The 140,682-nt window shown below is 38.9% G+C and overlaps 6 protein-coding genes across 8 annotated transcripts in view; 1 reads left to right on the top strand and 5 right to left on the bottom strand.

The window, feature by feature from the left end:
- Nucleotides 1–10,244, bottom strand: part of TRPM6 (transient receptor potential cation channel subfamily M member 6) — a 44,035-nt gene extending 33,791 nt beyond the window's left edge. The window contains exons 1-7 of the mRNA XM_033520299.1: nt 10,118–10,244; nt 9,472–9,606; nt 8,226–8,354; nt 5,992–6,243; nt 4,883–5,057; nt 3,265–3,379; nt 1,393–1,592 (exon numbers count right to left, since the gene is read on the bottom strand). Coding sequence (XP_033376190.1) covers nt 1,393–1,592; nt 3,265–3,379; nt 4,883–5,057; nt 5,992–6,243; nt 8,226–8,354; nt 9,472–9,606; nt 10,118–10,159 — 1,048 coding nt within the window. The 5' untranslated portion in view covers nt 10,160–10,244. The remainder of the gene's footprint in view (nt 1–1,392; nt 1,593–3,264; nt 3,380–4,882; nt 5,058–5,991; nt 6,244–8,225; nt 8,355–9,471; nt 9,607–10,117) is intronic.
- Nucleotides 10,245–24,842: 14,598 nt separating this feature from the next.
- On the bottom strand, nt 24,843–63,318 carry LOC117243691 (transient receptor potential cation channel subfamily M member 6-like). The gene is made up of 9 exons (XM_033520300.1): nt 55,151–63,318; nt 54,866–55,023; nt 41,483–41,562; nt 40,643–40,681; nt 28,767–28,947; nt 28,187–28,400; nt 27,250–27,374; nt 26,298–26,469; nt 24,843–25,021 (listed from the first exon to the last, which is right to left on the bottom strand). Exons 2-9 carry the CDS (start codon nt 54,893–54,895, stop codon nt 24,843–24,845), a joined length of 1,020 nt encoding a protein of 339 aa, XP_033376191.1. The 5' UTR covers nt 54,896–55,023; nt 55,151–63,318.
- A 590-nt stretch (nt 63,319–63,908) lies between these two features.
- On the bottom strand, nt 63,909–68,732 carry CZH9orf40 (chromosome Z C9orf40 homolog). The gene is made up of 2 exons (XM_015652500.1): nt 68,316–68,732; nt 63,909–65,239 (listed from the first exon to the last, which is right to left on the bottom strand). Exons 1-2 carry the CDS (start codon nt 68,715–68,717, stop codon nt 65,081–65,083), a joined length of 561 nt encoding a protein of 186 aa, XP_015507986.1. The 5' UTR covers nt 68,718–68,732; the 3' UTR covers nt 63,909–65,080.
- Nucleotides 68,733–68,841: 109 nt separating this feature from the next.
- CARNMT1 (carnosine N-methyltransferase 1) lies at nt 68,842–95,010 on the bottom strand. Of its 2 annotated transcripts, none has more exons than XM_019009207.2 (8): nt 94,921–95,010; nt 86,318–86,513; nt 85,183–85,346; nt 78,158–78,298; nt 74,092–74,270; nt 72,953–73,066; nt 71,913–72,016; nt 68,842–71,655 (listed from the first exon to the last, which is right to left on the bottom strand). In XM_019009207.2, exons 1-8 carry the CDS (start codon nt 94,956–94,958, stop codon nt 71,551–71,553), a joined length of 1,041 nt encoding a protein of 346 aa, XP_018864752.1. In that variant the 5' UTR covers nt 94,959–95,010; the 3' UTR covers nt 68,842–71,550. The 2 variants fall into 2 exon arrangements, with proteins under 2 accessions (XP_018864752.1, XP_015507981.1); XM_015652495.3 differs by lacking the exon at nt 94,921–95,010 and adding an exon at nt 89,008–89,464.
- On the bottom strand, nt 93,805–102,780 carry NMRK1 (nicotinamide riboside kinase 1). 2 transcript variants are annotated; one of them, XM_015652497.3, is made up of 9 exons: nt 102,405–102,780; nt 100,460–100,519; nt 99,954–100,044; nt 99,246–99,294; nt 97,688–97,850; nt 97,537–97,608; nt 96,469–96,578; nt 95,424–95,513; nt 93,805–95,071 (listed from the first exon to the last, which is right to left on the bottom strand). In XM_015652497.3, the coding sequence occupies exons 2-9, from the start codon at nt 100,486–100,488 to the stop codon at nt 95,067–95,069; spliced, it is 609 nt and encodes a 202-aa protein (XP_015507983.1). In that variant the 5' UTR covers nt 100,489–100,519; nt 102,405–102,780; the 3' UTR covers nt 93,805–95,066. The 2 variants fall into 2 exon arrangements, with proteins under 2 accessions (XP_015507983.1, XP_015507982.1); XM_015652496.2 differs by lacking the exon at nt 102,405–102,780 and adding an exon at nt 102,318–102,401.
- Nucleotides 102,781–102,912: 132 nt separating this feature from the next.
- OSTF1 (osteoclast stimulating factor 1) lies at nt 102,913–123,359 on the top strand. The gene is made up of 10 exons (XM_015652499.3): nt 102,913–103,087; nt 114,622–114,668; nt 115,292–115,342; nt 115,427–115,490; nt 116,747–116,800; nt 117,340–117,447; nt 117,902–117,951; nt 118,070–118,148; nt 118,616–118,714; nt 120,926–123,359. The coding sequence occupies exons 1-10, from the start codon at nt 103,054–103,056 to the stop codon at nt 120,982–120,984; spliced, it is 645 nt and encodes a 214-aa protein (XP_015507985.1). The 5' UTR covers nt 102,913–103,053; the 3' UTR covers nt 120,985–123,359.
- The last annotated feature ends 17,323 nt before the right edge of the window (nt 123,360–140,682 follow it).

Here is a 140,682-nt window from a genome sequence, read left to right as displayed (position 1 = left end):
GAATTGGGACTGTTTTAACCACCAAAGTTCCAAAGTTTTTCTCTGTTGTCATGTGAACAAGGGAATAGTGGGTAGATAGGGGATGAAAAGGTTTTTCTGGAAGTTTATTCTGGTGTTTTTATTATTGTAGTTTTGTCAATAAACTTTGTTTATTCCTTTTAAGTTTTATGCCTGTTTTGCTCTTGTTCTAATCCATATCTCACAGCAAGAAGTAAGTAATTTTTTTAGTTATTGGTTTTAAACCACGACATATAAGTATATAGAAAAGATGCCCAGAGGTGTCTAAAGAGCAAAAAATTATCCTTCTGAAAGAAATGTAAGGAAGGCATGAGCCCTCTTCTGTGCAAGGATTTTTAGATGTGCTAAGCAGGTTTTCAGTTTTCCTTTAGTTCTTCACAAGATCCCCTTTATGCTATGCACTGCCTTACGCTGTCCTTGCACATAAATCAAGCAATGGGACTTGAAAAACAGGCTGGTGTATCCAGTCATGATGGGGGAGCTGAACCAGCAAGCAGCAGTACAGTAGTTCAGCATTGATTGGGTAAGCCTTGTTTTGAGCTCTGTAACTCTTTGTGAGCCTAACAGGTACCTTCAGGTATTTGTGTTCAGCAGAGAAAATTCTAAGTGAAGCACGACCCAGGCACAGTCTGCTCACCTCTATTATAAGGGTTCAGGGGTGTACAGTGCATCAGAAAGGATGAGGCTGTGTAATACCAATGCTTCCCAGTGTATTTTTAGATATGGTTAGTCATCTCTTCCCCATTTCCCTGCACCCACTACCAAGCCCCACTACTGATTATCCATTTCCATCCCAGCATCTTGAGGGCCTCAACCCACAACAGCTCAGGCTACACCTGGCAGAAACAGTGACAGTGGGACAGGGAACTGCATCACCTTGAGGAGACATTAGGAGAGATCTGGCATGAGGAACTCCAGGCTGAGAAAAGTGAAGAAGGTAAGGTGCAGTGATAAGCCAGAGCACAAAGGGATGGAAGTACCAAGGAGGTGGGAAGCCCCTATGCTTTCTCTCTGCATCTTCCATCACTGGATCTCCTCCACCCTTGGGCTCTGCAGCTACTTTCCCCAGGTAATGATGAAGGAATTATTGGTCTTTTCATGAGAAATATACAGAACTTTTTACCTTTAGCACTGCTTAATTTCTTTTAAAAGAAAAAAATTATTTAGTTCCTACAGAATAAGTTGCTGTCACTTTGTTCCAGCTCAGAGTTGTGAGGTGTCTTGACTGATGCACAGTGTGTAGCACAGCAACAATCAAATTCAAAGCAAAGCATTCCCCCTTTTGGTTTTGTTTTCTTGTTTGTTTTTTCCTTGGAACTCCACTCCACAGCGACAGGAGTGATGATGGACTATTTCTTTTGGTTCCCAGCTTACTTAGTCCAACATCGCCTTCCTCTTGGTCCAACTCATTTGGGGGCTGGTGGTGGAAGATGCATTTTATCAGGAGCCCAATGTGACTCAGGAGGATGAATGGTGGAGGCAGCCATGGCTTCTCATGGTAGGTCATGATGTAGCGGTAGCGGTTGTACTTCCAGAGCTTGTTCGATATGGATTTCAGATCAAAATAAACATTACTGAGGAGAGAGACACAGAGGGAGAAGGGAAGGAGGGTAAAACACTCACGTGAGGAATACTCCCAATACAGCACAAGACCTAATCTGACACTGGTCCCATTCTTTCAGTGAGGAAAATCTTTTAAAAGAAAAAATTTTAACTCTCATTCAACAAAGCAGCAGCATGGGCCTGCAGCTAGTGCACTGAGAGCAAGATCTTCAAAGCTGCCTAGAAGATTTGGAGATCCAATTCCCATTCACATTAATGGGTCCTGGGAAAAAGTTGTCACTGACGTGGCTTTGAAATCCCCACCGTGCTATTTAAATTTTAATATATACCCTAACTGAGAATTCAGTGCTGATTGATTGCCTCTTTGGACTGGGTTAAAAGTAGGTGTCAGGCTAAGGGAAGACTGTAACAAAATAGTTCTTTGCACTCCCCCTAAAAATATATTTGCTGCAGCTACATGAACCATTCTTCTGCAGAATGCTCACTGGAGCTGTGAAATTATTAAACATGGCTGCACTGAATAATTTTCTGTATCTACAATGATAGACCCAAGCAGAGGAAAGAAATGTGGTTTCTAGCACTGTCATTTCAGCTGCCCTGCCATTCCACACGCCCAGCATATAATCACAAAAACATCAGCTTTCCTTCTGAGAGCATAATTAAATGTATTTCACATACCCACCCATTTCTGGTCCTACTTCTGGAACAATCAAATCACTATGCAGAAGATTTGCCATATCATCATTACTAAAGGTTTAATTCCATAAATAATTCAAATAACAATTTCTCACATGTAAAATAATACATAGTATATAAAATAATAGCTTGATTCCTTGACACAATTTCAAGAAAGGGATTTCTTATTGGAAGTGGAAATAGAATGTGTTTTGATAGTCCAGGTTTTTTGTATATTAATGACTTCTTATATTAATTTCAATTTTTTTAACCTACAGCTGACTTTTTCTTCCCAGAAATCTTAGAACTATAGGAAAAAATAAATGACTGTTTTGGTTTGGCTGCTCTTTACTAATATTTTACAGAACTTTATTCACTACCAGGGATGCATGTTAAAACGTGAATTAGAATTACTATAAGGACACTGATAAATTACTATAGGATTATTATGATATACTATAGGATTACTATGAATTACTATAGAATTACTATAAAGACTCTACTGTGGCAGCACACATTAAAAGGCAAATTGTTGGAAACACCACAGTTAGATTTCAGTCTAGAACATATGAGATTGCATTAAGTAAGAATTTTCAAATTCTAAAAGAAAAGTGTACTCCTACAGTCATTACCCTCTTTGCTTGAACACCTTCCACTTATCTGCCAGTTTAAAACTTGGCCTACCCTATGATAAATGTTATATAGGCTCTTAGCACAACAAATACAACTTTTAGGAAGAGACAATTGCTTCAGAGATGAATTAGTGTTGAGTTTTTTGCCAACTGCAATTGTCTGCTCTCAGAGAGTCAGATCCTTTTTAAGTGGCAAAAGGGTTTAGCAGTCTTCTCACTATCCCTTTCCTTGCACTGTCTTGCTAGCACCACTCTTTCTTTTATTTGACTTACCCCCGTGGCAGGGCAGTATTTTTGGTGAAACCACCACCCTTGCTGGGGCATTTTTGGTAAAAAGCTTTTAAGAATGCTGGCAGCAGTACGCCAAGGTACCTACTTAAAGAATGCAATGAGCAAGTTGACCATGATGATGTACTGCACAAAGAGGTAGACAGCTTGCAGGAACGGTGTGAGAAAGGAGCCAGGAGGACAGTCTTCACTGGTTTCACAAACTGGAAATGAAGCACATACAGAACATGTAAATCAGAGCAGAGCACAAAAATGGCCTCTGCTTCTCATTTGTCCCAGCAAGAAACAGAATAGTCCTCACTAATTTCACAGAGGTACATCACTAAATTTCCAAATTAAAGGTCAGCCTCCACCTAAAGGAGAACTGAGGCCTCTTCATGCTACTACCATCCTAGTTACCATCATTCAGAAGATGCAGACACCACTTCATACATGTCAGTTCTTATGCCAGTCATTCCACTTTTTGTTAAGGAGCAATATGATACAGCTGAAATGTATTTGGGAGATGACTTTTACCCAGGAAAGCTGAAATCCACATCTTTGATCCTTGAGGCAGGAGCATCACAGGCTCCAGTGTGAAAAGGATACAGCTCAAAGGCTGCTTTATCAGTACTGAAGTACAGAGCTTCATCCACAACTTAAAAGCACATTAACTCACGTGCAAAAGGATATATGGCTATGAACATTTGTGATGTAAAGCAGCAAATGGAGGAGATTGGGGATCCCCTTTGATGTTTTTAAATTGTCAAAATAAATACTTTCTAATCTTTTTAATTTCTAATCAAATTTAACTCCTTTGAGGAAACTTTGAAACATAAAACAGCAACATGAAATTCAGGACATATTCTGCAGTATAAAGAGTCACTAGAGAAATTATAGCTTTATTTGGGAAGTGTCAAATTTCTTAAGGTTTAGAATTATGAAGTGATTAAATGGATTAAACTTGGAAACAGTTAACAGTATGCTTTCATTAAAATAATTTTGATTAATACAACCAAAATACATGTGACTGTTACAGCAGTAATAATGGATGCAACATGGCAGATTATTTTAATGAATTGGGTCTATGCTAAACTTGTACCTTAAATATATATATTTTTATTTGCATACCTACTTTTCTACTTTAGGGACTATTTTGCTTATACCTTCAGTCAGTGCCTGGTTCCTCTCTCTTACTGGAACAAGGTCAAAGCCAAAATGAAGAAGCACAATTTTTCCTGTTTAGTTGGTTAGTTCTATTTCTCCTACATGCACATGATTTATCTGCGTAAGAATGCTGACAGGTAACTTGTTTCTCCCTTTCTTTTCACCTTTATTCTTTCCTCCTTTAAGGCAGCTTTATAGTGTTTTCTCCAAGAGATCAGCTTTAGATTCCCTTGATTGGAAATTTGTTTCACTGGTGGATCCCCTGACCAGGAAATAGCTCAGTATTAGTTCCTATGTGCTTTGCCCTGATATTTGCAGTATATTTAATTTGAAACACTAAATTTGGAGGATTTTGAGTTTAATCTTTATTTTTAACAAAGAAATTAATATTTTCAACTTCATTCATGCAGTATTACTCATTATGGACATACATATACAGGAATCAAAACTGTTTAAGAAAGAACAGGTTAATAGGTAGTCAAAACTCAAGAGACCAAAGTAGACATGCTTCTGCACACATGGAATTGAAGCTGTTGAGTGTTATTCTGAAAATTACCTACCATCTATTTCTCCAGCATAGACCTCACCAAACATCATCCAGTAGGGCTGAAATACAATATCTCTTGCCAGTGTCCAAGAAGGAGGCTCTTCTGGTGAAAGAATTGCCTTTCGTGACACCCCAAAACTCAGCAGGACTATGGCCATCATGATCACAATATAGAACATATTTCCTGTCTGGCAGACATGTTTGTGTGAAAGAATTAGTTGTGTTAATTATATGGAAAAGAGACATTCATTTCAGGGAAGAGTATCAATTGCTGTTTTTATAAATCAGAATATAAAATCAGGGGTAATACTCTAATATCCTGAAGGAAATAAAAGTATTTTATTTCTATGACCTGGGCTACCTGAGCAATTTATAGATGTTAAAATCATCCCAGACTAAAAAAGCCACTTGCCTCCCATGGTCCTCTTAGAACTTAAGGAAGATATAAAAAATGTGGAGACCTTACAATGGTGATTTTGCTCAGTGGTCCTTCTTTCAAACTGAGAGCAAGGAACAGCAGTGAAAGTTATTTTGCCTCCTAAACAATTACCATGAAAAACAGAATATGAAAGTATTAAGAAGAGAATATAAAAGTATTAAGAAGAGAGTTCTCAGTAACTGGGGCAAATTACAGTAGGAATCTTCACAAGTCCCCCAAGACTAGACAGTAGTTCAGCAGCAGTTCTTACAGCAAAAGACAAACATTGATTTCACAGAAATTTTGCCAGATAAACTGGGATGTAACTATATGAAACAAAAAGTAAAATAATAATGAAACAGTTTCCAAGAGTTAGGGGAATAACCTGTGAGTCCGTCTCCAAGAGGCATTGACTTTTCCTTTTCCTGTTACCAAGCTAGATTAGCAAACTAACTCAAATGCAGTCCTTCTTTAAGGACTGAAGTAAAAATGGCTTTTGTGAATAAATTTATGTAATTAATAAATTAAAGTGTAATCTGATTATGGTCAACTCACAAACAGGAAAAAAAAAAAGGTATTTTCAAATAACATATTCAATGTGAATTATTAGATGATTTCTCCTTTTCTGTCACTTCTGAGCTTTAGATATTCCTGAAGGTAGATGCCTGAACTACAGAAATATTGTTCTAAAGCACAGCACTTACCATTTTCCCTATCATTGTCAGGTATGGGCCAGCATGCTGATTCACAGCAAAAAGATCAAGGAGCCGAGTATACCAAAATATAATATCCAAGCAGTAAAGGAGCCTGCCTGCAGTTTGAACAGGTGGCTTGGACCAGCGCAAACCGAAACCAATCATAAACAGGATGATAGCTACAGAATCAGTAAAATTCCAGTATTCATAAATCCACACCTTCACCTTCTGGCAGAATTTTGCGGGTTCTGAGATAAATACCTGGGTAGAATGGGGGTGTGGAAAAACACAATGCCATTAAAAATCACATATGCATTATTTAACCTTTTCTGTCTTAACTGTTTAATGATATTTGGGAATGTACAATTTCCACCCCTTCTACATTTTTTTTCTTTTGTCTTAGACCCATTTACTGAATATTGGCACTCACCATCAACTGAGGTTTTTACTTAATCTATAGTGTCATATTGCTCAAGTATGCCACATCAAATGGGATAGCTCTTCCTGAGGGAAAAATAGATCCAGAGCCTGAATCCATTCACTAAAGGGCACATACCTCAGCAGAAGAGAGCAGCCAGTAAAGGACTGTTATGCACACATATTAGAAATTAACAAGCATTTTCTAGAGGGATGGTCATGACCTGCAACAGCCTTTTCATTAACCCCTAAGTCATGGAAAGTACCAGCCTAACCTTGCCACTGGGAACATAACTAATGTTTTTATTTCAGACCCAAAATATAAAGGAATATCCTTGTATTCTGCCAAGGACAAGTTAAAAAAAAAAAAAGGAGTGCTGGCAACTAGCAAGGTAAAGAATGAAATGTTCACTCCTTGAACTGTAAGGTGCCCTAAAGGGATTTTAAGCTTCACTGAGCAAGTGTGTAAAGTGGAATCCTTGGGAGGAGGCAAATAAAACGTTTCCCTCAAGTGAGGCCTATTATGCAGTGCTATGTGAGATCACACTGATAAGTACCAAGTAAAGGAGAGATTTTGAAACCTGATCTTGCTAGAATTTATGTATATGAACACATTAATGTAAACAAGTGATCTAGACTAACTCACATGAGTAACTAGTTGCAGGGCCTAAGGCTTTAACAATTATTTGATACAATCTAGAGAAACAGTCGTTTGCAGCTATATATAACAAGGCCCGCAGCAACTGCATGGCTAAAACAGAGTGTCCTACAAAGTCTTTGCCAGCAGACCAGAACTAGAACATGGATAAAGATAATCAAGTAAAGCTGTCAACTTCAAAGTGTGCAACCAGTGATGCTAGAAAGAAGTGCTGTTGTTCCTGCTGTGCCACCATCAAAATGGTGCAAGAGCACAACAGTGATTTCAAAAGTGCTTGCTATTTTGCATTTCACATTTTTCTCAGTTAGGAAATCCTGATGTAGGTCTTTTCAGTCCTGTCTTATGCTGACACAGAACTTGCAAGTCCACTCAACCTTTGATATATTCCCTATATTTTTATTGTCCCTTGAAATCCTTCACCTCCCTCATATTGATTTCACAGTCTTCTGAGTGATCCGTATTTGCAGCATCCTTCTCTCAGAACTGTGGCTGGCTTTTTGTGGCTAGCTTTATTCTTCTGAAAGTACAGCATTTCAAAAGTCATACAAAAGACAATTCACATTACTATTAAGTAAACTTTGTGCTGATTCTACAGTGAAGGCATGTCAGAGCAGATATAGTAATTAAGGGAAAACATAGCTGCATTTGTCTCCAAACTCAGGTTTGGAGTGAAAGCTGTGTTTGGAAGCTTGGGTCTAATCAACTGCCAATAATTGAAATCATTTTGATTGGGATATAATTTTTTTGTGCCCAGTAAATAAAGCATTAAAAGCTGATTGAGATTTTAAAGTGCATTTATCATAGATTTTTCAATACAAAATATCTATTAATTCGTAAGAAGTTCTCTCTCAGATTATCTAAAGACAAATTTTATCACTAGAAGTCTAATGGTCCAGTCAAGAAAATTAAGGACCAGATGCCTACATGAAGGTTCCAAATCTCAGTTCAGCAGTCACCCCGCATTACCTACCAGCTCTATGCAGCAGAGAATTAAGGCCAAAATTTAAGATTCATTTTCAAGTCCCAAGAGCTGCTCTTCTAATAAAAGACTTCTAGCAAATAAATTCCCTGTATAATTCTCTATAAAAATAATGCAGGATTTAGCACTCTTCAGAGAGGCATTACCTGGTTTGTAATAAAGATGAGAAGTGTGAATGGGAAAACTTACCTCCCTGACTTTTTCAATAGCAGTAGTGAAAATATAAATTATGACAAGCCACTCTTGCACGCTTGGTCTTGGTTCCATCTTCACCAACACAGTGTAAGTAAAGAGCATGAGGAATGCCAAGTACGACATCTGCAAAACACATGGTGTGTGTGATCCATACACACAGAAACCTCTAACAAATCTCTGCAAACCTAAGAGCTGACTGGCCTCTCTATAGGCACTCAAACACAGCCACATTTTTGAGCCCAGAATCTTTATTCCAGTTCTCCAAAATTTTGTTTTGTTTTGCTTTGTTTTTATGGGAATGTTCTTAAACCATTGGAAATTGGTACTTTATTGATGAAAAAATAGGTAGGAGCAGAAGATAAACAATTGCAGCATGTGTTCATCCCCATAAAAGAGACAGACTATTTTATCTTGGATGTTGAACTAGGTGGTCTCCAGAGGTCCCTTCCAACACTAACTATGTGACTCTATTCTGTGATCTGCACACCATTCCTTCAATGCAAGGTCAGTCTTATGCTTTTATCCCAGCCTTCTCCTGGGACAAGTAACAATTCTCAAAGTTATATAAGTCACTGCTGGTTAATCAGTGCCTTCCAATACACAAGAACGGTATCAGGTAGAATACAAATATTTTAGATGTAAAACAGCATAATATAAATTTATCTAACATAATAGATTACAACCTATAAACCACTTTAACATACTTAGATAAAAGAAAAAAAGTTTTTGTGTATGGTGATCTGACCTAATGAACAGCCTGATCCTAAACATTCTGAGCTCTAATGACACAGGGTTACTAAAACAGATTCATTAAATGCACATTTCTTATAGCAAATGATCTATTGTAGATAAATGTTCACTTTTCCAGAAACAGTTCTTAAAGAAAGGAGCACAAATATCAGTGAATTACTAAACGTACAGAAGGCCACCTTCAAATCTATCTCAACCTTTGCAGTGACCACTGTAAAAACCTGTGCTTGAGTTTTTCTTTAGTTCTTTATAACTGCTTTTCTGGGGTTTTGAGTTTGGGATTTATTTTTTTTTTATTTTAGTTCAGTGGCATGATTTTAGCAAACAATCTTTACACGAAGTTGCCAGAGAAACATTCAAATAGCTTCCCATCTACACCCACCACTAAGTGACTACAAGTCCATGCTAGAAAAGGTAAAATCAGGATTAAGTGGCACTTGAAGGATCAAAGGAGGAGTTTGTCAATCCAAGTTCTCGAATGACAACTAACCGTGTGAAACCAGAACTTGACAATTGGTGCATTGTAGAACTCATAGATTTTTCTAGTTCCAGGCAGGCTTCCTTGTCCACCATCTACTTGGCTTTCATCAGACTTCTGAACAGCCTTTTCCACATCATAACCCTTCTTTAAAAGAAAACAGCATTTTTAAGGTAAGAAGCTATCATCTGTAATTGCAAAGGTAGTGTTGTTTCAGCAGAAAACAGACACAGATAACTAAACTTTTTTCTGAATACACCAACAATTACTGGTGCATTCAGGAAATATACCAGTATTCTGCATATACAGTATATCCTGTATCTTGGTTTTGTCAGGTTACAACCATCTCATTTTCAATAATCAGTGTGCACTGAGTGAAAGATGCTCTATATGGCACAGCTACGCTCTCTGTACATGTTTTCAATAGTATTTTGTATGAGAGTATTTAAGGAAAATCAGTAGCCTGGACTTTTGCTAAAGACTAATAGACAGAATCAAGAGTTCACATTAAGCAGAATGTGTGTGAGCACTTTTCTTAGCTGCCCCAGGTGGAGCTGCTCTCTTCCTGAACTAGCAATGTGTGTGAGGTTGGGAGGGACTTTCTCTTTATGGTCAGTACAGAAGTAACATCCAGGACAGATAGGGACCTAAGACATACTTCTGGAGAGAACTGGCCTCCAGTGCTCCAACTGGCCTTCATTCCACCTGATGAGCATCTTCTCACTCCTCAGAACTGCACTGTGGTAGACAAACAGACACTGGCACACAAATGGCTGATCCCACAGACTAACCAAAGTATCTTTAGAGCTGACTGGGCTTTGCTCCCCATGATACCATAACTGGTGGCAGTCTTGAGACTGAGGCACATGAGACATTTCCGCCTTGCTTTTAAACTCCAGCATCAGGATGGTGGGAGGCAGGAGAATACTCATAATGACCTAAAAGAGAGGCAGAAGATTAATTAAGCAGTGATAGCACAAACCTAAGATCACAGACATGCCTGGTGCCAGCACAAACCCAGTGCAATTCCACTGGCTGGGGAAGGAGTCACGGGTGCTGGGAATCTGTATCACAGTGTGGCAGCCTCTGAACATTTGAGCTGCCCTTGGCTGATTTGTGGCTTTGAAGAGTGGTATTGTATCTGGGGATGCTTTCAATACTGCCCCATGTGTCTGAAAAGCATCCCTCCCACCAGCAGCTCTGCCAGGGAGCAGGCAATGTGGGGATGCAAGAGCAGGTGAAGAAGGACTGAAAAGTGATGAAAATGGGAAGAGCAACAAAAAAATCCTTCCTTCTAATGTCATCCTACACGTGCTTTTACAAAGAAATAAAATAGAAGCAAGTATCGTTTTCCTTCCCTACCTTGCTTTTGTTTCCCAGATGTTCACACTCCAACCTATGCTTAAGCACAGCTGTGTGAAGCTGCATTAGCCATGCTTATAACCAAAAAAAACACAGAATATATAGAGAATATAAAGAGCACCTAAATGCTCAGAAAAAAGCAGACCATTGCTACCTTAAACCAGGAGTTCTTCCGCATCTTCAGGCGTCCCATCCACATGTCAGTCAGCAGCATCTGTGTGCACGTGTGGGACACAAAAGGCCGCAGCCCCACAGACACTGCCAGCTTTAAGCAAGTGGAGTTGCTCCAGTTTTTCAGTTCATATGTCAGCAACTTCATGGCCATCTGCTCGTTTTGTTTGAATGCTTTGTCCAGCACATCTAAGGCAAGCTGCCCAAATTCCCTAAAGCAGAAAGGAATTAACAGTCAGTATAACAGGGATCAGTCCAAACTCAGAGTCGCTGCTGAAAAGAGGTTACTGTGAATACTCTGGTAACTAAAGTTCAGCTATCAATTTCAGTAAGCATGCCTTCTCCCATTTTTCTCATTGCTTCATCAATATACCTAGTGATAAACAATTTGAAGTGTAAACCTATTTAGTCCTAATCACAGTGTTTAGGGCCATCCTGTTTTGTCGGTTTTTATTTTTGTTGCTAATCTCAGTGATCAAAATGGACCCTACAAAGCTCTTTGTATTTGCTTCAACCAACAGATTCAGCACCACTGTGAGCAAGCATTGCAGCCAGTTGCAAAAGTCTCCTCTTTTGGACTAACTTTAAAACACCTCTGCAGAGAAAATTCTTAAAGGAACGTACATACTCTCCTTCAAATTATGATTTGGAGCTGCATACAAAAGAACAAAGTACATTTTATTGCATCTGAATCCTAAGCACGAAATCCTCAAAGCAGAAAATATATTACTAACAAGAAAAGCTACCAGAAAACACTAAATAGAAATTACAAACTCAAAGAAAATTCTTGGTCTACTTCCCTTTTCATTCAATCAGGTTCTTCACTTTCCACTTAGTCTTGCACAGAGCAGGTTTTAAGCACCGATTTTGGTTTGCTCATTGCTACTTGTTACAGATTTGAACAGTCCAACAGCTATCTGCCACATGGCTTTTTAACAAATTGAACTGGAAGAGAAGCTACAAGGGAAATTTCAGCCTTTCACTTGACCATTTAACAGATAATGAATTATACATTACTCACCTGCATTTCCAAATATGCATCTAGGTAATATGCAGTTAGCTTTCCTTTAACTGTCCAACACACTGCACACCAGTACATAAATTCATTATATAGTATCAATAATGAGTATCTGAAAGTACCTTTTTTATACTCCATAATCCATGGCATCACTAACTTTACTAACTCTTAGCAGATTAGGGCAGTATCTAACCATTCCCAGCACCAGAGAACTTTAACTGAAATGAAGGGAGAACTCATACTTTGAATACTTCTTGAGTTCTTCTGAAGTGTCATCCACCATGTTGCTCTGTTTAGCTTCATGTGCCATTGCTCTGTAGAGTTTACAAGCAACAACAGCTTTGACCATGGCTTCCTCTCCATGCTGCCAGAAGAACATAGCCATCTTCTGTCTTTTCATTAGTACTGCCCACACCAGGAGGTCATTATAGGGGTAGATGAAGCCAGTTGACTCATAATTCTCTGTGCAGTTTATATCCTCTTTTGATTTCTTTTTGTACTTTGGGAAAGGGCTGGATCTTTCCTATAATTTGTGGAAAAAAAAAATAAATCCCAGATTCATGAAAATAAAACTGCATGCAAATCTGAATGACAAGTAGCAAACTATTTGATAGCTATATACATTTAAGCATAAACCACAGCTAGGACCATGTTCAGATTACCAGTGCTAAGAAGGTGGTAACATTAATGAAGGAAAAATACACCTTGCTCTGAATCCATGCCTTTCATAGCTTTTCCATAGTGTTGGGCATTCTCCAAACCCCATGATACTCCATGCTTTACTCTCTTTTTTATATGTGTTATGACCGAAGAAAAAGTAAACACTAGACTGAAATAAACACCTTAGATACTTAAAGATTATTTTGTTGTCTGTCCCACTTGTAATGTAAACTTGCTATACATTTGTCTCTGGGTATTTCTTGGTAAAGGTACAGGAAAAAAAGTCTAACTGATATAAGTGAGGAAGTCTCAGTGCTATCATGGGTTCATTTTGGCTCTGACTAATTCTAAAACAGCCATTTAAATTAATTTTACTTTATGTTTTGTCAGATAGATAGATAGATAGATAGATATGAATGAATGCCAATCTTTGTTTGTCATTCTTTCTCTGAATTTACCTCTTCTTAACAGTCTTAGTCTAGCACTTTAATAAGCAATCATGAGAAAGCATTAGTAAAGTCAGAGAACTCCTTTATTCCTTCCAAATTCAGAAGAGTTTTCACACATGCTCGATACTCAGAAATTTGGTGATACTACATTTCAGCGAATTAAAGCCCTTAGCAACTAAAGGATGGAAGTTAAAAAACTGTCATGGAGTCTGAGCTTGATTTGACCAATAATAATAAAATTGCAAGACTTGTATTTCATGAGCAGTGAGCAGTAAAGCATTGTTTCCACTGCAATTTAGTAGAATTATTAAAACTAAGAGCCTGAACAGCATGCCTAAAATTTGTCAATAAAATTATCATCAGCCTGATATGTCCTAAACCAAGTCTAGAATAAGTAATTATATTACCTTGTATTTGTAAGGCTGTGCAGTTCTGAAGAACTGAGAATGTAAAGTACTTTCAGTGGATCCCATTCCACTATCCATCTGATTACTCTGATGAAAGGAATGAGATAGGCTTTGAGGCAAGCTGGAGACCACTCTCTAGATCCAAAGGGAAACCATAAAACATGAAAAGAGAAATACAAATTAGAAATAAAATTTGCTGGTACTTGCTGACTGCAGTAATGCATATAGAAACTGACGTTATTCAAAAACTAGCAAGTCAAAAATTGCCATAACTACCACTGAAGTTTATACCATTAAGGCAAAAAATGGCCTGTTTCACATTTCAATAAACAAATATGTATTTTTCTGAATATCTGAATTCAAAATAATGATTTTCCATGCATAAGATCCACAAATTGCAACAAGCAGGGTTGCAACATAAGGAATTGCCAAGTCTGGAATCTCTTCTGTGTGCCGACCTTTATAAAATGTGCTGTAAGCCATTTGAAAGACAGAACTCTCTGAACTTTTTGCTGATAATTTCCTCTGAAGGATGGCACATCCAGCATCTCTGTAAATTTTGTTCAGTGTTGGCTAAGAGGGAAGAACACTAACAGCTGAACTGCTAATGCTCTTCCCAGCAATTCCTAGTTATATGATTATGTGGTTTCACCTGTCCCTGTTAAGGTCATATTTCATTGGGAGAGAGTGAGAAGCATTAGAACTGCGTACATCTTTTTTAAACATTGTGTTAAAAACTGATGGCACAGAAATCTCTGTCTCTCTGTCTCTATTCACCCCAAGTTAAAGGGTTCATTATTTCCTCTCAATTTTCTTGATCATTATGAGGTTCTTCTCTTAGTCAAGGAAATACTTCAGGGGGAAGAGAGGATGTTCTTTTTTTAACACATCTAATAGTCCAGTTCTAATCCAAAACCTGGGGATCATTCTTATGTAGTAAATCTGCTCCTTCAGCAATATTGGGAAAGACTTCCAGCTAATTTATTGAGAAGTTTAGGCTGGTTTTAAGTTACTGATTTTGGTAAACTGTAGGGTGAATGCTGACATGCTCTAAGTCTACTTCAAGGCATGTGTAATTTAATATTTCTGTAAGGTGGTTCAGGCTGCAAAAAGGAAATATGTAACTGCTTCAAAAAAGGGAAGATGGTATTGGCACAATCTTGTCATTCCTTATTGATGGATGATAGCCAAAAAACAGATACTGGACACAAAGGTAAATTTACTGAACTAATAAATCATTTCACAACCACTTTATTAGGCCTAGTTAATCCTGGGGATTTTTCTCTTTTATTTGCAGTTCTCCACAGTTCTCAAACAGATAAGCATGGCATACATTTAAATGATGCTCTTCAGACTAACCAGGATGAAAACCTGAGCTATTTTCAGGTGTCACATTTTGGCTTGTCTTGGTGACCGGTGTTTTGGAAGAAACTACCTTGTGTTTTCTGTAGAGATTGTTGTAGAGAATTCGGAAATGCTTCCTTGTGTAGCTGCTCCGATAAGCTTCACCAAGGAGGTACTCTATCACCAGTCCAATGTCAATCAGTGATATCTTGTAATCCAAAGAAAGGCTGTTCTGAAACACCAAATGTCACAAAAGTTACATGATGCTGTTACATGCAACATTCAAAAAAACCACTCAAAAAGTCTGGAAAAATATGCATCTGTCAGGAAACTACACATTCAGTACACATACGGAATTCTTCTAGGAAAGAGAGGAAAATGTGATACCAGCAGTTCATTGTACCCACATTGTATATTTTGTTCACAAGATCAATTGCATCAAACAATGAGAGTAACTGTTCTTCAGGACAAGCACCAACAGCAGAGGTACAGATAAAAACATTCTCATAACAAGAGAAAGCCAGCATGGTATGATTAAGCACTTTGATTAACTAAAATTGAAGGAGTAGCTGAAGCATGTATTTAAGCTGAAGCAGAGTAATTCCTACAGACTGTAAATATCCTGTTGAGGCTCAAAACTGTCCTGACAACTAGGACAACAGCAGTACATGCACTAGCTCTACCTTCTGAGTATCTCATCTCTTCTGCTTAAAGCACCATTTCCTATCTTACCTCCATCCTCCTTCCAAAACCCGAGGCTTGTGACAAATTCTTGGAAGAACAGATGCAGATTTTTAAAATTATTGGTAAAACCTTAAGCTGCAACTCATGGAAGTGAAAAATGGGCCTGTTTATAAATGGTATCAGAGATCCCATGTATTCCTAGCACTGTATGCCTTTCAGACTGTGAAAAGTCTTTCTTCATGGGACTGAGGGTGTCTTTCAATAGACTTCAGTAGCAAGCCTTGGTACAGGCAGCTAAGGCTACTCAGCCCCAGGTCACTGAGAATTAGGCAAGTATTTTTGACTACCTAAGCCTGTAGATACTTCTCTGCATTAAACCCCATATTTTATGTCAGCAGAGCAGACTGCAACATATCTTCATTCAAATGCAGCAGCATCCAAGCTGGTCACAGTAACAGAGAAAATATTCTGAAATCCAGAGTCACATCACTGTGCTGACTGTTCCAACTACAGTATCACTATATTTAATCAGACTGCACACGCATTCACAGAGCACTTATGTGAACTTACAGAAGCTCAGGAAAAGGCTTTTCAGCATTTAGACCTGTTTTCAGATTCCAAGTTTAGCTTACACAAAGGCAAAGAAAGTTTTGGAATTGTGGAGATATTTTTTCACATTAATTCCATTACTGTATATCAAGTGCCGAAAGTTTCTCTTTAGATCACACACTGGGTTTTTCCAAAGTGTCCTGAGATATATAAAGACATATATATATATGGATTTTAGGGAAGCAGTCATATAAATCGCTTCAGTGAGGAAGAGTTTTCTCAGCCTGGAAAAGCTCAATATTTCTTTCAAGATTTAGACTTTTCAATATATAGATCTTCCAGATTTATAACTTAAATTATATCTTGAATATGTTTATCAGTATGGAAAAACACAGAAAACAGTTTGTTATGGAGACTAGGATACCCTATATCTATCTAAAGAACCATAAATGGTTTTGACATGAAAGTCACCCACACTAACAAAATGATACCATGAATCCAACACAACTCTGCAAATAGTCAGATTTACCATTTCATTTTATCTTAGCAATCACACTCTGAAAAGACTTAGCCAAATAGTCTAGATTTGGATCTAGGATTCTCCTGTGCTGAAGTCTAGATCCATAAAGAACAGCTCATCTCTTCCTGGCTCAGCAGTGCTGTGAGGTACAACAGATAACAGAACAGTGAAATAAATTAATGATGTGTCTAAGTAACAAGGCTGCTACTGAGTCACTAATGGAACCAATGCTCCATGCAATAGTCATCCACTGCCACCTTCTGTTCTCCTAGGCAATGCAGCACATCCAAATATTACCTCTTGTCACAGTATCTTCTCATTACTGCTCTAACAAGGAAAGACTTCTTTAACTTTGGGGAAAAAAAAAAAAACCTTAAAGCAATGAGCATAACTACTGTACTAATTCGCTAAGTGTTTTGTATAACCACTTTAGAAAGTCAATTTAGTAATTTGAGAGTCTGATCTGCATTAATTGTCAGCTTTGAAATTAGGGTACAGAACCCTTGGTAGCCTCAGAAGCAGTTGGTTGGTTGCTTAGGGGGTCAGTGGAATTAAGATGAAACCATTTAGCAGATCTAGGACTGTAGTAATTAAGCTGTCACTTCTATTACCAAAATTCCCCTGTATGATCTAATAGATCTTGCCGGTGGACACTGAAGTATCAACCTAGCATTTTTGTCCCCAACCTTTCCTAGGTCTATTACCTGTTTCACATCTCGAACTAGATGATGTAAAAGCAGATTTGATGGTCCTTGTTTCTGTGGTTTGAACAGAAAAGACAGTAAACAAACATGTCACTCTACACTAGAAAATCAATACGGTATAAGAAGGAAGCTTAAAAAATCTACAGCATAAACTACTGTTATTCAAACTCTCCCCACTCTACTGACAAATCTTTTCAAAAAGATTTCAACACCAATCTGCAACAACTCTACTATCTTAAATCTTGACTTATTCTAGAAAGAGGCTGATATAGCTTTGGTATAAGCAACATATCATTTTCAGCATGGTAAGCATGTATTTCATATCAGATTAAAATCTGAACGTATTTCTCATCCTTCCATCTAGCTTTTCAATCTAGTTCATGATAGTGAATCAAAAATAACAACCTGCTACACCATTCCCAAACCCCCATGTTACAATCAAAAATAACCAAACGCATTAATTTTGGTTTTGGTTTTTTGGGTTTTTTTTGGTTTTTTCAAAAATCCTTCATAAAAACATGGCCTAATCATCACACCCCTTAAGCAAAACAGTATTGTTTCCAGGCTTTCATATCTAAAGTGGTATCCCAGGATTTCAAATACTCACTGTATTGTAGAGCTCTTCCAAGCGAGATATGGTAAGAAAACGGTGCATGTTCACTCCGTATTCTATCAATAGTTTAACAAAATCCACACGATCCATGACTAAAGCATCCAGCATTGCCTGTTCCAAGGCACCAACCTCCAAATGGACACAGTTGAAGGAAAACATTAGAAAATTACTTTTGGAACTAAATAAAACATTCCTGTAATCTTTCCACCACAGTGACTTATCTCTATGTATATTTAAAGTGCAAGTACATAAGAAAAATATGCTGGAGGAAACTTCTGTGTAAAAACAGAGGGAAACTGTGTAAAAACAGAGGAAAAAAGAAAACAGTTTCATAAACCAAACATATGTAGAGACTTCTACAAATGTAACTTTACAACTGGACTCTGATAATACATTCTCTTCTCTCTAATTCACTTCAGAAGATAAAATATGATAATGCAGGGCACAGAGGGAAGCCTTTTTTCTTTTTTTTTTGACACATGACAAAAGCTACTTCAAACTAACCATAGAGAAGTCTCTATAGAACTGCAAGTTCTTTAAAGCAAACTTTTTTTTCAAATATGAGAGAGAACGTGTGTTAGAATAAACTCCCTCAAAGGAAGCATGAAGCAGAGATCTACCTACAAGCAGTGTCCAAATGGTGGAAGCACTCCACTCATGGCATTTGAACAGAGCTCAGCAGGGCTTATACATGCAAAATGGCAAAGCAGTGAGATGCATGATGTTCGTATAAATCCATATAAAGTTTTTCTACAGAACACATATGCACAGGAAATGCATGGGTTTCCTGTGCATATGTGTTGAGCATATGGGTTGAGCAGAAATGGGTTGAGCAGAATGAGGAGACTAGAGGGACACTAATGGGGCAGATGCTAGTGTTAATACTTGAAAATAGTACATTCCTTGTCTATATTAAGTTTTGACAGAAATTATGTTAAAAAATTACCAATAAATGTTAGAAAAAGAAAACTTTTGCACTGATCCTGAATTACTGGATTTTCTCCCAGAAATATCTGGGAGTGACTGACCACTCTTGCATTAAATTTCTTCTAACAGTCTTTGAGCTGGCAGTGTGTCTGAAGAGGTCAGCAGCCATTTGGTAACTGTTGGAATGGAATTCCTTGGTATTTGAGGTAGAGTTGACATTTAAACAGAAACACAGCCACAGTTGTTTATAACCTTTACCTTCTAAACTTCTAAGACTAGAGTTCTAAAAATAAATGGCCATGATACGTGCAAAATCGTATGTTTCCTTGAAACACCTAAATAGACAGAAATATTATGAGTCCACAAGCAACCACCTCAAAACTGCTCCTTTAAATATGCAACCCAAAATTTGAACACACAACTGCAAGTAACACTGCAGGAGCCATAGCCCCTGACAATTGGAGATCTGGCAATACCTGACAGTCAGAGGATTGCTTCACTTTAATTAAGAAAGCACCTAAGCAACAGGTAAGCTTTAAAACCATCCTTGTGCATTCTTTTTTTCTTTTTAGTGCACAAAAAAGATAGTTTGGCTTTTTCCCTGCTTAGAAAAGAAAAATACTCAGAAGTGTATGTTATCCTGATATTTGCTTGGAAAAGCAGCAAGAGATGTGAGGCTTGTTTTTTATGAGATTTTTAAGTCTTACTTGAAGGGGAGAACACAGTTATTATTTGACAACAGCTTTTCTTTCAAAATAGTGCTGAACATTGTACTGAAATAGATATGAACAGATACACTAATCTTTTTTTCAAACATATCAGAAGCAGAGCAGTGGGAGTAGGGGGACTGCCAGTGGCTCTGTAAGGACAAAGGATGACCAGATATAAAAGAAACACTTAAGGCTATTGTACACATAGCAAACTAATTTGTTGCCTTACTGCTTACTACAGAAAAGGGTGGGAAAGCCCTGTATCAAAGTTGTTCTTTATGGCAGAAAACATCTGAGGAACTGTGTCTAATTTAAGTATCAGTAGAGAATATTACAGAAACCTTCCAGAAAGTGGTAGTGGTAAATTATCAGGACCCTGTGGTATTCCCCTAAGAGTTTCCAGAGAACTAAATTACAGCTGAAATCAGCCCTTTTAACATCAGCATCACAGACAGTAGACACGAAATATGGAAACAGTTACAAAAAACCCAGGTTGTCAAAGTATGGCATATCAATACTGTTAGAATTTTATAAGGACAAATAGAACAGAAATACAATATTGACATGAGGAAAATGCAGCAGAATAAGTGGAAGCAAGGTAGTTACTTTGTAGACTGAAATTAGAACTCTACTAGAATTTCAGCAGTCAGAAAAAAGTTGGGAAAAGATCTTTAGATCATCAAGTCAGTAAGAAAACCTAACACTGACAAGTCCACCACTGAACCCGGTCCCTGAGTGCCACATTTACATCTTGTAAGTAGTTCTATGGTTGATTAGTCAACACATCCCTGAGGAGCCTGTTCCAACTGTTTATAATGTTTCTTATGAATAATTTTTTCCCAATATCCAATCTTTAATTCATGGATGTTGAATTGTAGACATCCCAGGCATAGTCTTCCATATATTCAATCTTACACACCTCAGAAAATATGGGCTAGTGATTAAAAAAATCAGGTCTCTCTTCATGGCAAACAACCAGCTATGGCCACTCAAATACATATACAACTGCCTGTTTTTCAAAATTTTCATTTTAAAGAAGAAAACACCCTTGGGACCGAAAAAAATCAACTCCATAATTCTTGGCAGGGAATTAAAAAGTACTTCTGGGAAGTGCTTCTTGGACCATGAGATATTATTTCTCAAAGAAAATATTAATTCCTACAACAAATGGGAAAAATGTGTTGAGGCACATAGAGTTTTATGTTTGTCACCTACAAAAATCTTATGTACACAAAAAACTCACTTATGGAGGGTTATACATAAATACTGGATTACCTGTGAAAACCTAAACCCCATAATTTAAATTTAATTAATTGATTTAATTGCTACTGAATGTTCTTTCACACACATGTAGCTAATTCAGGTCTAAATCATGGCTTGCCTTCTGTAAGGACCTAGAGAATGGACTTAGCTGTCCCCAAAGACTGTCCTGATAAGAAAAGCCACCACAACAGAACCTGAGTTAAGCACAGATGGTACAGCAGGAAAGAGCTAATTCCAGGCCTAATGGAGGTAAAGGTTTGGTTAGCATCTGGACAAAAATTTCCACTGTGGCAAAATGTGAGAAAGGAAGGAAGTGTTTATCCTCATGCCAACTCAAGTTTTGGGAATGGGATTTCCTTTTGGAAACAGCACATCCTGTGACTATCCAGGGCTTAGGCTGTATAAAAGTGGCACCTCCAGAAGAACAACTCAGGGCCCTCACCTCTGAAGACCAGGGTCAAGAGGAACCATAAGGACACCACAGGAATCCACATGGTGGTATTCTTTATTTAACCCCTCTCTCGCACTTTCTGTCTCTCCCCCTTCTCATACCTCACATTTATTGTTTAAAAAAAAGTCTCTGCTATTGACTTCACATATCATCTCTTAAGCTGAGCAGAGACATGTCTTATAATCGGATCATAACTCTCTCATTACAGCTTTTCCTAAGAAACAGTGTCTAAAATAATGACATTACTTTTTTGTTTTTAACCTGGTGATTTATACTGGGATTTCTGTATTTCTGTCTAGAGCTAGGAAAACAGATGCAACACCCCTTGGGGGTTTATATCTTTGGAGAAAAGAGTATTCTAAGCTACAACGAAACACCCTTAACCACCATTGATTGCCAACAGAGGCTTGAAAAATACATATCTAGAATTATCTCTGAAACTACAGTGAGAGTGACTACTGCTGAAAAAGCTCACAGCAAAACCAAGAGGAACTTTTGCTATCATCCCTTGTCCAGAAAAACAAAAGTGATCTGAAGCATTGTATAGTTGAACACTTCACTATTTTGAGGATAATCAAAAAATCAAAGCAGATTACAGAAGGCTGAGTCCAATCATCAAACTATTCCTTACTTAAAGCTCGACAAATGCAGATCATGAAAAATTAGTCATCAAAATGAAGAGTAAAACACAGTGAGAAAGAACAGGTACCTTCCAGTGTTGTCCGTAAACAAGTATGTGTTTCTTGGCGATATCTAGCTGGTTCCAGGCCAATGCCAAATCTAGCTGATCTGAAGCAGACATATTCGTACCTAGGAGGCAGGCAAGGGATCTATCAGTTCTCACACATTTATGTCACTCCCTTACTTTGAAAAGATAAGCCAGTGAGACTGTATGCCAGATAAAAACAGGTCATATTTTTCAATACCTTTCAAGAGTGCCGTCAGAATTGCCAAATCAATGTCCTGCTCATCTTCTGACTCCGCATCAAATATGGTTATCTGTTAGAATTGCAGAAGTATACTATTTGAGGTGAGGCAGAGAAGCCTGTAGTTATTTCTTCTTTGTATGGGCTGTGGTAGATTAAATCATACACATTTCAAAACAAACAATGGCAGGGGTCCAGACACAATTTTCCTTTGTTTCAGACAGAAAATGCACCATTTTGGTTTTAATACAATGGCACCCCAGGAAAACTGGAATAAACCCACTGCATGAGTCTACACGTGTCTGTTTCCTTTTGAATAACCTTTAAACCTGAAAAATGTAAAAATGTAACATTGTTGATATTCACTCAGTTTTCAACTAGAAAACAGACACTCAAATAAAATAAAACAAAAAATACAAAAAATGTATTGTGTTATTTCCATTTTACTGATTACCAGTACAATCATCATTACTTGCCTATACACTGTGACCTCCATCATGTTTGAAAAGTTGTGACAGACTGGCAAAATAACTGGAAAAGGGGAAACGTAACTACCATTTTTAAAAAGGCTAAAAACAGAGACCTGGGAAACTACAGTCCAATCAGCTTCAGCAGAGTCATGGAGCAGATCCTCCTGGAAACTTATGGTAAGGCATGTGGAAAGTAAAGAGGGGATTGGTGACGGCCAATATGGTTTACTCAAGTGCATGGCCAGCAGCTGGAGGGAGGAAGGGGATTTCCAGTTACTAGCGGTGTTTCAGAGACAAGTTCTAGCACAATTCTGTTGTGGGGAGAAGAATGGAAGGAAACCTTTCTAAATTATAAATAAGACTCTACTAGAGAAGAAAAATATAGAAGTTACTTGATCTTCTTGTGAAAACAAAGATATTTAGTCTTTTATTAAAATCAGGAAGGCTCTCATTTCATAAACAATGGCTGAAACTGAAACTCCAGAAGTTAATTAAGCAGGCTCTGTAGAGCTACTCAATATAGAAATTGGCACAGACACATTTGTGCTGTCCTTTTATCAGATATAATACCTGTGCACAAGCCAACCCACCAGAGGAAGAGCAAAAAAGGTAACAGGAAATGAAGACTTCCTAAACTCAGCACATGAACCCTACTCACTGACTCTCTGTGTTTCATGCATTCCATCAGAACATGAAATAGATGACTGGACTGTTTCTGTTCCAATCCAAATATGTTCTGAATCATCATTAAGATGTCGTCCTTCACCTGAGGGCGCAGATCCCTGGAAATAAGATATACAATCAATGACAATTATATTTTAGATACTTCTTACCCACCCAAATGATGCTTCAGAAAAGATGAAACATAGGAGAAATTTCTTTTTTCTTTCTACTTTGTTGTCTTAATCCTTCTTTCAACACAAAGAAAAGTAATCCCATAACATAAATTATTAATCACAAACACATTTGTTTTGAAATACGTATTTACTATTGAAAATACAATACATGGGTAAGTTAACAATTTTTTGGATTTTAAGGATTTTCCATGAGAGCAAAAATCCTTTATGGATTAAATAGAGCTAAAAATCACTGGACAAGATTTTTCTTTCTTTCAATAAAGAAGGAAAAATAGGCATAAAATGAAATTCCTTACTATTTGCTCATTAGGCTTCATATCTCTCCCATATTTTTCTCCTTTTTGTCTTTCTGTTAACCTTTCCATTCATATTTTCCTTTTTTTTAATGGGAGAATTTTTTAAAAATATCATAAATATAGGGAAAAAAGCAAGTGAAGAAAAGTGAAGAAAAAAGTTTTCAAACTACATACTAGGGGCAAGTACCACATATCCAAAAGTATATTCAGAAAAGACAATGAGTAAACAATTAGGATATCAAATTTATTAAATAGTTCATTTTTTTAAATGGCAATGAACCCAGGGCACCTCTTTAGAATTCATTTTTTTAACCTAAAAAGCTCTTTGACTTTGAAAAACTTTCACATATACTATTAAATGGCTATACAAACATAAATTTTTATGTCCAGTTTGGATGCAAAATTTTCACCAGGGTAGGTTCAATAGAACCTGCAGCTGAGACTGGACTGGTGGTGACATAGATACCTCGACAAGGATGACAGATCTGGACTACCACTGAGTAACCCAAAGCCAAAAATTCAGGAAACTTAGTCTTCTTTCTTTTGCAACCTGAAGCTTCTACAGCAGTGACCCCCTGCTCTAGTCTCAAAAGTTTTGCACAATCCAAATCCAAGCTCACATACAGAATATTGATAGCTGGAGACATGGCTGAGCTGAAACATTAGCAAATACTCTTTGTCATGGTCATCCATGAGTGTCACTCACCAAAGGTGAGAAATTTCATAACTCAGAGTAGCTACATGCTACATGCTACATCATGACTCAGAGTAGCTACATCTTCAAAAAAGTCATAGTAAATTTGGCAGAATAATTATTTCAGCAATAGTTTGAGGCAGGGAAGATAGAAGCTTCGCTCTCCCATCACAGAAGCTAAAGCCAGCAAAAGACCAGAGAGGTATCGTTACCAGAAGCATTAGAAATTGTCTCAGCAGTTCTGAGAGAGGGGTTTGCAGGTGCCTGCCAGCATGGCAGGGCAAGCAGGAGGAGCATTATGCCACGACTCACCCCGAATCACCCATATGTTTGTGGGTAAATGCCAGGATATCCGCAGCTCTGCCAGTGCCCTCATAGACCACCACTGGGACAGCCGGGCTGGCCCTGACGTACTCCCACACCATCAGGATCACACTGGGGCCTCCCTCCAGCACCAGCCCCACTATGGGTACACCTTGGCCCATTCCTGTGGCAAAACACACCTAGCCAGTTATAAACACGTCCCAGTCACACACACAAAAGTCAAAACATACGGGAAATAAATACTTATACATGGTTGTGCTGCTATTGCATTGATTGACATTTGGGGAAGAAGTAAGTCAGATGGTTCAATGGAGAGGAAATCATGCCTTCACCATCGGTAATTTGACTTATATCTTTAAGAATTTTAGAAAACTTCTTCAAAAGGTCCATGAAAAACTACCGAAAAAAGCATTGAGAAGAAAAAAACATCCTTCTAAATATCCCTCTTTCCTTTATAATAGTTGTCACATGCAAGAGCATTTGAAGCATGTTCAGTATCCACATATTTACCAACACATACAGAAAAGTAATCAGGAATTTCTTCAGAGACTCTTACAGCAGCAGGGCACATTTTTTTAAAAAAAACAGAAATTAATTTCAAGTACAATGCAATAGAAATGAAAGTGAAAGCCTGACTTGCAAAAGCTCATAGTAAGAAAATAGAAGAGTCCAAATAAGAAGCTCTGTACAAGAACATGCTAAAAATTGGGTTGGTTTCTAAGTTTGTCAATTCAGTATTGTGAGCAGATAGAAGAAGCAACATCAACATCATAATACTAATGTCTTTTTAACATACCTCAAGATTTGAATGACTAGGTAAGAGTGAACTTCCACAAACAATTAGTACAATCTAGTGCATAAAAGGAAATAATTGTCTATGTAATAAATATTTGTTTAGTTATTTCTTTACTGTAACTCATTTACTCTATAAATAAATGGTGGAAGTTATGCAGCCTGTCAAATGCTGGCTAAAGGTTTTACTTTTGCAACTTCTTTGTTGATGTACTTGAGGAGGTCACAGGCTTGCAAGAGTGATGAGGGCAAAAGTAGTTAACATGGTAAAAATTAATTCCATTGAATGTAACAATCTTTCCATCTCACAAAATGATGGGGAAGTCTCTAGCGGTGAAATAGCTACCACAAAAAACTGTGAAGTGAGCAAATGCTCAATATTTACTAAATAAACAGAGTCATTTAGATGCCTCTTCAACAGACAAACCCATATGCAAGTTCATACAAATGCATAATGCTTTATAAAACTACTGTCTTTTTCATTTTCCTAAGTTTTAGAGTTCAAGACATGTGCAATTAATTAACAAATTAACTTCAGTGACAGCTATGGCAAATCAAGACGTACAATATATAACATGAAATGTCAAGTACCTCCCATCTTTTAGAACAGGTTTTTCTGTCACAAAGCTAACCACAGCAATACTCACTTGTGTGTATTTTTTGAAGTGATATGTACTTCTCCAAATTCCTCCTGAGCATCATTTCATTCCCATACTTGCCTACTGTCCCATCATCTGCCATTAGAAAATGAGAATGCATGCTGTTGAGCGTACTCAGCTTGCTGAGTGGGTTACCAAGAGTCTGGTACAGGCGAACTACCTGAGAAAACCAAAATAAAAATGTCCTCAAGGAAACCAACAAAATTCGACCATTTATGTTCCCTCACTTGTGTGTATTTCTTCATCACAGTGTGGCTGTTCGAAATTCTCAATCATGCTTTTTGAGCTACTCAAACATTTGATTCTTAGCATTTTATTCTTAACAGCAACAAGCCCATAATTACTACCTCAGAAAACACTTCTGATTAGGTTTGCAATCCTTAGAGTCACTGCCTAACATTCTTTGCAACAGCTAAAACACCATGGCATAGTTTCCCTGGATTGTATTCCCATTAAAAATATGTGACCTCACATTTATGAGGAATGATTGCACCTTACTACTTGAGTGCTTTTAGACACTTGAGTAGGTTATGCCCTCATATAAAGTCATAGTTTGTGAATATAAAATAGACTGTGAATAAAATAATACGCCTATTAATTGCTTATTTGTGTACACTACTAACCTGACTGTTCATTCTGAATCTTAATATAGAAAAACATAATTTACAACCACAAGAGTTGCTTACATAATTACAAAATTTTAAAAATTAATGGCAATTTCCTGTAAGAAATATTTTAAAGCTATTCTTTTATTCATAAAAAGCAAAATACAGTGCCTCAACCTGCCACAAAATTCTGTTGCTGAGGAAAACCTAACCCTGTATTACAGTGAAAAAAATATCAAACTAGTGAAGTTAATCTAGAAGAAAATCAAGTATCAAGAAAATTCTAACATCCCATGAACATGAAGACTTTTATTATTAAAATGCATTCAACTCACATCTTTTCCAACGAGATCACTCTGATTCTCAATGATACCCCAAGGAGGAATCCCAATAGCACAGATCTTTCTCAGGTGTGGTGAGGCACGGCCTTTCAGTGCATCCCCCACATGCCTGCACACTCCTAAACAGATAATCAAATGATAATTTTTTTTCTATATTCAGAGACCTGCTACAGGACACCGAGAAAGGTTTCGCACTATTGAATTTATACTGTAGTTATGTTTCTATGAAAACTAAAACATCATGCCCAACTTGTGTACTTGATGTACACTTCACAGCTCAGGTGTAATGTACCACTGCTTCAAACTCAGCACATATTTCTAATTAGCAATATTCTTACATGTTGCTAATGGTGCTTTTCACATCCATAAAAATTCAGTAGTTACATAAATGCAACAGAGGACAGTTCTCCTGTAAGATCACCAGATTGAATAATAATAATAGCTAAAGAAGTAAAACTTTCGGTTCCACAGTTTACTGACCTCTCTTGAGTTTTTGAGAATAGTCTGAAGGGATTTCCAGCTACTAATAGTCTAATTAATGGATTATCCTGACTAAAAACTTTATCAATTATAAAACACAAGTTAAATTGGGCTTTGAAAATTGTTTCAAGAATACTAATCATAGTCCACAGAACCTAAATATTTTAATGAAGCAGATAAATTTACTGTAAATAAATTCTGGCTATATGCAATGTTTCTTATTACATTCAGGACACTCTGCTCTTTAATTAAAATACTCAGAATACCTGTCAACAGTAAACTAACATGATCTCACTCTTTGAATTATGCACTGCTCTTTACACAAAAACAGCTTCATTTTGTACTAATATATCACCAATTTTCAAACAATTTCACTCTATTTCACCTAAATGTACATGCTGTTATGCGAGGAAAAAACAACACCAAAAGCAAAGAAAAATAATTACACTACCGCTGTTGATGCCCTCTGTAATTATCCACGCTCCTGTAGACTCAGCTGCCATCACCAGCCCTTTGCTGAAAACCTGCTTGACCTTTGAGGGGAGCTTGAAATTTTTAATGCCTCCATGAACAGAAATCACTAGCTTTGGCAATTCCATCTGCCATTCTTTAACCATCAGGTGCAACAGCTGATCCAAATTGCTATCATAAGAGAGTCTAATATACTGGAAAGGAAAGTAATGGGTGAAATAAACATTTTTTAAATACTTCAGGAGAAGAAACTGCAACACATTACAAAGATCTAAGCATTAACATCCTGCAGATCTTGTAAAGGTTTAGAGCTGTTATACTACCCTAACATGATAGCACAAAAATCATGTGAGCAATACAGACAGCATATCCCTAATCACAGTGAAGTTCATACATAAAAATGTACACACATTTTAATCTGGTTTACTTTTAGATTCCCCTGTCCTCTTAAGACAATAAATTTGACATGCATCCAATCCAATTTTTGCCATTCCTTGTCTTTCTTTTCTTATGGTGAAATTACAAAAATAAGTCAGACATTTAAACACAGCACTTATTACCTTGGCATGGTAAGTGTGGTCTCCATCTTGAAAATTGATTGTACCAAAAGCATCTGTTGGACTCATCTTTGTGTGTTTTTGCACAGACCATTCTCCACCATCACTCTGTGAACCAGCCTGATAAGCAGGCCAGCTGTATTCTATTCCTGGGTGTTCTCCAATCAGCCGTCCACAGCAACACCTCACGTGAAAAATACAGAAATTATTTTATATCAAACTCGCATTCAGATTTAGGATCTACATGTGAATAGCCCAAATAACTTCCTGCAAAGAAAAATGCTGCAGTTGTCTCACATGGAATGCAGTAAAAACTAACTGTGTGGGAAAAAAAATGTAACAATAACAAAATAACGTTGAATTATATCTTAATTATGTTTAGTTGGACATAGAATTTGTTCTTTACCTGAGGAGCACTAATATCAGTTTTGGGGGTTGGACTACAGTCTTCAAAGGTCCCTTCTGATCCAAACCATGCTGTGATTCTGTGTGATTCTGTAACAGTTTGAGAGTCCCCTACAGAAGTTCTGACCTGAGCAATGCAGTTTGGCTTTACTGGTCTTTTATGCTTCTGTTCAGAGCAAAGCTGTAGGACACTGAGGTTTGCTATGAGTATTACTACCAGTTAATCTAAGTACTAAAGAAGGATCTAGGAGTTAGCCTCAACAATCAGGAGGATAATTTCAGGGTGACCTTTATATTAACCCTTGGAAGCCAGCGAAGTGTATATACAAAACACATGGATTGAAGTGCAGTACTGAGGGAGATTGTCGTGGTTTGGGTATCCTCAGCTTAATGCTCCCACTGAGACTCTCCAAACCACACACCGCTCACTCACTCACCCCTTTCTCTTCCCTTCTCACTGCAGCACACTGGAAAGAAGGACTGGAGACACAGAAGGTAAAGATCCCAGAATGAGTTAAGAACAATTTACTGGAAACACCAGCAGGATAAGAGAAGGAACAGTAACACCAACAATACTAATAAGAGATGGCGCAAGAAACAAACATTTCACACAGAAACCCCTCGACCTGACCACTCTATGCCAACCCAGAAAGGACCTTTTCAGGACATGGTATGACTCTTGGGAATAGTCCTGTCAGGGCCAGGAGTTGGACTCAATGTGGATCCCTTCCAACTCAGCATATTCTGTGATTCTTCCTGGGAGATTCCCTTTCCCTCACACCCAGCAGTGATCTGAGGTGGTAGACAATAACCCCTACATCCTAGCCATTCCCCTCCTGGCTACTGAAAAAAAAACCCCTGTCCTGGCTGGAATGAGGACATTTTCCACCCCTTATTCTATTTCATCTACCTCATGAAAAATCATACACCTTCCAATTATATACATACATAGATACATACAAACAGATACATATACACAGGCTTAGGTATAACCATAGTCAATAGCTGTCCCTCCAAGATATCTGTAGAGTTCACTGAGCCCATTGCTGTGGTTTCTGTCTGTCCTAGATGTCTTCCAGGGCAGGAGGGCTGGTGTGCTGTGAGGCATCACAAGCTCATGACCAGTGTTTCTGGAGCAGCCCAGACTCACTGTCCATGGTAGGTATGGCACACAGTGCCGGTGTCATTCCAAACAGCACACACACAGTTCAACATTATAGACTGTTCTCACTCAAAAACCAAATCCCCTTCCAGGTACACATCATGTTTCACAGTCCCTCTGTGTTATCTACCAAGTGTACCCAGGTCATTGAACAAAAACATTCCCATGGGTGGGCCTGCCTTTGCTTGAGACAGGACTAATCCAAGCTGACTTCCCAAACATATTCCTCATACGCACCATGGGGACTTTATCCTTTTCTCCCCTTCTACAGTACAAGGCTTTGACTGGGCAGGGCAAGCTCAATTTGTAGAGTCTCTGGTATTAGCCAACAAGATGACCTTCCTAAATGCAGATCCCAATGTTTGAAGGTCCAACCATCCATTGATTTCAGAGTGGTTTTAGCAGTCCTTTGTATCATTCAACTTTCCCAGAGGCTGGTGCATGACGGGGAACATGGTACCCACTCAACACTGTGCTCTCTGGACTAGGGGTCTATGGAATCCATCTGCCAGGCCTCTCCATATTTATATATTTTAACTGTCCTCCCCCATACCACAGTGGCTTTACCTACTTGGTCTGCTGGATCACAGTGCATGTTTCACAGTTAGGGATCACTTGGGAAATAAAGTCCATGATGAAGTCCACCCCTCACTCATGAGTGCATCTGTACTGCTGCATCTCTTCCCAGATAACCTGAGGTGTCATGGGTCCAATGAGCCAGAAATAATTGGCTGCCAGTGGAGGTCCACCTGAGACAGTTTAATCTTGGCAGCCCAACCCACCCGTGCACTGTCGTGACGTTCTTCAGCAGCCCCACTCCTGGTGTGTGTGGATCTGTGTGTATACATGATGTGCTTTTACAGCCAGTTAGTCTACATATGTCTTTCCACAGCTGAGCAGCCCAGATGGGTTTATCTTTTCACTGCCTATTTATCTTTTTCCACCACTCAAGCCACCCCTACAGAGCATGTGCTACCATTCATGAGTTAATATAGAGGCAGAGTGCTGGCCATTTTTCTTGTTAAGTGATATCTAAAGCCACCTGGATATCTTTCAGCTCTGCAACCTGACTTGATACATCTTGTCCCTCAATAGCTTCTGCAGCCTTACACAGAATCACACACAGAATGACCAGGTTGGAAGAGACCTCCAAGATCATCAAGTCCAACCCATGCCCTAACACCTCAACTAAATCATGGCACCAAGTGCTACATCCAGACTTTTTTTAAACACATATAGGGATGGTGACTGCACCACCTCCCTGGGCAGACTTTATCACCCCTTCTGTAAAAAACTTTTCCTAATATCCAACCTATATTTCCCTTGGCACAGTTTAAGGCTGTGTCCTCTGGTTCTGTTGCCTGGAGAAAGAGACCAACCCCCACCTGATCACAGCCTCCTTTCAGGGAGTTGTAGAGAGTGATGAGGTCACCTCTGAGTCTCCTTTTCTCCAGGCTAAACAACCCCAGCTCCCTCAGCCGTTCCTCACAGGGTTTGTGTTCCAAACCCCTCACCAGCCTCGTTGCCTCCTCTGGATGTGCTCAAGCGTCTCACATCCTTCCCAAATTGAGGGCCCAGAACTGGACACAGCACTCCAGGTGTGGCCTCACCAGTGCCGAGTACAGGGGGAGAATGACCTCCCTGCTCCTGCTGGCCACACCATTCCTGATACAGGCCAGGGGCCATTGGCCTTCTTGGCCACCAGGGCACACTGCTGGCTTGTGTCCAGCTGCTGTCACCAGCACCCCCAGGTCCCTTTCTGCCTGTGTCCAGCCCCACCATCCCCAGCCTGTAGCACTGCAGGGGGTTGTTGTGGCCAAAATGCAGGACCTGGCACTTGGACCTATTCAACTTCATCCCATTGGACTCTGTCCATCCATCCAACCATTCCAGGTCTCTCTGCAGAGCCCTCCTCCCTTCCAACAGATGGACACACGCTCCCAGCTTAGTAACATCTGCAAATTTATTAATGAAAACTCAATACCCTCACCCATATCATCAATAAAATACTGAACAGACCTGGCCCTAGCACAGACCCCTGGGGGACACCACTGGTGACTGCCCCAGCTGGATGCAGCCCCACTCACCACCACTCTCTGGGCCTGCCCATCCAGCCAGTTCCTAACCCAGCACAGAGTGCTCCTGTCCAAGCCATGGACTGCAGCTTTTCCAGGAGTGTCCTGTGGAAGACAGGGTCAAAGGCCTTGCTGAAGTCCAAATAGACACATCCACAGCCTTTCCTGCATCCACCAGGTGGGTCACCTGGTCATAAAAGGAGATCAAGCTGGTCAAACACGACCTACCCCTCCTAAACCCATGGCTGGGTCTGATACCCTGGCCATCCTGTAAATAATGACACTCAGTATAAACTGCTCCATGACCTTACTGGGGTCAGGCTAACTGGCCTATAACTACCAGGATCGTCCTTCCCACCCTTTTTGTGAATGGGCATCACACTGTCCAGCTTCCAGTCATCTGGAACCTCACCAGCGAGCCAGGACTGCTGGTAAATGATGGAGAGCAGCTTCACAAGCTCATCTGGAAACTCCCTCATCACCCTGGGATGGATCCCATCTGGACCCATAGATTTATGGCCATCCAAGCAGCTCAGCAGGGTCTCTGACTGCCTCCTCCTGGATAACAGGGGACCATTCTGCTCCCTGACACCATCTGCCAACCCAGCAGGACAGCTGTCCTGAGGACAAGCCATCTTCCCACTAAAGACCGAGGCAAAGAAGGTGTTAGGCACTTCCACCTTCTCCTCATCTGCAGTTACTAAGTTCCTTCTCACATCCAATAGCGAACAAAGACTGGTCTTACCCTTCCTTTCACTATTAATATATTTGTAAAAACAGTTTTTATTATCCTTTACAAAACTTACCAAATTAAGGCTGAACTGAGCTTTGGCCTCTCTAATTTTTTTCCTACATGCCCTAGCAACCATCTTAAATAATTCTTGAGAAACCTGACCCTCCTTTCAAAGATGTTACATCCTCTTTTTATTCCTGAGTTCCTTCAAAACCTCGTTGCCCATCAGGTCAGATTTTGCCTCATCAGCTCATCTCTCAGGTCAGACTTTGCCTCATCAGCTCATCTCTCAGCACTCAGGGACAGTCTCTTCCTGTGCCCTCAAGATCTCTGTTTTGAAGCATGCCCACCTTTCCTGGACTCCTTTGTTTTTGAGGGCGGCTTCCTAAGGAACTCTCTGAATAAGTCTCCTAAATAGGACAAAGTCTGCCCTCCAGAAGTCCAATGTAAAAATCCTATTTTTGTTCCTCCTGATTTCACCAAATATCAAGAATTCTATATATAATTTCATGATCACTGTACCCCAAGCAGCCTCCAACCACCACGTCTCCCACCAGCCCATCTCTATTTGCAAACAACAGGTCTAAAATAATCCCTCCCCTGCTGGGCTCACCCACCAGCTGTGACAAAAAGTCATCCTCCACACACTCTGAGAACTTCCTGGGCTGCCTCTTTTCTGCTGTGTTAAGTTCCCAGCAGATGTCTGGCAGGTTGAAGTCACAAGAACAAGGGCTGGTGACCCTGAAACATTCTCCAGATGCTTATAGAATAAGTTGTCCACCTCGTCTTCCTGGTTGGGTGGATGATAACACACTCCCAGTAGGATGTCAGCCTTGTTGGCCTTCCCCTTAATTCTTACCCTCAGGCACTCAACTTCATCGTCATTAGTTTCAATACCCATGGCATCAAAAACCTCCCTAATATAAAGCGCCATCCCTCCACCTCTTCTCCCTTCCCTGTCTCTTCTCAAGAGCTTGCCACTCAGTGCAGTACTCCAGCTATTCGAGTCATCCCACCACATTTCTGTGATGGTGACTACATCATAGCTCTGCTGCTGTATACCATGGTATACATGTATACCATGGTATACATGGTAAACAAGAAGAGCCTCCAGCTCTTCTTGTTTGTTACCCATGCTGCTTGCACTGGTGTACATGCACCTCAGCTGGGCTGCTGATTTCACCCCTAACTCAGGTTTACCACCCTTGGGCCTGCTTCCAGACAGCCCAGCTGCATCCCCTTCACCCTTCTAACCTAGTTTAAAGCACTCTCAATGAGTCCCAGCAGTTCATGAGCTAAAATCCTTATGCTCTTAACACAGAGATGGAGTACATCCAGTTCCAGCAGGCTACATGCTAAAAATGTTGCCCCATGGTCAAAGAACCCAAAATCCTGCTGATGACACAAGCCTTGAGGCACTTTTTGATAATGTAGGCTCTCCTATTCCTTTAATGGTTTTTCTCCACCACCATTAATGTTTTTTCTCCACCACCAAAAGGACTGAGGAAAAGACTACCTGTGTTCCTGCCCTATCAACCACTTGACCCAGTGCCCCTGGTTCAGCTGCAGTTGAGTGACTGCAGTGTCTCTTGCTTTGCTTTCCTTGTCCTCCTCTTGTCCACCTCTCTGGAACTGCCACAGCATTTCTCCATAATATATTTTATCATTTTGACAGGGTCCTGTAGTTGTGCAGGGGTGAACTTCCAAATCACTGGATAAGTCTTCCAAATACTGGTCCACATCCCTCCACATTGCATGCCACCCATGTCTGTCCACCCTTGTGGCAGAACTCTGAATAACCCTCCCCAGAAATCTCTTTCTTGACTCTAGCTGTGGTGTGGACCATACTGGGGGAGCTGGCAGACTTAGCAACAAGAACACTGTTTCCTCAATATCTAAAAGTATCCAAAATTCTCCAAAGCTGTTGTAACAGGAGAAAAAGGGGATGAAAACCTGGAGAAAATCATCTTACCCATGTCTTGATATGATTACTAATGGAGTCCCAAAGGTAGCACCCAAGAGAAGGTTAGGAGAGCAACACTGAATACAGATCACAAATGACCTCCATTGCCCTCAATGCTATGATGCCATAAGCTGATATCACAAAATAAAGGAACAAAGCATTCTTGATTCTTCCCCCTACTTAGAGAAAAATCATTTTAAAGAGCACATGTGGTAGCATACATGGTGCTGGTACCACAGCCACATGAACAGACCTAGTAACATTTTGAGCAGTGCCTCCATACCTACAGCAACAAATACTGAGAGCAAAGATGTTTCCAACCAGCTCTGCCCTGATCAGCTGTTATCTCAGCTCTTCCTGCCACTCATTAGGTGCCAAAAAAGACTGTCATGTTTTAGGAAAGGTATTCCATGGTTTGGGAAGGACGTTGAGGCACTTGATCGTGTCCAGAGGAGGCAACGAGGCTGGTGAGGGGTTTGGAACACAAACCCTGTGAGGAACGGCTGAGGGAGCTGAGGTTGTTTAGCCTGGAGAAAAGGAGACTCAGAGGTGACCTCATCACTCTCTACAACTCCCTGAAAGGAGGTTGTGGTCAGGTGGGGGTTGGTCTCTTTCTCCAGAAGGCAACTGACAGAACAAGAGGACAGTCTCAAGCTGTACCAAGGGAAATATAGATTGGATATTAGGAAAAAGCTTTTTACAGAAAGGGTGATGAAGTACTGGAATTTTCTGCCTGGTAAGATGGTGCAGTCACCATCCCTGTATGTGTTTAAAAAAAGACTGGATGTGGCACTTAGTGCCATAGTTTAGTTGAGATTTTTGGGTTGGGTGGGACTTGATGATCTTGAAGGTCTCTTCCAACCAATTGTGATTCTGCAATTCTGTGGTTCCCCGGTTTGGTGTTCCCACTGAAACATGTCACACCACATACTTTGCCCATACCTCCTCCCCCTGTACTTTCACCTCTTGGGGCTGGAGAGGGGGACTGGAGGCACAAAAGGTAAAGATCATGGGTTAAGATAAGAACAGTTTGCTGGAAAGAGCAACCAGACAAGGAAATGAACAGTAACAACCAGCTGATGACAAAGGGCACAAAAAATGAATAATTCACACAGAAAGCCCCTGACAATAGACAAGACCCCACTACCTCTATCCAGAGGGGACCCCTCCTCCCCAGAAGAGATTCCTTTCTCCCCAAGCCTTGACAATGACCTGACTCAGTGAAAAACCTCTGGGTCCTAGTCAGGCCCCTGGTTGGCTTCTGCAAACAATTAACCCTGTCCTAGCCAGAAGCAGGACAGAAAGATACCAGAAACTCAGTTAGAATTGAAGGTTTGCATCTGGAATAATAACCCAGATTCCAAATTCAATCACTGTTCTCACACAGGCATCAACAGGCCTCAGTGTCTTCTACAAGACTAACTTCAGTGTAATTTATAGTGACAGCTGACAGTCCAGCTCTCTTTTAGACATTTCAGAAGTTAATATACCCTAGGAAATAGAGATAAATTCTTCTCTTTCCTCTTTTAAGAAATGAAACATCCTTCAAAAACCCAAATGCAGCGACTGTCTTAGGCCTCAGCTGTACTATTTGTCCATTTAGGGGCAGGTTATATGTAAACATCTGCGAGACTCTGGAGATGTGCCTTCCAAAAGAGAGTTTTCGGTGGAGATGACAGAGAACTAACTGGTGACAAAGAAACAGATTTTTAAAATACCAAGCAACCAACTAACCAACTAACCAAAACCAAAACCCAAAACAACCTGAAGGAGACAAAGGAGGTGAGCTGCACTAAGTAAGGCACTTCTTGATACCCAGAAGATACCATGAAATTAGGTCTGCACTCCATTTTTCAACCCAGACAAATTATATTTGGTTGATTCAATGCTCTGCAAAAGCAAATGGGAGAAGGAAGCCTCCTGCACTCTGGGAGATGGGGCCAAAGGTGGAGTGGCACCAACAGGCTGAGATGATGTTTGAGTCAAGATAGCACAGAGGCACTCGTTTCACACATCAGGGTGCTGAGGGAGGTGGTGATGCCCTTGTACAGCCAGATTCCAAGCTTGTGAAGATCAAGGTGTCCCCAGTGACTGGAGAAAGGCAAATGTCATGCATCAAAACAGGCAAAAGCTACCCTGTGGAACAACAGACCACCATCCAGCCATAGGTCTGAGGTAAAATCAAAGAGTGAGACCTCCTGGAGCCCACATCTGGACACATGAAGGAGGAGACAGTGACAGGAAACAGTAAGGAAGGATTTACCCAGGGTCAGTCCTGCCTGACCCACCTCACCGCCTTCTGCAATATAATGGTGGGGATGAGAGGAGAGCTTGGCTCTAGGCAGGCTTCTGTAGCTGGGCTGTGACATTACAGAGGGAGGGATGACAGGCTGGTGGGTGAGGACATGGCTGGGTGGTGGGCCAGTCCCAAGAAGGGTTCCTCAGGTCTGTACAGGGCCACTCCTGTTCAGCCTGTCCACCTGCAACCTGGAACAGGGGATGGGGGGGATGCACAGCCCTAGGGATGGGGCAGCTCTGGGACACAGGTACCAGTGGGCTAAGCCAGGGTCATCCATGTGCCTGGGCAGCAATGAAGTTCCTGGGATGGTGTGAGGGGACAGCAGGGTCCATCCCCTCTGCTTGGTGCTTCTCAGCCCCTGTCTGGGTACTACCTCCAACTTCAGTCCACAACACAGGAGAGACACCAGCAGGGTGGAGAGACTTCAGGGGCAGAGTGATTATTCTGGTGACACATGGTGGGATTGGAGCCCTCGGTCTCTGAGGAGAGGCTGTTGGACAGGGATGAGAGATGGCTTCAGGGGCTCCAACAACACACCCAGCACTGATAGGATAGGATACTGATAGGATGGGATACAGAAGATGTAGATAGGCTCTTCAGTCATGTATGGCAGGAGGGTGAGAGGCAGCAGCACAGCTGAAGCATGGGAGTCTGAGGCTGGAAATAAGAAGAAGCCTTTTTTCCAGGAGAACAACCTAGTGGTGGAGTCAGCACCTGGGGAGGGTGGGTCATCTTCATCCTTGGGGGTTTCACACAACTGAGTGAAGCATCCTCATCTGACCTCCCCGGCATACTAGAGACCATGTCCCTGACAGCCTGAGCTGCTCTGTGATCCTATGGATATATGGATGTGGATTGATACAAAACATCTTTGCAATGACTTGGCCTTTTTGCCTCAAATGCTCGCCAAGCTACCAGATAATGTCAGGACATCATCAGTAACATAAAAGCAGGCTACTAGAAAAGTCACACTTGGAGCAACAGGGGAAAACCCAAAGGGTTGACAGTGACATAAAAGTAACTGCAGGAGTCAGACTACAGTATCTAGTGCCCTAACAGGCAGCAATTTAGAAGCTGTGTCTAAAACTTATGCCTTAAAGGCAATACATATAGACAAGTTGCAAGAACATCTCAGATGTATAAGGATGGAGGAAGTTGACACCTCACTTCTGAATACTCATGAGTCCATTCTAACTGCTGTCTGGGATGTGTTTGTAAGTACTGCACAGAAAAGTAGAGACTCATTTCAGCTCACCAGGGGAGCGTGGACAAAGGTGCGGGTAAGTTACCCAAATTTGATTAGCAACTTCTAAATGGAGTAATTCTACTTAGAATTAGCAAATTAGTTGCATAACTCATTCACAAATTGTTTCCATTCACAAACTGCTCACAAACCTTGGAAGTTCTCTACAAAAGAAATCATTAAGAGATTTTATTTGCCTACAATATTAGGTCGAATTATAGTAGGCATCAAGTATATCCACATGATTCTTTGACTGGTGTGGAAAACTAGAGAACTCAGAAGGCCCAAACCCTGTTTCATTGCTGATCTAGTAAATACAATATAACCAGTCATAAGAAATATGAAAATATATGGAAATTATTTGTCCTTGTTAGGAACAGAAAAATTCTCATAGAAGAAAGCTCTCTGTGCACCTTGAGATACTCAAGAAGACAAGAAGAGTTAACATTTGGAAAGTACATTTAAGGGCTGACTGAAATATACATTACATACCCACACACATTCTGCAAACATAGACCAACAAACTCGATTCATGTTAATCTAAACAGCATGAAAGTGATCAGCAAAAACTGAAAGAAAAGACTACAAGATGAAAGACATACAAAGATACAGGATGTCTTGACAGAAAAAGGTGAAAGAAAAAAACAAATCCATTCAATGAAGTGCACATTTCCTGTTTCTCTTCCTCTGTCTCCTGCTGGTGTACTCACATTTATGCAGGTAAACTGTGTTTGACCAGGAGGCTGATTTGGTGAAAGCTACTCTTGATTTGGTTTTCCACTTCTGTGGGTTAATTTTTGTCCTAGTGGTCTTCCCAGACTGATTAACAACATGCTCACTCTGAGGGGAGTGAGGGGGAGAAGCACAGAACTGCTGTAGTCTGGATTGAGATGAAGTTAAACTACTGTATTTTGAAGGACAGTGTAACTTTAGTTGCAATGCCCAGGTGAGTATCTGCAGGTAAGCAGGCATTAAAACACTTCCTGCATTTCTTCTCTTGGAAGACCTTCAAAAATTTCTTAATGTCTACTCTTCTGCTCTAAAGCAAGACATACGTGAGACTACTCTCTTAGAGGGAGCTCACACCTTCTGAAAAGAAACATACATCAGTTGCCTTACAAGCTGCCCATCAGCCCTTTACAGTGATTTGATTTTGAGTGTAACTGATTTACTCTTTGTAAAACATAATTCTTGTAAATCTTAGAAGCAAAACAAAATGTGAAGCATAATGAAAAGGCAGATAATCATGTTAACACAGATCATGGGACTACTTGACACCAGCTTGCTAGTCATCAGTTATTGCCTCAGCCACCAGATGCCATTAACACAAAACAAATTGAAGTTGAACTTTTTGTTCCAATAACTGATAATGTATTATCATAAATATGCAGTACCAAAATGTAATACTATCTGAATGACAAATATTGGATCAAAAACAACTAATTAATACAGGTCAAAAAAATACAATTTTCTTGAAAAAAACACAATTCAAAAGCACCAAAGTGATGAAATTTTTGTTGTTTGTCTTCCCAAAAGCTGAGACTCAGAATTCTCACTGGAGAGAAGGTGAAAAATCTTTAAAAAAACTATTATTAGGAATGCTTCTTTTACCCTTTTTCTTCTCCCTTCATTTTCTTTTTCATTCCAAAATTCTCACTGTTTTCTATTGATATAGACTCACTATTCCCATATGATCTGGGATATAGCTGGAATTTACTCTTATTTAAAAACACATTTCTGCCTTTCATTCCTCAAGAGGAGATTAAAACAAAATCATACACACAAGGTATTTGGGTAGAATTTTCTGTTCCAAATAAACCAAAAGTTATCACACATTTATTCTACCTATATTTATGCTAAGCATTCTCCAGCACAACCCTAGAAAAGCTGTTTTCAGCTTAAGCAAGATGGATATTTCTCTTGTCATTGCTTCTTTGATTAGGATTGTCTATTACTAGGTCACTATAAAATTAGTATATATATATTTATGCACTCTTACCTGATTAAATTCTGGCACACCTGGCATCCTGCAGGACATCTGTGGTAAAAGGTGGGTAATTAACATATGCTTGGGTAAAATAATACAGCTTTAATGCTATTCTTACAGCATCAATTCAACAGTGAAGGAATTCTCATCAACAAAACAAGGCTGCCATCTCCACCACTAACCCCTGGAAAAAGTATTGGATAACCTCAGTGATTTGTTTGGTATTTCACAACTCAGACTCTATGTCAGATATGCATTTCATAGATTAATTATCTATCTTGCATATGCTACACTATCCACATGATCAAAATTACAAGTTTACATTCTCAGAACCTGATCTCTTCACATTTGTTCAGGCCACACCATCCACTAGATATGCAATACAGAATGCCAAGTCAAGTTTGCTTCCTCAGGGAAGCACAGGTTGAGGATTTGATCTCCTTTCTTACTCTTCTTTTCTTACTCTTTTCACACTCTACACCAGTATGATCAGAAATTCCTGTACAGAAGGCTGTGATTAGCAGCAGTAATTATTCTGAGGAAGGGGGAAATGGTGCAGCAGTAACTGATTGTAGCTCAGTCTCTTAATTGGATACCACACCTGTTTTTGTTACTGAGAGCAACAAATCTAAAAAACATAGTAAGGTTAACTGCTGCCAATTTCTAATTCAAATGAATAGTTTCATTTAAACCAGACTGGGGACGGGATCCATGAAAACCCAGAGACCAGCAGTCATTGACTCTAACATTGAAAAACACCATCCAAACCAAACACACAATGCCCATAAAAGGTTATTTTGATTTTTTTTTTTTTTTTTAATTAATAGAAAAAAGAGAAATTCCTTGTTTTACCTGTGTGGATCTTTTGAGCTGGGAATAATGTGCACACATTCTCTTTTACTGAAGACCTCTTCGATCCAAGATTTGGGGGGCTAAAAAGACATTTCAAATAAAAATGCATTCCTGAACTTCAGAGCACAATGTCAAAAAATTGCGCTGTAATGACAATTTGGCCAGTATATAGATAACTCAGAACTATTCCATTGTCTTAGGTGTAGGACTACAGCTCTGAACAGTCGTAGCCCTTCACCTCCAAGTTTTACAGGATCTCCCAAGATCAATATTTAAATTTATTGCCACCATGGAAATTTAGATATTCTGTCAAACACATGTGCAATAGAGCAAGTGGCAAGGATGAATCAAAGTTGCTTTTAAAATTGCACTCTCCTGCCAGAAGACTAGCAAACTGCAATTTTAATAAAGCTGTGTCCAAAAAAAAAATAAAAAAATAAAAAAGGCAAGATTTTCAATTTACCTGAAAGAAAAGGTTTAGTCCTTTCATAACTCTTCACAGGGTCAAGAACAGATACATTCTGGTTACATATTACTGAACTAGGTCCAGAGTGAAGTGCAAAAGCAGGGACCTAGACCTAGGACTCAGGGCGCACGGCAGATGGGCTTTCTCCTCTGCTTCCTGGTATGCTGTGTCAGTGATGCTTGTTACAGCTCAGAAAACTGAACAGCCACTATAGCACACAGACTTATTTTTCTTTTTCAAAGAATCTCACTGTAAATCTTTGAACCTTTCTCTTCAGGTCTATCAGGATCAAATTCCCTGAAAGGAACAGTAATTGTTGGATGCTAAGCTTTGAAATCTCTGTAACTTCAGTAATTATTCTTAATTTTTAAAGGTAAAGTCTTCACTTAGTATGTAAAATTTACAGCAGAATCTTAATATACATTTCTTAATCTAAGGCTCTACTTAGGTTCTTAGACTCATTGTATCATCAGGAAAAGGGGTTTGAAATGTCATACTTTTTTACAGTCATCCATGACTTCATCAGGGCTGGGCAAGTAAAAATGAAAAGAGAAGACTTCTGAACAGCAGACTTTTCTAGTCTAGCTCTTGATTCCTAGTTTTGTAGAAGACCTCTGTAGCATGCACATCTCCTTTCACAAAACTCTGACTAATGTTCTGAAACTGTCATAATTTAATTAAATTTCAACAACAAATTAAAATGTTTCCTGTCACTACAGTGAGGTACATAAACCTCAGCCATCACTGACACATATCCTTTTCACCATCAAATCCTAAAGGAGACAAAAATACAGCTGCTTTCCTCCTGGTTTTCCTCTAAAGGAGTCCTGAGACCTTTGTTTGGGAGTTTTGGCTTCTCCTTTCTCACCAGTCTGAGGATTAGGCTTGCTGCTTATAATTCCCTGCCACAGAAGAGGCTTTGGAGATTTCTAGACTGATTTAGTCAATGGAGTGGCAAGAGTTTGGCTCTGAAATTTAAGGCACATGAGTAGTTTTTAGAAAATTGCTTTTAATCACTTTTCCAATATCTTTAATGTCTGAGATCCTTGCATAATATGGTATTAAAGGGACACTGTCAGGTCAAAATGTTCAAAAATTAGGGGTTTCCAGAAGTAAAGAGGGAGATCAGAGTGTAAAATATAGGAAAACACACACACACCACCCATTTCTTTCAAATACTTTCTGTTGAGCAGTGAGAGCAGACAAAACCTAAAAACCCAGCCTAGCACAGAGGTGCTTCAAAATGCAGGAGGGCTATCAGCAAGGAGAGCAACTGTGCCACCACCTCACTGGGGTGGCTCACTGGGTGCCCAGAGCTTGGCTCACCAGCCCCCAGAAACAGAGGGACAGCCCTGTGATCCTCTGCTGTGCTGCTCCCCTCGCTGATATCACCCCCCATCCATCTAGCAGAAATGTGTGAATGCCTCAATTTTTGCTTCTGCTTTCTCCTGCGTGAGCCCACACACCCCTCCACCACCACCCCTGCTAAGGCTTGCCCAAGTCAAAGCCTGTAGACAAACTCTGCTAAGTAGGGGGCTAATGTACATTCTTCCTGCCCTGAAATTAGCTTTACTAAACCAAGAGCTGCAAGAAACATTCAGCTCCTTCAAGACCAGACAATAAGCACTGTCCACTGGTCAAGTACCAAATTCAGGATAACTAGGCTAAACTGTCAATACAAAACAACAATCTTTTATTATCCTTATATGTACTTATGTCCTCTTCAGGGTGAAAGGCATAGATACACATTTTCTAATTAAACACCGTGCTGCTCTGGACACTGCTCAATTCCCTGCAAAAGAAAATTAAAAGGCACACATCTTCATGGCAGAATAATTTCATCCGCTATTGGAACACAATCAGTTTTTGGACAAAACAACAGCAATTGTTTTTAATGACACATTGGAACTCCAGACAGGTGCAGGTAATTAGAAATCACACAATGACTAGCCAGTTTACATAACAGGTTAGTTCATTTAGGCAAATGTACAAAAAGTACAGTTGTGCTGGAAACTGCAGAACAATCAAGTTGTAAGTAGCTTACTGAAACTGCAACAAAATTGTACTGATAACAGAGAAACACAGTGGCTTAGCCAACACAGTACTTGAAGAGCTGAAAAGTTCTGTCAAGAACCATACCTCAGCTCTGAATATACTCTGTGTTTAGTGAAAGCAGTACACAATGTCATTTTCCAAGAACTGGGTTTTCCTAAAGGATCTTAACTACTAGGGCCTGTATTTCTACATTGTTGAACAGGTTTGTCAAATTTTTAGCAAAAAAAATATAAAAGTTGTACATCGTATACAACTTTTATACAACCTTTTCTTACCCTCAAATTATTAAGTGAAAGCAAGCACCTTTTAAAAAGGTAACGCATAATCATCAGGCTGATAGAATTGCCTCAGTACTCAAGCATACAGTACCTGAAAAGAGCCTTACTGATGATGTCAATAATCAGAAACACCTGAAAGATCCAAACTGACTTTTAGTGCCTGTGAAGGAAAGTGGTACTACTTTCAGGTGTCTGTGAGAAGTCAGCATGGTGCAGTCTGTGACCAGCCTTTATTCAAATACATCAGAGGGGAGAAAAAACTTCCCCTTATTGCAGGTAGTGCAAGAATCCACTGCAAGCAGAGTGTGCTAAAGTATCTAAAACCCTTTCAAAATTAACTTCACATATAGCAAGTCACTTGCAGTAACATTAGATACCTGAAATGCAGCCAGAGTTCCTGTAAGCTACTACTCAAGACTATTTCACAAGAGCTTAAGCACACTGGTATGTCTTGAACCCTTCCTTACCCCTGGAAACTCTACATGGCTTCATTACCAACTGGTTATTGCCAGCATTAAAGAGATTTCCAACTTAACAGGCTGTCTCACATAAGCTTTTTGGAGCAGGAACTTTGTGGTTCAGCATCCACTCCATGCATGCTTATGGTATGAAGTAATGTAACAATTGATTGCCAAACAAAGAACACCACTCTGGGTCCACGTAGGGTAGAAGAACATTGCAAAACTCCAGGGCCACATGCAGTAAAATATGAACTCATGAGAGGTTTTCAATGACCTCTCAGGTCTTCTAGATTTTCCTTGTGTTCAGGCCACCCTGTCATAGGACAAGCACCTGGCTCTCTAAGACAGGCATGCTGTGGTTCCTCTGATCTCCATCACTACAATACATCTGTGAATCTGTAACTAACTGTCAGCTTTTGCTTCTCCAGTCTTTCTTACCTACTTCTTTGCCCTAGTGTTTGGGATTCTGCACATCTGTGGAAATACAGTTATAAGCAACTGAATTCACCATACAATTTTCAGCACTAAAATTCACTAAGATTTGAAAAATACTGCGCGAATAAATTTTGTTTGAATGCTTCCACTGTTCACCCGTCCAGACTACAGATTCAGTAACACTGAGATGCTTTTATATTTTCTTACTTTGAAGATAGTATATAATTTCAGGTCACAGTAGAATTTCTGTGATTATTTCCTAGTAACCAATTCAAACTCATCCACTAGAAACATATTCTTAGGTGCTCACAAATACAGCACAAACACTAACAGAAGTCACCTGTTCTTGCAGGATAAATGCAGGCCCAAATCAGGACAGGATTACAGAACCTCTTATAACTCATCAGTCATTCAGAAGAGAGATTTTAGGGGATTTTTCCTCAAAAAAAAAAGTAGCATGTTCACTTTTCAAAAATACATAAATTCAGTCTTCACTCAACAGAGTGCTACAGCATTTTCTTTCACAGTTAATCAACTGTACTTAAAAGCTAAGTAGGTATGCTTAAGTGATTTTCTGGATTAGGGTCTTGCATCAAAGGCTCATAAAACTGTTTCCACTATTTTGAACCCAAGTTTATCCAAAAAAACAAAAACCCTTTGGCTTTAATGGGCTTTCCTGTGTGATGCTTCTGACCCAGAGTAGACCACACAACACAACAAATACCAACATGTATACCAAGCAACAACAAAATGCAGGAAATACTAAAACCAAAACCCTCCTTCTGAAAAAACCTCCAACTTAACTCCTGGGCCACATAGAACCGTGAACTGATGGAAATCTTAGCTTAGTCTGGAATACTAGACCTTTAATTAGTTTATTACTTTCTATTTTTTAAGTTTGTTGACTAAGTAAGCCCTTAACATGCAATGTTTTAGAAAAACACATAAAAGAGCATTGCTGCAAGAACACAACCAGCTCAGAATGCAAGTGTTTGTGGAGGAAATCATGGTTTGCAAATGGAGGGGCTGAACAGACCTGTCCCTCTGCAGAGCCCAAGCAAAACCTCACATTAACACTGCTGCCAGCTGCCCAGGATTTTGCAAAAAAAAAAAAAAAAAAAAAAAAAAAAAAAAAATCTACAGAAGAAATCTCAAATCACAATTTACATTCCTTAGCTCTATCCTTGAAACAAGTCTCAAAAACATTCCTAGAAATTTTGTAGTGGCAGGAGATACCTGTGAATTGCTTAAAAACAGGTTTCCCCAACTGCAAATGCAAAAAGTCTCTGTAACATGGCACCTAAAGCAGGCCACTCCAAAACCCACTGTTCTAGAAGAGTGGTGATTGTTGACAAAGTTTGGATCTGACTGCTTCATAACTGTGGCCCATACACAAAGTAAAATATGTGTTAATGGATGATGACTACCACCTTGCTAAAAGCTGACATTTGGCTTACCTTGGCAATGTATACAATAGAAGACTGTATATCATCTCTTATAAAACCAGTTCAGTGAGCAGCATAAAATATGGATTATTGAACAAGTTAGTCATACATAAAGATACAGAAATACCTCTTCTAAAGATTGTAATTGATGGAAGACAATACAAATTGCAGAATAAATTATAGGAGGTGCCTAAAACATGCAGCAAATAAGAGCAGGCACCAGTAATAGAGGAAGAAATGGCAAATTAATGCAAACCATATTTTAAAACTATTGTAATTTTTAAATATAACCATGTCTTATTTTACTGTGTCTCTTTTGGAGACAAAATTTTCACAGTTTTTTTAATGGACACTCCTACTTACTAACTCCTATTTACTTATTGTCTTACAATATTTTAGAAGTCAGTCCCAAAGAAAGTAAAGCATTTGGAGTTTTTTTAACTGATTAATACAATATAATCAGAAAATGATAGATTTTCAAAGCAAGTTACATATCCCATATGAAATGATCTTGTTGTAATTTAAAAGTGAAAATACAGGAAGCCATAAGAAAATTATGTTTCAAATGTGTAATTCAGAAGATCAATACAATGTTTCAAGACTAATTCAGATCTCCACTTTGAAAGCCAGTCATAGGAAAGCAGTTCTTATTACGTGTTATGCACTTGATCTCAGCAAAGAGCTAATCAACTTGCTTTGTTTTAAAATCAGGTCTCACCTGCCTAGCACTGAGAAATCAGAGAGGTCAACCATCCATTGCTGAGACAAATGCTCCTTCATCAAAGGTTTCAAAATCACAGAGCACAAAGGTGTTCCTACTTTAAACCAGGAGGAAGAGAAGAAAAAAAAAAAACAAAACTCTTACAGTGAATATCAGAGATTTCTTTTGCTTATTTTATGTTTTCCCAACATAGGGTTTAATGTTGACTAGAGAGTTGACTCTCTAAAGGTCAGATATATCTAAAGTATCTGATGTGAAAAGCAAATGCAGGTTGCAAAACTGAGCTGGAGGAAGCATGAAGGGCCCCAGGAAGTCACACTTTGTTAACAACCTGCTCTAGAGGAAGGTAGGAATGATGACCATGAAGGTCTCTTCCAACCCAAATATTCTTTGCTTCCATGATTCTATGATGTGAGCATGTGACTGTTCACATCACTTATATCAAATTTCTTCTTTTTGTTCCATTGCTTGTCTCACATAGTAACAGTCTTCTTGGGCTTGACAGCTGCATACAGTGGCCCTTGGACACATCACAGGTTACAGAACTGAAACTGCATTTTCCAAAGAAAGAGCAAACACATCTTGGGTGATTTCTAAGGAGGCTGAAGGTATGGTCAGTCCCACTTCTGCATTCTCATCTGGACATATCTTACCTCTCTCCTTGGCTGCGGGCCACCTTCAAAAAAAATAAAAGCCTTCCTTTTCCATGCTGGCTCACAGTTAAATATAAGTCACATCATCAACCCATCAAACAATGTAGCTCCACAAACGAGCTGAAGGAAGAGACAACCATGGCCCCTGGGGACTGCAGGGACATCCTTGTGTCCCTCTGCCCCAGAGACCACCTGGGGCAGAGCTCTTGAGCTCTCCACCAGGCACCTTCACCCTCATGTCAAAGGTATATTCCACCACACCAGGTTTATCCCTTTCTTTATTCCTTTAGTGTTGCAACAGTGGCCAAAGTGGCAAAGACTCCCAAAGGCTTGTGTTTCCCCAGGGCCAGGCAGAAAGGAGCAGCTGTGATTGCAGTTTAAGCCAGGCTGCACAGAGTGACTTGGCAGCCATCAGCACTGCCCTCCTGGCACAAAGCTGGGCTGAGACAGCTCCAGAGTCCCAGCAGGAGGGCTGTGTTCCAAGGCACGCTTTCCTGTCCACTCTACCCTGATGACAACTCCTCTCCCTGGAGTGGCAGCCCCTAATGCCACCCAGCCTTCTGGCAGCACGCCCTGCTCACCAGAACAGCATGTGTGTTCGGATGTTCCCGTGAGCTGCACAGGTGATGAGAGAAGGACCAGAGCAGGGGCAGGGAGGGAGCTGTAAGGACAACAGACAGGATGAGCTCACTCTGAGGGCTGAGGGCGGCACTGCCACACAACCTTTCTGAAACACTGGCTGGCCAGCAGGCAGAGAGGTAGATGTATTTCATAAGCACTTGGGATGTACTAGTAGAAGCTTTGCTATGCTTCTTTGGGGGTGAAATTGCACCAATACAAGGTAATCAAATGCACTGTTTTATAGAACTGACAGGACTTGGACTGATCAAACCTGGGATCATCCCACCCCAGCCAGGCCAGTAAAACATTTATTTCTACAGCTTGACCTCAACAATGCAGCTTAAGATGATGCTACAGTCACAACAGGCTACCAACCCTTGAGAGATACCACTGAGTCCCAGTCATCCATGTGCACCCTCTAGCTCTACACGTTCACTAGGAAACACTTCCATGGTGAAAACATTAATTTTCTCACATCACAGAGCTGACACCAAGGTGCAGCCATGGTGCTTACCAAGCTCCAGACCACTATACCTGAAACCACTGAAGACTGGGAGGCAAGCATCTGCCCCACACTGTTCCTCTGCAGACCCTTCCATTACTGAAAGATAATACTGAAGAGGTTTGACCTCCATTCTCATCTCTAAGACTAAATAATTACAGGAAACCAAAAGCACCAATATTATTAGCAACCAAAGGATTTGTGATTTGGAAACTGAGACAACAATATGTCACATCACCAGTGGCTTTTAAAAACCTCTTTCTTTCTTTCTTTCTTTGACTAGCATTTATCAGAGTACATCATGACACCACCTAGCTTCTGTCCTGGCAAAAAGAACACCAAGAAACTACAGAAACTATTTTTAGATGCCTCATTCTGTTCCTATATAATGGGCAGAGGGTACTGTACAACTTAGAACATCATGTGCCAGCTGCTGCACTATGGCAGAGATGCAAAGGAATGGCAGCTCTAAGGAAGGGATGAAGACAAGTGCTTCATGCTACCTGCCTTTTTTGAGATTTAAACTGCCCCCGTGAAAGGGGCCTCTATTTTTCAGCTGGGAGGTGAAAGTATGACCACCTCAAAAACAAGGGAAAGTGTTAGAGATGAGAATGTACAGCAAAGGAATTGGAAATTCAAGTCATACAGAGTGGATCACAAGGTTTTACCTAGAATGTATGTTACACAGTAGTAAGTTTATATATTACAAGAATCAAGGAAGGTTTACATAGCATTTGATAGAGTCAATCTGTAAGGAACACAAAGGGAAGACCAAAACTTGCTAAACTGTGACCTCAGCATCTTCTTCTTGTGCTATGTACCATCCAAGGAGTCTCAAACTCATTAGTGCAATTCTCAAAAAATTGGATTACCCTGCTTGAACCTAACACCTCCCTGGAGAGCACAGAAAAACCTATAGATCAGCCTGCTGGAGAACACACCTGCAGGGATACCCCTTTTCACTTAACATAGTGCTACTAAGTAAAAAATAAACTTAAGATAATTTGAACCACAAAAAGGAGGAAAATATTAATGTAGGAAAATAGGTATGAAGTAATGCAATAATTTAAACAGATTTTTCCTCCTGGAATAGTTTCATTTAGCTTCCACAGGCCAGATTAGAGCCACACTGTCAGACATGGTAGATGGGATGCAGCAGCCCAGCATGGTCTGTGCCGCCTTATTTGTAACAGCAGTCACATTCAGCATAGTGCTGACAGCAGCCTGAAGGGACTGACCTTCCATTCTTAGTGCTGAGTTTCCCCATGACATGCTATCCTGTACTGCAATCCCACCTTATAGACAACCCAGCACAATTCTGGCTTCACGGCCACTAAAACCTGTTTTCTATTATTCAGGACACCTCCCAGTGTGGTTATGCAGAGGCAAACAAGAACTCCTGGGGAGAATGGAGGAGTGACACCCTGCAGTTCCCAGGCCCACAAAGGCAATCAACACGTACACAAAGTTGCGCTGGCCCCAGAGGGACCTACGCTCTTAGGTGCCAACATCAATTTTGAAAACTGAAACCCAGGCACATAAATAATTTACCAACAGCCCAGACTGGAGGACTGCCTGCACTGCATAATCATGTGTATTCCTGGACGGTCATGTTTATTGAAATCACATTTTCCTTTACAAACAGTAGACATTTCAAACTCACCTACCTCCTGCTCTTTTAAAGCTACTACATGGCATTTTGCCTTTCACTGGGAGGGTCACACTGGAAAGCAATAACAAGTAACAATAATCTGCTCCCTGTTCCTATAATATAAAAACAAAAATAAAAAATGTGACCATGAAGCTCAAAGAGAAGTGTCTTTTTCTGGCATAGTTCTGGATGATTTTTATGTTTTCTTCCTGATTCTGGTTACTACTAGAAACAACATACTCCAATATGTTCACTACTGGGCAGTCACTGTGCCCTGACCTTGTAACAGTCATGAAATCTTCATTTTTTTTTCCTAATCAATCCACAAAACAATTAAGGAAACTGCTTCAAACACAACAACTTATTTGCTGCTTATTGTGGTTTTTAATACTACTAGATAAGCCTGCTAGCACTTTAAATAAGGTTGTTATGGTATAAGATAAACTTACCAAAAATCTGTATATTGATTTCACAACTTCAGAGCATGCTTCAGAGAGAAAGAAAATTGAAATTTCCTTAAACTCATTTTAGGCTCATATCAGTATAGACTGATTCTTGTAGGTAACACTACAATTCCCCTGGCAGGTCCAAAAGACATGAATCTCTAAAAATTGGTTACTCCAGTGTTTTGGTAACAGAATTTTGTGATTCACAACTTAAAACATTAGCTCATTTTTTTTCTTAGTTTACAAGCAGATACTGTGTATTTTGTACTATGTTCATAGAGAGACATAAAAAAAATATTCCACCGTAAGCATGTTTATTTTATCAGCAAGTAGAGCAGAAAAGATACAGAAGATACATTGCCACATCAATCTGTGTGAAATATCATCCAGGTTCATAATGTTATGCGTAGTAGCAGAGCTCTCTTTTTAAAACCCAAACATCTGAATCACAAACATTCCATCTTTAAATTTTAAGAAAAAAAAAAGAGAAAAAAAAAAAGCCCTCGAAAACCACAAACAAGCAAACGAACAAAAGCGTTCGGTCAGCATCATAGTGCAAAGAAGTGATAATTTACTAAAGCCGGAGGCGCTTTTCTGGCGTGTTACACCTAACCTCGTGGCTATTTGGACTAACGCTGCCTCAAAACTGCCGTGCTATGTGCTGCCCGTAGCTCGGGCAGTCTTTTTTTGCTAAAAGCCTTTCACGGCTACCGGAATACAAGCAGATCCGTGTGTTTGTATGAAACTACTCAAGTCCCCGTCTGCAGAAACACGCGGAGCTAAACCGCACCGGCCCCAGAACACCAAATTCCCCGTAAAACAGCCCCCAGAAGCCATGGGGTTCCCTTTGCCGTCAGCTAACACTGATCTGTGTTAAATCTGATCTGGTCCCCCGAAGCCGCCTGGACTTTCAGACGGAGCCTGGTGCCATTTGCGGACTGGCTCGGACGCCCCTCGCTGGACACAGAGGAGAGCTCTGTCCTGGCCGCTCGCCACCGCTGGGCTCGGACACTGTCCCTCCGGAGCGGCGGGAGCTCCGAGGGACACGGAGGGACACGGAGGGACACGGAAGGACACGGAGGGACACTGCACCGTCCGTGCTGGGGACAGCGGGGTCACCGCTCCTGCTAGGGGACAGCGGGGTCACCGCTCCTGCTGGGGGACAGCGGGGTCACCGCCCGTGCTGGGGACAGCGGGGTCACCGCTCCTGCTGGGGGACAGCGGGGTCACCGCTCCTGCTGGGGACAGCGGTGTCACCCCGCGCTCACCTGCGGGTCTGCGCGCTCGCGGTGCGGGGGCTGCCAGCCGTGTCCCCAGCGGTGCCCGCGGCACACGGAGCCCAGCGGCGACAGCAGCAGGTCCCGCCACGCCGCCATGCCCCGGGCCCGCGATCCTTGTCCTGCGGGGCGGGCGCGGCGCCGTCCTTTACCCCTGACTCCTCGGTGAGCCAGGTGCTATCTGCCCCCAGCCCCGCCAGGTGCACGCTGCCACCAGCGCCACGCTCCCCTACGGCAGGCGGGCGAGCAGCCGCTCCGCCCCGGGAGCCCCGACGGCCGGGCCGAGCAGATCTCCGCTCACACGCTTCCCCCTCCCGGGCCCGGCTGCGCTCTTCTTCCACCCTGACAAATTCTTTCTCACGTCGGGACACCGGACCACAGGTATCCCGAACTCAGCATAAGCTTTTTGACTCTGGTTTGCCTGCATCTCAATCCCCACGCCAATGCCTCAGTCCTTCTTCAAGGGGCTGTAAAAGTAAATTAATGGTATAAGTTACGATAAAAGTAACAAGGTGTCCAAGAGGAAATTAGCAATTCTCTTGAATTATGAAATATGAAGACTCGAATCACAGATAATCAAGACGTTATTGAAGGCAAAAGGTAAAAATGCAACAGCAGCAGCATTACAGCTCATGACTGTGAACACAACCAATGAATAAGAAAACAGTATGTGACCAGAGTACTAATTAAAATCTTCATAAAGTGATGAAATTTGGATATAAACCGAAATTTTTTAACACTTAGATTCTTGATCTTCTTAATCGTCCTCACATACCTTATGTGTATCACTTTTTCCACACTGACAAAACTTAGAAAAGGAACCTCAACACCCCTTCAGCAGTTACCACTATCCCTGGCAGTGTAAAGCCCTTGAATGTCCCAGGGACCACAGCCATCAAACCAAAGAAAGTCCCTGCAATAATTAGACATGCTTGTACCTAGGGTAAACTAATAAAATGGGCATAGAGCATTCTTCTTTGTCCAGAATTTGTTTCCAATCTTTGTTTTCTTCAACTTGTTTCTCAAACCTTAATTTTCAGTCAGTCTCAGTTTCCTCTTATCTCAAACTTACCCTCTTTCCTATAATAAATCCCAGGCTCCAGTTCTTTGGTTTCTCAGCTCTGCTCTCTCATCCCATCATCATGTTTCTTTTACTTTGTTGGTCTCTGGCCACTGTATTGACTTTGAGCTCCAATGTCCATCTGGTTCTGCATGTTATCTGTATTTCCTATCTCTCTCTAGATGTTTCTCTTATTTTCTGGTCTCCCAATTTCTAATTTTCCTGCTCAGCCTTGTTTTATCTTTCTCTGTTGTGCTCAGCTCTCCCTCCTCCTCAGGAGAAGCTTGCCTTCAGACCATGCTGTTCTATTGCAGGAGCCTGAGCAGAGACTCTGTGAGCACCAGGGAGAATATAGTTCATACACACAGTCTCAGCAGCGCCCCAAAAAACAGAGTCTGCTTGGCCCTTGGACATGCCTCAAGGACCTTTGAAATACTGGCTGTCAAACTTAGCAGTGGTTTCGCATAAACTATTATTTCAGTGTCAGAGACAATAATAAAACTGTTTCCAGCCCCCTATTCGGTTTTCTGCTTCTGGTATTTCTTTTATTTTGTCTTTAGATTTTTATATTGTATTTCCCACAAAATAGGCCTTAAGAAAGTATTACAGCTTCTAATAACAGGATGGACTTCCAGGAATTTTAGCAGATGTTGAATATTATGTTCATTTTTTACCTAGTTACACTATTACTTTTTTTTAAGGTATTACATTATTGTCAATTAAATTTTCTCAATCAAGTCATCCTGAGTCAGCATAAAGCCTCTGTCTAAATTTGCTAGTATCATCAATGTTTATAAATTAAGAAAGTAAGTATTTTAATAGGATGTATTAGTAACTGATACTGCTATGTTATGATACCTGACATGAATCTGAACTCCATAAGGAATTTGAAACACAAGTATCCCAGCACATGCAGGTGCATTTGACTTACTGGGTCACAGCTACATGTACATATTCCACTGATTGCAAGCATTTTCTTAATTCCAAGTTTCTGCCATTTCTTTCTAAATTGTGAACAGTTCTTCAGACATAAGAAATTCTCAGTCTTCCCTGAAATTGGGTCTTGCTGTTTCTCATCTAGTACAAAGACCTAAAAATCTGCTGCAAAAAGCCATATAAACCAACTAATGCTGCAAATTCCCACACCCAATTCCTCAGCACTTCACTGATATGAAAACACATGTGGTATCTTTTATAACAGCCACTTTAGTAGTTCAAAGTCCACATAACTCTCATGTACTCTCCTGTTTTCTCTAGAAATCAGAACTGCTGAGATGTCTCCTCCTTATCAATCTTAATTCTAGAGACTTACCTTAAGACCAGTGCTATCTTGCTTGTCCATCTTTAAGCCTTTTTTTTTGTTAGTCCTTTATTTCCAGTGTCTAAGCTGTCACTTCAAAAGCACTGCAGACAGCTCAGTTCTTGGGCGGTCATTAGGAACAGTGCATCACATCTCCTGCTTTTCATGTCCTAAGTAAGTTAAATGCATACTTGTCAAAGTATGACTGCATTAATTCATGAATCACCTGGCATTGTTTTCAAAGTCCAAGTGTACCAAACAACAGTCTCAAAGGAGGATATTAATAGAAACACATACCAAAGGGTTTGTTCCTGTTGTTTCCATAGGCAGCCTGCAAAAGCATAAACATCCAGATACCCACTCTGTTTCCTAAGATCTGTTACATCATACCTCATATTCAGAAAACTGCACTGAAATGTTTTTGGGGTTTTTTTCCACCCATTAAGTTTAATCAGGCAGAATCTGCTAGATGTTCATAGTCTTTGGAATGAAAAAGCCCAAACTTATTTGCATCTCATGCACTAATCTGTTTTAGAGGCAACTCCCAGTTTCGTTGTTTCATCATGTCCAAGCACACTGAAGATACCAAGTTTCATAAGACTACACACACACCTTTACCTTTGCCTTAGTGCCCTAGCAGACCTTCAAGAACTAATGATGCAGCAAAGAGAGGAGGGAGGAATAAAACTGGTAGACAGCTTCTAGATTTTTCTCCATTCATATCACCATCAGCAAATCAGCCTGCTTTCAGGCTTATTTATCTAACAAAAACTAAAGTAGCAAACCAAAGACCAAAAGCCGGCAGCAGATATATTGAACACACTCATCAGATGATGATTCTTTCAGCCTCTGCTTTATTGTGCTGTGGAAAGGCATTGTGGCAGATTGTTGTTCATTATAGCACAAAATATAAATATTGTTTTACCATGAAGATTCTGAACTACAACGAAACAGAATTTTCTGCTTGGTCTTTCCCTTCTACACACGATGTGTGAAGGCAGCCTCCTGGAGTGAGCTTAAGTCATGCTTTATTGTTTATTTCACAGTATGTATATATACAATAATTATTCCAGGACTGATCATAGGAATTCTTCCCTCCTGCTTCCCAATGCACACTGTTATTAGAAACTGATCTGCCAACAAAGGAGAACATTACTTCCCTCATCACAAATAGAATTATAATTTTATTAAAAGATGGCAGAACCCAGACAGGCATATAAATGTCAATCATCTACTTGTTCACATGAAAAATGTGCTTCATTTATCATGCAAACAAGCAGAGGCAAGAAGGCAGAGAATTTTGAATGGCGAATTACACACTGAGAGGATATCTTCTTTTTTAGGCACGTCACCCATGCAACAAGTAGTTATTGATATCTAAGCATGGCTCAAAATCCTTCAAGACAGTCCTGATGTTGCATTAGAATGTATGAAGAATTATTTTAAGTCAATCAGACAGTATGCAGAACTTACTCTACAAGAAAAACTGTTCTTGTAACTTCAGAGTTTCTAAGTTGGCAGGAATATATAGTGGGGTGTTTTCTCAGCTTGATGGCCACAATCACAAATAACTAACCATAATTTTCCTGGAATGCATTCTGAAATATCCTTAGTCCTGGTATAAACCCAAAGAACAAAATCTGATAGAACGGTTTAATCTCGTTACAGCCACAAATAGTTTCTGTGCTAGTGGTCCCATGGAAACCACCATACTGCTTCCTACAGAAGGACATCACAGTCCAAAATGGAGAAACAACACTTTACATGGTGTCTCTAGTCTCTGTTAGTAAATTCTCTTAACAAAAAATTAGCAGGAAAATTAGTGGAAGCATTCAAAGAGGACTTTGTGTAGGAGTGTGCTTGGCAGCTTTTTTTAAGGTGTAGTAACCTCCATCTCATGTGGATAAATGCTTTACAGTTATAGAGAAGCACAATGTACTTTCACAGGGCAACAATTATAGAGCCAGTCAATCATTTAGATTGGGAAAGGCCTCTAAGATCAACCAACCATTAACCTTGCAGTGCCAAGTTCACCACTAAACAATGTCATTAAGTGCTACATCTACACATCTTTTAAAAACCTCCAGGGATGGTGACTCTATCACTTCCCTGAGCAGCTTTCTTCTACTGCTTGGCAACCATTCCAGTGAAGAAACTTACCCTAACATCCAATCTAAGCCTCCCTGGCACAACTTGAGGCTATTTTCTCTTGTCCTCTTTTGTTACTTGGGACAAAACCTCAACATCTGCCTCACTACAACGTCCTTTCAGGTAATGAAGACAAACACAAAGAAGAGCCAGGATCAAAGGATAACATTGTGGTTTCTAACTCAACATGCAATGACTCCTCAGGTGGTATGTGTAGCTAAACAGTATCACATTTAAAACTTTCCAGGTTTCTGGGGAGCCTTTATTGACCAATAACATAATTCCTACTTCTAAGAATAAGCAGTCTTGAAGGTTTTGTAGGATAGTCCTCAGGGAACATTGCCTCTCCTCTGTTTGCTCTCTCATTCCCTCACACTGGCCAACAGATTTTTCAAAATTACCACCTTTCAGAGTACTCCTAAAAGGTAAGAATTCTGTCTGACTCAGCTTCCTGGACTGTGTCAAATGACAGGCACATGGATTCTTCAGTGATATTTCCTCCAGAGCTCTCAAATCCTCATTTTGAAACAATTTTCAAAATCTGTATTTTGCTTTCCCACCTTGTTTTGTCATACTAGGCACAAGCTAGGCATGCTGTGGGGCTGATACTCCTTTACAACTTTATTGGTGACAAGGACAGTGGGAGCAAGAGCACCCTCAGCATGTTTGCCAATGACTTCAAGCTAAGTGGTACAAACATGCTGAAGGGAAGGGATGCCATCCAGAGGGACTTTGGCAGGCTAGAGAGGCGAGCCAATGCAAACCTCATAAAATTCAACAAACCTAAGTGCAAGGTCCTACACCTGGCTCAGGTGTACCCAGATACACCCACAGGTGGGGCAGAGAAGTAATTGAGAGCAGCCCTGTGGACAAAGATTTGGGGGTGATGGCTGGCAAGAAACTCAACATGGGCCAGCAGCGTGCACTTGCAGCCCAGAAAGCCAAAAGCACTCCAGGCTACATCCAAAGGAGTGTGGCCAGCAGATTAAAACAGGTGATTCTGCCCCTCCGCTCTGCTCTGTGAGACCCACCTGGAGTCACCTACCCTGCGTACGGCTGTGGTGTGCCCAGCATAAGGACACCAATCTGTCAGCGCAGGTCCAGAGGAGGACCACGAGTTGGTGAGAGGACTGGAACGTGTCCACTACAAAGACGGGCTGAGAAAGTTGTGACTGTGCAGCCTGGAGAAGAGACCTCTCAGCAGCCTTCCAGTACCTGAAGGGAAGCTGGAGATGTCCCAACCCTGGCAGTGTTCCAGGCCAGGCTGGGTAAGGCCTTGGGCAACCTGGTCTAGTGGGAGATGCCCCTTTCCATGGTAGCAGGGATTGGGACTAGATTTTAAATCTCATCAAAATGATTTTAAGGCCTTTAACATTCTATGTTTTTATGGTATCATTCTCACAGGAACTATACAGAAGTTAGAATTGGGAAGATGGAGGTTTGTGTTTGCACTCACATTCAAAGATATGCCAAAGCAAATGCTTTGAGCTTTAAAGGAGACAAACAAAAATCCTTGTGCTAAAACCTGAAAAATGAGCCGTATCCACAACTGATCTCTTTAATTTGAACTGAAAATTATTTACCTAAAAATCAACTATTCACAAAAAAATTTAAAAAACTAAAATTACCTAAAACTCAAATACCTGAAAATCAAGGGTTAAACAATTATGAATGTACATGGAGCATCATGCTTCACTAAGGAAGCAGGAAGTCTGTCCTTTAGTGACCTATGGCTGGAGGCAAGAGGAAAACCTGAATTCACTAGGATGTCTCTGAAGCACACTGAGCACACCCATTCTCAGAGTGGAACACAAGATTTTAAGCAATGCCAGATTATACAGTTCAAGAAGATGGGCAGTTTCATGGTGAATAGTACTGTCTATCGTCTGTGTCAGTCTTCCAAAGACCAGACACATCCATGTTCATGTGACACATGTGTTTAACAAGTGCTGACTGCTCTGCAGGCAAGGAACACTTGACTGTTTGCTTTTACAGGCTACCCTAGCAATTGTGGGGTCTGGGCATGGGTTCCTCATCAGGCACATCCCTATGGCCAAGCCATGGCAGAGGAGCCAGGGAATCATCTGGATTCACCCTATAAGCTGTACCTGGCCTGCAGGGCATGGCTTTGAGTACCCCCTGTTGATAGCAGCAGGCAGTTACCAGCAGATGCTGGTGTCAGCTGGCAGTGCACTGTTAGAATAACCAATGCTTTAAATAGTGTTCTGACTACTAAACTATACTACTACTATACTAAATAATATAAACATACCATAACATGAACAGTCAAACTGATTAACCTGGCTGTTCATTGCTGCTGCTCTAATTTCACCTTTAGGTACCTAGATTTCTAAAAGGAAAGCAAATTTAAGTTTACTTCTATTCAAGAAATTAAGTTTATTCTTCCCTTGCACCAATCACCCATTTCTAAAACAACATTCTTCTAACACAGAATCTTAGTCTTTACATGATTTCTATACCAATGTAATTGCTATAGCATGTTTTTAAATTATAGTTTTTATTGTCACAGGAATCAGCATAAGCAATATTTTAAGTAGTATTCTCTTAAATTCCTTCCTCATAGGAAAACATCTAAAGTATTTTTCCTTTCTGAAGAAAAACTGACTAGCTTAGGAGAGGAAATTAATTTAGTTTCACGCTTGGGAAAATCACATCAAAGCAGTGTGACTGATTTTTATTTTCATATTGTATTTCACAATTATACTTCAGAATTATGAGTTAAACTTCCACAATTAAAATCTGTATTTACGCATTACACATTTGGAAATATAAAGGTTTGTCTGAAGTAGTTTTTCCTCTTTTCAATCACAGGTTTCTCCAATTTCATAAAGGTAAAATAAGAAAAAATATTATAGCATACATAGATGCAACCTTTTGTGATTGATTTTTTTAAAAACTGTAGTTTCCAACTGATGATCATGAAACCAAAATATTTTGGTGGCTTACTCTATGCCAAAGCAGTTCTTACATAATAATTATGTAATCAGAATCAAAATAAGGTGGGGAAATTATTTTTTGTTTTGTTTCTTGTTGGTTTTTTTGGTTGGTTGGGTTTGGCTTTTTTGTTTTTTTTAATTCCAAGAATTAAAAGAAACTAAAAGCAATTTTCATACCCTGCAGTTGAAGTATCTAAAGAAAATATCCAGCATGTAGTATCAGGCTTCAGAGAGAGGTATTTGACACTTTGCATAGATCCAATATAATTATTGTGTTTCATTTTAGATGGAAGAGAATCTGTGTACTACTCAAATGAAGGATGTTACAAAATTCACCTGTGCAAGAGAACAATGAATGGCTCATTTCCATTCATAGCTCTGCATGAAAGGCTTTTCTCTAGCTTAAAATTCACTGTCGATAGTACAATGCTATTTTTGTTTAATTTTCTCAATCTCATACTTAGTAAATCACTTAATTAGTCATATTCCAATCCAAGTATGAACTGCAAGCATTCATATAAAAAAATTGAAAAAAAAATGTAATGCTTGGCTAGTCCACAGCCCTTCTTTCAAAAGTTCATTATTGTAAAATAAGACAAAAGCAAGAAAACAATCATCGACCATAATACTTTTAAAAATAAAGTAAACATACAAACAAAAATTCACTTTGCCTCCATCCTGCTTTCACATTTTTTCCCCCTGGGAATGGTAACGTATCACTAATAGAAAAACTATTTTTTCTTTAATAGAGGAAAAAGTTCTTATCTGTATGGCTTTAAGAGAAGAAAGAACATTGACTTAATTTTAAGTTCCTTAGAAGTGACTGAGAGGTCATGAATACAAAAATACTTCACTAAGAACATTAAAAACATAAACTACTATCAACTACAATTATTACTTGCAAATGCAATAGTAATTGAAATACCCTGTTAAAATATACTATACATCACCATCAAATTCTCTAATACAAAAAGCATGAAATATAAATTTTAATCAGGAAATAGGAAAACAAATATCTCCCTTCTCCAATTTTCTTCATACATCAGAAATAGTTCCTTATATAGAAACATTTAAATACCTCTTCATGAGTTAGTTTCTTATGAATTAGCACTTACCTTTTTCTTCCTCATATTATCATTAGACACTTTAAGCAGCCTTCAGCCACCAACTGAGGTTTCCATCCAACACACAATCTGATAAAGCCTGTTCCCCAGTTCTAACTAAAGGAAACAGTGACACAAAGCAGTAACAACAAAATCCCATGTATTAAATTGATAATAGGGTTTGGTCAGCTGCTTTTTGGTTTGTTTTTTCTTTGGGGGATGAGATTTGGAGAGAATTAAATCATAACTCCTTGACACAAGGTTGTTACTCTAGTTATGCTGAAAACCTTGTGTCACCTTATGATCAGGAACTTTTGAGTTGATCTGCCCTTATTTATGTATCACAGCGAGGAAATGATTAGCATTCATGATGTCACTGCTTGAATTTTCAGTAGCAGTCTGGAATAAAAGCATACCCGAAACATTTTCCAGATTCATGGTAACTTACTGTGAATGTGTATTGCCACCTAGAGTGGCAAAGTTATAACTGTAGGCATGAAAGTAACTAAGCCAGCCCAGGCATATCAGTTATGAAATGCTTCTTTGAGCACAAGTTTTCTGCAGAAAACAGTGAGTCTGCGTAGTCTAACCCCTCTTTCCACAGTTATGGTCAGATGCTTTCACAAAAGATTACATGAATTTCCCCAAATGAATCTACTGTTCTGGTTAGAACACACTGGCAGATGCTGGGTAGCAATTATCTTTGGTGTCACCCAGTAACATATACATTTACATACTTTCTATCCTCTTTATGAAGGACCCTATATATTTTCCAAATACGTACATACAAGCATGCTTTGTTAACACCCGTTAAATTCCTGGCAAACAGGAAAAAAAATCAACCAGTAATGGTCAAATCAGTAGGGAACCTACTACATTTAGTTGATACCCATATTCAAATGCAATGTTGCTGTGCTGAAGATGGAGCTAGTGCCGAAAACATTGTCACTGATCTGCTGACCAACTATACATGCAGTCACAGACTGAGTTACTTCATGATCACCTACCTTTTATCCTCTGCTTTTCTTCCCTTTCCTTCTACCACACTCTATTTACCCAACACACATGCACTTGTGCAGCCTGTTTTTCAAAGTAGTTCTTCATTTTCCTGATCTGGACTGAGCTTTAATCTCCTCTCAGGGGCTTATCTAACTTGGCAACCATAAACATAAGATCTTCAATAGATACAAATCAGACAACATAAAACAAGCCTTTAGTTTAGAATAATGCAAAAAAATTTCTGAAAGTTGGTTATGCTACTTGGCTACTTAAATCTGCTCTAAAACATAAAACTCCCACATTTGACTTAATATTATACCCGTACCCTTACTGTGCAACTTGCTGATGCAGCACCTGATCAGCCTGGGTGGTCTAGATATGGTTACCCCTTACAAGTTCGTAAGCTTGTGACACTGTTTCTTCCTTTTAGAGAGAAATATTTTAGAGAACACCAAACACCCAGTTAACTACAGAAAACATAAATTATTTCTTTCTTCTGAAATTTAAAACTGTATCAAATTAAAACCAACAGTCAGTATGCAGCTACCAAATTGTCTCAAGATGTGTGATGGCATTACTTTATCTCACAAGAACATTTTCTTCCCACAGGATATTAATGCATATGCAAATTAAAACATCTTAAGCTTACATACAGTTTATATGCAGCTTTTGAATGAAAGCTAAAAAAAAAGGAGTCAGAAGTCAAGACGAGCAATTTGGTAGTTCAGTGTCACATGGCATTTGGAGACACCAGACACTAAGAAATGCAATTTTTTATCATACCTTTTCTAAGCTCTAATGCAGAATTTATGTAATCTATCATCTCTCCCCTTTACTGGCCCAGTGTTTTCTATAACCCAGACTCTCAAGAGTAATTTCAAGTAGTTTTCCAAGGCTTTTAAATCTACCTCTATTTGCAAAGAGATGAATGGAAAAAACAAATCAGCTCAGGAAATGCTCTAAAAGTAGCCATAACATTCCAGTCTCTAACAGAGTCCACAACTGGAACAAACTAAGAGGAAAGTGCTTGCCTACAGCACAATTGCAAATGAAGTGAAGATATGGCTTATAGCACACTGCAAGCTTAGTATGTTGTAAAGGAATTACTTATCTTGTTATGGGGTAGATCAAACATGTTTCAAAGACGACAGTAATAAAACATCTTGTGTCCCATGGAATGACAGGTTTTTATAGTAAAATGCAGGCTATTGCAAGAACGTATCTACTGTGAGTGAAACAGATTTTAAATGAGCAGAGTATGCTGCATAGAGACTAGCTAATAATGCAAAATACTGGATCCTGAGAACACTGGTTGGTGTGAAATATTATAAAACTCACAAATATAGGAACACATGGATTATCTAGAGTTAAAACCCCTCTAGATCATATAACCAATCCAAACACTTCAACAAATTAATAGATTTTTTTTCACTAATTTATTTTGGTTATAGTAAACATGAAATAGCAGTTTCAGTATCTTTCTTGCCAGAAAAGGAGTTCGCTTTTTAAAAAAATTTTGAAGTATCTCTTAAGACAAGTCAGTGTATTTGGACTTAAACAAAAGGTTAGAACTGTCTGAGAAAAATACTTATTGTCCAAATTATCCAGCTAATCTGGTAGAAGGTATCCAAAAAGGCACTGTGAACTGCTTAAGTCACTAAACCACCTCCTTTCTTCAGAGATGCTCAGAGATCTAATCTAACAAGCTAATGCAGTACAAGTACCAGAAAAAGTTTCTAAGTGTTTACCAAGAAAGCTGACAAGCTCACTATTTTAAGCAAAAAGACCTAATAAATCAACAAAGACACAGAAGCAGGAATCTTATGAAATAAAGTCAAGAACTTCACATAGTTATAGGGCCAAAGTTTTCACACACACACAGGCCAAACTTTATTGTCCTTTAGCAAACACATTATTAGAAAAAAATAAAATTCAAAAGTTGCCTTTTTCCATAATGATTACAGAAAAAATACACTGTTTTCTATCCTTAAAGACAAATCATATTCGCAAAATGTAAGTCTTCCCATACAACTTCTATTATTAAAGACATCTAATTGTATTTCAATTTGTAAATAAATTGCAAATCACAAACATTAAGTTCATGTTTCACAGCAAAAAAACACTATTTGAACAAACTTCTGCAAAAACTTTCTGCAAAATTCACAGTCTCTGCAAAAACTACACCTCATTCAGTAAAGTTTGAAAGAGTGTGTGTGGTCATTTTATATTGCACTAACTTTTCTTGACACATCTGCCCCAATCTGTCATTCAAATGTTATCAATGGGTTCAGAGCAACATCACAAAGACTAAGAATAGCAGTTACTTTAGAATGAACCAAAACCAGAAAAAACTCGATGCCCACTGCTGTGTGTAATGTGAAAAAGGGAAGGTAAGAAAACTTTTTCACAATGAGAATGTGAAACCTTTCAGAACAGCAACAGCTTTCAGCAGAATGTAGCCCCCCACTTCCCTTCCCCTTCTCTGCCACACTTGGTTTTTGGTTTGCATAAAAAAGGGAATGTTTTGTCCAATTCAGATGGACTCTTATTTTTTGGTTTAGCTATTATACAGAAAAAAAACATACACAGTTTGTGTGCTTTATGATAAACTCACATGTTAAATATTTCATTTTCAGGTACCACACATTTTTTTTGCCCAGGACAGACAAAATGATTTTGTATTTTCTTTCAACATGTAACATATCCCCATTTGTTTTAACTGCATCCCTATATTCTGTATAGTTTTCTGTACTCTTCTTTTAGTCTGCCTCCATGTTTTCAAGTATTCTTGTTAGACACTGTAGGCTCCTCCTTACTGCACACCTTCAGACAGCTTTACTGTTAAGTACCCAATACTATTTATTCCATCCACTAAGGCAACTCAGATTTGCTTTTAAAGACTGCCACAACAGTTTCTCCAAGATGGCATAAGCATGCTTATTATTTACTCAAGGAACACAACCTGAACCTCAATGGAAACAAATTTCCTGGGAACAGATGCACAGCTATGAAACAACTGATCAGGTTTCCATTTCGGTCTCTGTGGTATCAGTCCTTTCACCAGTTTTAGCGTCCGATGGAGTCTCTTCATCTAGGTTCTGAATATCAGACAAATCAATAGCAGGCAGTGGTGCTCTCCAGTACAGGAATGAATTATATTGACAGAATTCTTCTTCTTGCTTTGAAAAGAGACAAATGAAAAGTTAACAAAACATTAGCGTGTATACTAGCAGCAGCAAATTATAAAAAGAACTTTTTATACAAGAAACTGAAACTAGGAAGAGTTGCTCAGCTATTACATATTAATAATTAATTTTATGATTCTTAACTAGATCATGATTTATTTCTGCCTTTTAAAATACTCTTGCAAAGAATTATGTAACACCATCCATAATTCCAGAAATTTCTTCAACTTATGACTTTTGCATTGAAAAAATCCACACTGTGACTAAGTCAACTTTGATGAGCCTTTACAGTGTGGCTCTTGAAAATATTAATGACCTGTCTGTTGGTTTTGCAACAGAATAAAAAACCAGTAGTGAGTATCATCTCTACATCTTCTCAAGTAGTGAAAAAAATATTTTCCTTACTTCCCAAAAAAGGACATAAAATCACCATACTTCTCACTTAAAGAATACATTTTTCTATTTGTAACCACACAGACCTCTCCTGAACTACAATCTGTTGTACTAAGCAACACCTTTCTGCTGCAAAACCCCTGCATGATTTAAAACCTGTAATAATTAAGACACGATGAAAGGTGCAGACATTTCATAGCAATAAGATAGCTCCTTGCCTGTAGAATACCATTAATGTGAATTTCCTCATTGGGAAAGTCTCTCTTCAGAAAATTTTGAAGAACAAAAGCTCCCATTACTTAAGACCAAAACCAATTAAATGACACCGTGACATGGGAACAAAAGGCTTGATTATACCAAAACTGGAAGAAAGCCAAACCAAAAATAGTTGCCCGTTCCTGTAAATTAGAAGTTCTGCATTAACATTTTGCACAGCATTAACAATAATTGACAAGTGTGGAAGGGATGATTTTCCAGTCTGTATTTCAACCTTGGCAGCATCACTCACACAGAACTGTGCAAGGCAGGTGGCTAACAAATTCTCTGAAAAAAATATCAGGCAGTGCAGTTTCAGAAACTGTCAACAACTTTTAAAAACCCTCGCTTGCATAATTTGAATTCTCCTGACATTTCAGTAAGTTTTTGCTCGCACTGAGAGCTAAATACTTAAAACCAGAAACCTGATCCTTTGTATGCATGAAGTGAATAACAGCACCCTCGTTTCAAAATTATTAGAGTCTAACAGTTCATAAACACATACTCAATTTTGGACTAAGACTACATTCATAATTAATCTCAAGAGTTTTCAGGTTTACAGATAAGCAATATTTCAGCATGAAAAATGAAAAGAAACATCAAATACAAGAGACAGGCACAAACGCTAATCATTCATACGTAGAAGGCAAACTAAAACACTAAATAATCACCTTCAACTAAGTAAGTTTCACACAGGTTTTGAACAGAAATTCTGTCAAGGTAGGCAACATGTAGCAAGCTCAGAGACACAAAAGCTCAGTTTCTATAGACTAAGTTGCATAATATTTAAGGAGTTAGTTTTCCAACTCTAGTTGCAGAAGTGTACTTGGAAATAAAATTAAAATAATCTTTCTTCTCTAGCCAACTGTAATACAACACTTCAAGTGTTAACACTGTGAAATTAACAGTATCCTTATCATACTTATCAATGTAACGAAATACACAAGCCATAAACAGCAAAGAACAGTATCAATGTAGGGATTGTATTTTGTATTTAAAATATACAGCTAGGACACACAAAAACTGGAAGAAGTATCTCTAGCCTGAGGTGTTAACCAAGCTTTATTTTAAAACTAAAACATTTTTATACAATACTGTACTGAGAGAAACAACCTGTTAAAAATACACTCCTAGAAAAGTATTATATACAGAGAACTAATCTTTCCTGTGTGGAAATTCAAGGGGCTTGTTGTCTTCCAATCACTGCTAAAGTTTACCAAATTATGCCCAGTAACGCCAAGGGCAAGTAAAAGTTCAGTACTGTATCTGTGATGGGAGTCAAACTGTTCTGTAGAGGTTTGTTCAATTTGTTTAATTACTATGTTTATGAATACACGTGTTCTCTCTTCAAAAATGTAAGAGATGCTTGCATTTAAAATGTATGTACAATATTCATAGGTCGTACAATTTTTCCTGAATTTCCTCCTGCCTTAATTTTATCATCCATCATCAATAAAACCCACTAACAAATCAATCAACAAAGAAAATAAAAAATGCAGAGCCCAGAACGGAAAAGCTACTTTCTTTTTACAAATCATAAGTGGGTGTTGTACTATGAAAGGCATCAAATTTTCCAAATTAGTCTACAACTGCAATTCAAAGGCCATGTAACCTGATCAGACTTTCTGCCACTTCTGTACCACTGAATCTAATAGTTTGGTCTTACAAGGTCCAGGTGGGAGTAAAAGTCACTTTAACACACACCAAACTTTTATGTTTGAAACATGTGAAACTTGATCACGATTTTTTTTTTTGTTACAATCGGTTTTTTGCTGTTTTAGTTAAAATTTTCCTTTTATGCATAATTTTTTTTTTTGTGAGCTATTGTGTAAAATGCAGCCACGGCCCGGAAGAAAAATGTATAATGTTCAAAGTTAACCAGAAAAGTCTTTTCAATATAGTCTAATAATTACGACACTGATGCCCTTCTCCAGGCCACTGCCTCCACTAAATCTTTTGGTTAAAAAACAGCTCTGGCATTACTATTAAATGTCAAACCGTGAAGTTTAGGAAGCTGACGCTGTAGTGAGCCTAACCTTCTCACAACAGAGGCGACACCAGAGTAACCTCTGCATGATTCCATCGCACTGCTGGATGGGATAAAGCTGAGCATAACCTCAGGTAACGCAGATAGCCTGTTTCATATCCACTTCATGGCCCGGAACGGGGGAGGGACTGGTAAAGCTGGATGATACTTCTTTTGCCTCGAGGACGACAAAAATAAAAGGAGCTTTAAGAGGCCAGCGGCCAGGAGGCGCGGAAGGGGCTGGGCGGCACAGAGCGCTACGCCATGCCCGGCGAAGGCCCGCCAGCACCCCCGGCGGCCACCCGCGTCCGACAGACACGCTTCGGCCGCTACCGGCGCCGCCCCTTCCTTCCCTCCCCGCGGACCAGCACCCCGGGCCCGGTCCCGCTCAGTTACCTCGGCGCCGGCGACGGTCCGCTCTTTGGCCCGGCCGCCCGCGCGTCCCTCCGCCGCTGGCAAGTCCTGGGACGCCGCGGTCCCGCCGCGCCGCCGCCGCCCTCCGCCCGCGTCCCCCGGCTGCGCACGGGGGGCGCCGGGCCCGAGCCGCTTTCCCGGCGGCGCCTCCGCCTCCTCCAGCGGGCGCTTGGGCGCGGCCGGGCCCGCACAGCCCGGCTCGCCCCGGGGGCGCCGCTCGCCCGCGCGGGGCAGCGCCGGCTCGCGCAGCAGCCGCTTCACGGGCACGTGACACATCAGCGGCTCCGCGCGCCGCTTGGCCATGAGGGGCCGCGCGCCGGCGGCTCCGCGGGGCTTTTGTGCCCCGCCGGCGCATGCGCGGCGGGCGCGCGTTGCAACGCGCATGAGCGTGACGCTCGGCGGCGCCAGCGGGGCGGGGCTGCCCGCCGCACTGCCTGACGGGAGGAACAGTGGGAAGCCGAGCCCTCAGCCGGCCATGAAGGGAGGAGCCAAACGAACACGCGAGACATCAACTCTTACGGCAAGCTTTAATATCTAAAAAACCCAGTCCATCACACGCACTGAAAACTCTGCGAAGTGCTCACGGAGACATGAAACTTCCGACTCTCACCATCTTCGCAACCAGTTTCAGAATATAACACATAAAAAAAAAATACGGGACGTTTTACATTTATCAAACTCCCTATAAAGAAGTTTTACATTTAAGAGTATGCAACATTTTATCTTACACGCGTTACCATGTACAGTTTAATAGTGACCTAAAATAAACAGTCGCAGCTGAAAAACACCTTGGGCATTTCCCCCTGCATATAAAACTAAATAAAACAATGATCGAATTCTGTAATACACAATTATCCCTGTGCATTACAGTACAAGTGGTGAATTCTAAGAACTCATAACTGAGACTGCAGGTAAAACACTACCAACAGCTCATTTCACAAGCTTATTTTGCTTCCAGCTCTTAATGTGACTGCTGCAATTTAAAAGCAGAACGCTCTAGGAAAAAAAAAACGTATTTTCTAGATCAGAAATAAAAGCACATCACTTTATTACGCCATATGCAAGAACATTTTTAGAGAAAATAAAAAAATGGCACCTGTGACAACACCTGTGACCCGTGGCACCTGTGGCAAGGAATAAAACCACCAGAACATAGGATATTGATACTCAAACATAAATAAACAGCTCCATTGCTTATTTTTGAAAAACAGAACAACACATTTCAAGTTACAAACTGTATGGGGCAGTAACTGTACGGGGTAGTATTAGAGAGAGATGCTACTTGGCATCAGCTTAATTTTCACCTAATCTCTGTGTTATTTCAAGAAGCTTGAAAATCAAGTAAATTACTAATCATATTCTACCTAAGAGAAGAAAAGCAAATTGAAAGCAAAGAATCACAAATTTCCTCAAAAATTAAATGGTACAATATGGAAACTAAAGCATGTGGATTCGTTTTTTTCTTTCAGCCACACAAGGACTTTTCTGTTTAAATAATTTTTTGAATAGCAGTGTTTCATTTTTACACACATCTCCCTTGGAACAGGGTAGAACTTCAGTTCGCGCGCTTTTAGAAATAAAGGAGCTCAAAGAACAGTAGTTTAAGCCAAACTTAAACACTTCTGTAGACCAAAAGTCTCTGTTCTCAATCAGGATTCTGAGCAGAAAGGGGCACAATACTGAAACATATACAAGCATGTGCTCTCTTACATGGTGTTGAAAATAAAAAAAGTTTGTTTTGCCTCCTTGCAGATTTTCAGTTTAGGAATAAAGGCACAAATTTCTGGCCTTGATTAGAAAAATTGAAAAGCCAGTAACAGCTGTATTAAAGAGATGTGATTAGGACATGACCATAAAAGACAGGACATAAAATAATCAGAAACAAACAAGCTACTGACCAGTGTCATTACAGTCAAATATGAAAAAATTCAGCCCTCATCATAATGGTTTTATATTTTAAACATATTTTTGAAAATGTGTCCAAATGGCACCTAAGTTAATCAACATAGTATGGAAACAAAAGATCTAACATGACACCTTATCTCACACTAGTGCCTGCTAATTAAGTTTCTCTCATGTACTTATCTTCGAAGTGACAGGAGATTGTATGTGACATGACAGCCTCTTGTATAGTAAATGACTTGCTGATTAAATATTCACCTAAGCCACATCCGTTAGGAAAAAAAAAAAACACATTAGTAGGAGGATCAAGAAGTCACAAGAGTAAAGTGTCTGAAGTAACAATGAACTTGTCTACCATTTGGCCTGCATATCCTGGCTCAGCTTAAGTAATTAGTTTATAGCACATATTTACATGTAACTTCACTGTTACGACAGGTATTTTTATGTTGTACTACCTACACATGGCATGGATAACTCAGCTATGTTTATCAGCTTTAAAGTCCTGGCTTAAACAGTAAGAAGATGACTCAAAATCAGTGGATTTCAAGAAGGCAAAGCATCTAACACATTTCAGTTCCAACACTAAGATCAATCAAGAGCAGTGCTTTCCTGAACTGAGGTTAACATACTGCTTCTCTGTGATAGTCTGCTTTTTCTTCACTCAGTATCCTGCTTTCCTGTAGTATCTCAAATTTTCTATAGGTTCTGGTTTTTGATTAAACCTTTTGCAGTGGTACAGCCAAATATCAGAACTTGAATAATAACCTTTTTGACTTCAGTTCCACAGAAAATGCTCTAACAGTTCTGATGACAATTTTATCCTTCAAGAATAATGTTATCACTTCCCAACCATTTCAGACTTACATAATTTAAGTATACATTTACAAATACTGCTCTAAAAGTGACACAGCTAGTATGGTAAGCACCTCCATGCACTCCTACTATCATCAAGTAGAAAAAACAGCACTATAAATCTATGAAAAACGAGGCAGCATTAGCAGAGAATTAACCTAGTTATGGCAAACATTAAATTTTATTCTCAAGAAAACACTTTTGCTTTTATATCTGATGCATTCCAAAGCACAAAGACAATGCATGTGAACATTTAATCTTTCACAAGTTTATTATGAATATGCATGGCATAGTATATGTCTGAATAGCAATAGAGATATTAAGAAAATAGACACTATCTATATCCTCTTAGGAACAAGAAGGCACCACTGATTTGAGGTTGTGTCCATACATGACCAGATTATTTTATTCTCATTTCTAGCTTTCAAGCCAACCTTATTTTCCCATTAACCTATTCAGACCACTACTTTTCTGGTTTTCTCACCACAAACAACACACATTCATAGTAGTATTTCATCATGGAGAGCTCATTCACAGTGTAAGTTGACAGCACAGATTCTTTCTCCACCTGAAAACAAAGCAGCAGTTTTCAAGACAGCTTTGTACAGGAACTATACAAGAAAATGCTATACGTTTATTAGATTATGAGGCTCATCTGTACACTTCTTATAAAATTGGAAAAGTAGATAACTTTTAAGATACATAATACTCTGAGAGGTCATTAATATATGCCATTACATTGAATGAAATTTAGGGTTATTTATTCAAAGCAGTTTGTCTGATTCATAACAATACTGCTTACTGGAAATGACAGCATCTTCTTACCTCTATATGGAATCCATACTGCAGGATAACATTTTTTATATCCTCGTAGCTTAATTCTATGGAAAGCTCATTTCCCAAGTTTTCAAAATGGTAAAGGAGAGGACCTAAAGTACAAAGATACAACAGCAATGGCTATCAAAAAGACAAAGTATGTGTTAAAAATCAAAAGTACATACTGACAATGAAACAAATACTTATATCCAGATTCACATACTCAAAAATATGGAAGGTTCCCTGCCCAGGGCAGAAGGATTGGAACTAGATCGTAATTAAGATCCCTTCCAATCCAAGCCATTCTATAAATACTGACAAAAGAACATATTGATGTTACTTGAATATGATTCTTACAATGAAATTCAGAATCAATCCAAAATGGAAAATAATTACTTTAGTTCTTATCCAACAATCTGCAACATTTCCTACCAGATTTTGTTTTCTGTGTCTTAAAATTTCTTCAGTCAATCATCACTGTTGTCTCTACAGCTCAGAATATAAAGGTCTGCCTAGGAGCTCTGCTAGCACTCCGACTAGCTAGGACTGGGAGAGTGACCAATTGACCAGTGACTGACCAATTTTTACTAAGCGTGTTCAATGCCTCTGTCTTGTCTAACATTTCTTCACCATGGAAGAGTCCAAACAAATCTCATTCCCAAAACTTCTGCTTCATAACAGAGTACCAATCAGACATTGGAAAAAAAAACCAAGAAAGCAAGGATGTATTTTCAAGTTCTATTTTCTTAGCAAAATAGCGAAAAACAACACAGAATACTAGATTTGTCAAAAAAACCAAATGTTTGATGCATGAATGCAAAAACCTGCTACTGGCAAGATTTACTAGATTTACTCACCTATTCAAAAATCACAGTGTTGACTTGATTGTAACTAGTGAACATCTGAACATATTTTGAACATGTCTGAGATCATTTCCAAGCCCTCTGTTTCTCTAGCTGTACAGTTTACTGCATAGACACAATTATTTACACACACTTTTCAAATATACCATCAAAAATAAGTCAAAAAGAGCAGCTGGTCACACTTGCCTACATTTATCCATATTCCTCCAGGCTTTAGTATTTTCCATATAGTATCAATATAATCAATAACATTATGTGCTGTATCTATGAAAAAGCAAGTTGCTACACAGTCCCACGTATCTGCACAAAAAGAGCAAAGTATACAGAGATTAGTTTCAACACTTTTAACCCTGCAGAAGTTCATCATTTAATCCTGGTGTTTGTCGATACCCTCAAAATCACCTTCAACTAACAGCAGCTGCAGGCTCATAATTTCATTTGCAAGCAAAGTAAATAAAGTATTTTGATTTACATTAAAAACTGTTAACTTTGGGCTCATCTGACCTGTATTCATGTGTGTGTGTGTATATATATATACACACACACACACTACTATTTTATATATACTTACTTGTTCATTAGCGAAACTGCTCATACATCACATAAAATTATATATATTATGTACTGTAAAATGTAAAAATTGTAACACATTTTATATAAATGAAGGCCCAAGTGTGCTGTTACTCACCTGTCCTATGAATTTCATTATGACAACTGTTAATAATACAACAGCAAAAATCCCCAATCATTTTAGGCCTCCCTAGTAAGTATCTATAACAATACAAGTCTGCACAATTAACTGTAATTTTGCAAGTTATGTAGCTTTGAAACATTTTACTCAGTATTTGAATATCTCCCCAGCTGTTTTTAACTAGTCAGTTCAACAAGCAGGAATTTTTGAAGTCAACCTTTTAAAGAATGAGTCTCCCTGTTTTTCTCTAAACAAGTAGTCTTGAAATAGCAAAAGTTTTATGTTCTGTAAATAAAAAGCATTAGAAGTCTTAATTTATGCCAGTCTTGGATATTCTACCATTAAAGATAGACTCTTCAGAAAACTAAGCAGCTGTGGGGAAGGCTCCTGCAAGACCTATTAGACAATGAAGTGTTCACATTTCTATAACTAGGAAGAAAAGCTGATTTGGAGTAAGAAGTAGACCTATTGATACAGCTGGAGAAATATTCTGAGTAAGAGAATCTTGCTACAGCTATTTCTTTATACTTAATACTGGTAGATACACTTCTATTCTCTTTATAATCTAACTGTCCCAAATACTCTGAAACTATGTGAAATTACATGGATAGCCTAGAAGTTTGCATTTACTCACTGCACTCAGAATAAATTTCCTGAAAATCCCCTGCTGTCATAGAGAAGTTTGAACCAGAAGGAAGACTGTGAGGATCAACATCTGGGAAATAAATTGGTCGTATCTGATCAGCAGATCTTCTGTTATTGCTAAATTGATGAATCCAGGGATAAAGCTTACATGAATTAATTTGAGAGCATCTGCAAAATATGAAAACCAGCGAAATTTTTTTCAACTAATTGCTTATCTATAATCTAGAAATATAAGACTCAAAGTTCTTGTAACAGCTCCTCAACTTGATCTAGTTCACACCACTTTGGACCGCACATAATAATGAGCTGATCAAAAAACTATTTTTCATCTGATACAAAATCACTACCACAATGTAACTGCCTTTCTTGGTTTTAGAATTTTCTCTTATGACTTCTTATAATTTTCTCCAACTTACTTCCCTGCTAAGGAGAACACACATACGTTTATTTTGTAAGACTAATGAAATGTATGATTTGCTATATTCCATAAAGCTGAGGTTTGCTGCATCATCTCTCTTCCTATTAAAAAAATAATCAAAACCCAAGAACAACCAACAAACAAACAAGAACTAGTACCGTTAGTTCCATGATTTTTTTGGAACTGTTTATCATTCTAGACTTTTCTGAACCATAATCATAGGAGGTTTTAAAGCACAACTAAACAAATGCATTTTTCAGATGCTAACTGAAAAGATTAAAAATATAAATAAGCACCATTTTGCAAAGCACAATAATGGTCAGCTTAAGTTTGTAATACCTGTATCTTTGCAACCATGCTAAATAAAGATGTCTTTGTAAAACAGGGTTTCTGGATTCTCATGACTGACTAAATCAACTCATATTTTAAAAAGTGATAAAACACATCATTTAAGTATAACCAGAAGCGTTTCCCACCAGCCTCTAAAATTGGTTTGTAACTAAAAAATGAAAAAACATTTTCTTTCAAAGACAACAGAGAACGTATCTGTCCCATAAAACACAGATCATCAAACATTTCATAAACTGCAAGCGATCTACTAGATTATAGAAAGTGCACTCTTTTGGCTGGTGATTAGAATATATTTGTGATAGTGTTTTAAATAACATTTTTTTACCTTCTCCATGTCTTATGTCTATTTCATTTTATCAGTTAAAAACTAAAATTTGAGCAGCAGTATATAGCATTAAACAACTTTCTTCATATCTAAGTATCAGATATATGCAGTTGGTTAAAAAAACCACTCAAAACCAAACAAAAAAGCCCCCTAACCACTACAACAGCCATTAATAAAGAAAGATTCAAAAGGAGTTCATGTTCACATCCACTTTGAAACAGTTTCTATTTAATAGAAAATAACAATGTCTTTTCATACAAGCTTGAAAACTTGCACTTCTAGTTTCAACATTTTCTACTTCAAAGCCAAGTCAGTCAGTCCCTGGCAATTCCATTCTTACAACAAAAGATACATTATTTTACTCTTGAAAAAATATATACATTCTATTATAAAAATCTAACATATTTAAGTGTGACACATTTTATTAGTTTTCCATAGGGGTTGGGTACTCACTGTTCAACATTTAGCTGAAAAGACAGTTTTGGAAAAAATGGGTAGGTCAAATCTCACTTCTCACCACTGGTATACAGATAAAAATATAACTTAACTGCATCCTAAAGCATTCATAGACATGCAACAAACACAACTAGTAGTCTCCTCCAAGTGTCAAGATTTATCTAAAATTATATTCTTTCCAGAAAGTAAAGAAGAAAAACACATCATATAAGAATCTTATGCATACAAGGGCAAGCAGAATTTCCCATACAAGGACTGAGGCAGCCTTGGAGCCACTACGGCTTAACTAGTCTAGGGTCACTCTATTCTCAAATTAGAGTTTCCTCAAAAGAGTAACAAACTCTAAATAATTTCATCTATTTACAGTGACCACAGTTACACTGTGACACACACTCTACATACCATACCATGCAACTTTATCCACTGTAACAGGTTAAAGTTCATTATTTCAGACATATGGAAGGTTTTTTTAAAATGTGTTAAAATCAGCAAATACCACTTTGCACACAGAAATATTAAGCCAGTGTACCACATCTAGGCGCCTACAAGTAGCAACACTTGACGTTCAGAACAGTACTCTATCTTCCTAAATTATAAACCACTGTCAGAGAAACAAGGTAAAGCTGTAAGTTTTAAAACAGTGAGCATGTATGAGCAAAATCCTCATGCATTTATCAACTAAAAACAAGTATAAATTAACTTGAAACAATAGTTAAAAATTCTTTTTCCTGACCACTCTTCTTGAAGTATTATTATTATCTTTAGCTTGTATCGATCATTGCTGGTTTTTCCTGTTTCAGAAAGGAGATGTGCATTTTAGAAGGCTAACCATGAACAACTACTTAAGACTAAACTGAAAGAATCTTCAAGTCCCTAAAACCTTCATAACAGACACATCAAGGCCACAATTACATCTGGCAGAAAAGAATTGCTTGGACTTCAACTAAATTGACTGCTGCTCAGTCTTGCTAGCAGTATTCCATGCTAACAACATAACTGATAACTTGTCCAGCAAAGACAAAAATTACAGCAGTTGCACAACACTCAATTTTGCTATCCAAAATCTCATACTCTTAGCAAGCTTAACGCATATACACCTTTTTGCTAAATATCCTACATAAACAGGAAACACTTCATGAGCATTAGATGCTAAAATTACTACCATTATGAAAGCATGAATCTTTAGGATAATTTCACATATAGACAAAAACTCTTTATTTAAGGAAGCATGTCATCAGAGAGTAGGGGTGAAGTTAACTAACCTCTGTGACAGCTAACCAGTTCTCCAAGAGATGAGAAATTAATGTTTATGCTGCTTTGAATTTCCAAAGCATGGGAGGAACATGGTTGCCTTTTAGTAGCTAAAAGGCATCAGTCAGATCAATTGTAAAACACAACTCCACCACCAAGTGAGTCACTTGAGAATAATGCAGGAAAAAAGGAACAAGTGCAACTCCAGTAATCTATGATAATTTATTATCATCACATGGAGCACTGCTGCCATATGCAAATATGCAGCAGGCATCATGCAATGCTTTCCCCTTGTTGGTTTTGAACAGCAAGTTGTATGAGATGCAAGAGCATTAGAGTGCACTGTGGACAATCAGTCTATTAGACAGTCTCCAAAACAGTACGGTAATACAGGAACAAAAAAAGCAATAGCTTAGGTACTTTCAGCAAAGGTGTATCACTTCAGACTGATGAATGAACAGTCAAATTATGCCTCTGTGAACTTGGCACAAACCGCCCCTCCTCCCTCCCCCCCCAAAAAAACACCCTCCAGACCTCTTTCCATACTTGCCACCTACAGCCTTCCCAGTCCCTTTCTTAAAAGAAGAGTTGCACGTGGTGCCTTTTTTCTTCTCTAAGAAGGTCATTTTGAAAACAGTAATTCCAATGCAAGTGGCAGAATACCAAATACAGAAATGACATTTTAAGTAAAACCAGTAACATGGTATTTACTATATTTAAATTTATTATCTGAGCATAATAGTGTAATTATAAACTCTTAGCCCCTTGCTCAGCATGCTTTAATGATTGTTTTTCTTGTCAAAAACAGTGCATAAAATTTTAGTATGGAATGTTATACTTTTTTTTTTTTTTTAAATGGGTCGTCTGTTAATAATCACCACTACTAAATACCATGGATGTATTTACTAGTCCATACTCAGTAATAGTAAGATTGGTGTCCATTTTACAGAAACAGATGTGAAACAAATCATAAAACCTAATAAAAATTTTGCAGAAAATCTGTTGTACAATTTAGAGATTCTAAATTTCACAACTTGAAAGCCATATTTCCTGTAATTTTAATGACTAAGATACAATACTTCCTTCCCCATTTATCTGTAAGACTTTTTTTTCCTTAAAGCATTCTAGAAAGTATGTATGCCTTGTAGTACAACTTATAAATCTGTTCTTGTGAGATGTATATATTCAGACTTCTCTCATTTATAATTTTGCCTCGCTAGGTTTTATTCAGCAAGTAAAACATAAGCTATATACCTGTTGAGTACAAAGTTAGAAGAAAAGAGCATAAAGAGGCTCCATTCATTTCCTTGGCAAGCATAACCGAGCATAGCTATTTCCCACGCCAATCTACCTAGCCCAGCACCAGGTACCAGGATATTAACTTTGGAGAAATCCCTGCAACAGAACAAAAATAACAGTTAAGTCTTTATCTGATACCCCTTAACACAACTTAGAGGTCCAGCCAAACATTTTTCCCATTATATACTTAAGGTACAGTATTATGTTTCCTCTATGACTTCACTTTTAAATGGAAACTGAGCCTGTTCTGATCAGATTTGTTAATTGTACAGTCAAAATAATTCACAGAAATTACTCAAAAGAACATATACAACCCTCATTCAGAATACAGAGCATAACTGCTACACACAATTTGTTTTCCTTAAAAGTTCTACAATTATCGAGCCAAAAATTTCTGAAGTGAATTGAAGATTATCACACAGCACAATGTGTTTTTCTTTAACCCCCAATGATAATCAGAAAGCATTCTAGACATATTTTTTGTTATCTTGCAAGGAAAAAAAACGTAAGTATTTTGACATGAGAAATGAAAACATAAAATCTCCACAATCTGATGAACAATTCACAATGTAAAAACCTTAAAATAGTGACTGTTTCAGCAGTGGTAGGTTCCTCATATGCTGCTCACTGGTTTCCCCAAAGCACTCCAAGTGACATATCTCCTAAATCAAAATACACTGCAGCTCTCTAAGTATTTCCCCATAAGAAGGCATCAAGTTGAAGACAATCAAAAAACATCCAGCAGTGTTCATTGAAATACTGAGAAAATCTCGCCCAAGTGCATCAACTAACAAATAGAGGTAAGAATCTCTGAATTTGCTCCTCTTTGAGGCAGAAAAGGAAACACATACATATCCTAACCATCGCACTTCCACCACAATGCAATCAAACGTTCACTCATGAAAGAGAAACCACTCCCATGCCAAACTGAAGATACTTAATCTAAAAAGAAATAATTTTTCAGTTTCCAGGACTTCAAGAGCTCACAATTTCATACACCAAAGAAAGAATATTCATACACCTCCCCACATCGTTTTGCATATCACCTTCAGAGACAAAAAACACGTCTACCACTTTATATGCAAATACATGAAAGAAGCCACAGTCAGCAGTACCAAAGGATAAAAGGCACCAAAACACAAAGCCTTTGACTACTTAAAAACTCAGAATGCCAAAAAGGGTTCAAAAGAGTAAGGAGGCTGCACAAGCATGAAGATGTTTAAAGGAGTTACATAAATCCTAAAAACTGTACATTTCTGAATGCTATTGCCCAAAACCAAAAGGAACCTAAAGGCCACATAATCTAACAAAGCAGTTTTAACAGTGCCTTTTGAATTTTGATTTAATCATCTAGCTAGTGAAATCTCTGAAACAGATTATTTATTATTCCATTCACTTCCATTCCATTATATGTCCAGGCTCTTTTCCTGGCTTAACGAGAAGCTGGAAATCAAGACTTTGTTATTACTTAAGAGCACTCCTATGAAGCAACAGTTCTCATTACCTGTCTTCTACAGGGGAAACCAGAAGAAAGCTGGCACAAAGTCCTACTGAAAAAAAAATACTTCAGGAGAAAACTACATGCTCAATACAAAATTTTTGAAAATACGCACCAGAAGAAAGAAAAAAATGTGCCTTCTGGTAGAAGCAAGAAAAGCTTCTATCTTACAGATTTTCCTATTCATAATGGTACACTGTCATTCCAAATAGATTTTATAACCTAATCTATTTCTCCATGTCCTTACAATTTCACTTTATTTATGAAATACTTTGACTAGCTCTACACAGATTTTAGCACCTCCCAGTGGACACTTTTATAACAAATGGAATGATAAACCATAAACCACTTTCAGGATTACAATACATTGATTAGAAGAAAAATCTTTTCTTAAAGCATCCTGGTAGCTAATAGATATGGAAGTATTATTCACATTTTGAAATCTGCACCTTTATGCACCCTGAAACAAGATAAAACCTCTAACAGTCAAATGAGTTGATTTTAAATTGCCTGTAGTTGTCTTACATCTTTTCATTCACAATATAAAGTTTTTGTATTTCTAAACTAATTTTACCAATTCTCTCTGAGAAAATGGTTTTCTATTCTCCTTTTCTGTACAGACTTAACTACACCTTTGTTTGCACCTTTATTAAGAGATTAAAGTCTGAAAATTTGTTAGCAATTTAATTTCTACTCTTCATTATCAGTTGCTGGAAAATGCTCCTGGCCACCAAATTCATTTCAGCAACCAAGCACAGCTAATAAAATACAACAGAATCAAATCTCAGTCCACTAACACTAACCTCCCAAAAGCATATTTTTGAATTTATAGTCCAAGAAATTATTTATGTGGCAAATATACTAACAAGTACTGACTGTTGAGTGTCCCCTAATTAGAAAAAAAAAAGTCTAACACACTTTTTTTCAAGATTTAGAAAGGAACTTCTTGTGACAAACTGTTAATGAGTTACATTGAATTTTGAATCCTCATAATAGCTAAAAAACTTTAATTGCAAAGAAACTGCTTTTTTAATGGCTGTGGTCCTCTAATAGGCTGGAAAAACAGCTTTTCTCTGGTGGTTATGTGATTACAGCAATTACAAAGCTAACTAAAAAAAATATATAATCAACAACTGTAGTAACATCATAAACCAAAATGATCCACAAGGAAAACTCGCCTTGAAGCAGCCAGCAATGACAGGATTTCTATGACACACATCTAGCATTGGTCAGGAACATAAATGAGTATCCAACAAGTACCCATTGAACACCTGTGGGCCAAGAGGGAAGTAGCATCAGCCTATTAATCTGACAGGTGTGGGGAAAGGTGCTGGACAAGCAGCAAAGAGGGCTGCATGGTACAATTCAGCTCAACTACTGAAACTGCAAGTCTCTTAAAATGGAGAAGTATCAGAAACAAATCTGTCATGCCCTTTTTACACTGCATGTTTCGGTGTGATATATTTTCAGCTTTTAGTAGAGTGTTGATATTAATGAAGTTTTTAACTTTTTTTTAAGTTTTTTTAAAAGGGGGAAATTAAACATGATAAAAATGGAGGCTTACTTCATGTCTACTGTGTTGTAATAAGAAGTAATGGTGTTGAAGGAGTAAATATGCTCAGCAAGAGAAAAATGAGAGTGTCTAATCAAACACAAACCTCATTTTCATAAACTAAACACTACAGTTTGATTTATCAAATGAAGTAACAAACACGTATCTCACACCAAGATGGATTTCTGATCAGTGGAAACATCAACATAGGAACACAGTGTGGGACTCCTTTCCTAGTGTTTACAAGGTCTGTAAATTTAGATTGTAAACAGATCAAATTCTTAGTACCCCACATTTTGTTATTTTTCTTCAATCATATTATTAGTAATTTGTTTTTAAAGACAAATGCTAAACAGCACAATCATTTGAAAAGCAATTATTCTCTGAACTTGGCAGGTGAGTTTTATATACTTTCATTTAAAGACCTGCAAAGCACTCAGTGATGAAATAACACTGACAATATATTTCCTCTTAAATCCAGAGTTTAAATCAAAGTTTAGGCTAAGAACAAAGACCTGCAAGAATGGATGTATTTCATATAAAGTGTAATAAAATTCAAATAAAGCAGAAATTTCAACTCCACTATAAATGTGACTAAGCACACTCCAATAGTATAGTCAAACAGTATAGTCAAATAGTATAGTTTTCATACAGAAAAAATAAAGCTGTTTTTCATATTAAAAAGAAACTAAGCTCTGGTGATTTCTTTTGGGCTGTTCTGTCAGCACCTTGGAAAATATATTTGATTGCTGGACAGCACAACAGATGAATTTCAAGCTATAGTTCATTTTTGAGGGCTAGTTTATGAGAAAACTGGAAAAATACCTAAGTATATTGGTTTTATCCATGGAATGATAATTAACAAGAAAGTTAATTATTTAATAGAATTCTTCTGGACAAGAAGCTGATGATCTTGACATCATTTCACCTAAGCAGGAAGAACAACACTAGAAGTGAAAAGAAACCAAGACGACTGAAAAAAAGGGGAATAAAAAAAAATTGAGTGTGCTTATTTAGATTTTCAATTTGATACTTCCCCATAAAAAGGCTTCAGTAAATACACTGATAAAGAAATAAAAATGTATCTACATTTTACTGTTTTCTCCTGCAACAAGTAAGTTCGTTCTAATCCAAGAAATCAAAGACATTTAAATATTAGAGCTCCTGCAAGCTGAAACACAAATTGCAATATTAATAATGCAAGGAATCCATCAGTATCTCAGGAAAACCCGATCTCATGGGATTTACTTTAAACTGCTTTGTTGACTCTGCTAATAGATTCTCTGTTAAGGTGCTACGCAGAAAGAGGCAGGAACAGCTTTTTGCCACTTTATTTTTGGATGACAGCCTAATCAGAAGACTAGACTGAAACACATGCTAACACATGGTAAGTAGCATCTATTAAATAACTATTCTGATTTACAGCTGCTTTCAACCACTGCTTGTACTAGTTTCCAAAGAGCAAGCATATAGAACACTTCACTGCTTTTCCTGCTGTTTACATACCAACTGAACCCATAGCAATGGGCAATCTGGCAAACTGCAATGCTGTAAGGTGCACATGCACAGACTGAAACATACTTGAGTAGTTTCAAAAATTTAAACTCCATTTTCACATGATTCCAATGCATGGAATTAATAATGTCAACAAACGATGTTAACTAGAAACTGCTACTGAGTTTTACAAATTTGATGAGCACTGCAATTTTTTTACTAAGTAAAAGGCATCTGGCACTGACAGTTTCAAATTTAAAATATGTATCACTTTCAACACAAAAATACATTTAGAAAAAGTTGTTCTCATCACCCAGGGCAGTTTTTCTCCAGCACTTTCATTTCATTTTCAAACTCTACAGCAATGCAAAGCTGAGGTTCGCCTACAGGCCATAGTCAATCCTTGCCCACTATAAATGACAGAGTAACTTACCATGGTCAGTTCAGGCCCTGTAAATCCCTTCAAACTGAAACAACTTCTCCTCCCCAAACTCACTGAAGAATATGCTGAGCTAGAACAGACCTGTCAGGGTAAGAGTCCAGCTCCTGGCCCTATGCAGGACGCTCCAAGAGTCGCACTATGTACCTAAAAATATTGTCCAGAAATCAGACAGGCTTGATGCTGTGATCATCTCCCTGCAGAGCCTTTTCCAGTGCTCAGCCATCCTCTTGGTGAAGAATTTTTTCCTGGTACCTAACCTAAATCTCCCCTGACTCAGCTGCATGCCATTCCCTGGTCCTGTCATTGGAGAGTGAAGAGTTTGTATAAAATTTCTATCAAACACCCAGACTGACCAAGCTAGCAAACCCAGCTAGGGAAGTTACTTCTCGCACAAGGGTGAAGTGGCACTGCCAATTAAGCTCGATAGTATGTGACTCTGCTTCTTACCTAAAAAGCTAAGTACACCTAAGCAGTACAGCCTTTGGTCTCTGGGAAAAATGAGTGAGCTCACACAGCAGCTAACAATATGTAAGCAGAGAAAAGGTTCTACTTAAATGCTACAGCAGCACCACAATGATAAGTTATACACATTCTAGAAATTAAAAAATGCTGTTTGACCAACTCCAACTTGTGGCCGAGATGTTTGATCTGTACAGCAATGTACTGAGATTACAGCAGAGACAAAATAAAACTCAAATTGTACTTCAGAGCCACCACAATAGGAATCAATGTTCTGCCACAATAGTTTTGTCTGACAACTACCACAAGAATTCCCTGTAAAGAAGCACAAAGCTCTCAACTTCAGATTTACCCCATCTGTTACCACATGTTGCCTCCTAATATCAGCTGAAGGTTTTGAAGTAAGAGTTCATGGATGACAAATGTAAAAGTCAAGATTTTTCAAGCCTCAGTCATGAATCTCTTTAGATCTGACATAAACTACCTCTTCCATAACCAAAACCCATTAGCAGCTAGCATATAAGAGAAAAAGCTGAATTGCTACTTTGGAGCAATTGCAAAACTAACTGTGAGTTCTCCCATAGATCTACTATCAGAGTACACACGCAGTATTTAATCAATTTTTTATCTTACATAGGGCACTATTAGCGCTAGAAAAATTGCAGAAAGTTCACTTGCAGATAAAACATTTTTAAAGGTGTATGTATCTTTAGGTAAGTCAGTTCAAGACAAAATATAAACCATCTACACTCCACATTCTTCCACTACAGTCTTTACTAGTGAAACTAAATGGCTGGTGGAAGAGACTCTAAAATGTACTTTAAGATGATGGGGTTGATTAATTAGTAAGAACCAATAAACATGGAATTCTTATAGCACTATAACCTTCTAAGACTTAACCAGTATACCTCTTCCTAAAGTACCTAAAACCCCTGCATCAATGACTAGTTTGGCACTGTAAATAAGGCAATATTTACAAAGCGACCCTCGCATGTGCAACTAAGCTTTTTTTAGGAATTGTCTTAGAACTGCTGTCTGAAACCAAGGTTATACTTTACTATTTCAGAATAAATTCTTACTGCAATTAAGCTCAACTGCACTAGAGGTTAAGTCTGCCTCCTTCCTTCCACAATGAAGAACGAAAGCCTTACTTCCTGCTGTCATGGAGTCCTTCCTTTCACCTACCACAGACACATTCTGAGAATCTGCTTACCTGCAAACCTTACCTCACTCAGCACAACTGAGTTTCTGAAGTCTCTTACTTGAAAGATTTACATATATTGTAACACCCAGTGGCAGAACAACAAAAAAAAAATTACTGGTTTACCTGGTATTACTTTGTGAAGCTTATGAATATACTCTTTTCCAACATCTTGTATTACAAATAAAAACTTTCTTGATTGAAAAATAAATTCCACTGAGTTCATAAAAAATTCTCTACTTTTGAAACAAAGCTTTTCATTACTCCATAAACTCTGTTTTAGATTTGTGCAACACTGTAAGTCCATATAAATATAAGTTTTAAGACACTATACCATCTTTCTTTTGGAAAGTTCTTTATAATTTCACTAATAATTGGCTGGTAGCAGGAATCCCTCTCAGACTTTCCCTCTTCACTCCAGTCTCTCACAAATTGTTTCAATGTGGACTTTAGTTTATCCATGTCAAATGTTGAAGCTGGTGTAATCTTCCCGCTTCCCTGAATAAAGTGGAGAGAGAAAAAAAAAAAGTTAATGGAAAACATACCAAGTATCTGGAGTCTTGTGGGGGAGGGAGGAGGAGAAGCAAATCATGAAGAGAAAAAAAAGCCATGCTACAAGAACTGGTGGGAGTATCAGCTGACAAAGCACTTCCCTTTCACTCCTGGGACCCAGGCTAAAATCCACCTTAATATCCTAAACAAAATGAGTTTGCTGGCCTCTCTTTGGTGTTCAAAAGTTCACTTTCCACATCAAAAAAATGATACACAGCAAAGCACAACTGGTAGTCCTTATTCATGAAAGGATCAGGGCTGACCCAGTGCAAAGGCTGAACTGCTTACCCTGAAAAATGGATCCCCTTAGATACTGATTAAGGCAAAACTGAGAAGCTTACACTACAGCTGCCCATTATTGTATCTTGCCTGTATCCAAGGAGGACTTCAGTTTCCATCTCTCTCAGTCCTTTAAGTCTTGGTGTCATTTTTTTTATAGAAAGTAGGTCAAGCAGTAAAAAAGTGTTTACAAATAACATTAAAAATACTTACAATCTAGAATTGCAACCAATTGACAATGTTGTAACATACAAGAACCTACAGTAAGACACACAATATTATTTATATTCTATATAGGTAACAGAAAAAAATAATTTTAAAATGTAACCAGGGTAAAGCTAAACTCTGGAGTGAAAACAATGATTTGCCAGATTCAGTTAGTTTTTCACAATGATTCGTCAGATTCAGTTAGTTTTTGTAAGTGCAACTAACAGAACTAACAACAAACAGCTTCATTAAGGATCAGCTCTGCAAAATGTGAAAGACAAGAGCAAGAAAAGTGCAAACAGGAAACAATAAAACAAGGAAAGCAAAAGAAAAGAAAGTTGGAGGTTTGAGGTATTAAAAACAAATGTAGAAAATCCCAAAGCATACAGAATTTAATTTTGAAGCAAGAAAAAAGTCCATTTTTAACATACATCTTCTCCATATTCCTTATTTTCAAACATATGAACACAGTCATTCACAATGGTTTGTAGTATTTCTTGATTATGATCAATGCACTTCCGAATCTTGTCAAGGTGAGGAAGAAATTGAGGAAGAAGACTCTGTTGGTTAGCTGGGAGAGACTTAAACTGCCTCTCTGTTCTGTTCACTCGTTCATGCATATTCGTTCTAAAAAGCAAAAGTTTTAAATATTTAGAAGCAATATACACACAGGTAAATAATTCACTCTAAGCTGTTCCAATTACAATTATTAATTTTGTTTTATACAAAGAAAGGGACCGGACTTTGTAGTTCCCTACCAGAAAACAAGTTTTCTAGAACTTTTTAAGCAAATTTTTTTTTTAACCTCTAGTTCTACATTACCACTCTATGCTAATACATTCCAGTTTAAGAGGACTCTTCTCTCCTCCTTTCCGTTTCAACATCAGCCACTCATTTCCAGAGCAGGTGATCACTACCTTGACACATGGATCTCTGAAACTTAACAGCCATCCATCTCCCAGGTCTGTTTCACAAATCCAATTTAAACTGAATTAATCTGAATGCAATGGTAAGCTTCAGTTACAGAAACAACAAGATGTGGTGTGGGAATTAGGATACTCAAAATCTATTGCTTTCAGGAGAACTGTAAAAGTCTCAGCTGGTTTATACCAGAGTTCTGGCAGCCACATGAAGATACTAAGCTACCTTTTTTCAACAGCATATTCCCCATAAGTACTGTGAACATGATCATGTGACTGATTGAAGCTAAAAATAATTTTCCACTCCTCCACGATAAAAGTTTCATAAAAATGGTGACTCTTCCTAGATTTTGCTAGATTTGATTGCTGTAAAAACTGACAGAAGTACAATTGCTATATAAAAGCGCAGTCATGATGACTCTAGAGAGAGAATTCTGTAAGAGATACTGACCCTTTTGACCACCAAATAATTTCAGGTGTTCAGAAGTTTCCTAAGCCTTGTGTCAATACACAGCAGCACAAAACTGAAAAAACTAGCCATTATGAGAGACAGCTGCAATTGCTGGCATTTTAGTTACAACTTCATTCTGGAAATTTGAACAGGTAATATCTCATTCATGTGTTACTGAGAAGGGCTTGTTCACTGCAACAGCTACACTGGTTTAAAATTACATTCAAGGACAAGAAAAAGAAAATAAACATGAGAAAACAAACTGATGCTTTACAGAAAGTACAACAGCTTAGCTCAACATCTTCCTGGAAAGGTTTATCTGCAAAAAACCTTTGAACCTCACTCTTCACCCTTTTATGCCAAATCACAACCATCTAGCAGAACAAGTAATTCACTGAAATCAGAAAAACTACAAATAATGAAGTTATCTCTGTTTATGTCTAGAAGACAAGAACAAGACCTGGACTCATCTGAAAATGTGTCACTTTCTTAATCATAGAGATGTTTCCAAGTTAACTGAAAATATCTGTATAAGCAAACAAAAATTCCATTTATTAAGTTTCGAGATAAGCAATTTCATCTAAATTTTGAATTATTTTTTTGAGACAGAGGTAATTTCAGTGAATTTCTGTACTGGAAATTTGAGTCACATCCTTTTCTTTTTACTGAAACAAGCATTCAAAAGCAACCCAAAGCTACAGCTCAACAGAAGTCTGAGAAAGACATTCCCAGCTTCTAAGGCCTAAGGTTACGATTATATCACTAATATAAATAAATTACGAGTCAGAACTGCAGTAGTAGCAACTGGTATTAGACACTCTTAACTAACTAGGTCTTTGCTATGTGCAACTGAATTACAGAATATACAATGGAAGAGACATCGAAGACTCATTCTGACCAACCACCTGCTCAAACACTTGTCCTGGAAAACAAATCAAACTTACACGGAAGAACTTCAAACAGAAGAAGTTATATAAATATCACCCACTCCTACCAAGAACCTCACTACCATGTACATATTATGCTTGTGCTACATTGACAAGGGTCTAGCACTTAGTGATGAGCCACGTGATGGAGCTTCATTAGCTGAAGTACAAACCTGCCTTCCAAACCTAGAAACAGGAAATGGTTGACCAAAATACTGATGAGGACTGGACTTTTCCAGCCTGGCTCCATTACCTTGCAATACGAGTAACTTGCTTCTTCGTCTACCAAACGGATTCAGTCCTAAAACCAGATGTCCACACCACCGCTAGCTCATTCCCATGGAGCCAGCAAATCCCCTTCTGATCCAACGGATGTAATAAAAAACGTCATCCGCTACCCCTAGAAATAGTTCTTACCTCTTCTACAAAGTAAAATGTCTTTCAAGAATTTCCACCCATAATCGAAACACCATTTCGTATTTCTTTGCCAGCAGGAGACACTATTGTTTCGAAGGCTTTACAGTGTCTTAAGAGCATTCTCTCTCCTAAAAGATACTCAAGACACACTTTTCAGGCTCGATGATTTCTTTTACTCTCTCAAACTAGAAGGCAACAAAGCGCCTTTGCGCGTTTCCCCAAAGGAAAGGGGTGTAGACGCCCCTTCCCGACTCGGGGCCCTGCGCGGTGCTGCGCACGGAGCGCAGACCGGGAGGCGCCGCTCGCAGAGCGCCCGGCTCCGGGGCCGCTGCGAACCCTGCGGAGGCCGCTCGGCGAGCGGAGAGACCTCCGCAGGGCCCCACGCCCAGGGGACAGGCCTTAATTACCCGTAATATCGGAAAGCGTTGATGATCCTCCGAAAGTGTTCCCGTTCCAGACGTTCCTCCTCCTCCACCGCCCTGGCCGACGCCGTCGTCAGCGCCCTGGGTTCTAGAGGCTGCCGCCTCCGCCGCTCGTCGCTCAGCGGTGCAGCCTGCTCCGTCTCGGCCTCAGCGCCCATGCCGCTCGCGGTCTCTCCCGACCACGGCAGCTGCTCCCGCTCCTCCTCGCGGCCTCGCCGCAGCCCCCTGCGCATCACCTTGGCGGGCGGCTCCCTCTCGCCCTGGGGACGAGGCCTTGGCAGCGGCGCTTTCCGGGACACGGCGCACGTGGCCGACATACCCCGCGCCCTCCTGCGCCCGCGGGCACAGCCGGCGCGCACGCGCACCGCTACCCTTCCGGCCCGGCGCAGGAGGGTATCGCGAGAGGGGGCGGGGCCAGGGCCAGGCACTCGACCTCGGCAGATGGGGGCCCGCGTTCCGAGCCGGTGTCACAGGGATGGGGAGCAGAGCGCTCCCGAGCTCCCGAACCGGTGTCACAGGGATGGGGAGCAGAGCGCTCCCGAGCCGGTGTCACAGGGATGGGGGGCAGAGCCTGACACAGCGCTCCCGAGCTCCCGAGCCGGTGTCACAGGGATGGGGGGCAGAGCCTGGCACAGCGCTCCCGAGCCGGCTGGTGTCGCAGGGGACACTGCCCGTGGCGTGGTGCCTGTCCCCGCCGTGTGAAGCGGCACGGCGGGGCTCCCCGATGAAGACTCCAAGCGTACCGAGGGAGGATGCCCAGCCGCCGGGCCCCTCGGGGGTACCCGGGCACAGGAAGGACCGGCTCGGCTCGCAAACCCCGACTTTCCGCCCAGCTGCCCGCTCCAGGCTGGAGTCAGGTACACGTCCAGCCCCGCTGGCCCGGCAGCCAGGGCAGCGAGGTCACTGAACTATAAGAGGCACTACTTCACACTCTGCGACAAACCGAAGATGGGTGATGTTTCCTGGGAGGGTGGGCAAGGACCAGCTATGAGGAGGGAAAAGCAAGGTGTCTAACCATACGTCAGTCACTAAATACTAGATTTCCCCCCACAACAGACTTTGGCCTGGATGATAGGCATATCCTCCTACACCTGACAAAACTTGTTCGACCAGGTGCAGACACCGTATCACGCAGCAAGCCACACCTTTTATCTTTCCACTGTGCTTTGAGAAGAGGTGGCTGATACAAGCCTGATACCTCATTTGTAAGGGCCTGTCCCCTCAGTCTTAAAAACTAAGAGCACTACCATACCTCCTGTTTGTCTAAAGACAGGGGCAGTAATTTACAAATCCAAGTAATGCAACAGGAATAGGAAAGGTTTTTGGCATTGCACTATATTAGGAACAGCAAAAGTACAACACAGACTCTTAGCTTGGTTGCACAAGGGAGCAAGTTTTATTCTTCTATATCTTGTTTTATAGAGAGTTCTGAGAAGGTCCAAAAGATAAACCTCTCATTGGTCATCCACAAAAAACACACCACCATCACTGGACAGTTAGGAACACCACCCCTTGACCGTTTCTTGCAAGAAAACAACAAGGTGACAAACAACACCTGCAGAGGTTGTTTTCCTTCTCCAAGGACTGTTTGGATTCCTCCTTATGATTTCTCAGGCCAGAGTGAGAAAGTTGTGTCACTTAGTTTCACACAAGCTCAAGCTAATGCCTGAAGCCTAAAAATATTTTATTTGACCATTATCAGTTCCCACATTTTGGCACATTAACTTCTCTGTGGAAGTAGGAGCATCAGCTTCCTAAAATAAAGACTTTCACTTTACTCTCGGGCTGCTCCTACTCTCTTGTAACTACAGTAACTGACCAGGCAGTGAATGACAGAGAGAAACCAGACATACTCAGTTTGATGGACAGAAGAGTCTGATTTACAGTGATTTACATACCAAGTGGGTATGTAAATTAGGATACACCTTGTGTGTGATAAAACCAGCATCTGAATCAATGATACATAAGTCTAGAAAGAAATTCAGCTTTTAGACTTAGAATGATAGAGTGGGAACCATAAGCTCTGAGAGATAAAAGGTTTGTTCCTACTACATCTGTGTTTATGACTTGTCATGTTGTGTTATTTTCACATCAGAAAACAACTTTCTAAATATCAAACTAATAATATACTTTTATTTCTGTCTTTATACAAAAGCCATTGGCCTTTTATAGGACACCACCACCTCTATCACTCCACATTTCTGAATATATGCAAGACACTTAGCAAAGCTTTCTTTCAGCTGTGACAGCCCAAAACTGCTGCCAGCAGATGACACCACTTCCAGAAAATTACCTATTTGCTAAAGAACCACAGGCTTCTATCATGCAGGTCTCCCCATGCACTTCACAGCCCTGGCAATCAAAAGGCATTCACCAGAGCAAACTAGACAAAAAAGAGATTTTTTCTGTCAAGGGCTGTATCATCTTCAAACCAAAAGCATTCTGCCAACATGCCACATTACAGGCCAGCTCTACAAGCTTTTATAATGGCACCTGAAATACTTTATCCACCAAACAGACTCAGAAGAGTTCATTATCTTTTATGGCTGAGTTTTTGCAGCAACTGACAAGAGCTCATAATCTGGGCACATCAGGTGAGCCTGGTCAGTTTCTACAGTCCATCCATGATAAAGCACTGCTTCCATTTTTTTTTTCTTTTTTAATTACTTCTTATGGGTGAAGTGTCAATGAACCTTCTGCATCCCTTTTGAACTTGCTGGTCCTGCCATCCACCTTTGGCATTACATCTCAGAAGGTCAGTGTCTGCTGCATAAAGTATCATCTCTATCCATGTGAAATATCATTAATATAAATTGGTCCATCTATTTCAAATGAAAAAGTGCCCTCCAGACTAGTATTTGTAAAATTTAGTGAATACCAGTTCTGCATCCACTTGACTCACAGCTTTCAAGATGTTGTAAACAATGGCCCATTTTCCCCTTGGTCTTCTCTCCACAGTGAGTGGTCCCACCATTTTCAGTCTCTCCTTTCAAAGCAGCTTCTACATTCCCTTGACATTTAGTCAAGTCATTTGGCCTCTTTTAACTCCACTATGGCCTTCCTCTAAATGTAGAAACCAGAACTGCTCAGCTCTGAAAACATAGGTCCACTGGTCTTACACAGAAGCCATGTAAGATCACCCATTTTGTTTGCCAAAAAACAAAACAAAACAAAATTTAAAAAAATTTATGCAGCTCCCAGCTGTGGCATGGTTACAGAAGAATTGTGAAAGATCTATGCCCTGAGCTCTTACTACAAGATGCTGAAGCACAAGTTCAGTTCATGTATATTCTAATAATGATTTATACCACAAATGCATAGATCTGCACTGGAGCTCATTTACCATTTTTTCCCTGTAGGAGGATCAGACAAAACTGAGCTCCTTGCCACAGCACCAATGTTGGACTACTTGAGAGTAAAGTCAGGTGATACCATTGTTCATTCCATTCTCTCTACTGAATCACCCCACAGAGCAGGTGGAGGGACCCCACCTTGGAGCAGGACTGTGAAGAGGAAGGAGCAACACGAGCCCCACCCACTAGTGCAGCTGGGAGGCAGGAGGTAGAGAATTCGTGTGGGAAGTCAAGCCCAGGAAGAAGGGAGGGGTGGGGGAAAGGTATTTTATGATTTGTTCTTTATTCTCATTATTTCTGATTTTATTGGCAGTAAATAAAAATAATTTCCCCAAACCATGTCTGTCTTGACTGTATGTAAGTAACTGCTGAGTGATCTTCCCGTCCTTATCTTGACACATGAGTCAAGATGCAAATCCATTGCATTTTTTTCCCCTCTCCTGTTGAGGAGGGGGAAGTAATAGAGCAGTTTTGGTAGCTAGCCAAGGTCAGCCCACCACAACCATTCCATGCATTAGTTAATCTCATGCAACTGTACCCTTTCTAAAAGGAAACAAAAACAAAGATACAGTTTACAGTCAGACAGACCATCACAGTGTGATAAATTATTGCATGGATTAAAAATTCGGAAAGATATAAAAGAAATATGTTTGTAATAAAGTGTAATATAAAATGTAAAAAGAACCCCCCCCCTGCTCCGGGTCCGGTCAGAAAAAAAACCCCTTGCTGGAAAAAGGACAGATTGCCACCAGCAATCAAGATAACCAACTCAGGAAAAACCCATCTACTCAGATAAGACTGACAAGATGAGGGCCATCAAGGACACAATAGAACCAGCTCAGAGAATCACCAACCTCCGGACCCAAGCAACGCCCTACAGATTTCTGTAGAGAGCAATCAAGTGACAAAGAGACAGGCTCCAACAAGACGATCACCACCGGACCTGAACACCCCACCTGTCAGACCGGGAGAGGAAGGAGCAATCAGAAATGACAAAAGAGAAGAACACGGCCCAGATACCCATCTGTGCCAGCCCGGATTCCACTACCCTGCCCTGATGAAACCAGTTGAAATACATATAGAGTCTCCTTTGCATATGAGGAGACCCGGCCCAAACCTCAGTTGACTCTATTATTCCAAGCCAGGAAATCTATTCTCTTGACCATCAAGGACACTTGGTGAATGGAACCTGCTTGGAATTTTAGCCCAAGGACATAAAATCTCTATAAAAACCCAAGCCTGGAAACCCTCAGACGTGGATTTGGGAAACCTATACCTCTGGTGTAGACCCTGTCCACCCAGCGCTGCGCTGACTATTTTTATTGTGGTATTTTATCATTGTTGCTTTCCGTTGTTCATTAATAAATCTTTCTTTTCATTTATAAATCAATATTTGCCTTTGCATTTATAACAACAGCATATGAGCAAATGCAAGATGAAGTATTTTTAGTGCAAAATAATAATACAAAATTATATTTGGAAGCACTTTGTTTTAAACACGGCTAAACACAGCTGTAATCCGATAACATCTTTTTCTTTTACATAGATTTAGGACTTTTACAATAAAGTAATACATTTCAATCACTGACCAGTTCAGCTGTCACATATCAAGTAATATAATCCACCCTTTGCTTTCCATGTCTGTAGATTTATTTTTATTTTAGCTAATAAAAATGCAACATATTGTCTAGAAAATATAAGAGTTAATACATTACTTATTCAGCAACAAAATATAATCCCATTTCCTAATTTGTGTAGATACATATACACAAATTCTATAACAAAGCTTTCACATTTGTTTAGCATTCCTGTTTTCTGAACATTTAATTAACAGCATTTGAGTTTCATTGCACTTTCAACATTAGTTACAAATATTAATAACAATTATGTCTTCTCTCCTTCCTCTACCCTGAAGCATGGATTTATTGTCTAGCTATCTGTGCCATCCCAGTCAATCTCTGCAGAATATATGTATTATATCTTGTTAATGATATCCATCTCTGTTCTCTACATCTTATTTCCCCATCTTTTTCCAACAATCCGAGATCTCTTCAGGTTTGTTTCCATTTTCTTAACATCTATTCCCAACTGCTCTAAACAATACACAACACAAAAATTACTGTGCAAACACCAGAGAATATTTATCAAGTCTAAATAAGTTTAGCTGTGATGTATTCAATCAGTTACTAAATAAGCAGCATAACGACTCACATAAACTTACACAGCTAGTTCCTCTAAGCATGTTTATCATAAAAATACCTAAAAATATTAGAGACAATCGCTGTCATTCTTATATGATCATTTCAAATAGCAATCATCCATGCTCAGATATGCTTATTAATCGAACAGAAGTGCATCTTTATATAAACTTTATGGTTTAGTTTTGTGCACGAAAATCTTCATATTCTTTAAAATGTTAACATTCAATCAGATTTAAAGCTCAGCCAAAGCAGGACTGATTAAAGGAATTTCAAAGAACCCACTGCTCATACTCCTAAATGGAGTCCCTGTCTCCATTCCTGAGAGAGAGTTAATAATTACTTACAAAAACTCTTGTATTATGTGAAGTAGCATTATGGTCATACACACAGCATTTTCTCAGTTGTTTGGCTGGCCAGGTATGACAGTCTTGGAGTTTTCAATTCATGTCAAATGGAATCCAGGCTTTCTACGTTATCATGCTGTGACCTGCTAATCTAAAATAAATACAAAGTACATATCTAACCTGTAGTGTTTGCAAGTGACATTGGTGTATATCAGAAAGTAATTCCACCAACACTTTTTATTGATATTTTATCCCATATTCCTTCTCTTCCCTGTTTTTTATTATAATTTTATACAGTGGATTCAACTATGATCTTAAAACATCCCATTTCAAGGAACTCAGTTCTAACTGAAGTTGACTCAGAGTAATGAGCAAACATGGTGTTGTAGCACACAAAGTAATATAGACCTATATAAATCTTGTAGTATTTTCAGATAAAAATATTAACTTCTTGTTAACATGGAATGGGACACATAGATTCAATTTCCAGTAACATTACTTACTTTCTTCCCTCAGCTTGTTTAATTCCTGTATTATATCACTATACACATAGGATAAAAGCTCCTCTTGAGATTTTGTTCCATCCAAATAATCTGAGGAAGAAAAAAGAAGTGTTCATGAGTTATATACCAGCTATCTGTAATGGCAACTGGCAAAGTTTTCAGTATTCCTATAGATGCCACCAGAAGAGAAGAAAAAAATAAAAACTAAGAACAGCACTTCCCCCTTTTACCTTCCCCAAACTTGTTTTACATGTTAAAAAAAACAACATAATGGAAAAGTATTCTAGTTAATAATTAATTTACTTTTTTTGTGATATAAAATCTCCATAAGCCTAATGGTAATTATGTGAGGACAGTGGAACCATGGAATAATTTGGCAAAAAGGTTTCTGTGCAGTAGATAATTTCAGGTTCCTCAGTTTCAGCCTTTCAGTAAGTTCTGGAAGAGCACTGCAGCTCTTATTTTTACTGCACAGCAAGAAGCAGTGTGCTAATGATGAAGCAGCCATCCAACTTCCCTTCTTTTCCCTCTGGTCCCCACTCCAGAAGCAGGTAGTCCAAGAGCGGTGTGAGAACATCACACAAATGTGTGACACTGCCCCAACAGTTCACCCAGCTTTGACACTTGTCATGCACAACTGGTGGCTGTAGTGTGACAAGTCAGCACTAGAAAGTATCTTCAGCGTATTACAAGATCTAACCAGGATTTCAGTTATTTTCTGAAGAACTCTGCCAGTGCATCAGCTATCGTCTCAGAATATTTAGACATATGTGTGTTATCTTAACAAGGTATCTTGTTAAGTGGACTTAATTAGTGATCAGAAGATTTCCATTTTTTGACTTCCTAATTTTCATTATTAAGTAACAAAAACAAAAGCCCTATAGGCTTGACATATAAACCAACAGAAACATCAAAACCTACTAGAGTGCTACAAAAACATTTGAAGAAAATCTTGCCCCCATTTAAAAAAGTCCCACAATTCAACAAAACCTGCACAAGTGCCACACTTAAGCATTTTATAAGTTTAAAATTAAGGATACCATACCAACTTGCATACTTGCATTCTCTTCCAATTCATTTTTATATTTCAAATACATAGGCCACACATGTCCATCGAAGTACCCTGGTGTATCTGCTGGCTGATAGACTCTGGTGCTACACAAAAATACATATGTGTTCCCATATAAGTTTTATATTCTCCTCTAGTGTCAGCTGGTTTAATAATAGCTTTTATCCAAAATAAAAAAAGAAAAGCTGGCTGTATTCTTGACGAAGCCAAGAAGGCCCCTTTGTTTTAATTCAATCTGTGATATGAACTTCTGCTGTCTTTTGCTACCTTATCAATTTCTGCCAATCAAACCACATTTAAGATAAGGTGAAAGTTTGGGGTTTTTAACTGCAGAAGTATTACAGATAAATTAAGGTGTATTGACACTATTACCAAAATAAGCTACTTTTTCACTTTTTATTAGGTATACAGATTTCTCAAGCTTTAAATGATAGTTGTTTAGCCTAGACTATTATTCCATTCTAGACACTAAAGTCTTAGGTGAGTCTAGTAAGAAACCAAGAAAGTGATATCAACCAAAGCCAGTTGGTATCTTCACTCAGCCAGCAGATTCTGACTTTGTGCACGTATATTATTCCAAGCACACAGTATTGCTCCAAATCTAGAGGCAAGCCAGACACTGGTTCTGTAATATACTTTAGATCCACCATAAAATTAATGGACAGTCTAAAAAAAACCATACACAAAACCCACACATGAACATCATTACTCTAACAATAATCATCAATTAAATGCATTTAACCAAGAGTGCGTAGTATTTTTTTTAAAACATTTCTCATTTTAAGCATGGTTTTACTCGTATATGTAATCAGAAATTAAATAATTAATCAGGACAAGAAATTCTCTTTTTAGTGTTTGTAAAACACTAAATACTTTAATAACCACATGCTCTAAAATAAAAACCCAACCAACCAAACCTCAAACTAACAGAGGATAGATGATCTTAACAGCTTACAATTTGCAAGCACTGAAGAAAAGCTAGCTCAAAAGGAATACTTCAGGGGGTGCAGTGACTCTTTTTAAACAGTAAGTCAATAATCTTACCTCCTTCTCCTTTTGCACTCTTCATAAGGAAGGGTTAAAAAATATCTTCTATTCCATAGTTTATTAAGTGGCCTAAGACAACAACAAGATTTAGTTCCTTCTTCCATTTTACAGTAGCTTTTAATTTACCAGGTTACATATTACTGCTTACTCATAATTGTAAAGGAGAAAGCCTTCAACAATCAAAATATAAACGTTCTTCAGTTTGTCCCATGTATCCTGTGTTTCTTCTGCCACCAAACCTGAGCTTGCTGGGCTTTTCATCCAATTGTGAATACTTGCCACCATTTCATCCATATAGAGGGCATCAAGTACTAGATGAAAACAAAGTTAACCATCCCTTAACAAGAATAAACAAAGAATAAAAAGGAAAAACCAGAACCCTTAAGTACCCCTACATTAATCAATAAGAATCAAATAATCCACATACAAATTTAAATGAAGGGGAACAAGATTAGCCCAAAAATTATATCCGTAGTTCTGTTTACTACTGATTTCCCAAAACCAAAGCTTGCACCAGGATTAGGGTATTCCTGTTGAGTGTAGTCTCTCCAAAATTTATGGCATCTAATATTGTCTGAACGGAATTCATAGCTTTTCACTTCATGACACAAACTTCATGGAATGCTCTCTGCTTTCACAAAACTTGTAAAAATTTACTAACCCTGAGACCTCAACCCTTCTGTCAATTTCAGAAGCGGGAGTGGACGCTCAACATTTTTTGCTTTGGGTTTTTTATAAGGCTCATTAGATGGGCATAGAGAGAGTTAAAGGAGCATGGTGTACAAAAACAAAACAGCACAATGTAATACCTGTTTTTGTATGCAGACACACAAGAATATATTGAGGAAGTACTGAGAGCTAGAAATAAGGCAGCATTTGGATACCGTAACAGCAAACACGTTTCTAAAGAGCTTTTAAGAGCAGCATTAAACCTGGATATTTGAATAAGAATGCCCATTTCATCCCTCCAGTTTCACATTCCATTTACATGAAGGCTAGAAGTCGAGCCAAAGACTGCATAGCTGGTAATCACCAGTTTTCAGGCACTACTGAAGGGTCTGACCAATATTCTCAGCGATTCCTTTTGTGATCACAAAGTATCAACAGAGATTAGCTACTAAACAAGCAACTGTCTACAAGCAGATATGACCTGATGCAAAATACCGAAAGTGTATCTGGGTCTAGAAATCTCTAAGAATAAATCGAGCCAGTATTAATCATGAACTTAAAAATATATGTTCTTCATGTGAGATCTGACATGAAATAAAGGTGTCAGGACAGACCCAAGTTTTGACTGACTTAGAAAACCCAACAGTGATATCCCATGAGTTCACTAGCAAAGGTGGAGAAAAAAAGAGCCATTACCAAGCAATGAGATTAAGCTTATGACCGTACTGCAAGCCAAGACTTTTAAGGGAACAGCACCATATGCTAGTAAACCAGAGACAAGTGAAGAAACAAAGGAAAATATTCAAAAGAGAAAAGGAAAAGTCAAGCAGTAGCTTGAGCTATTTACTAGTTAAGCAAGTTTTCTAAAATATCTCAGCGAGCCGAATGAAATTAAGAGAAGGATTGCTCTGAAGCAACCACTTGTTCACTGCCTTGCTTGGAAGAGACAGATCGATGGGATGGGGTGGAAGAAGTGTTGAAGCTCAGCACAACAATTTCAGTACAATGTTCAAAAGCAGTGCATCAGAGTTACTGACCATCATACAGCTTAAATCCACGTTCATCTGTTTCTACTTCAGACTCTGGCTGAAGGGGAAAAAATGCAATTTTTTCAAAGTTGTTTTTATGACCATGCTGAGATATATATATACTCTGGTTATAAATGTAAGGGTTGTACACTTTTGTATACAATTAGTTAAATTTATCTTCAACATTAAACTAATATAAACAACTGTTAAAATACCCTACACAAACTTTAATCTTGAACAACAAACACTCTGTATCATATTACTTAAGTTCATTGGAGCTCTACTTGAGAATTAAGAGCTCCTTAACCTTTGGTAACAAACATCCCCAACATCAACACATAAACTGTTTTTCTTTTTTGACTTAGGAGACAAAGAACTATTTATTGTTGTAGTGTAGGCTTAAGAAAGTATCATTAAACTCATAAACACAAAGGATCTTGAAAAATGCATCCATTATACACCCATGTCTTATTTTAAAAGAGTGGCAAAGAAGACTGGAAATTTATTTTGGCTTAGTATGCTCAGTAGTTTGGTCACTTAAATTTCAATTACCCCAGCACTCATTTTATGATTCTTATGAAAGTTACGTTAAGTTACTTTAACATTACTTTAAGCAGCACCAATTTTAAAAGTTCATCAATAGGAGAACTGAAAAAAGAATTGAAATACGCTCAAACCTACTTTTACCTACCAGGTTTTTTCCATAAAAACTGTTACCTTAAAGAAGTCATCTTGAGAGATTATACCACAGTTGGGAAGCATGTTCTTAAGTTTTTCTGCTAGTGTAGTTTTCCCTCCATTTGTTACACTGTTAGAAAACATGGTAATAAGTTCCCCAGAGCAAAAACTAATCTTTTAAACATATGTACAACCTTACACATAAATTTCTATATAATTATACACAAAGAAACAATACAACCTCTCCCAAATTTTAATCACATTAAATACTCTCTACCTCTAGAAATTTTCTACCATGTTCTAACAGTTTTCAATAATCAGTACAGTAAATCAAGCAGTGCCAAAAAAGAAACCTGCACCTGAGATCTCCAACAAACACAGAACAATTTCTTAGGAGTTATATGCTATAAAACCATACAATTATATGTTGCATTTGTAATCCAGTTTCAAAAAAATACATATTCAAAAACAGAAATTGCATCACATCATTCTGAGAAGAAGACTAGTCTTAATATATAGAGGAAATTTAATTTTTTATAACTTACCCCCCAAGGCCAATAACCAATACTTTCATACTTTGTTTTCTCCTCAGTTCTTCCTTTTTACTGTCAAAAACAATAGCCAGTGAAAAATCTTATTTCAGGAACAAGAAGGCAACTATGGTATTAAGAAAGACCAATTATACAGATTATTTATTTTCTCTCCTGTTGTCTATCATTTTTCTTTTTGCAAAGGTACAGTCAGAATCTCAGCTGCTCTAACGCTAACAAAAAACCTGCAGTATATATGCCCCATCAAAAATCCCAATGTACTTTACTTTTGACAGTATTTTAATAATTTGAAAAGAACTCTATGAGACTTAGTTCTAATGATATTAATATCATACAAGTTCCTAAAGAAAAGCACAATCACTAGCTCAAGCATTAGCAATATAAAAAAGACTAGGTAAACAGAAGCTGTTGCAGCAAAACAAACAAAATCATTAAGAAAGAAGCAATTGGCATGCTGAGGAGAAAGATGTTTAAAAATTTCACAAAGATTAGTAACAAAGACTATGTTCAGAAACTCTTATGAACCTGGTTTCATCAATGTAATATTCACTGTGTAATTCACCACTGCCTTTCTGAAGGTATTAACAGCACAGACCATACAAATCCTCCTCCCCTGCTCCACCAGATTAATCTGGAAGCATTAAAACTACTGTAAGAACAGTTTAAGCCATCCTAGCTAACTTAGCATTGAGAAGGACTAGGTAGCAATTGATTTTCCGCTGAAAAGATCAAAGAGTAAACTCTAAAGGTTAATTTGACCACCATATCCCTGCTGCTACCACCATATCCCACCAGCTCTGAGGCCCTGACTGCCTGAACAGTTTCAGTAGTCAGAGCTGCCAGGAGACACAATTCTGCCTTGTCCCAGCTCTTTCCCCTGATCTTTCTTCTGGAATGTGTGCTTGCAGAGTACATAGCGAGCTTTCCCAGAAAAACACTGCAGCTGAAAAACAGTTCTGTGAAGACAGAGGGGTAACAATGTTTTTTAGTTTCACACATCAATTTAACCACACGCAAACACCTTTTTTCATCTGCTCTGTCCTCCTAGGTCACATTTAAACCTATGTCACCTAAGACCTGAAAAGACTGGCAGGTAAAATTCTCCCTGCCTTGAACAAACAAGTATCTGTACCATACTAGTAAAAGGACTGGTACAATGCATCAGTATGAAAAAATCCACACTGTTTCTGTGAAAGTAAACTTTAGATACATGAGGAACCTGCAATACATCTTCTTGCATTTGGTGTAAGGACTAGAAGTTCCACTGTTTCACATGTGTGCGATATGATCTTCACATGCTTTTTAATATACGGTTATGTTTAAAAAAGCACAGCAAAAGACCTATTGACTAGTCCAAGCCATCACCCTTATTGCTTTGCAGAGGTGCAGCTTATCCACAGTAGTTGGCATTTGCAAGTTTTTTAAGTTAGTACACATTGGTTTTCTAAGGATATTATAATTTTCAGATTCAGTGATGCATTGAATTCTTATAGTATAGGCTATCAGTGCAAAGAGAGAAGACAGATAATATGGTCTTAAGAAGTGATGATATTCAGGCTACTTAAAAATAAGATAAAAAACCTCTTTTCTAAAAAATCGCCAGTAGTTTCGTGTTGCAGATGATTACCCTTTGTCCCACAAAGGATGTTATGCAACAAATCGGACAAACACGTTCACCTTTGGACTTTCATTTATGTCATTGTCTACATGCAAATTAATCCCAGTCTATGGCAAAAATTACCATCATAAAAAACCACACCAACTCTTCTGTCGCCCTAACTAATGTGTAAAATAAATCTCAAAAGCAAATTTGTCACAAAGGCTGCTACAAAGAAATCCTAAACTACTCTACCTTGGGTCAGTTTGGCTCTTTAAATAGAGCACAAACCCATGACAACGCTCGCACATCACTGCTGTCACCCCATTTTTAAGGGCATACCGCGGCAAAGCTCCCACGCACGGGGACACCCGGACCCGGACCGGGACCGTCTCTCACGGGAACGGGCCCACACAGCGGGGCTGGCGGAGGTTCCCGGCCTCGCTTCCACCAGTTGCAGCTCCAACACTTCAGCGCCTCCGAAGCTCGCACTTCACTTGGAGCACGCCGCGAGGGTGCTAGGAGCACATCCTTCCCGCCAGCAAGGCTCCGGAGCGCCCGCCTCGTCCGTGCCCTGACGGCGCTGTCCGAGGCGCGCCCACCTCCGAGCAGGGCGGCGGCACCGCGCACACGACACTCCGGCCCACTTCTCAGGAGAAGCCCCCTCTCAGCTGCCGGGGCCACCCCGCCTCCCTCGGGCCGCCCGGCCCCGGCCCGGCCCCGCCGCCTGGGCGGCTCCTCCGGCCGGGGAGAGCGCGGAGCGGGAAGCGGCGGGGCCTGGAGCCGCGGCGCGCGCGCTGATTGGCGGCGTGCTGCCCGGGGCCGGGGGGGAAGGGCCCCGCCGGGGACCCGCCCTTCGTCCCGGCTGCCGCCGCCCAGCCGTGCCCGGGGCTGAGGGGTGCGCACCGCCGCCTCTCACTGCCGGCCCGCGCCCGGACAGCCGACCGCCGTCGCGCCGCTCCTGCCGTGCGAGCTTAGGTGGGGTCCAGCCATGTCCAAGCCTCCACCTAAACCGGCGAAGCCAGGTGAGGGAAGGGCAGAGGGGCCTGGCCCGTGTTCCCCGTGCGGGGCGTGACGCAGCCCGCTGACTGCTGACACGTGAATGGCTTGGGTTTCGGATCTGCGCTCTCAAGCACAGCCCGGGCGAGGGTGGGAGTGGGGCACAGCCGCCCTTCCGGACCGCACGCTTGCTGTCGCCGAAGAGGGCTGCCCCTCCCGCGGCTGGAAAGCACCGGGGGCTGTCCTCGGGCATCGTGTCTGGGCCGGCTGTAGCTCGGGAGGAGTTTCGCGAGTGCCCCCAAGTCGGAGCCATCGGCCGGGGACAGGCTCCCCGTGTCCTCTGGCCCCGGCCTTCCTCGGCTGCGGCGCGGAGCCGCGGTGCCCGGCGGTGGCACTTGGCGTCGTGGGGTGCCCGGCCGGGAGCTGCTTGCGTAGCCTGAAATGCACAGGAAACCTTTTACCCTTTTGAGAAACAGCGCCGAGCTACTCTGAGGTTTGCCTCGTGGTTACACGGATTTGGCAATACATTAAGGCATAGCACCAGTTTTACAGTATAGTGGCGTGCAACATTCTTCATCTTCAGAGATGGAATCCGCTGTTTTTCCTTGTTGGTCTCCTAACAGCCAGACTCTAAATGTGCTCTTTGAAATAAAGGTGTCAATGTGCACATCGCCCTTTCTAGTGCATTTAGTCATGGATGTGTGGGGTTTTGTTCCTTTGGGTTTTTTTCCGGAAAAAATTACTGTAAAGCTGGTTTTCTAAAAAAAAATTATTAGCAACCATAGCTTTTTCTAAAAATACATTGAAAAGCCATTGGAAGTGGCACAGTTTTAAATCTCAGAATAGAAATGGGGTTTTTCAGTAAGGAATTGATTTAATTTAATTTAATGGCTATTTATCATGTTTGTGTCTCATCTGTCAGTGTAAAAGCTTAAATTCTTATGTAGAAATTAAAAATCCTCTGTGATTTTAATTATATAGGTAAGACTAATTGATCCCTAAGTACATCCAAATTTCAATTTTTTTTGCACTTTGAATACTATTTGAAATGCCAATGTAGAAAAAAAAAAGTTAATGCATAGCCAAATTGAGTATTTTAACTGCAGTGAGTTGAGTATGACAACTTATAAAACAAGTTTTCAATTTGAAGTCAAGTAAGTGCAGAAACAGTTTAGACCATTTAAACCATCAGTCTCATCCTGCCTGCAGGAGCAAAATCTAAAGCTCTCTGGCTGTAATTTCATCCTCAGAAGAATTTGCTCTGCCCTGTAGTTTGTTAAGCTTCTTTGAAACCAGGTTACTTTAAATGAAGAAGACAGTAATAAAAGCATTGCTGTTGTGGACCCTTACAGAAAACAATCAGTACTGAGGAAATCTGCAGGCTTCTGAAAGGATGTGGTGTTTCACAGCTGAATATATGTGAAAAACGGGATTTTCCAATTAAGTTGATAACTCGTTTTTCTGTTTTTCAAGAAGATGAGGTAAATTTAACCTAAGATTCTTAAGGAGTTAAAGGCTCTAACCCTGCCTAACTTAGAGGAGCTCTCAGACTGACTCAGACATGTTCCGTCTAATACTAGGTGTCCCTCCCTAGTTTGGTGAGGTGCAGTTTGTGGTGTGCTTGATCTGATAAAATGCGGACTGTCGTGAAAAGGACAGGCTCCCTACCCCCACCATCACTTTCCATTCCATTTGGTTACGTGACAACGTGGTGGTGCTCTAACTTTTTTATGTAAGGTTATTTTTATGTCTATGTATGGTTATTTTTATGTCTGATGAACTTGCTGAGCTGGTTTACCAGCATGAGTGCTTGACACAGCAAAAGGAAATTTATAGAAGGAAGACAAAGAAAATAAGATTTTCTTACTAATCACTTTCAGAGCTGATTAAGGGTAATAAGATTAATTTTTCCAAATCCCTAGTGTTTGAGGAGAGAATATTTTATGGTGTCTGTTGTGTAAGATTTTTTCAAAGTAATTTTCTGAGAGGGATTTCCTTCTAGCGTACTTCAAAATCTCTCTGTATTTTGAAATTCAAAATATTTCTGTATATTCAAAATATCTCATGTGTATTGCATGTCTGACTTCTGTGTGTTAATACAGAATACAGATAATACACCTTTGATACTGTGATCGAATTTCTTAGGGTTATGGATAGATGCAATTTAAAGCTATAGGAACTGTATGTGGTTCTACAGCAGTGGAAGGCTGTCTCTTTTGGTGGCATTTTGACTCTATCTTCTAGAATGTCTTTGTGCCTTTGGTCAATCTGTGTTGATTTTTCTTCACTGATCATTACTAGACATCAAGTCTATCAACTCTGTCAGGACACAGAAAGCCTGATTGCATTGCTGATGGATTGCTACAGTTCAGGACAGGCAGAAGAGAAACTAACCAGGAGATGTTGGTTGCTGTTGTCCTTTCCTTTGTGTTTGGGAAATAAGAAGGAAGAGAAGGAAGGAAATATTTTGATGGTGGGGAAGTTAAAATCTATAACAAAATAAATATCCTTTTTAAAACAGTGAGTGTTCACTGCTCAACTTGGCTATTTTGGCTATTACAGTTGCACAGTGCTTTAAAAATGTGGGGAAAAGAGATGTAAAAGGAGGAAAACCAACTAGCTGTGGCACTGACATTTTCTTCAGTACATGAGAGCATTTTTTGTGACAGATTGCTTTTCTGTAAATCCTGTTGCATGCACAACACATAAGGATTTCCGTTACAGAGGGATGGTTTTGACATCAACACGTGTTAGACAATTGTGTTTGCGAACACTTGAGCTCATCTTTTGCGTCTGTAGTCAGTCCTTGTGTAAGGAGACAAGATTGTTTATAGAGGCTCTAAAAGTGTATCAACTTAAAGGGTTTTGAGGCTTTTTAAGAAGTGCTTTGCTTTTCTTGTGTGACTATGTTATTGTCTTCTAGCTGTAGTTTTTATTTAGACTCACTATTGAAAATCAAAGAGAATGGAGTGGATGTTGAAAACAGCAGAAATAGACTTTTCTGACAGCACTGTGCAAGAGTAGGTTTTCCCCTCCATCTTTTTAGAAATCTGTTGATGTCTCAAACTACAATACTCTTTGCAGCGTTCATATCATGTTGGATATTAATCCTGTTTACAAAAGTTACTTATTAAGTCCTTTAGATTTGATGAGCTTTAGTGGCTTCTGCTTAGTTGTCTGCTACTTAAGCAGTCTCTTCTTGAAGAGTGACTGTCTAGTGATGTCCTTTTCATTAGAGCCTTATATAGTGTGCAGCAAAAGCTTTTGGGGAGATGAAGGAGGTGTATCGATATCTTTTAAAAAACCTTACTTTCATGTTCACAGTAAGGTTTGTTGATCCTGGCATAGAGTTGACACAACATTTATATTTTATGGAGAAAGACCAGCCTTTGTTCCAAGGAAATTAGAGTTTTAAATTACTCCAGTTGAGAGGGAGGGAGGAGAAATATAAGGATTTAGCATAAGAGGTTGCTATCTCAAAGCAGTTTGACTTTTCTCCCACTAGTAGAGTTAAAAAGTTTAATGAGAGTTTAACTCCCATCAGAGTTAAAAAGCAGGATTCTGGACATAAATACTTAGTTTGAATCACAAGCAACTTCACCTCAATTCTAAGGTGAAGTAGGAGCTGTGACAGCATTCACAGGAGCAGAACACTGGCATTGAGCCACATGCCTAAGACCTTGGTAGTAGGTTTAAATTTGACATAAGTGGTGGTGGTTTGGGTTTCTTCTGTACTCAAGGAAAGGTTTCTGTTAGCTAGGAAGATGTGAGCATGTGAATGTGGGGAATTACACTGCAGCCATCAGGTCTGAGGGGAGAAAAACATCAGAGAAACAACAGTTCCCAGTCTGCTTTCAACATGAATCATAAACTTTCATTTCTGACCTCAAACCGTCTTACTGCTGCAAGTTGCTGGGACCTCCAGCAAACTTCCTGCAAGTGAAGGCATGCTGGTATTCATAAAAACAAAAATTGATAAGGAACAGAAGATTTCAGCATCAGGCTATGGCAGTGACATTGTGTTCACTTTCATCTTCTGTGAGAGTATTTTTACTTCTGATTTTCTGTAATGAAATGACGTTTGTTCCTTCCATTCCAGATACTGATTAGTGTAGTACATGATTTTTCCTGGATACCCCAGTTAGTCATCTAAGCTGGTACCAGTCTATTCTTTGCATTCCTTTTAATATGTTCCTAAACAAATTCTTGGGCTCACTTGCTTGTTTCTTTAATGCACTTCTGACGCTGCCCCTGCCGCGGCTCTCCTCGCCCTGGCTAGCTCTTGCTCCCTAGCCGCTGGCAGCGCCAGGAGTGGGGAACGGTCTGGGAGTTAGTTGCCCCAGACCGAACCTTCAGAGCCTGCAAGCCGCCAAGCTCTGCGGTCTCAGGTGCGTCGTGGGTGCCCGATGAAGGCAAGGAGGAGGCTCAGAGTCCCAGGTTCTCTCCAGAAACCAGGTTTTATTCCAGGGTCAGGAGCAGTGGATGGGGGAAGGACTGGAAAGGTCAAGAATAGGACGATCTGAGCAAGGAGCACCCCTGTGCGCTCCAGTTTAAGGTGGGGAGGGTACAAACACAGGAACCAATCAGGGCATCTCAGGGGAGGAGTTGGGGGAAGGGTGTACAATGTTGGGGACCAATAGGAATAACATGTGGGAGGGGCGGCAGTCACAATACCAATGGGGCCTCGAGTGAGGGATGAATGACAGGGAAGGAGCTAGAACAAAAGGTGGGGTTTACATAGATTGATGGGGTTCAGGGGCAGGAACAGGGTGATGGACAAGGAAGGTTCAGGAAAAAGGGGAGGGGTTTACAGAACTGACAAGCGGGTAAAACCATTACAACTTATGGGGGGAATAACATTAGAAACAAACCATTTAACTTAATAACCAGAACAAAATGAACAGACTGCAACACACTTCCCCCCCCTCCCCCAACATGTATTCTCTGTGTTCACTTCCCCTTTCTAATCAGCATAACTTGAAGATGGTTCTCTAAACCCTGGGGACTCCACCTTTTTCTGTCTCAGTTGTGGCAATCCTTAGATGCTGTGTTGAACTCTGCTGTGTCTGTGAGCAAATGGTACTGCTGTAAAAAGTATTTCCAGTACTTTTGTACCTGTTTGGAGGCCTGTGTGCAAAGCACCTTGTTTTCCAATTCCAAATGCTACAGGCTTGGAGCAGAGAGGCTAGAAAGCTTCCCAGAGAAAAGGGACCTGGGAGGGAGTGCTGGTTGACAGCTGGCTGAACATAAGCCAGTCCACGTAGCCAAGAAGGCCACTGGCATGCTGGCCTGCATGAAAAGTAGTGTGGACAGCAGACAGTATCTGTCCCCTGTATAGGGTGCTTCAGGCTGCACCTCAAGTCTTGTGTCCAGATCTAAGCCCCTCACTACACAAAAGACATTGAGCTGCTAGAGAGAGTCCAGAGAAGGGCAGTGGAGCTGGTGAAGGATCTGGAGGGTAGGTGGTATGAGGAGTGGCTGAGGGAGCTGGAGGAGTTTAGCCTCTAGGAAGGGAGGCTGGGGCAGACCTTATTGCTTTGTACAGCTGTCTGAACGGAGGTTGTAGCAAGGTGGGTGCTGTTTTCTTGTCCCAAGTGACAAGTGATAGGACATGAGAGAATGGCATCAAGTTGTGCCATGGAAGTTCAAGTTGGATATTAAGGAAAATTTATTCACTGAAATTGTTTGTCAGGTATTGGAACAGGCTTTGCGTATTTTCTCCTTTTGGGCCCTTTTTACAGGTATGGCTTCAAATTAGTTGTTTTCAGTCAAGTTGGTGCTAGAGTAACTGATTCTGAACTGATTCTTAACTGTTCCTGTGCAGCATTATGGCAGCAAGGAGTAAGGTAGCTGATAAGAGCCCAGGATTAGCATGAACCGTTTAAGAGGTTGATAGACTTGTGTTTTTTTAATTAACTGTAGATTACCATAGTCAATTCTGATTTTCTACAGCACAGAGGTTATCTCTCTGTGTACTGTAAGGCATGGACATTGTTTTGTGATGCACAGGGAGTTGGTTCATCTTGAGTTCGTTATTCTAATGGTAATTAGATAAGGTAATGGTAGTTAGGTGAGTTATTTTTATGGTAGTCTTGAGCTATTCAGTCTTAATATAGATAATGAAAAGATGCTGCACCAGGATCAGTATCTGATTAGTAGCATCTTGTTTGATTTGAGTGAGATTTGATTATGGCTCTCTATAGGAGATGCTAACAAAAGACTCAGATCAGTACAGTGGGGCCAAGCCTTGGTAGCTCCTGTGAACATTGACTTACTGCCATCATTATTTTGTTAAAAATACATGTGTTTTGAACCAAGGACACCATTGGGGTGTTTTTTGTTTTGTTTTGTTTTTTTTTTTTTTTTTATTTGAGGATGTAACATTAACTGAAAGCTAATGAAATTTCATTATCTCCCCTTTGGTGCTGAAATTCCAGCCTAGCACAAATTATCTAAGTAAGTAATGCCATGCAGCTTTAGGTCAGGGTTTTTGGGGTTTTTTGGTGTTTTTTTTTCCTTTTTTAGCTTTTCATTAGGAGGGTTGAAAGCAAATAAGAGTGGAGAATGTTTCGGCGGTAGAGGGGATTTTAATGCTAGTGTCTGTGGCGGCTTAGAGAAGCTAGAGTGGAAGAACAGAAAGGAAGTGGGGAAAAAAAGTCACTGTGAGAGAAACAGTAACTCCTTGTTGCTGTGCTCCTTACTTAGCACTTCTTTGGAAGCAATCTTCTGTTAATGGTACTGCAATTGATTTTAAATAAAACCTCAAAGTTGTAAGAAGAAAACAAAAATCTCACAGTCTTTTTAGAAGATGGTGTACCAGTTTTGTGAGGTCTTTTTATTACTTGGAATTATGAAGCACAGCATGTATCTCTCTTCAGTACCTATCAGAAGCTGTGTTTTTAAGCTGTTGTTACTGTTTAGTTTCTCCATATTATTGCTTTTATGCATGAGGAAAGGATCATCTTAGAATTCTGAGTTGTGTGTTTCACTTCCTCAGAAAAGCTGGAGAAGTTTATAGGTGAGTCATTGAAAATAAATTAAAAGATGTAAGGTCAGCCCAGCTTGACATTACTTATATGTTGCTAGTTACACAGAAAAGTTAGTTTGACTCCTTTACCGTGGTGCATTGCTGAAGGAGGGTTTGTAAAGTTGTGACTTGAGAGATTTTTATCTATTTAGTATGTATAATAAGTTACCTTTTTTATTTGTCAGACAGTTGTTTTGCAGATGTTTAATGCAAATTCCATAAGAAGGGAGAAGACACGTCTTAAGACTAAAGTTCAGAGTTTGTGAAACTGAAATATTACTGGTTGATGTCTCAAGTTTGCAAAAGCAAGGTGTGTTTTGCTGATGATGTGGAAGATAAACAGTCCAGGTAGAGCGTGTGAGCACCAGAGGATGACCACAACAAACCAACCCATGTTTATCAAGAAACTGGAGTTTGAGCCAGATAAGGGAAGAGGCCTATAAGAAGTGTTTTATCACATCTTCCCTTACTCAACTGGCTCAGGTGTGAAAACTTGATTCAGTGGGGAAGATGTCAGACATTCACCATAACCCTGAAGGTATTCATCCCTGCGGGTAGGGTATAACTAGCTTAACTATACCGACTTGAGAGGCAGCTGTCATATCTTATAAGGCATGTGCCATAAACCATCCAAAACCCCAACCCCAGACCAATTTCTGAGGCTTTCCACCCGAGGACTCCAGATCATCCATGGTGTTATATCAGAGAGTTTTAATTTCCGCTGTCCCTTCCCAAAGGTACCTGAGCATTCCCACCTGAACCTGAGCATATGTTAGTACATTTAACTTTGTGTTTCATGCGTTTTTCCTACGGGTGAAGTTTGTTACCATCACTTTGACATGGACAACACGTGGACATCAAAATTGCTAGTCTTGTCATTGGGTCCATGGGTCCATATCTTTCTGTTCTTATCCTTTCTTTCTGTCTTTCTTCTCCTAACTTCTTCTGGAAATACATTGTAAACCAGATGAAAAAATTCCAGTCAAAGCCTTAGTAAATGTCTAGTAAATGGTTAAGTTAAAGCTGGCTAAGTTAAAGTTTCTGAAGTGCCTTAGTCTGGATTTTGCTTTAAAATTTGCCAAGTATCTAATTCTGCCTTAGTGTTCTGAAAGTTTGCATGCAAAGGTTTGTTATTGAAGATTTTTGTTGTTTCTTCTGCACACTGTTCCAAATGACTCAAAACAACTTTCCCCTAAACCCACCAAGCAGAACAGGCATAACAGGACTGAAAAGAACCCCTTAAATCTGTCACTGTGCTTAGAAAAAGATTTTTTGTGGGGCATATCACTGCCCTGTGCCTCCATCTACTTTACTTTTAAAAGGGATACTCCTCTCATTGATCATGCAGAGAATAAAATAATTTATGTGTGCCTGGTGCCTTGAAATATTAAAAAAGTACATATATATTCTGTGTTCTAGTTACTTAGTCCTTTAAAAGTATGTGGTGGGGAGGTACAGTCAGTCAATTTTGGTAAGTTCAAATTGGTGCTGATTACTGGTTCACTGTCCTACAAGAATCTTGAAACGTGGTTTGTACTAGAGAGATAGTAGTAAGTGGGAGCAGAGGAGACCTTGGGTGCTTTCTAACTTTTTGTGTCTTCCAAAGCAGAAATTATTGCCAATGCAAGATCTGCCTGCATGCCTAGAGATAAGTATTGCTAGATAAAGGTACTTCCAGTGATGACAGATACCCCTATGCCTAATAAAATACAATTTCTCTGTGTATGCAGAACTGGGATTCAAGTCTACTGTGCCCTTTGCATGCTAAGATTTTGTTATTTTAATCTTCTAGACTGAATTTGTGCGGTAGAATTTGATACCAAAAAAACTATTACAAATGCTAAAGTCTCCTTGTTCTAAGCTCTTAAATGAAACAAAGTAAACAGGCCTAATATCTCTTTATCAAGAAATTCTTTAGAGATTGGTGCCAGTAATGAGTAGTGTTTAACTTCAATATAAAGTGCTATGAAATTAACAGTAACCAGACCTGTAGTTCTGTAGATGCAGATGTATACTTTGTATTTCATCAAAGAAGAGTGTTTTAGTCTGTGTGCAGCACCACAGTTGGACGTTTGGGGAAGTAACTGTTTCTCCCTGTTTCTGGTTTATAGAATTTTTTAAAAACCCACAAACAAACAATGAATTGCTTTTTGTTTAAAAAATGTGTCAGCCATACTGCAATCAGCATCAGTGTTTCCAGTCTTGTCTCCACAGGTGTGATAGCTTTAGAGTATCTGTTGGCACATATGAAGTACATTAGTATGAAAAGCACATGCAACACACAAATGTGTATTTCCTCCTTTTCCCTGTCTTCTGTCATCTTCTCATTTCCCCTTTTAATATTTCTTACTCTTCCCTTTTGTTGTCCATTTCCTCCTCTCACACTGAAAATTGGTGCATGACAGTTGCAGTCTCCATAGTTATGTGCAGTTCTGTCTTGTGTTTTTGTGTCTTCTGTGTGAGAAAGCCAAGGAGAAGGGTCAGTACACCTGTCTTCCATCCTGTTGTGTCATCTCTTGTTCTTTTTTCTTTTATTTTTTTTTTTCTTCTTTTATTTTTTGTTATTATTGCTTGGCTTCTTGTAACTGCCGTTCACGTTTTGTGCTGGAGCTCTTTGGTCCAGAATGCATTACTGTGTGCTGTCCTTGTTCATCATCTCTGTACTGGTAGTAAACATCACTCAGCTTTCATTCTTTTTAGCAGTTACCACAGCTGCAAGTATTTTGTTTCTGGGGCAAAGGTTTCAGAAGTGTTGCACCTTTAATGTCTAGGAAATGGCTGCTATGTGAAAGAGAGAACCAACCAATAAAGCCAAATTGAATTTCTGTTATTAAAAATTAGGAACTGGGAAGAACAATTACATATTGGAAAAAAAAAATTGTACAGTATCTACATGCACTTGGCAGTGTGATTACACAGATTCATTTTACGTTTGCTGTTTTATATACGCTTAGTGACAAAAAAGCCTGAGAATAGATTAATGTTTTCATTAGTAATTATGCATTGGCAACTATGCCTTGGCATTCCTGTTGCTAGGGAATATCCAGAGACATATTGAAAATATAATTCAAGAGCTACCCCAATGGGCAGCAATTGCTGCAAAATGGCAGTTGGGTACCATCCTCCTTTCTCAAGGTGGTCAGCATGTTCACCTCCAAAATGTAATTTTTAAAGCCCTTAAGTTATTTTTCTAAAATGAGCACTTTTGTGGGTAGGATTTTAGATACTGGGATAATAAAGACTACATCTAGCAGAAAAAAAAAAACCAAAAAACGAAAAGAATTCTAGAGATGATGGTTCTTAATTAAAAATGTAAAGGTTTATTCTACTCTGTCTTTACTCACTTAGCTCCATTAAATAAACAACAAAAGATGTTGTGTGTGTACACTTTATTTTACAGTATAGCCTTTGGTAGTAAGTTCATCAGTTTCTCTGGGAACACAAAATAGCCTGGACCTAGCGTGACCTAAGTAGCACATTCTCCTGGTGGATCAAACACTGCTTCAGTCACAAGTTAATCTTTATAAACACATATAGTGTAAGAACCTGTGTGTAACCTACACTTGCAAGCTTAGAACATTTAAAAGTAAACAAACCTACATGCTTAAGACTTCATATACCTGAAAGTAAACAATACAGAACAGCCTGCATAATATATTCCTCCAGTAAGTCCAGTGGACTCCAGTATTTTGGCTAATTAAACTATGTAACATATGTGTTACTTCTGTATTTGTGCTTTCTGTTCATGCTCTAGAAATGTACTGTTTGAATTTTAAAAATGTCTGTAAGGAAGCTTCTCTTGCAGTTTATGCAATCTAATTTGAACCTCTCTGCATTAAGGTTGATTTTTTTCTTGGCTTGAATGCTGACATTCTCTTCCAAAGTGCCCTATTAAAACATGTTAGCCACTTACTGGAATTGCAAACCCTATGCCTTATTTTAAACATCTGACTAAAACAGTACATCAGCTGTACATTAAATAGGACTTTGTAACCGTTGATCATTTTTCTTTGTGAGTTCTGTGTTACTGCATTATTTTCCTAATAATGACTGCAAGTAAATGTAAGAATATGTTGGTGAAATTGGTCATTGGTTCGTTTCTTTCTTCTTTCCTTAATTCTTTGTCATTTGATAGATTTGATGCTGGTAATAAAAGTACGTACAGCAATGTATGAGTGTGTGAGGGTACACATGATTAAAATTATGTTTTTCCTTAGAATCAGTGACAACAATTCTGTTGCCCAGTGAGCTGCAATGACCATGTTAAGTGTGCAGAAGAGGTTACTTACATGTAACTAATCAGGTGGCCAGTTTCCTTCATAACCCATGTTGCTGGGTTTTTTAACTCAGGCTGCTGAGTCTTTTCATTGTGATTTTCTCTGATAGAGGCATAGCACAAATTCATTCAGCAACCACCATTAAGCTTGAAGAAAAGGAATGTATTTGGATTTAAGGGCTCCATTTAAAGGCATGATTCTGGTACTGATTTTTTTTTTTTAATTGTTTGTTTATTTGTTTGTGGGTTTTTTTTAGGTCAGGTTAAAGTATTCAGAGCCCTGTATACGTTTGAGCCCAGAACGGTAAGTACGTCTATACTTCAGTGGTTTAAGAATCTTACTTTTAACCTTGTCTCTAATATTTCATCAGTTCTGCTGTTACTGGCATATTAGACTTATTGTACTAAATTTTTAATAAACTGTTGATGGATAGTCATTCTTAATGTGAATAAAACTCTGATTAATCATCAGTTTTTTTTAAGAACAGCTCTGTTTAAAAGTAGCATGCTTTCTTCTGTAGTATCAGTTACCTACAGTCAAAAATCAGAAATCTTAAACTATTTGTTTTTTCTTCCAAAGACAACAATGATAGTTGGAATCTCAGAGATCTGGAGAACTGGGACCAATGAAAAAGAGAATGAAGTTAACAAACATAAGATACATTTCACTGCTTCCTTTGTACAGTGCTTTGTTGGAAAGGCCACAGTCTTCCTGTGTTGTTAGGAAAGTTACTGATCCAGAAAGTTAGCTGTAATAAAGTCAAGCTATGGACTGTCTAGCTGTTGTCTAGGTGATAGAGAATTTGAGTGGTCATTCTTTTGAATGAAGAGGTGAATGTATTCTGACTTATACAGGAATTTGTTTTTCCTACATACACACATTCAGATATATTTCTTTACTTTTTTTTTCTTTTCTTTTTTTTAAAGCCAGATGAACTGTACTTTGAAGAAGGGGATATCATTTACATCTCTGACATGGTGAGTCCAAGACATCCCACACGGACTGAATGAATTCTGAGGTGGAATATAACCCATCTAAAATATTTTCTGTTTTCTTTGCAGAGTGATACAAATTGGTGGAAAGGAACTTGCAAAGGGAGAACTGGACTTATTCCAAGTAACTATGGTAAAGTCTAGAATGTTTTTATTTCCTGAGATCATTCACAATCAAAGAAAATCACTAAATAAAAAGATGTCTTTTGAAAAGGAGATCACAGTATTGGTACTTAACAGTACTCCACCATGTATTTCAGAATACATCCGTGTGCAGTATCAGTTACCACTGTACATCAGCAGTGGACAAGCTGTCATGTGTTTTTATAACCCAGGGACAGCTTGAGTTTGCTGAGTGTTCGTGTTTCTGGTTATGCACTTAACAGATACTGAGATACTCTCAGTTTTGAGGGGAAGAACACTTGGATCTAAAGGATGGAATTTTGTTTGCCTGTAGTTGTTTTGTAGTGAATATATTCTGCCATAGAAAACATTGGTTTCTTAGGGTTTGTACCACATTAAATATCCCATACATGTTTGGACTGAATAAAAACTGCTTTTTCAGATTGAACTAAAATCACTTTTAAAAGCCATGAGTACAGACAACACAATTCCTCCAAGTCCTGCCAGGAACTGTAGGCAGTGTAGCAGTGTCTCATGACAGATTGCATCGCAGCTGCCACAATGACTTAGGTTGGTTCATGTTGTCCCTTCTTCAGTTGGAGAGATTATAGTAGCCATGCTCTGTTTCCCTGTGCTGTAGTTACTAGAAATACATTAACAGAAATCTATGGTGTAGTCATTGAGGCTGCATCAAATTTCACTTTAGTTTGTAACTTCCAAACTGACTCTACTCTTGCTGTCTGCCAGAGATCAGGGGTCATGCACTGTTAATATGCAAGAAGACTAGTTTATATGTGCTGCATAATGATCAAAAAATTCCAAAAGTAATCCAAATTTCTTTTGAATATTGAAGTGTGGTATATTTAAAATAAACCCAACAACCTGTTAATTCATGTTCCCACTGAGATTATTTGTAAAGCTTTAATTTTAGACCGGGGTACGAGAGGTGGTGTCTGTCCGCATATTTGCAAAAATTCCATGTATAAGCAGAACAGAAGCTTTTGTAGACCTTAAGAAAAAACCTTTAAGAAAAAAGAGTACTAGTAGCACATCTTCTGATTTAGACCAGTTGTACAATGTGATGCTATTTGAAGTTTTTCACAAGGTTTTCTCTGAATTAGTTTCCCATACACTGGAAATTAAAGTGCCTCTCACTAGTCTGTCACTCACAAATCTCTTTTCATTTTAGAATCAAATATGTTTTGTTTCCACACAGGTATCAAATACATGTTTCAGAAGTAGTTAGAATTTACTCTTTCATTTCAGTGGCTGAGCAAGCAGAGTCTATTGATAATCCACTGCATGAAGCTGCCAAACGAGGTATGTTTGGTGTTTTATTTGTGTGATGCTGAAGGATGATTTGCTTATTTTCCACTGTAGCAATAATAGTAAGAATAATAATAGTGATAAGTAACAATAACAATAAAAATTAATTAATAATAGCAATTAATAATATTTAGAATGAAGATACTTCATTCTACTTCTTCCTGTTTTGGTTGTCTTGTTTCTTGAGAAAGTTATTGGGGAAGTTTTAGAGCTTTGAAAAGGTGAGATACTGCCTGGTAGAATTGCCACTCTGTCTATCCACAGAAAAAGTATGGTAACATCCATTTAGCTACATAGGGTCTTCTGGCAATGGAAGAAAAGGTATTTGGTATGAATTAGTATGACTTTGATATGAGTTGAAATGACTTGACATGACTGGTTGTTCAGTGAATTATAAATATTGCTGCTAATCGCTTCCTCTCTTCATAGGTTTATGGGAGGACTGACACCATTTAGAAAGTACTATTTACTTGTAATGGTTCTTTTAACTTTTCAAAGAAAAAAAGTTAATCAAAACTGATTTTGTCTTTCAGGCAACCTGAGCTGGTTGAGAGAGTGTTTGGATAATCGAGTTGGTGTCAATGGCTTAGACAAAGCTGGAAACACAGCTCTGTATTGGGCATGCCATGGAGGCCATAAAGGTATCAGAGCATTAATTTGAAATTATTGTTCTCTGATTTTCTTGTTATGCTTGTTAGGCTGAATAATAAAAAATTGCAGTGCTAAATAATAATGCTAGGGTATTTTCAACATAATTCTGTTTTTAAAAATAAAAATCAGGCTAGGAGGGAGGTTCAGCTGCATCATGTACTGTGTGTTTTGTTGTTGCTGTTGAAGCAGGCATGCTTGTTAGTGTAACATAGAGGCAGAGTGGAAGAAGGACAGATCAAAAAGAACTGTGACAGTATTTGGGGTATTTCATGCAGGAGCATCTTTTTGTGACTAGTTGTTGTTTGTCTAATGCAGTTTGACTAACATATTTTCATTAGCTGATTTGATTGGTCTTTGATTGGATCTTAAATACAATGAATGCAAAAACAGCATAATTTCTTTCAACTAAATTCTTCTCTTATCTTCTCGCCCTGTTTTCTGCAGATGTAGTAGATGTCCTGCTTACCCAGGCAAACCTAGAGTTAAACCAACAGGTAGGTTGAACTAATAGACCCTTAAAGTAGAGGTGTGCTTCTACTACTCATCCTTAGTAGAAGCTGAAAGGTTTTTTGCTGCATTTTAATCCTGTTGCTTTTCCCTCTAACTCCACAGAACAAATTGGGAGACACAGCTTTGCATGCTGCTGCATGGAAAGGTTATGCAGATATTGTAGAGATGCTGCTGGAAAAGGGTAAAGATCTTTACTAAGGTTTCAACAATCTGTGTGCAGACTAGATTGCTGAATGTTTTTTAATTTGTATTTCTTAACAGTTTCCATATAACAGGTACAGTTGTTATCCATCTCACCTGCCTGACTTGCAGGAAAAATCTTGCAGAAAAGTCTGGCAGCTGTTTGGAAAGTAGACATCTAACCTGCTCAAGATAATTTAATCCCACTTTACAGACAAAATTAGGCACTTAAACCCCAGAACAGTAATGACATCTGCTTCTTAATAAGGAAGGGCAGCCAGCAAGTTCCCTAATCAACTGTAGCTTATGCAAGAGTGTCCATAGCTTTTGGTCTGCTTCAGAGCAGTCAGTAGTTCAGATTCTCTTGTCCATTACTGTTCTACCCACATTAGTGAAATTCATATCATAATGACAGTGGTTGAGAAATAACTGAGATTGTGATTCATGATGAAAATTTCCTTCATGAAGGGGCAAGAACAGACCTGAAAAACAATGAGAAGAAGCTGGCTTTAGATATGGCAACGAACGCAGCTTGTGCTTCCTTGCTTAAGAAGAAACAGAGTGCAGGTATTTCTGATTTTCATTTTCTGATAGTTTTATTTCTGGAGAATTAATGTTTTAGTCAAATACCAATATACTGATAGCCATAAAAACCATATGGGAGGTACATGGGCTAAGAATTGTGTTTGGAAGGGCTTGCTTGAGAGGGTTGGTTTAGAGCTATGATATGAACATGGTTTATCGTATGCTGTGCTGCTGACTCCACACAAAATGCCACCTTGTGTCAGCAAGAGGCAAGAGTTCAGAAGGTGTGAAAATAGTAAGGGAACAGATGAAAATGGAGGAGACGCCCTTCAGACAGAATGAAAGCAAGGATGTGGAAACTATTTTAAAAGTTTTTACTTTTAAAAGGGATAAGATATAAAACAATGTGCTGTCTTTCTCCATATGCTTGTCTGTTCCTCCAAACTTAAGCCAAGCAAGCACCAACATATGAGCCTCCTTTTCTCACTGCTAATTTTTTTTTATTTTCTTTTAATCTATGTGTCTCTGAGGGACTGTCTAGAGAGAAAAAGAAAGAATGGTTTCAAGTGTTAATCAAAATAGTCTCACTGCCTCCCACTGTATTCATCTCTCCTAATAGCCTAGTGTCCACATCCAAAAGAGTTAAAGAGGCTATTTCAAAAAGCTGAACAAAGACTAAATTGTGTAACTGAATCAGTGTTGTGTAACTACTATTTCCTATAGCATTCAGGAGGTTGAAGGCAGGGTGGAAACTAAGTGAAACAAGAAATTACTTAAAAACACTGGCAGGGTTACTGTCAGTTTTGGTGGAATATGCTGTACAGCAATTGCATCATCATCACAGGACTGGTGAGAAATGCGGGAATGCTAACCTGTAGGAGCCTAGAGGTTATGGCAACTAAATGGAGGAATAGCTGACTGCAGCTTGAGAAAGCCAGGAAGAGCAGTTGCAGCAAAAATGCTGTCCTGCTCTTTGGTAGAGGTAAAATCAGAATTTCTCAGGAAACAGGCAAATTATTTCTCTCAATCCTGGTTCTTAAGAGAGCAGTTGTAAAAAAGGACAGAAGTCCTTCTGTATGTGTATGTGTGTGTACATACATACATAGGGACACACAGACACACACTGTATATAGAAATACATATATATACTTATATATAATTTTGTAAGTATATGCATAGTATTTATTTATATATATATATATATATAAAATTTCATTTTTTCCAAAAGTTACTTGTTGCCTGTTAGAAACACTTTGTTCATCTTTGCAATTGAGACATCTGGTACATGTGTTTTCTCTGTGCTAATGTCCCAGATATTTCCTGATACTAAGTAACTTATCTGCATAACTAATCTACTTCCTCACTACATTTAAATTAATTTTGTTTCAATGACTTACTGATTTTTTGTCCTTAGTCACCTCATCTATCAGCAGTCTCTGGTGATTTCACACCCTGTTTTTTTTGCTTGCCTTGATATAACAGCTGATAGTCAACTGCAGTTGCAGTATTAGCATCTTTGTTACTTTTTCTGTCTCAACTTGGCCTTTGATAATATCTCTGATACCACTGATCTCTGTGTACTTTTAATATTGCATTTTGTATTTTCTAGGTTATTTTCACTGGTTTAAACTTTTTGTCTCTTGAGTCTGCATTCAAGTATTTCCAATGTCTGGAAGTGAAACACTGTTCTTTTTCAGAGATTCAGTTCTGTGTTAGTAGTCTTCACTCCCTTGTTCCTTTTTATATAAGGTTTCTATCATAGCCCATCTCTAAAACTGTTTTATTGAAGGAAGCTTACTTTGTCTCCACTTCAGTGTTAAGGTTTATGGTTTATGTGAACAGACAGATACTCAAATGTCAATTGCTGAAGTATGTTCTAAAAATTAAAATTATTAAAATCATGATATAGAAATGCAAAAAGATTGTGTTAATTGTGCTGCTAAACAAGGAAGCAGAAGAAATGTATAGAAAAAAAATGTAATTTGTCCTTTCTTGAGGTATGGCCCTTTGAGCACAGGGCTCTGCAATATCTTTTCTTCATATTTTCACTTTGTTGCTTGTCCTAAAAAAGAGAAACGTGATCTTTTTCACTTAGATTTCTTTCCCAAAATGGTTGAGCAGGTTCATCTTAAACTTACTCATTTTTCTTCTTCCAGAAATCTGGGATAACATGGTTATCACTTCTGTGAATTAGTCTTGTTACTTCTGTGCTTGGTATTTTTCATACTCTTTTTAAATTTTGTTTCTTTCCAGGTACAGTCCGAACATTGAGTAATGCAGAGGAATACCTTGATGATGAAGACTCCGATTAGCTTTCTTAACTCCATATGAAAAACCTATAACTTGCATTGTCTATGTTGTTTTCAAAACATATCTTCACAACTGTAAAAAATATCTCAGAGTATCGCAGTATAGCCTATAAATGAGAGGACAAAATCATGCTTTGCAAAGGAATAATCTTCATGCAGCCAGAAGATGTCACATTTTGAATCAGAGTTCCTTTTTGGAATTGTCACAGAGAAAGTGTGGCACACCTTTATCACTGAGTGGGCAGAGGATTGTCTTCTAAACTTACAGGTTTCATCTCAGGCCTTCCCAACAAGTGCCTTGTATCTCTGGAATACTGAAAGGGCCTTGTGGGACAGCAGGACACCACTGCTGGCATTTCCCCAAATCTCCCTGGGTATGTGTTCCTTCATGCAGCTAATACTGACAGTCAGTACTGGCAGGCATAAATGGAGATGCTGCTGTAGAGAGGGACCATTGTTTGCCCTCATGGCAGACAGCATTACCGGGTTTGATTTTTAATTTTGGTAAATTTTTTTCGTTTCCTTCCTGTATCCCTCTAAGCAAAATGACCTGAGACAATCTGCCTCAGGAATGCTTTGTCTTCTCTATTGCTGTGGGACCAATCCCTGAAATGTTAACACAGGTGAAATGCTTGCTTAAGTCAGGTTTGCTTTAGAAATTCACTTGGACTTTGTGCCTTGATTATTTTGTTTTTTGAAGTGTACTATGCTGAATCTATTTTTAGCAAAAGGAAGACAGAATAGTTTTCTTTTTATCCTGCCTAAAAAATTTTAATACTGATCTCCTGCTTTTATTTTTTGCAAGTGCTCTTATGTCTTGTCCTAAATTACCTCAAAATTTAGGTGTGTTTGAAGTAACGAGGGAAGATGTGCATCAAATATACCACAGGTTACCTTTAGAAGAGATACCTGAAGCTGAATAAGCATTTTTAAAATGTATTGCTGCTTTCTGTGAATTAAAGAAAAATGGAAAATAAATTCAGCCAGTTTCACGCTCCCCTGCAGAGTTAAAGAGCTATTCCTCTTCCTTCAGATTGCTCAAGTAGCTGTAGGCGAGTATTGCACGTTACTGAGAGATACTTTCTTATTGTGATAAGTAAATGTTACAAGGATTTGATACAATCTCATTTTCAGATTTTTTGTCGCTAACTTCTCTAATTGAGACTTCTAGCAAATTCATTCTAACACATCAGTCTGTGATACTAAAACAAAACCAAAGAAAAGAGAAAAAAATAGGGGAGAAAAAAGCTCTTGTGAAAGACTGGGGATAAATGAAAAGCTCTTAAGAGAAGTCTGGGGATAAATGAAAATCACACTAAGTATTTAAGAGATTTTAAAAAGTCTAGAGCACTCCTAATTTCCTGTTTTAAAAAATACATTGAGCCAGATTTTTATTTTTATCATCCTGGAAAGAACCAGATGCCAGTAAAGCTTGTTAAACTCTTATCAAAGAAGACAGTGTTTGATTGACCAGAACTGTTTAAGATGGGGACATTGCACAAGCAGTCATCTGCAGATGTAATTCTAGACTGTTTAAATGTTAGAACTATAGAACAAATGTTTTAGCCCTATGGTTAAATGAACAGTGAAGTTATTTTGTGTGAACTTGAAGATCCTAGAGGGAAAGAAATAAAAACCAAAGCTACCAGTTTTTTTCTCTCTAGCTTTCATTAGAACAGTTGTTGGACATAATTCATAACATTTAAGACTGTTCTGCTTCTCATTTAATCAGCCAGCTCTTTTACTAGCTCAGCCTTTTATCATAGTTAAGCTATGTTACGCTGCATACTGTTGATTAAAATTACACAATTTCAAAATGCAAGCTTTAAAGTCCTGTAATGAGAGGCGAGAAGGTTCAGGTATCTGTTACATGAGTCTTTTTCCTGCATAAACAAAGCTCACAAGCTTAAAATTCTTCAGTGACACAGGACATGGAGAGAACAGCTCAAGTCACTGTTTTTTTCTCTTGACCTTTGGAGGCAAAGTCTGTATTCATAAGTAGTTCTTAATGTAATGTCTTCTGCTGCCATGGGTTCAGCAGCCTACAAGGAAGGTGTTACGTTCACGTCTGTGTAATTAACAGCTGCCAGAAGACCCTGTGTTCTTCTGCAGACAGAATGTGCTGCACAGGAATGGTGACAGAAGCACAAGTTGAGCCCAAGGATTGCATCCAAAGTTCTTGTCGAAGTGTCCTGAAGGAAGCACATCTACATCACAAGACACCTAGGGAGTGCTGTCATTTGTTTCCAGGACAAAAATTACTGCTTTTGTTTTTTTCCCACAACTTTGTTTTTCTTTCTGAAACTGTCTATTCATCTTGTGAAATACAAGTCACTGTGAAAGCTTTCTGGCAATAAATTACTTTTTGTCTAACTCCAGGACTGAAGTTTTGATTAAAAAAAAAAAACGAAACAACACAACAGAAAAAACAAACAAAAAACTAACCAAAAACTACAACAAACACAAAACCCCATAACAAATGTCTTACAGCTGGAAGAAATTACAGCTGGGGTAAGCTGATAAAACATCTTACTAGTTTTGCAAACCTACTTGCTCCCCCTAATTTTCTTCAATGTTTGTATCACTACAGACTTAGTTAAATTTAAGACATTTTCCAAAGGCAGGTACATGCAGGTATGTAACAATCAGAAAAACAGGGTTTTTAAGAGCAGCAAAAGGAAAGTTTTCAAGCTCATGCTATCATAGAACTGAATATTGAAGAATATTCTGTCCTGCATACTTCTGGTTGAATGAATATGTGTGCCTTTCTGTTGAAAATCAGCTGTGTTCCAAGTCAGAAATTTTGTGCTGTTAAGGAATAGATATTATTTGGATTGATTTGAGGCTCTTTGAAACTGAATTAGGTCATTTTCTGTTGACTTCATCAAAGGAATTAAATACTTGATCCCTGTTTTGTAGAAAAAATGGGGCATTTCTTGCATTGTCTTTTGTATAGTTCTTGGATTATTGATAAGTTCCAAGTTAATATACTGTTTTTCTAAGAGTCCATCTTAATGGACTCTTAACACAACCCATCATCTGAAATGTAATTTGCCTAAAACAGTTGAGGTCACACTAAGTATTTAAACTGTGTGGCCCATTTTTTAACAAAGCCTTCAACTTTAAACCCTGACTCCTAATTTCTGAAAACAATAATGTGTTTCATGTGTTTGAGTTTTATATCAGGGGCCAAAGATTGCTGGAAGTAAGTTAGCCTGACTTTGTTTTAATTTCATTTACATGCTACAGTGTCAGGTGTTTGAGCATGCAGCAAACATCTAAATTACAAATTTGTGTGCACCCATTGCCAGCTTCTAAGGAAACCATTGAAACACACCAGAGAGCAGAGTAACAAATAATGGACCTTAGTCATCTGCTTCCTGAGACAGAAACAAGCTGAAGTTAACTAAAAGTGTCTCAGGACAATATTAGTCAACTGTACTTTGATCTTATCAGGAGACACAAGCAAGCAGAAATGGTTTTGAAGAACTCAAAACAGAAATCTTCATAAGAAATTAATTTGGTACAAAATCAGTATCCTAATTTGCTAAATAAATAAAAAGGCAACTGCTGGTTGGTTGTGCTTTTTTTTGGAACTACACATTAAAGCAGCAGAAGCTAAAAATAAGACATTACTACAAAAGCAATTCAGAAAATAGTGACTTTACATCACACGTTCTGGAACAGAATGTGAACTGGTGTTAGTGTCTTCCTGTGGCAGAGGAAAGCTACCAAGTGCCAGTTTACCAGATGCCATTTGTTTCCCAGCTGAGAGTTGATGCTGAAGATGATGCAGCCCACCAGCAACCTTTTCTAGAAAGCCACATTGTTTAATCCTCCTACCAAAGTTAATGGTCTTCCTTAGGGCTCTGCAGTGCAGTCTGTTGAACACCAGAGAATTCTCCTGGAAGTGATTCCCCTGTGACATTGCTAACCTATAAACAATGCCACTGGGAAAAATAGCATGATCCAGCTGATGTTCAGCCTCACAGTTACAAAACAGGGTTGTTCCCGTGGCTGTGAGCAACTCCTAAGATCAGAGGCTGTGGGAATTTCTTGCGGAGATAATGGTAATTTAGGTGGGATTTTTTTAAGTAATTGTGCAGCAGCACAGAACTTGGCAGGGTATCAATACTCAGCTGTTACATGTGTTGAGTTTATGCAGCCAGGAAAGGGTCTGTAACTTGCACTGTTCCCTTGTGAGTTACTCCGTTCCCTGAAATCTGAAGCACACATTAGAGTAACTGTTCTATTCTTTCTTCCTCTATCCGTAGATGGACTTCTAACTGTAAGGAAATTTAGTGAGATTTAATATAAAACAGGTAAGAGGACACAAAGTCCCACAAAAATAAAAAATAAAAATGGATAATTGGAAGTTTGATGCAGTCATATTTCTGATTTGAAATCTGTAGCAAGTCTCTGGAATGGCAATGGAGGTCCTCCATTTTTTAAGCTCAGCATAAGCCTGTATTTGTTCTCTTGATTTACATTGCTTAATAGAGTATATTTTTGCTCACAGCTTTAGTGCACTGCCAATCAACTTTATGTCTACAAGGACATAGTGAAATTTATCCTTAGCCATCTTCAGACATGCTCAACATAAAATTAGAATCAAATCCTAAACATTTATATTCAATTTTAATGTGTCTTTCCTATTCAGCAGACTTGTACAGCACAAGTAGTTTCATAGTGTTAGTAAATAATTCTGAGTTTCTTAATTGAGGGTTCTGATTTTGTCTTTTCATATGATTTCTCTTTTATGGTAAGATATGGTATGTTTCATATAATCTGAAATTCATTAGAAAGTAGTATATATGCGTCTCAGCCTATCAATTTTTCAGTTCTCTTTTATGCTTTTCCCTAAGATTTCTGTTTAAGCCATTTTGCTAGAAAATGCCAGCTGCAGAGCTGAGTTTGAAACAGAAGAATAAAGAAATAAAAAATTTGTCTGGCCTACAGGCACTTGCACTGAAAGCAGGAGCAATAAACATTTTGTTGACCAAAACGTTGTGTTAGAGGTAGATTGAGTAGTGAGCATTATAATTAAGAGAAATTTAGATTGATTAGAGCCCTGAGCTAGGACTTACTTTAGCTTTAACAACTCCCATCTAATCCAAGAATGTGGCCAATTCAGTTACGGTTCTACATTTCTAAAAAGTAATTTCCGCATGGAGTTACAGCAGTGGAAAGTCATGGCATAATACAATTTTGACCAAATTTCATTCTGCTAAAAGATTATAGGTTGCTCTCTAGTCAGACAAGAATAATTCAAAAGTCCAAATCACTTCAAAGGTGAATATTTTCTCATCTGTAGGACAATGTCAGAAGAAAGAGTTTTCATAGGCTTCTTTCAGCTATGAAAGAAGTGTCTGAATTACTTCCAGTAGGTGTGACAAGATCATTCAGACTAAATGAGTTTTAAATGAAAAGCCATTCTTACGTGGGAGGAAATAGGTTGAAAGAGTCTGGTGGTGCTCATATTCAATTAGGAGTCATTTCCATTCAGTTTTAACTGAAGCCAGCCTACACTAGACATATCTTCAGCAGTTTTCTAACCACTTAAAAGATTCTGGTTTTATTCATGTTTTAGGGAAACTCCAGTTTTAGTTGTGTGTTTGCACTTTATGGACTGTTAGCAGTTAACTAGCTGAGCTCTGGCTTTGCACTTTTCCCGGTTACACCAGTTACTGCAGCCTACAAGCTATTACTCTTTCCATTTCTGCCTAGTACTCAGAAAGTTTAAATGTCATTTAGTATTCTTGTGCTAGGCTTAGCTTTCCATTTGTTCAAACTGGGATGGCTGACTGAAGTGCGCTGTAGCCATATCTTTACCACAGTTAAAAAGTATCTTGAAATTTAAAGAAAACAGAGAAAATAAATTAAAAACTTAAGCCTGGAGCATAGAAACTCAGGTGCAAAAAGGTGAGCATGCAATATGGAATCTCTTTGGAAATACCGTAGAAAAGTCCATTATTTAAGTACCTACACACCCATAACATTAGTTTTGTGTAAATCCATACAGACAGCCTGAATTTTTTCTTGCCTGATTGTGTAATTACAGTATATGCATATCTATTTCAGCTTTCTTAAATTTAGTTTAACTTAGTTTCTTAAATTATCATTTGTATGAAGTTTATGATTTCCAAGGTGCATTTGCTTTGGCCTTAAGTCAGAAGAAAGAATTTCAGTCTCATATGAGAGAAGTAAAAAATAGTTTTCATTTATTTGGTGTTTCTACATACCTGTAACTTAATGCTTGAAGACACATGTTGGAAAAAAAAATCTGCTTTGTACTTCATGTATTAAGATACATGTTGAAAAATTCTGCTTCTTACAAAATATGAAGAGCTGTTGAGCATTACTAATGTCCTTCCCACTTCCCTGTGTGAGAAGACAGTTTGATCCAAACTCTTGTATGATATTACTGATTTTTGTTCCTGAATGTCAGAGCTTTATTTAATCAATCATTTTCATTTTAAGTAAAGTTGCGTAAACTAATGATTTCTTGCATGCTGTGCTGTGAAAATTGATCACATCTCACTTGATCTATCCAAATGCATCACTTCCTTTACCTTTTGAAGCGGACTTTGCTAATGAGCTAAGTTGTTTCCTAATTGAGTTTAAAGAGCAAAGCTGAATTATTTTGCTTTCCATACTGAGTCTGCAGACATCACTACATTCTCTATGCATTTCTCTTTCTGCGTTGGCCAGACCCTGATCACTGTGCTGTGCAAACAAACTCACTGTCTGTGCACAGTGGCTACACACACAGGCTTTGCAAAGTGCAGCTGCAGTTAAGGACACTGAAGCTAAAGACAGTGCCCAGTCTCTCAATTTCTGGTTAGGGACAACATAACCTTCTTAATGTAAAAATATGTGCATACTAGACAGCAAAGCCTGATTTGTAGGACAGCTTCCTGATCGCTTCTCCTAATAAAAACACATGTATCATTTTCCCCTATAGAGCAGTTTTAATAAACAGCTCCATTCACATGAATGTTTACCCTGTTATTGTAGTGGAACTTGTTAATTTCAATTGAAAAGAAGATCCAGGCACCTTGTAAAAATCTGTTGAACAGTCCTTTGGTAGTTTACTTTAATTTGTCTTTGCCTACTTGAGTGGTGTTCTCATGATCTAAAGTTGTGAATGCAGAGCAAGATGTGTAACTGAGTGTAACCTGTAACAACGTTACTAGACTTAGAGCAGAAGTCCAGACATGATCTGAAGTCAATCATACTGTTTCTACTACTCTTACAAAACAGCTTTTTTCCCTTAAACTATATAATGCTATATGTAAATAGCTTTCTGTTTAGCCTAGGGAATGAAGAAGGAAATAGAAAAGAGAGCCATGACTTGCTTAGGTTTATGGTTAATCAATTTCATGCTTCTTGATGCTTCGAGATACCTCTCTTTGTAAAACAAGGTGAAAACATTTTTCTACTAACTTGATTTCCAACTTTAACTTTTTTTAACTTTTTCCAACTTGATTTCTCAACTTTAAAACCAGAAACCGACATAATTTTTAGGCAAGACAATTCTCGATTACCTTTATCTGCATTCTCAATTATCTTAATATTATTGACATATGCAACCATTTGACACAGTCCTAATGCGGCAGACACTTAACTGTGTTGAGTTCTGCACTAGAGTGGGTGAGTCTAATGGGACTAAGTGAGAAGGAGGGTTTGGCTGGTGTTTTGTCAAGCATCAAAAATCTGATAAGGTTTGACATGATCTTCTGTTCACCCACTGTCAGGACCATGCACACACACATCCCGTTCCCATGATGTAATGTGCATCTCTGCTTCACCGTAGCTCTGGAAAAAATACTGTTTTCTGCTTCACTTTTCTTAAGTACATGTTAATGTTTGTGTTCTCATCCAGAAGGCCTTTTGAGAAAGACAGTAGGCTGTGGCCAGTATGAATTGTTTTAAGAAATTGTGTCAAGGTATTAGAGTAAGCACAGTACAAGATGCTGGAGAACCAAGAGCGCTTTTCAAGGAAAAATGATAATATGAATATCATAATTCATTGATTTAAGAAGCCATGTTGAAGTATTTTGCGGTTTCTTAATGTGAAAGACTATAAGCATTCTGAATGGTGAGTATTTAAAGCTTGAACAGAAACCTGACCACTAGAAAATTCCAGGGAGTTAGACATAAACTAGTGTGTCCATACATAGGAAGCAAAAGCAGCACAGCTGCAGGAGGGCTTCAGAAATTTGATATGATGGAATTTTCTACTAAAGGCCAGGAAGTCTCATAAAACTGATGGTGCTATTTGTGAACAGGAGCCATTTTCAGAAACAGCAAATCTATTTTCATACTATATATATTAATGTTGCATGATATTAAAATATAATTTCTACATAACATATGTCTCGCATCTCAGAAAAAGGTCTATTTTGGCAAATCTTTTAAATCCTAATAAATGCATAAAAACAGCTTTATTGGAATTTAGAATTGCTGTTGACCAGATCAGTGGCTGTAATAGCAATCTTGCAAAATAGTAAATGATGATGCCATTATTTATTAATAAAATTTATTATTTATTAATAAAAATATGTTCAAATTAAGTGCTTTTTAGGAAAGCAGGAGACAAAGTTATGGACCTAAGAAGAAGGAACAAAGAGAACACCATAAGAGAACAGCAAGTGGTGATTTTGCTCAGGCTCCCTCATACCAATTTCATCCTCTAAGGAAGAATCTCTGTTCTTTTCCCAGTTCTTACCAGTCCTTGCTGTATTTGAAGGATACATCAGTCTTCCTATATGTCTGTCAGCACACAGCAACTGATGGTGACAAATTTGTTGTGGATTTGAGAGTTTTGTGTATTTTTGGTTTGGGGGAGAGATTATGTGCAAGTGTGGATGAGATGTTATTCTTTTCCCACTAAATTATTGACTTGTAGCAGAAAAAAAATGAGTATGTGGTATCACTGCAAAGCCAGCACTATGAGCTCACTTTATGCACTCTTTCTCCACAAATGCTAGAGAACCTGTTGCAATCTAAACAATCAAATTTTGTGACAGCATTTGGCTGATCTGTTGCAAAAGAATTCAGAACTGAAATGAGAGAAGGGTCTGATGGAAAAGAAAAAAGAAAAAGAGACAAAAATACCCCAAAACTTTCTGATTCCCTTTTACTGGTATTTAAATCTGCAAGACTGTCATGCTTTATACATGGACACAGTCATATTTCATAGATTATGATCTTGAGTGTATTTTACCATTTCAATGAAACCTTTTCATACTAATGGAAAAATAAATCATAAGTGTCAAAACTGCTGTTTCTAATGTCATTTTACAATGGGGTGGCACTTTTCTGTGATTGACTATTACTGCACTTGAAGGTCTGTTTTCTGCTAATTTTTAACTGGGTGTGTTTTTTTCCCTCTTTACACACTCTGATGCATGTTTCCACTGCAGTAATTTTTTTAAAGCTGAAGCCAGTTCCTAAAGCTAAGAACTTTATTTAAGACATAAAAGCCCATTTAAGCTGTAGGAGTTCTCTTTGTCTTTTTTATTTTTTCTTGATCACATCTTTTCTCTATAAGATTACAAGCTTCTTCATTCATGAAAAAATTCAGCTCCACTTCCATTCCCTCTGTAAATAGCGATGGGTCACCATCCTTAAGCAAGCTAGTTCACACCTGGAGGTTAATATTTGAGACAGTTTTTTATGTCTCACCATATAAAAACTTCTAAATGACGCAACAAACTTTCTGTAAACCTCTAGAGGAATGCCATCATGCCGTCTTGCTGCCTGATTTTTATGTGAGCAGCAGATTGCTGAAGCCAATGGATTTGAGAGCAAGTGCCTCCAACAGCTCTTTTGCTAAACCAAACAATACAAAGTGTTGTTTTGTACAATTTAATATGTTTACAACACACATCCTTGGGTCTTCAGGCAGCATACTCTGAAATCACCTAATTTTTGTAGAATCTAGAAATCTAGAATTTGGACCAAATTCTATCTTGGGATGACACTTATGGCTGCCACACAGAATATTACAGAATATTACAGAATATTACAGAATATTACATGACTCTGTGTCTTCCAGTATCAACTTTGTTTTTGTGTGCTGCTCTACTTTGGGGTTTACCTGTTCTGCTAAGCAGCATCAGTAACATGATGAGTGACACCAGTCCTTCCTGACTTAGCTCCAAATTTTTTCCTTTAACAGAACTTTTAATGAAAGATCTTTTTCTGTTTATCTGAGAGGTCAGTGTTGTCATTGCTGACCTGACTTGCCTGCCAGTATAAATGTTATTTACCATTTTGTAAAATATGGCAGAAACCACACAAACTCATCCAATGTTGCTAGGCTCATTTGTCCTCTGAATCACCTAGTTTACCTCACATCTAGATTATCTGTAGTGAAGTGAGGTAGGAAATATCTGCAGGCTTTCCCATCCTCTTAGTCCATGGTGTTGGAAGAATCTAAACTTTGGTCCTCTTGGGCTTTTAGTGATCTAGTGAAAGGTGTCCCTGACCATGGCAGGGAGGTTGGAACCACATTATCATTAAGGTCCCTTCCTGACCAAACTATCCTGTGTTTCCATGGTTTGAAACCTGAGGTTAAAATTCCAAAGGAAATTTTCATACTTGCTGCTAGGAGACCTCTGGTGACCAGATGACTTTCCTATTCTAAGGTGATTGGTGTATATACAAGAGTGACCTGCAGACCTTGGAAAATAAAACAGTTTAATTTCAAAATTCAGCCAGGACAATTAAAAGTCTCTTTACACTCCTGGCTCACAGTTTTTCCTTTTTCCTTCTTCCTACACCTGTTTCATCCCCTGGAAAGCAAATAATGATTCATGAGGAAGCTGTTTACTCTTTGATTTGGGACACTCCGTCACTTTAATATACTTTTGTTTTCCTGTATCATGCTGTTCTTCTACCTCTAAAAGGTTCTATCAGCATTTAGATTTACTAAGGAGAAACTAAAAGAAGTTTAAAATACTGTCTGGCTAAGTACATTTCCAGTCTACATCAGTTCACATCTGGCTAATGGCAATGCAGAAAGAATAGGTCTCTGTAAACTTCACTGCCTACTCTCTTTGCCTCCAAGCCCATGCATGAAATGGTATTATGACTTTAATTATAGAGATAACTTGCCATCCCGGAAGAAAACACAGTCTGGAAATTATTTGAGCAGTAAAGCATGGCAATAGTGGTTACCAAGCTTGCTGTTGGAGATTCTTTAGGAACTTGTCATGAAGAGCTTGCCAAGGAGACACAGGTCTATTGTGATCCTTTAAGTCATATTTCCTGAAACTGCTTTGTAAAGAAATTTGAAAGGAAAAGCACAGGAAAGCATAAGGTGGCTGCTTTGAATAGCTACAGCAGAGTGCCACTGAATTTTCTAGAAGCCTGAACACAGTTGAAGGATTGAAAGTTGATAGCAGACTGGGTATGGAAGGTTTGCTGAAGTGTGCAAATGCTTCACGAGCCTTATGTTAGGAGACTGTTCAGTGTTTTAAAAAAACAAAAAATAATAACAATTTAAAGGTGAAGTGTGTGGAAACTATTACATCATTCTTATGTCACTGCAGAAGAGGAAATCATATTTCCCTCCTGTAAACCAGACATGAACAGGGCACAGAGACCTGCACATACTGATTGTGCTGAGGTTGAGCTTCAAAATACAAGTCAGTCTCTCTCATATTTGGTATCACATATGGAATCTGAAGAAGAAAGCAAGAAAATATTAGCTGTAATAGTTTCATCAGTCAGTGCAGAAGATAATAATTAAAGAGAAAAAACAATAATGGATTTTATGGTGAGGGGCAGTGGAAATTCAGGCTTAGAAAGAAAAACAGAGTATATGCTGAATGGAGTAGAAACACTCTAGAAGGCTCCCTTAAACAGTCTTTGATTCCTTCACGTGTTTTAGATTGTTCTCAATTTTAAAGGTGCTTTATCTGAGTATATTTTACCACAAGTTGGTCTTTATAGTCATTAACTGTGCATTATCCTCTCCTTCCTTCCTTGTCCTACAACAATTTAATTACACCATTTTTTGACTTTAAAAATTCACTGTTTGAATATTTGACATTTTATACTAACTAATTTCTAGTCTTCCCTCTTTCTGATGCTCCTGTTCACTAGTTATTAGAAATCTTATTGTTAGGGAAGGGTTTCAGATACTTAGTGTTATCTCTTTTGAAAGATTGGGAAAATAAACCAGCAGTGAGATTTCCCAGCTGCCTGATTTTTTTCATTGTAAAAGCACCAAGTAATTGTTAAGGAATCAATTTAAACAGATTCCTTTGGCAATGCAGAGATGTAGGTGCTGTTTCTCACCTATACTTGGTTAGGACTTGACTGTGTAACCCTTAGCCATATTTTTAACTTTCCTTTGCAAATAAGCCTGGCAAAATCTAAAAAAGCAAGTATGACCTGTGAGATGAACTCTATACGCTGTTGTATTGTTATGCAGCATCTGAAGCAGGTCTCAGTTTATCTGCAGGTATATTTGAATGCATTATACTCTGCCTGGAGTTCTTTTGCTGCTACATCTACCCCTTTTTAGCATCATTCCACCAACACAATCCTAAGTGTTTCTTCAAAATAGAAGAACAAGGCTTTGAAATTATTATGAAAGCTGTAGAGAAGTGAGATTCGTATCAAATTGGTACCTGATATGTCCTCAATGAGAGGACTTTATAATAAACAGATGTTTTTGGACACAACAACCCCCTGCAGTGCTACAGGCTGGGGATGGTGGGGCTGGACACAGGCAGAAAGGGACCTGGGGGTGCTGGTGACAGCAGCTGGACATGAGCCAGCCCTGTGCCCTGGTGGCCAAGAAGGCCAATGGCCCCTGGCCTGTGTCAGGAGTGGTGTGGCCAGCAGGAGCAGGGAGGTCATTCTCCCCCTGTACTCGGCACTGGTGAGGCCACACCTGGAGTGCTGTGTCCAGTTCTGGGCCCTCAGTTTGGGAAGGATGCTGAGACACTGGAGCGTGTCCAGAGGAGGCAATGAGGCTGGTGAGGGGTTTGGAACACAAACCCTGTGAGGAACGGCTGAGGGAGCTGGGGTTGTTTAGCCTGGAGAAAAGGAGACTCAGAGGTGACCTCATCACTCTCTACAACTCCCTGAAAGGAGGCTGTGATCAGGTGGGGGTTGGTCTCTTTCTCCAGGCAACAGAACCAGAGGACACAGCCTTAAACTGTACCAAGGGAAATATAGGTTGGATATTATAAAAAAATTCTTCACTGAAAGAGTGATTGGGCACTGGAATTGTTTGCCCAGGGAGGTGGTGGAGTCACCATCCCTGGGGGTACTTAAAAAAAGACTGGATGTGGCACTCAGTGTCATGGTTTAATTGAGGAGGTATTAGGTTAGGTCATAGGTTGGACTTGATGATCTCATAAGGTCTTTTCCAACCTAGTTCATTCTGTGATTATGGACAGTTCTCATTCTTAAGTCTGGTAGCATGGTTGTTCTCAATAGAATACAAAAGCAGACCCTGAGTCAAAAACCTAAATAAAGTTCAAGATAAGAGAAAAGCTGCTTAGATTGAAGGCAGTGTCTGAATGTAACATAGGGACCCAGAGGAACTGAAAGAAGAAATCTGGAAAAATTAAGAAGTATAATTTGATAAAGTGTTTTAATTCCCTTCTCATCACACAGCAGGGAGCCAAGTGAAATCTTCTTGCATTAGAGCATGTGGTGACACTAACAGGGCTTGGTCTTGGGAATTGTATCATTACCAAAATTTCTATTTCTAGTAAAATCTTCATCACTGTTTTCAGAAGAAGCACATGTACGTGTATCCACATAAGCTCTCACTTATTAGTGCACAATTCATATACAAGACCAAATCTGGACTGTTCTGTCACTCCATGATAAGAAAGTTAAATTTCTGTTTCTATTATTTACTATATTATTTATTTATATTTTTTTATTTCCACTTATTTCTATTAATTTCTAGTCTTAGGGATGTATGTTAATGTTTATTGAAAGATACTGCGTATCTGTCTCAGTCTGTAGCAACTTACCTCTGTCAAATGTTGCTATTTTTACATTTTCCTTAGCATTTAAATTCTGCCTACTTCTGTGGTCTCACCTTCTTTTCAGGTAATTTTGATATTCTTGCAGAATATGGAGTGAAGAGATGATTTCTTTCTGAAGGGCCTCCTTAATGGCAGAAGATGTTGATTTCCCGAGGCCCAGCTAGTACAGCCTCCCCCAGGATGGCACTTCACCGTGTCTGAAAAGGCTGCAGTCAGTATCAAACTCGATCCTTTTGTGCAAGAATTAGTTTGCAGAGCAACTCACAGAGCAGCCATTAATTGATTTCTACATGTCCTTGTAGAGTATTCACAGAGCTGTCAGAGGTGAGTAGGCCTGGAAGTCCCCAGGATAATTACTTAGCTGACATTTGTGTCACAGCAGTGCTGAAGGGGCTCAGAAGTGTCAGAAAGAATGAGTCACAAACAAACCTCCTGGGTAACCCCTGAAATACTGGCATGGCTTTCTTTCTCACTATAGTGTTTCCAATATTCCCTCTACCACAGCAGTTTCTAAATATCACACCTCTTTCTCAGCTGTTTTTTACCAAAATGCAAACTGGACATGCTCTAGATTTGGATAGAGACTGGTATTTCTTGCAGAGAATCTGTGGCACACCACTTAAAAAGCTGATTAGAGTTTTACATTGTGTTATGTAGCCACCTTCATATTCAGGAGTTTTTTGCAATCTTTGTTCTCTATCCATCAGGTAAAACTGGGAAAAGGGAATAAAAGACCTTGGAATTCCTGAAGCATCTGAACTTCTGCAATGATCTGCTTACCTCTAGGGACATTTTTTCCCACTGAGGACTTGAAAGTTCAAATACCTGCTTAAAATCAGAGCAGTAAATTCTATGCACACTCACACATTTATCAATAAGGGATTATCCCCAGGAGGAACTGTTTGAAATGACACAACTTTTAAATTTTTTTTTAGTAACTTTACTCATGGGTTTGTTTGCCTTTGCCCAGGGGGAAGAGAATTTAAGTTTTCTGCAACATCATCTGTTCACTGAGGGTTTGAGGTTTGCTCAGTGAGGCCTGATGAGTTTTAATGAACAAAAAGAAATTCCTAGACTCTGAGAGTTTAACATCTTTAGGTCGAGACTAGCCAGAGACATAGAGGAGGTAAATGGACATTTACAAACATTAACAAACCCCCTGGTGTAGTTGGAGACACCTGGTCTGGGAAAAGATTGGTAAGTGAACCAAAGAATGAGGACCACATTAGCATCAAAAGTGAAGGGATCAAAAACCAATAGGAGATTGAATGCTAAGAATTGTGTAGAATCAATAAATGAAAATTTCTTTGGGGTTTTTGTGAAAATTCTGGTAAAGAACTATGTGTCATCACAAATGGTTTCTACTGCACATCCTGGCATGTGTGGATGGAAGGATTTCCATTGCATATCCTGGCCAGAAAAACATCCTGGCCAGAATAAAGTGTGATTATCTGATAATCTAAAACTTAAAAGATTATCCTGAACATCTAAAACTGATTATCTAAAATTTAAAAGATGTTGTTGAAGAATGTCTTTTATTCTTGAAGTTTCACTGACAGATCTGTGCAGCTATAATTCTACCAGTATTCTTTATTTCTGGGTTGACAAACTCTAGAAATGCAATAATACATTATTTACACCAAGTCTTCATTAAAACCTGTTGGCTTTTCATGCAATTAAACCCTGTGGATGATAGAATCCCCAGAGAACTCAACCAAGTACCAAAATCTGTGCTCCCTTTCTTACAGCTGCTTTTTGAAGCTATACAGTTTTCTATCAGTAGATGGCCATGTCGTTTTACAGCTATTATTCCATTCTGGTTCTTTAGATTAAATGTTAAAAAGACAAAACATTATAGCTGGCTCAACATGGTCTCTTTAAGCTGAAAATTTTTGGAGGTAAAGGAGTTCTAGCTCTGCAGGGCACAAAAAAAAAGGAGCTTGCCAACATTCTTGCAGATGTGCTTCATATCAAAACAAGTGAGAAAAGTTAAAAAGCTTTCCCTACAAACAGTTCCTACTTCTCCAACTGCATGCCAGTACATGCACTTTTATTTGGTTAAAATTGTCATGCCGAATGAAGTCTAAACCAAGGGATCCTCGATTAAACTAAAAATTGAAGGATTAACCCATTAATGATTCTCTCTATCCCAAGGCTTTTGTTCTTTTAAAGATTAGTCAGGTTAAGTTTTTCTGTGTGCTTTCAATAAATGTTAAATATTAACTGTAACAATTCTTAAGGCTAAGGTTATAGCTAAATATTCATTAAAAACATCATGGTCAAGCATCAGTACAAGAAATACTTTCATTTTCTTGAGGGTTTTTAGAAATACATCTAAAAACAATGGTCTTTAGCATCTATTTTACTCTGAATTGTGCTGGCAAAAAGACAGAAAGTGTTCCTCAGACAAGTGAAATATCTGATTGGTAATGTGGTCAGACACAATAGAGAGAGCTCTGATCTAAGGCCTTTGGTTCCTGCTGACAACAGATTTTATTCCAGGTCCAGAAAACCTCCTTATGACACCAGGAAATCTAGGTAACCTCTTAATTAATATATCTGGATATACTGAGTTACTTACAAAAATAAGTGCAGCCCCACCTCTGCAGGACCATGGGTTCAAATCACATCTTTCCAGTTGTAACCATCAGAATCTTTGAGACAAAACTTGCTTATGCCTGATCCTCCACAGTTAGTTCTACATTTATATTCCATCAACACTTGTAAATAATAGGTATAGCATTCCAAATTGTGTCCAAGAACGCATATTCTTGGATAACTGAAATTAGGTCTCAGTTTAAAATAATGTTATCTAACTGCAATATAACATTATGTCCTTTTCTACAAGATAAACCCAGGAATGTTACTCTACAGTAAGCAGAGAAACAGGTTAAGAGTCTAAAAGAAGGAAAGATTGAATGTAGCACTTAGTGCCATGGTGTAGTTTACACAGTTGTGTTAGGTCATAAGTTGGACCAAATGATCTCAGATGCCTTTTCCAACTTAATTGATTCTGTGACTCTCCATTGTTCCAACAGCTCTGTGTCCTTCCTGTGCTGGGGACCCCAGAGCTGGATGCAGCACTGCAGGTGGGGGCTCACCAGGGTGGGGCAGAGGGGCAGAAACCCCTCCCTCAGCCTGCTGGCCACAGTGCCTTTGATACAGCCAAAGACAGAATTGTTTTTCTAGGCTGGAGGAACAGCTGGTTCTCACCCACCAGAAACTCCAAGTCCTTCTCGGCAAGGCTGCTCTCGGTCTGCTCATCCCCCAGCTTGTAGGGATACCACAGCCTTAGGGTGAGACTTCCCTCTACCTTCAGTGGAGCCACGTGAGCTCCGTAAGCCATGGTGCACTGTACACTTTGTTTGTGGGCTGACATCTTCAGAACATGTGGAAATCACATCATTGCACATGGGTTGCCTTCATCTTAACACATCTGGACTTCCAGCTGCCAGATGGTGACAGAGGAATACTCACAACAGATGATTTTAAGAACACAGAAAAGCAAATAAAGCAGCATCCTGGTTTCAACCTGGAATAGAGTTACTTTCTTCTTAGTAGCTAGTACAGCACTAGCTGTGTTTTGCATTCAGAATGGGAATAGTACAGATACCATATTGATGTTTTGGGGGTTGCTAAGTTGTGTTTATCCATACCAAGGACTGCTTTTTGGTGTCTCATGCTATGCCAGTGAGGAGGTGCAAGAAAGAAAAACTGTAAGGGAGCATAGGTGGGACAGGAGATCTGATATGGCCAAAGGGATATTCTACTTCATAGAATGTAGTGCCCAGTATATAAATTGGGGGGTTTACTTGGAAACTGGGCTGATCTGGATTTGTGAAAAGGGTCTGTCATCAATCACGGAGTTATAGGCAACTGTATTGTGCATCACTTGATTGGTTTTTTTCTTTCCCTTTTAATTATCATTGTTATTTACTCTTATTATAATGTTATACTTTGTTTTCAAATATTAAACTGTTCTGATGTCAACCTACAAATTTTTACTTTTGGGTCTCCTCCCCAGTCAGCGAGGTGAGGAGTGTGAGAAGAGGGATTGAACCACCAGCTGCATGGTGCTCAGTTGCCAGCTCAGCTTAAAGAACAAGGAGATAACTCCTCTAGTAGATTTTTCTAGGATTTGCTGAATTACTACAAATAACCACTAACAGATGTAAGTTCTGTTACAGATCTTTTTGGCAAGCTAACTATTTTCCACTCAGCTGTGACAGCCCCCTTCTGTCCCTGTAGGTTTTAAGGAACTCCACCAGAGCAGAGACCCCATTTTGCATTGGCCCTTTCACCCCTTACAGCATTTACTGGAAATGACCTCCAAGTTTCTTTGCAGAGAGGGAAGAGGGGTAGGAGGGGAACAAGTGCCAGTCCAATTTACATTGAATAGATGATAGTGCCATACATTAAAAGATCCTTTACATAAAAATCTTAACATTTGCGACTGACAACAAGATCCTATTGAAATAGACATTAGAACAAAATTAACACAAAACACTGTACATGAGCCCCTTCAAATGCTGTATAAAAGTGGGATGTTGTCGTGGTTTTAAACCAGTAACAGATGTCCTTCCCTGAAATACTCCAAACATTTTATAAAATATAGTTTTGCAAAAATCCAAGTCTTTCATTTATCACTTTTATGGCCACTTGCTGTCTGCATAGCATCACATCAGCTGCAAGAAGGTAATGGAGTGCCGTGCCCACTGTGCAACAACCATTTGCTTCAGGGAAAAGTTGTGCAACCTTTCCTTCCTTTCCTTCCTCCCTCCCTCCTTCCCTCCTTCCTAACCACATTTAACTTCTGAGACAAGCATCACTTCACCTGTTTGTTGTTGTTTTTGCTGGGTACCCATGAGCTGCCGTTCAGCCTCAGCTGTGGCAAGGGTAGCCCACAAACTCCAGAAGCAGTTCTGCTTACATAAGCAACAAGTTGTCTCAGCATATCAGGGTCAGGGTTTTAATTGCAAGCCTGTAACTGAAGCTCTTGATGTTTCATCTGAGGAGCTGTTGTAAGGGGTGATTTGAAAGATGCTATTCAGTCTGGAGTTTGAGCTCCTAAAGGAAGCACTTAAGACAGATGAAGATGCTTTTTCTTAAGACAGATGAAGAAGCTCTCACACTTCATGCCCACAAGAGGAGAAATGTGGTTATGGTCTATACTGTACACCTACATGCAAAACACTTTGCTGAAGCAAAAGTTTCTTATGTCACCAGGAGATTAGCAGAACAATTACTGGCTTGGCCCTCTCATTTCTGAAGAGAACATATAAGTTATATATATAAGCTATATAATATAAGCTATTTCTTCTGGATCAGTATCCCTTCCAAAATAAAAAAAACAACAAACCAACCCCAAAAAAGAACACCACCCCCTAAAAAAGAGCAACCCTGCCCCCCAAACCCTAAACAAACAAATAAACCACCCAGAAAAACAAATTTCCTCCAAGGAAAGACAGTCATTAGGTGGAAGTTCCATACATCCTCCTATTCATTCCTTGTCTCTTCTCTCTTCTGCTGACACAGGAACGTAAAAGAAGAAAGTGTAGAACAATGAAGCAACCATTTCTCTAGCTGGTCCAGAAAGGATTTTAAACAAAAGGAAGAAAGAGGAGAAAGGCATAGTGTGCATCAAAAGACAAATCCTACCTTAGGACCAAGTGTT

The sequence above is a fragment of the Parus major genome, chromosome Z (genome assembly GCF_001522545.3).
Source record: "Parus major isolate Abel chromosome Z, Parus_major1.1, whole genome shotgun sequence".
Taxonomy (NCBI): Eukaryota; Metazoa; Chordata; class Aves; order Passeriformes; family Paridae; genus Parus; species Parus major.
Note: the sequence above shows the minus strand (reverse complement) of the source record. Positions and strands in the feature narration are given on the sequence as shown.

Bases quoted from the DNA above. Each gene is read 5' to 3' on its own strand.
- OSTF1 (XM_015652499.3), top strand. From the start codon at position 103,054: ATGTCCAAGCCTCCACCTAAACCGGCGAAGCCAG. The intron at 103,088-114,621 runs GTGAGGGAAGGG...GGTTTTTTTTAG, and splicing joins ACCTAAACCGGCGAAGCCAG to GTCAGGTTAAAGTATTCAGA. The intron at 117,448-117,901 runs GTATCAGAGCAT...TGTTTTCTGCAG, and splicing joins ATGCCATGGAGGCCATAAAG to ATGTAGTAGATGTCCTGCTT.
- NMRK1 (XM_015652496.2), bottom strand. From the start codon at position 102,373: ATGTGCGAGCGTTGTCATGGGTTTGTGCTCTATTTAAAGAGCCAAACT. The intron at 100,045-100,459 runs GTAAGTTATAAA...GTTTTCTAACAG, and splicing joins TTGGTTATTGGCCTTGGGGG to TGTAACAAATGGAGGGAAAA. The intron at 96,579-97,536 runs GTAAGATTATTG...ATTTTTGTGTAG, and splicing joins GAGTGCAAAAGGAGAAGGAG to CACCAGAGTCTATCAGCCAG.
- LOC117243691 (XM_033520300.1), bottom strand. From the start codon at position 54,895: ATGGACAAGCAAGATAGCACTGGTCTTAAG. The intron at 41,563-54,865 runs GTAAGTCTCTAG...ATGTCTTTTTAG, and splicing joins AAGATAGCACTGGTCTTAAG to CCCCCCAAATCTTGGATCGA. The intron at 28,948-40,642 runs GTAAGAGTGCAT...TTTTCACGTGAG, and splicing joins GTGTGCCAGAATTTAATCAG to GTGTTGCTGTGGACGGCTGA.
- CARNMT1 (XM_015652495.3), bottom strand. From the start codon at position 89,339: ATGTCGGCCACGTGCGCCGTGTCCCGGAAAGCGCCGCTGCCAAGGCCT. The intron at 86,514-89,007 runs GTAATTAAGGCC...TTTGCTTTTTAG, and splicing joins AACGCTTTCCGATATTACGG to AACGAATATGCATGAACGAG. The intron at 71,656-71,912 runs GTAAGAAGATGC...CTTTGTTTTCAG, and splicing joins AGTATGGATTCCATATAGAG to GTGGAGAAAGAATCTGTGCT.
- CZH9orf40 (XM_015652500.1), bottom strand. From the start codon at position 68,717: ATGCGCGTTGCAACGCGCGCCCGCCGCGCATGCGCCGGCGGGGCACAA. The intron at 65,240-68,315 runs GTAACTGAGCGG...CTCTTTTCAAAG, and splicing joins GGACCGTCGCCGGCGCCGAG to CAAGAAGAAGAATTCTGTCA.